The 106,935-nt window shown below is 40.6% G+C and overlaps 1 protein-coding gene and 1 pseudogene across 3 annotated transcripts; one reads left to right on the top strand and one right to left on the bottom strand.

Annotated features, from left to right (window-relative positions):
* Nucleotides 1–6,432: 6,432 nt before the first annotated feature.
* On the bottom strand, nt 6,433–6,653 carry LOC112323021 (guanine nucleotide-binding protein G(I)/G(S)/G(O) subunit gamma-11 pseudogene; annotated as a pseudogene).
* Nucleotides 6,654–23,636: 16,983 nt separating this feature from the next.
* Nucleotides 23,637–89,627, top strand: MBD2 (methyl-CpG binding domain protein 2). 3 transcript variants are annotated; one of them, XM_053912473.2, is made up of 7 exons: nt 23,637–24,400; nt 38,883–39,042; nt 55,512–55,649; nt 78,863–78,953; nt 80,443–80,620; nt 84,630–84,768; nt 86,036–89,627. In XM_053912473.2, the coding sequence occupies exons 1-6, from the start codon at nt 23,865–23,867 to the stop codon at nt 84,754–84,756; spliced, it is 1,230 nt and encodes a 409-aa protein (XP_053768448.1). In that variant the 5' UTR covers nt 23,637–23,864; the 3' UTR covers nt 84,757–84,768; nt 86,036–89,627. The 3 variants fall into 3 exon arrangements, with proteins under 3 accessions (XP_053768448.1, XP_045043653.2, XP_045043652.2); XM_045187718.3 differs by having other exon boundaries at nt 23,685–24,400; nt 84,630–84,763; XM_045187717.3 differs by having other exon boundaries at nt 23,686–24,400; nt 84,630–84,758.
* Nucleotides 89,628–106,935: the final 17,308 nt, after the last annotated feature.

The raw sequence follows: 106,935 nt of genomic DNA, 5'->3' as shown, positions 1-106,935 counted from the left end.
ATTTGTGATTATTGGGAAGAATTTTGAAAATAGAGGAAGGAGGTAAGAAGCAATGGAAATAATCATAAGAATCCATAATCTTGGTGCTCAGAAATAACCATCCTTTGTCTTTCCATAAAGCACAACTTAAGAAGAAAGTTTTTGTTTCACTTCACAAATAAATTTCTGTATCTATTTTTTTACCAAACCACAAGACCATTGTGAGATGCATAGCCTGGACAAATGACATAAACAAAACTTTACATACTTGTTTTTGATGTTAATTTGAAGGAAATGAATTAATATGGTCTCACTATCACCTTGGAAATGTTAATAATTTCAATTTAATCAATAATCTCCACTTTCCTGGTTTAGATTAATATGAACTCTCCATAAAGGACAATAATATTTATATTTATAGGATTTATTTCTTAAAGTTGATTTAAAGACTCCATTAAAGTACTTATTAATCCTAAAAGTACTGCCTGTGTCTCTGGTGAAACAAAAAAAATTTTTACCCATTGTTTAAGACATTGTAGTGAGAGGAAAAAGTACCAGGTGCAAAGTGAAAATCCATCCGAACCCCACTGCACCCTGAGATAACCGCTGTTAACAGTATGTATTAATGTGCCTCATCAGATGTTATCTTACAATGTTTAATACAGGATGGACTAGTGGTAATCATTTCTAATTCCCGATCACACTATGCAGACTCTTCTCAAAGACTCGTCTTCCCCAGGTTTTTCAGTTTACTTTATCTTGAGCATCATTTCTATTCCCTGCAGGAAAATTAATGGCATTCTTTTCAATGGATGCACTGTTTTACCAGTTCCATATGGATAGACACTTATTGCTGATCTTTTGCTGCAGTGAGCATCCTTGTGCATTTTGTATATCTCTGCACCCTTCTTCGGGAGTCCTTCCCTAGGACTAACCTAATCTCATAAAATTCTATAAGAATATTATCTGTATCGTTTTCAAATTAATAAAAACTCTATGAAAGCCCACGGTGATACATGAGTCCTTTTCAGTTCTTTTTCCAATCAAATTCCTCCAGTTCCCTCCATACCTGCTGATGCATGTCTCGTCTAGGCCACACCCACAGTCATCGCTGGCTTAGCCTAGAGCAGTGGCCTCCTACAACCGGCCGGCCCCTTACCATCTGTGGGTCCTAGAGAGAACATTTAATAATGTATGATACAATGTGACTTTTCTGCTAAGAATCTTTCAGAGGCTTCCAGCAAACAACCTTTAGAGTAAAATTCAAACCCCTTTCTCACCATCGTCCTCAAGGCCTCACTGGGGCGGGATCCACCTTTCATTCCTACTTCTCATAGCAGCTTACCATTTTTCCGTGAACTTGGCTACCCCAGACACTAGCCCCCTTTCTGTTCTGCTGACATATATTTAGTCTGCAGGCAGCAAGCTGGAGACCCAGGAGGGCTGATGATATAGTTCCAGTCTAAGCCTAACTCCTGGGAAGTGGGAGAGCTGATGATGTAAATTCTACTTCAAGTTCGAGTATGAAAGCAGAAGACCGATGCCTCAGCTCTAAGACAGGAAGAGAGAGATCTTCTCCCTCATTCCACCTTTTGATTCTATTTAGGCCATGAACAGGTTGGATGAGGCCCAACCACATTGGGGAGAACGATCTGCCTTAGTCTGTTTGAATGTTAATCTCATCCAGAAATGTCCTCATAGGCATACCCAGAATAATGTTTAACCAAATATCTGGACACCCTGTGGCTCAGTCAAGTTGACACCACTGGACAATTTCCAGACTTCAGACCACTGTGCCATTCACAAGGTTTTTCACAGAACTGTCTTGTTCTCAATTCAAATGTCAACACCTCTAACTGACCTTTCCAAACCACAGTCTCTCAGATGGCCACCGCCAGAATCACCACATTCTTTCACGACACACTGAATAACATTTATAACACATATTTCGATGTGTAATTTTATATGTGCCTTTTATTTATTTTTAATATCTCTCCCTTACTAGAATATAAATTGTATTAGGGCAGGGACCTAGTATCCCTTGTGCTTTTTTGGTACCTACCAAGAACATATGCTCAATAAATAAACAGCAATATTCCAACATCAATTGGATAACTTAAGTTTAGATTTTTTAAGTCCTATATAGACAAATACTCATTATGAAGAATTCCAAATAATATATAGGGGGTTGGGGGGTGTGCAAAAGTGCATTTACAACTGTGCATATGGAAAATAATACTGTAATTACTTAGTACAAGAATAAGCTCTGTGTTTCACATGCTCACACCTGTAAACCTACGTTTGCCCCACCCTGTATGTAGAAAAGAGCCCCTCTGGGAGGTGGAACTCAGTCTCCACGCTCTTGCAGGTGGACTAGTGACTTGCTTTCAAGAATAGAGGGTAAAAAGAGAGGAGCAGTGAGTTTACAGTGGAGAAACCCGACAGTGACTGTCTTGACCAAATTGTCATGTGGATGTCATGCAGACCAGAAAGGATGCATTCAGGAGGGTGCAGCATCACTTCTGTAGAATTCTTGCCAAAAATGCCTAACTCAATGCAATAGTAAGAAAAGCTCAGACAAACCCACCAAATTGAGAGGTGTTTCACAACACAGTTAACCAGTATTTATCAAAAGTGTTAAGGTCGTGTCACAGGTTGAAAAAGACGAAGGAGATGTGATCACTAAATACAATGGGGCACCCTGCATTGATTTTCAGAACAGAAAGGATATTAATGGAAAAGCTGGTGTAATCCAAATGGAATTGCAAGTTTATAAAAATGTATCAATGTCAGTTTCTTGTTTTGACCAAAGTAACAACAGCAGGAAACACCAGGAAGGATATGTGAGAACTTTTTATTATATTTGCAACTTTTTTGTAAGCATAAATGTACTCCAAAATGAAAAGTCTATTTTTTTAAATAATCAGTCTATAGCCATACCACCCTGAATGCACCTGATCTCATCTAAAAATAATCAGGAACCAGAAACTAAATAAGCAGCAATATTTTTTCTAATCTTCACAAATAAAGAAAAATGAAAATAGTCCTTTAGATTCAACCACATACACACAGGTAACTGTGTGAGGTGATGAATGTGTTAATTAACTTGATTGTGATAATCATTTCACAATGTCTACGTATATTATCACAGTGTATACCTAAATGTATATAATTTTTATTTGCAATTATATCTCAATAAATCTGGGAAAAACTTTATTTAGATTGAGATTTTTATTTTTTGTTGAGGCATACTATACATTGCTATGAATTTCCCTCTTAGGACTGCTTTCTCTGTGTCCCATAGAATTTGGGTTGTTGGGTTTTCACTTTCCTTTGTCTCAAGGTTTCTTTCGATTTCTTCCTTGACCTCATTGTTAACCTATTCACTGTTTAGTAACATGTTATTTAGCCCACAATATTATTATATTATTATATATATATATTGCATATTATATTGTGTTCACTACTCCACGTCGATTCTCCTTCCATCACCATAAATACCCGCCTTTACCTTTTCCTACCTCGTCCCACCCCACTCTCCCTCTGGTAATCACCATATTGTTGTCTGTCTATGAGGTTTTTTGTTTTGTTTTGTTTTTTGTGTGTTTGCTTAAACCCTTTTTCACCCAGCCCCCCAGCCCCTCCCCTCTGACAGCTGCATCATTGTGTCATTTAAGGCCCTTGTTTCCTTGTTGATTTCCTGTCTAGAAGATCTACCATTGATATCAATGGGGTATTAAAATCCCCTGCTATGACTGTGTTACTTTCAGTGTCTCTGTTTACATCCATCAGTATTTGCTTTGTATATTCAGGTTCATGAATATTTACGAGGGTCATGTTCTATTGTTGGATTGATCCCTTTAGCATTGTATAATGTCCTTCTTTGTCTCTTAGTATAGCCTTTGTTTTAAGTCTATTTTGTTTGATGTAAGTTTTGCTACTCCAGCTTTTTAAAATTTCCATTTGCATAAAATATCTTTTGCCATCTCTTTACTTTCAGTCTGTGTGTGCCTTTCGATCTGAAGTGGGTCCCTCGTTGACAGCATATATATGGTCTTATTTAAACCTGGGGAAAAACCTTAAATGTTGCTATTGATACTCAAAAGTGCAATAAAAATTCTGCCTTTTTATAATTAATGTAGGTAGATAGATAGATATTACTCTTTGAATTCCATTTACAAAATTTTTAAATCTCTTGGGTCTCAACTAATATTATTATTAGTTTATTGTTGACACTATTACTGATGCCCCTCATCACCACCTCCCCTCTTTGCCCACTTTCAACTATTATTTTCCATTTTATTATCATACTTTAAAATCCTTAGAAGATGCTATGCTTGCAGTTAATGCCAATTTAATGTTTATAATTGAAGGATATTTTTAACATACTGGTACTAAAGAGATAATTGCTCTTAAAATCATCACTCCTTAAAAAAGAATTTCTGTATGAAATGATTCTTATTGTCTATAAGATTCAGCTTACTTTCTTTTGAATAAAAGCCATACAAATTATTAAGAAATCAGTGGTAATGATACCTGAAGTCAGAATGCTGAATCTCCAGTCCACCTGAGGTGTTAGAGACGGAGGCGCTAGCAGCAGGCTCTCCCACGGGTGTCTGACCTGGCTCCTGCCGCAAGGCGGTAACTGTACAAGAGCAAGCACAGCCCGTTCGTCTGGGTGTCCTTGAGCAGTTACATTCATTCAAATAATGGCATCTGTTACCTTCACTTGTGGAATGACAAAATGACATATTAACCAGTAATCCACTGCAGAAAATATCCTGGTTTTGGCTTTACACAGAATTACCTAAGAAATCAATACCTACTCAGGATGTTTTTTAAAATGCTGACTTGATTATACTTTTCTCTCCCTTCATGGAGTCACAAATGAAGGTCATGAAAAACAGCAAGACAAGGAACTGTCACAGCTTGGAGGAGACTGAAAAAACATAACAAATCAATGAAAGATAGGATCCTGGATCCAACCCTGGACACTGGGGAGCAAGGACACCGGGGGGGGGGGGGGGAACTGGCAAAATTTGAATAAGTTTTGTGGTTTAGTGAATAATTTTCTACCAATGTTACTTCTTGCTTTGGGTAATTATGGTCATGTAAGTTAACAGTAGAGAAACTGGTAAAGGTAAACACCAATTTTCTGAACTATTTTTGCAACTTCTGCAAGTCTAAAATTCTTTCAAAAGATTTTTTAAAATTGCATTGGAAAATTCCTCAGGAAGTTGTTACTTCAGAGGGAGAGAGAACATTTCTCAATAATTCCCACACAGCCAGCGTTCCCACCAGCTTTGAAGCAAGGCATTGTTTTTCAGTTGAGCAGCAGATAAAGTGCAGTGGTTAACTTGTGCTTTAGGAATATTTTGCAGAGCAATACATATTTTAAGGCACTAGGATTAAACTTTGTACAGCAAAATGTTCATGCTATGAGAGGCCCGTTGGAAGCAAGGCCAACTGAGAAAAAGATTCACATTTCTCATTTCATATTTGTGCCAGAGAATTTGCTCATTGTGTGGAATATCGGGCTAAGTTGTCTAGATAATTTAAAATTGGGGATTTGTTTTCCTTTTTCCATTATTTTTCTGTCTTGCTGAGTGCATATAGGTAAATTTGAGTAAGAACAATGTATAGCGTGTGACTTTGCTGTACTCCAGTGGAAGAAGTAAACACACAAGAACTTCGCTGAATGGGGTGACAAGGGAATTCATTCTTTGAGATTGCCTCATACGTGATAATCATTAAAAGGAGGGCCTTTCGTCAGTGCAGCAATTACACCCTGTTTTATGATTACCACTCAGTAATCATCTACCACATGCTTGCTCGTTCATCTATCTCCTGTCTAATACATAACTCAGCAAGGAAATGTCCCTATTTTACAGATGAGGGAATGGAGGCTGGTAAAAATTTAGCAAATGGCTGGATCTAGGTAGGCTTCAAACACAGACTGGGCTGTCTCCAAATTTCTATTTATATTGGTTGACCTAACTATTTATATTGGTTGACCTGCCTTGCAACAAATTCTATGCTTAGGGAATTATGTCATAGTAAGTGACATATGTGTCACTTTCAGTATATGTCTTTTGACATATTTGAAATATCCTGTTAATTTTAAAAGGAAATGTGATATTTCATTGGAAAATGGTCATATATAATATATTTTCTTCAAAATATAGAAATATATTAGAAAATCCAAGGTCTCCTAGTTATTAAGCTATTAGGTTTTGTTAGTAACAGAATAAGTTTAGCTAATAAATTATATATTATATTTTGTACGTATATTAACTATGTCAAGATCCTAGAGTACCTTTTAATAATGTATAGTACTGCAGTACACTAAATGTGTTTTTTTTCCCTTCTTTAAAAAGCATGTTAGTTTTATTTCGGAAAACTAAAACAAGCTAGTTCTTCCACTGAGGATAATGTTTCTCCCCAGAACATTATTTATGAAATAATGCAGCTGCCTTTTTCATTAAAGGGGTTCTTGTCTCCTGGAATTCCTTTCACAGAGGATCCTCTCCAGAACGTTCTTCAATGTAGTTTTTTATTTCTTCAGAACATTTAGACGCCTGTTGTCTCTGCCACTTCACTTCTCTGCGAAGTTGCTCAACTTCCACCTTCAGCTTTTCCTTTGCTGGCAAATCTTCGATGTGCGTGGCCTGCATCTTCTCCCCAGAACTGGGCCCAGGAACAGCTCTGGAAGTGGAGTGGCTGCAAATGCCTGAATGTGTTTTTTAAAAGCCAGGACAAAATATCAGTAATTTAAAGGAGGACTCCATGTTTACTTTAAAAAGTCTACTTCTTTGGCCCTTTATTTACCATTCAGAACTATAGTGAAATATTTATGATAAACTCCTTGGCACAAAGTTACCCTCTCAAGGCAGAGATAAATAATCAACCCTATTCTGATCTCATGGAGAGGTTCCACTAAAAATTTTAATTATGGACTTTGGGTATGGAAAATATTCAGAAGAGCTTTAATTTTAGAATGCAGATGCTCTATAATTGGATCGGGAGACAAAGATCATTCACTCGATAAAGAGAAAAAAGAAAACTTAGTAGCTGTTGTTGCTTTCACCTTACAATTAAAAGTGACATAATTAGATACGGCTCTTTAGCACCCTGTTATAAGATGCAGGTCGAAACCTATCCCCCACGTCACGAAACCAACGAGTTTCATGCTGAGGGCCCCAGCAGCCCTTTGCAGCGAAGCAGAAAGGCATGAAACAGGCTCTGAGCTCCTCTTTGCCTGAGCAGACTGCGGGAGACTGAGCTCTCTCTCAAGCTCTCTAATAAACGCAGCGCGTCAACCACTCCTTGTTTAAGTTTTCAAAACTATAGCGTGACCTAGGAGGTCATGGTTTCCTACACTTTCCTGATTGCAAGAATCATCCAGGCACCAGATTAAAGTACCTTTTCCTAAGCGTGTCATCTATAGATTCTAATTTAATAGATTGGGGTGGAGACCGAGGACCTGAATTTTAGGCAAATATCACAGGTAAATAGGCATATTTGAGGTGCAAGTTTTTAAAAAGACAGTAAAGCATCTGTTACTCCTCTGGGGTGTTATTTATGAATACCAGAAAGAGTAGGAACTTTGCTATGCGACAAATTTCATTCAGCCTTCCTCATTTATGAATTTTTTAACCTCTCTTTCAATGTCTGTCTTTAAGGAAATAATAATATCTATCTCCCAAATTTATTTTAAGTATTAAATATGAAAGAGCTAGGCTCTTGCTACACAGAGTATAGTCTAGCAGTCGCTGAAAAATTGTTAAAAATGCAAAATCTCGGGCCGTGCCCCAGCCCTGCTTAATCTGAATACGCTTGTGAGGAAGACAAAAAAATATAGCTGTGTGTGCTCATGAATGTTATCTAGACTTATTGTGGTGATCATTTTGCAATATATACAAATATGGAATCGGTATATTGAACACCCGAAACTAATATAGTGTCAATTAACCCTCCATAAAGGGGGAGGGAAGAAAATTAAGTCCCCTCTCCAAAAAGAAGATGCCCTGGGTGATTCATACGCACCTTAAAGTTGGCAAAATGAGGACCTGTCAATGAGGAGGTATTCACAAACTGCTAGGCTGTTTCCTTTTGATTGTAGTCGCTGTACTAATAATTTCCATTCATCTGAGATTCAGTGGCTGCCACCACCATTTCTTTCTGTTGGTTTAAACCCACCAGGTACACTTTTAGCCCTTGCACAGTGGAAAGGCATTCACAAATAGACAAAGGCATGGGCTGGAAAAGCAAGCGACTGCAAAAGGTAACTGAGGATTTCATGTTCAGGCCTTTGCTTCTGCTCAACGCCACAGGCATGGAGATGACAACACATATTTTTCAATCTTTAATGATTATTTGCGAGCTGGTATGCACCTCACTCACTGATAGTTTCCTACACAGCTTTCACACCACTCAGCAATGATTGGTAGCAGGGGGGGCCTACAGCTAATAACTAAACTGGTCACTGCTTGAACAAAAATTTGAGGAAGGCTTCATGAAAGGGTGTTGAGCTGTTCTCACTTTCAGAGTTGACTACTGAACCCTGTAGAGTCAGAACAGGAGGATTAGGAAGAACCTGTCTTACTGCATCAAAGGCATTTTCAGTAATTACGTGCACCGAGATGGGCAGTACATGTTAGTACATGACAGATGAAAACCAAGGCTATGTTTTAAGCTTTGGTGGTGCACATACTCAGGGAACTATGGGAAAGGCTGACTGCTGCAATAATATTTTAGCTGGAATGCTTTTATTAAAACAGCAAATACATGTTGTGTAATGTTCAAAAATATATTCTTAGACATTTAAAGTTCTAATTTAAACTTTATAATTTTAATCTAATTCTCAGATTTTATGACACTTTATTTTGAATTCGCACACTGAGAGATATTCCAACCACAAGAAAAAACAGACTTGTTCAATATCTCGTGTTCCTTAAAAAGTGTGCTCCCCGGCAGAACAAAATGAAACCTGGTATTCGTACGTGTTCTATCTCTGAGTAGTTCCTCATACGAATATTCTTTTTGACTTTCTCTTTAAATTAGTGGACGCCCATTCTCGGAGGCTCCTGATTACACTGTGTTCTACGTGTAAGCAGGCCGGCAAGCATCCTGGCTTCAACCACAGCCACATCTTTCCCATTTTGTACGCTCTTAGAACAAGTGGCTAAGTGTGTTCTCACCTGTCGTTCCTAACTTCTTGGGGAAAGATCTGTGTCTTGAAAGATTGGAACACTGAGGTGGTTGTGCCTGGGATTCCATACGTTAGGTATTTCCATTTACTGACCATTCTTTGCAATATTGCAGAGGGAAAGCTTCTGCTGCTGCTGCTTCTCCATTTCAGTGAGATAGATTCAGGAAAGGAAATGGGACATGCCTTGCTTGAAATTGAGAAAGTAAAGAAGGAAGAAGCTTTTTTCACTGAAATCAATGGGTCATTGAAGGATTAGTCTTCAAGAAAAGGGCTTTGCCCCTAAACGCACAGTATAAACCATCCTTCATGGCATGAGTTGAATTGTGTGGCACCTGAATGCATATGTTGAAGTCCTAACCCCCAGGACATCAGAATGCAACCTTATTTGGAGACATGGTCTTTACAGAAGTAATCAGGTTAAAAAGAGATCACCAGCGTACATCCTAATCCAAGATGACTAGCATCTTTAAAATAAAGGGGAATTTCAACACAGACACTCACAGAGGGAAGATGACGTGAAAAGACACGGGGAGAAGACAACCATCTACAAGTTGAGGAGAGAGGCCTGGAACATGTCCTTCCCTCCCAGGAAGAACTAAGCCCCGCTGACATTGTTTGTGGGCTTCTCGCCTCAAAAATCGGGACACAATACATTTCTGTTTGAGCCACACAGTCTGTGAAACTCTGTTACGGCAGTTGTAGCAAGCAAATTCACTTCATGAGTCATTGGGAAGGAAAGTGGATGCCGTATCTGTCAGGATTAGGGCAGCTAAGGAGTCTACTCTGTGCTTATATATTAAAAAAAAAAAAAAAGCCAAGACTACCCATTTAATGACTTTCTCAATTTTAACCTTGCCTTGCTTTTAGCGTAACAATAATAACTGTGTATACATTGTAGTTATATTGCCACAGCTCAGGAACACTTTCACTTGTCATTACAAAGTACTTCCCTCTTTCATTAACTCCCTTGATCTCCGCAGAAACCTTGAGCCAGACAGGAGCTTAGTGTGTCAGCCTCAAGAACGGGGCCACGTTCCAGGACAGAAACATCACTATCACCCTCTGTCTATGATCTGTGCTGATCTTCCATATCTTTATGGAACCGCGTGGGTTTTTATTCCTCAGCCAGGAATAAATGTGTCAGATAGCCACAGAAAGCAGGAAGTATCTGTTCTGGTTTCTGAAGAAATTGACTATCTGGTGAATGGAGGAAGAGGTGGAACTAAGGGGAACCCTGTGTGGAAACAGTGAGATCTGAGGGACACACCAAGGATGTCATGTCCTTCCCAGTGCCCACCATCCTGCCCAAATGCCTGAAGCCCCCACCCCTGGGAAAGAGTTCTTTTAGAGCCCTTCTACAGGGCAAATGTCCCTAGCAGGGAATTAGGGAGTGCACAATAGAAGTTCCTTTCGACATTCTATGGGGAGAGGCCAAGATCTTGTGGGAAGAGGCACAGATGAACTACCTAATCACCACCAACTTCAAAAGTGAAACCTATGGTGCTAGAACGAGTAAACGCAGCTCACGATTGGACTCAAGCATGTGCGTACCCCAGTTGTGCTGAGCTTTCTTAAAAGGCCACCTCCTTTTGAACCGATCGTCTCTACAGAAGCCACTGGGTTTTTTGAAATGTATAATTTATACTGGCTTTTGTATAACACAGGAGTTGGCAAACTTTTTCTGTAAGGGTCAGGTAATAAATATCAAGGATTTTTGGACATGAGGTCTCTTGGTGTCTGGTACAACTATTTAGGTTTGCTGCTGTAAGTGACAGCCGTCACTGACAATCTAGAAACACATGGCTGTGGCTGTGTTCCTACCAAACTTTATTCGTAGAAACTGAAATTTAAATTTCATGTAATTGACACGGGTCAAAAAATATTCTTCCCCCGCCCACCAACTATTTAAAAATGTAAAAATCATTCTAGGCATGTAGGTGCTACAAAAACAGTCTGTAGGCTGCCTTTGGCCCATACATCCTGCTTTGCCAACCTCTGATACAACATAGTTTTCCAGCAACCAATTGAAGTCCATGCGTTTGTAATTGAAATCGTTCTTCCAGGTCATCTAGTTTGGGAGCTTTGGGGGAAAATTGTTCTGAAGCAGCAGGGACCTTTCTTCAAACAACTGCACAGTACTTCCAAAAAATGGGGAGCTGCTCTGGTTGAACGGGGACAGGGTGGAAAGCGGGCCGAGAGCAACTCTCGCTTTGCTCTTCTGGGCCTGAAGTAACTTTCGAGAATTCACGCAGCAGTTTAAAATCACTGATTTAGTCTAAAACCACAGGGTTTCAAAGAGAAGTCCAAGATTCACAGCCACTTCGAGGACAAGGGGAGACAATCATTCATGTCCATTGGTTTGTTCATGAAATATAATATGAAGTCTTTTTTAGCTTTGTTAAGAGTCCTGCTACCTTGTTTAATTGCTAAGTGACTATGTTCCTATTACCCCCCCTTTTTAATTAACCTTTAATGGTGAAATAATTTTAGACCGACAGAAAAGCTGTGAAAATAGTAGTAGTTTTCTCATGTATATCGTAGAAAGCACTCTCATATATACTTTACCTAGATTCATCCACGTTCAACATTTTGCCACGTACATACATACACACACATTTTTTCTAAACTATTTGGGAGTAGGTCCCACACACCATGCCCTTTACCCTTGAATATTTCAGTGTGTATTTCCTAAATCCTATCGCTCTTTTTGACATGTAATTTTGAGGTCACAACAATTTCTTATTGCAATCTAACCATCAAATTTATATTCTGTCTTAGTCTTCCTTCCCACATAGTACATATTTATGTTTTTTATCTGCTATTGATTTTCAAATATTTTTAGCCCATAAGTCTCTCAGTTTACCTAGCTTAGTAGTGAGTTTCCCAATCCCTTGTCTTCCTTGTGGCTTTTCCCCTTTACTGTCCCCTACACCCTGTCTCTGCTTTCTGGTAACGAGTGGTCGTAAGTGAGTCGTAACTTCCCTGGACACCATGGCTTCAAGCTTACCCACCCAGGGCTCAGCTGTTACCTTTCAGTCCCTCATAATTACCCCTATGTTCACATCACAGTGGAGCACTGGGCATTTTGGTAGTTTTATTTCTGTTGTTTACTTTGAGTTTGAGTGTAGAGTGGTTTGAGAAACTAAAGGAAATAGCAGCAGTAGAATTCATGCATGTGATCGGTGATTCCAAACAGTTTTGCTTTTTCTTGTGTCTTTTCGTAGTTTAAACAGGCATTTGCTGAGGTCAGAACACCTGAGTTTACGCTCCAGAGCTGCTATTTATCCACAGGTTATCTTTGCCAGTCACCTGATTTCCCACAAACACATCTAAATCATTCCTAACTTCTCTGTCCTGTGCAGACTTGCCTTGTATACTGTAAGGATTCTTTGAGGATAGCATGGTAAAGTGTATGTGAAAGGGCTTTAGAAGAAATGTCAGAGTATTTTAAAACAGCACGTATTCAGGTATTCTGAGTTGGAGGGGTCATAGAGGGTTTCCAGTCCAGCTGGGTCATTTTACAGATGAGGAAACTGAAAACCGGAAAGATTAAATTGCATGTTCACAGTCATTGAGCTGTTTGGCAGAACAAGGTTTTCTGGTTCCTAAACCAGCGCTTTTTAAATCTCAGCAAACTGTCTTCCTAGACAGCGGCTACCTCTTGGGCTGCTCCCATTCGCCCTCCCTACAGCACACTTGGATGTTGTGAAAACACAATCCCAAGAGTCAAATTTTTAAAAAAGTACCAATTGTGTAGAGTGCAATAAACAGACAAGTTTCCAAAGGGGAGACACCTTAAAGAAAGCATACAAGCACTACAGGTGATGTAGAATTTTGTTCGACCATCTTTGAAATATCTGTCAGAACATCATTCACGCTCACTGAGGTGCAGGTTTTGTAAAAGTGTCAACAACTAGCGTCTCTGTTCCATTTGAACAGATTATTGCTTAGTTCAAGGTCAGTAACTGGCCAATATAACTTATTAACAATTACTGTATTTCAAATGATTTCATTCTAAGACACAAACACAGAATAATAGGTCAATAGTGGAATAGTCCTGCCTAAAGCTCAACTCAATACTGACTGAAGAATTTAGACTTGAAATTATTAAAGCATGATTTTTAGGTGAAATAGGCAACACGTTTGTTTGTAGCATTGAGGTTTGGAAGAATATCCTTTTGGACATTAGGCTGAATGGACTCTGGACATTCAAACAGAATCTCACTGGTAGACTTTAAGGTAAAAGGATGGCAAAGCTTGAAGCTCACAAATCGGAGAAGATTTTTGAACTGTTCTGATAGAAAAGTCTTCACTGGGCAAACTTCACTATTGAATTCAAACTGTTTATTCAAGTGAATTAACAGAAAGTGTTCCTAGCTTTCAATTGGAGAAAAGGCCGTAATACAAAGTTCTGGGCATTCGTCATAGGGTATTGGAGCAGAGAAGGCCACCGGAATTTCTGTCAGGGCTGGGTTTTCTGCAATCTCATGCACCAGAGATATCCCACTGTCCTCAGTGAAGGATGGACTGGCCAGGTCCAGGAATTTGCACACATATTTACAGGTGATAAATTTATAATAAAACTGGAAATTATTGAGTTCTCGGATAGCCTCATCTGAGTGTGTGCCTCTCACTCACTGATCATGGAAGTTTAAACATGAGAAGGACAAAGTCAGTTTTAGGTTGTTATTGACTGATATCAGAGACAAATTTTTTAAAAAATAGAATTTAAATGCTCATTATTTTCAACCAGGTAATTGATTTTTCTCTCTTTATTTTAATAAAATATCCCCCCAAATATAAAAAATAGGGCAATCCCTTACCAATCATGGAGGTTAAATTCATAAAAGTTACTGTGGTTGGCAAAACCACGGTGGCTATAATCCTGATACACAAAGAATAAACAATGTGACAAGTGCATGTCACAAAAATACTGTTACTAACTCACTAAACAAAAGTAGAAAGCATCCGCTCTAGAAGCAAACCAGATTTGCGGCCATTAAATACCTGGTCCAGTAGGTCGCCCTATTCCTGAGTCTCCTTTATCCATTATTCAGGAAAAATGGCTGAGATTAAGTCATCATGTTATCAGATTGTAATGTAACTAAGTTAATGCTTTTGAATCGGCCTTTTCTGTCTTGAAATAATTGTTTCTTTTACTTAGGCTTTCCTTTGTTTTTTCTTTTCTTTTTCTTTCCTTTTTTTTTTTGCAAGTCTCAGCCAATGCTTGTGTAATAACAAGCCTTTTGCTATCTTGATAGTTACGAGAGGGGAGAGAGGAGGGAGTCTGGTCTTGAAGGCATACACAGAGAGGGTGGGGCACAAACCAGAGCTCGCCGTGACCCACATTTTGTGCACGTCTTCTGAGCTGAGCTGCCAGGAGGGGAATGGAATGGAACGGAGACACACATTTATATCTATCAGTCGAGCTTTTTAATTTTTTTGAATCTCAAAACCCTTAGGTCAGATTCCCTCCAGATTCTACTAATTCAGAAGTAGACCGAGGAGATAGAAGAGGGTTTGATCCTCAACTTGACTAGTGGTTAAACTAGGTTTGAAGGAGATATTTTATCCTGAGGTCTCTCCCCTACCTCCTGCTTTGCTCTAACCTCTGTCAATTGAAGATAAACAACCCCATCTAAACAGCCAACCTGATTTTTCCACTCAATGGCAGGACAGGAAGCTAGTTCTGAGAGATTGGATGCTGATGGGGGCCTGCAGGAGGCCTAATACACCTGCCTGTTTTACCGATTGAAAACCAGAAGCTGGTGAGCCCACAGTGCCTCAGGGGAGGTGGTCCAGAAAGGATTATAAGGGCTCTACCTCAGCACCATTAAACCCACCTGGCCTTGTGATCATCTAGCTCTTTTCACTAATTAAACAAAGATCTGTTCTTGCCTTAGGGAAAAAGCAAAGAGAGGATGAAGAAAGAAAGAGAAAGAGAAAGAAAGTAAATAAACTGCCTCTCGGAGAGTACAGCAGAAGTCCTCTTCATTATTAAAATGTAAGAGCAAATGTTACACCACCACTCCCCAATCTGCAATAGTTGGAAAAATAAATAACCGCCGTTGTTTCAGATCTGACTCCACATTTTTACATGTATTTTGTTTTATCAGGCAGCCTTTATTTCAAAGTCCAAATATACACACAACTAAGTTTGGAGACAGACAGCTAGCCAAGTTTAAAGAAATAGCACTTGCTCTTTGTTTAGAGTCCAAAATATCTATCCTAAGGAAGGTAGTGAGCAAAGAGAGCTTAATTGTTTCTTAATTAACTTCTGGTTGTAGCTAGATAATGCTAAGTCTAGGGGTAAATACAAGATTCCCCTTAGATTTCTACTGGCAACATGCTATTATTTATTAATACAGTTAGAGGAAAGGTTTCTGTTTAAGTGGGCATGCTCTCTCTAGAAGAATAACTATAAAACAAAACAAAAAACTTTGCTCCCATTCTACGCTGGTCGCAAGGAGGCTTACAGTAGCCCCTACATCAATTCTAGTACTCACGTCTCCAATAATAACATCTCCCACTGGATGAGTAAAATAAAGAGGGTGCCAAGTGTAGCTGAACACTTTAACCGGCAGGGCATGTCCTGGCTAGAAAGATGTAAATACAGAGGTAAAGGACATCCGACATCCAAGGTAATCAGATTGGCCCGGAAGAGTCTCGTCATACAGAGAGGAGAGCAGCAATCCCCTCGAATTTGGTGGGGAACAAGTGATTGACTTAACATTTCCTGATCCCAAACTTTCAGCAGGATGAGATGGGTTATTTGAATGCCGAGTCTTTCCCAGACACACCAAAAACACACTGGACAACCTGGGAAGAAAATGAGCAAGAGATTTGAACAGATACTTCACACACACAAAAAGATGCTTAACAACATTAGTCATTGGGGAAATGTGACTTAAAACCACCATGCACCCATTGGAAATACTAAACTCCTAAAAACTGACTATCCCAAGAGAAGATGAAGATGTACCGCAGCTGGAACTCTCATACACTGTTCATGGGAATGCCACATGGTGCAATGACTTTTGGAAAGCAGTGTGGCAGTTTCTTTCAAAGTCAAACATAACACCCATATGTCATTTCATTCCTGTCTACCCTAGAGAAATTAAAACGTATGACCGCACAAAGACTTGTATGTGAAACTCCTATCAGTTTTATTGGTAATAGTAAAAAACTGGGGACAACCTACATGTCCATTAATAATGACTGGATAAATAAATTGTGATACATCCACATTGTGGAATACCACTCAGCAATAAAAAGGAAGAGATGATTGATGTTCACCACAACATAGGTGAATCTTAAAATGAGTAGCTGAGTGAAAGAAGCCAGGCAATAAAGAGCACGTACTAGGTGATACCATTTATATAAAATTCCAAAGAATGTTAGTTACTCTGTAATGATAGAAAGTAGATCATTGGTTCTCTGGGGAAAGGGTGGAAGCAGGGAGGGATTACAAAGAGATGAAGAAACTGTTGAGGTTGATGGAAATGTTTATGCTCTTGGCTGTGGTATAGTAAGTGTTTAGATGGGTCAAATTATACCCGTAGGTGTATGTGGTTTGGTCCACTTCAAAGACACCTCACTAAGATTGGGGGAAAAACATCTTAAGAAACCTAATACTTTAAGGCATTTAGATTTGGAAAATTGGCCTCATTCCAGGAGAGAAAATCTTTCTCATTTAGAAGGCATATACCACGGAATCGACTGTGTTTGGGAAATTGTATATTTACAGTTATGTATATGTACTACATCCTTATTTAATAAGGTTATATTTTTAATTCTTATTGATAAGTGCAATGTAACCAGAGAATAGTAACCACAGACTTGCTATGTAGGTGTTGTGGACAATGGTCACTGATGTATCAACCTCAGCATCCATTTCTGTATCTTGTTTGGTTTGCAGTTTTCAGAAATTCCACATTCATACAGATAAGCAATTTCAACTGGTATATATGTGTATTTAACTTTGTTTTTGTTGTCAGCATTATTACAGATGTCCCCTTTTCACTCCCTGCTCCTTTGCCCACCTCCACCCAGCCCCTACGCCCCTTCCCCCCCATCACCACACTGTTGTCTGGTGCCCATTGTAAACTGAGTATTCTCTTCAATGAAACCAACCAAGAAGCTTGAGAGAATGTTAATAAATGTTTGCCTTTAAGAGGGATCACTAACAATATTGAATAACTGATTTCATTCCTTACCAAAAAAAAGCAGGCAAGAAGCCCCCAAAATGTTCTGTGTTAGAAAAATTTAATATGAGTGTATCGCAACCCAGTCTGCTGTGCACTTACTTGTTATTGCACAACTTTTGCCCCATCCATGGTAAGCTCACATAAAGCAGACATTCCTGAGTCCCTCCTGATATTTCGCAATGGTGCACACATGTTGTAACAGTGTTTTTACTTGTACCATTTTATGTGTTCAGACATGTGAAACTCTAAAACTGAAAGGAGAAAAAGCTGAGTCAGACCCACGTAACAAACTCAATAGCCAGCGAAGCAATACAAGAAGTTCAAGTATCTAATCCAGATGGCAAAGGTGAAGGGGTTTTGCAGATGTAATTAATGTCCCTGTTTGGTTGACTTTGAGTTAATCAAAAGGGAAATTATCCTTGGCGGGCCTGACTTAACCAGGTGAGCCCTTTAAAAGAAGATCTAGAGATCAGAAGCAGAATCCAGAGACCCTTTTGTGGGTCTTCAATAAATAAGCTGCCCTAAGTTCTACGGCCGCAAGGACTGAATACTGCTAACCACCACATGAGCTGGAGGAAGACCGGAGCTTCAGACTGAGCCCCTGGCCACAGTCAATGTCTTGAACTCACGAAGAGCAGAGGACCCAGCTAAGCTGTGCCCCATGGCAACTTGCGATAATAAATGTGTGTTGTTTTTAGATGCTAACTTGTGGTAATTGTTATTCTGCAATAGAAAATGAATGCAGGTGCTTTATTCCCAGGCAAATAAGTACTGTGAACATTTCAGGACTATCATTCAGTGTTAAAAACTCTGTAAGCCCAGAAGTATAGCTGAAAGTAGTAATCTCAGGTCGGAAAACTCAGGTCGGCTAAAGAAGAAGTAATATGAAGAGTCATTCAAAATTATATAGTAAGAATCTGAGGAAGGTAATAAATAACCACAAGCTCCACACAAATATGAGGTAAGCCACCAACTTAAATTGGCCTCCAATGAATTAAAAGTTGATTAATAACATATTCAACTGTGTTTTGTTATCATTAAAAAATTGTAGCCTATACATATATACATATACATATACATATATGAAAATTACAAAGGCAGAAATGTAACTTTACAGTGGAGGAGCTTGCCAGGCACCACCTTAATCAAATGACCCAAGTTAACACCACTAGTCATGGGATAAATTGAAATCCTGTGTCAGAAAATAGGATGTAATGAGAAAAGCACAGCATTGCTTCTGCTATGTTCCTGCCAAAGGTGCACGTTACCTAAATTGAATGATGGGGAAACATCAGGCAAATGAAAATTGAAGGGCATTCTACAAAATAACCGACTTGTGACCTCCGAAATCTTCAAGGTCATGAAAGCCAACAGAACACTGAAGAGCCGTTCCACAGCTGAAGGAGACCAAATGACGCGCTAGCCAAATGCTCTGTCTGATTCTGGACCAGCTCCTTTTGCCATCAAGGACATTGTTGGGAGAAGGGGCAGAACCTGAATGGGTGTCTGAGGGTTGTGATTATATATCAATGTTAATTTCTTGACTTTGATGGTTGTTTGTGGTTGTTATGGAGGAAAATGTCCTTGTTTGTAACAATTACACATTGAAGTATTTGGGGTTGTAGGACATAACAATAGCAACGTACTTCCAAAGAGTGAGGCGAACCTGGTGAAGCATTTGACATGTAATCAACTAAGGGCTGTATCTGGTTAAGATACAGTAAGAAGGTACCATAAGAACGTGAGAGTGGAGCTGTCTGGTCAAAACGATAGTGAGAAACAACATCTGGAAGTGAGGCGAGGACAGGCTGCGTGCTCAAGGATCTAGTGGTGATATTATCATGTTAGTTCAAGGGAGAGAAGTCAGTAGTCTGGGAGATGTGCTGCTTCTGTGGGGGTGAAAAGGACATCTGGCTTGGTCTGCCTCTGGCTAAGAAGACAAGATCAGCACTGAAGTACCAATGCGTCAAAGGAATGTTAAAATTTGACAGTATGATTATATTATCTATTCTGACAAAACAATTATTTCTGCAGGGACATGCAAAAGTTCCCTCTGCAAAGATACCCATCCCCAACTATGGAAATCTTGAATGACTAGATAGCATGTACTCCTAAAATGAGATTTCTCTGTCAAAGAAAATTCACATTCTCACGACAGTAACAAGAACTTCACATTTCAAAGATTATTCCCTTATCTCATCTGCTCCATGATAAAGCAACGTTAGGCAAAAATGAGACCTGAATAAAATTATATTTCTTTCCAATCAAATTACTGACTTTCCTTGTGTTCCCCCCCTCCCTCCCCACCACCGCAATATTCATCTGGTAAAATACCAAAACTTGCTGCACTTTATAGAAAAATTATATCAGTATCTTGTCTATCTTACTAGACCATTCAGATCTTATGATCTACTTATTATTCTAAGTTTAGAATGAACTCATTTGAATATTTTCCAAACTTCTCAGAAAAAAAATAAAAACATTAACATGATTTTGAAACATAACGTTTAAAGGAACAGTTTTCAACACTCACACGATACTACTGTTAGAAGGTAATGTGTCTTTTCTACTCTTATTTTTTAACAGAGAGGGTTTGTGTTTGTTTGTTTTCGCCACTTCCTCTCTTCTCTTCCTCTTTGGCACTTTGCTGCCTATGTAGTCTATTTATTCTTGATTGTTCTTGATATAATCTTGATTATTCTTGGCCATGTTATAAAGACTAAGAGTAAAAACCAGGCCCACTGTGGGAGGGGGATCAGGGGGTTGAGGGAGAGACTCTGTATATATTCTAGTCCTAATTGGGCCAGTTAGTGGATTAACGTTTGGGGTTCAGTAACAAGTCAGTAGGGGAAGAAAGATGCTTTAACAACTAGTTACAATAAAGTACAGTAAATGAATGGGGAAAATACCTAATGGTAGTATGGTGCAGAGCACACAGCCCAGGAGGGTGCAGCAGTAAAGGGGCTGGGAGAGGTCAGGTAAGACTCCTCCAGAAAAGAGATATCTAAGGGGTAAGTAGGAATTAGCTAAAGAAGGGTGATAGGGTGGGGGTGGAGGTGGGAAGCAGCAAGACCAAGGGTGAAGAAACCAGAGACAGACAATCGGGCAATTTGAAAGCAGTTAGGCAGACAAGCTCTAAACTGAATTAATTATATGTGAGGCTTTGGGAAGCCACTTACAGCTCGAGGTGTCCTGGCAAGATTATTTTCTGATTTACTCAGTGCCCGCTCATTCCCCGCTTGCGAACAGCAGCCATAGTCAGCCCTTATTTCTCATGGATCATGTGTCCTAGAATTCTGGTGTTTTGGAGACAGAAATACGGTTACAAACCATTGTTTAGTTTGTTAAGTGGTATCTTAGGGCTTTGAAACCTAAAGGTCATTTTCTTTCCACTAGTAGCAGTACTGTGTTTCCTATTTTAGGAAATTAAATCAAATAAGCATCTCCCATCCCTTAATCCTAAACACTTAATAATATAGTACTAGCCACTTATCTATGGCTAATGAAACAACTAGCAGAAAATTCTAGAAAATATCACACACTAGCTGCTGAAATAATTTCCTTTGGTTCAAAATTTACCTCCTCTTGTGTTCCCTTGCCTTTCAAGTAATTAACTCTTCTAAGTTTGAGCTAGGCAGTGTAAGAGCCTCTGCAGTCATGCCAAGGTAATAAATAAACAAATAATCTTTATATTGCATGTGCTTGAAAGTGTCATTCGGTCTCCTGACCTGCCACCCCAGACACATTCATTTAGTTTCAGCTGGGTAGTAGGTGAACAGTAGTTGGGCCAACTGAGTGAATCATAAACCTGCTCACTAGAGCAGGAAACATTTTTGGGGCTATACCCTCATTCCTATGTAATGTCTTGGTAAATTCTGACCATATGGTTTGAAAAAAGTTAAGTTTTTCTGATATTTAAATCCTTCTTTCGCTTAGTATCTTATCACACTCAAAAACTCAAATGTAGGGGTATGCATTCGTCAATAAAATATACGGGTCTCAAAACCAGCCAGGATCTTCCAACAGCTCATGAATGTGTTCTATTTTTCTCAATAAAAATCCAAACTAACACTTATTTTTCTTGAAAACTACTTTTTCTTTAATGGCTTACCCTCAGCTTTACTTGGTAAACAATAAAAAGAAAAATATTTTTAAACACAATTGTCTTTCAAGGGTGGTTAAACCTCTATTGTTTGTGTAATGGACCAGATTTCAAATGAAATTCTCTCTTGTTGCTTTCACATTTTCCATAAAGTGAGGCCAGCGAGAACTTTTCCATTGTAAGAGAGATAAAACTGAAAAATTTTGTCACAACTTTACTGCCTGAGAACAACAGTATCGCTATTCTTCTTCCAGGAGTGATATAAAATGCAGTTCTCCAGAATTACAAAAGTTTATTATTTGTCCAGTGTTTTAAGGGAAACAAAGGGATCTATCTCATGTATTGAGCATCTGTTCTCACTCAGCACCTTTAGGGTCTCAGTTTAGCCCCTACAATAATTTAATGTTATTTCCTTTTAAGTTGGAGAATAAATAAGTGGTTTTATTTTCCTTTTGGTACTTTGCTCTTTGGTATCACGGAAGAAAAATTCAAGTGTGACCCAAAATCTTTTGAAATGTCTAAATGAGATTTTTCTTAACAGAGGAAACACTGAACTAGCTTTACTGGGATTTAGCAAAAGGAACCTGGTAGTAGTTAGCTTAAATTGTTAGAGACTTATTCCTTTAAACATGTTGTTTTATATCCACTCTCTCATTTGATTTGATCTATAGCCTTGGTAGACATAGTATGGAAAGGTAAAACTTTCCTATCTATTGTCTCGACTATCATTTCTACTGGGATATTTGCTCACATTTACCCTTTACTTTAATTAAGTGTGTACATCAAAGCCCCTTTTCTTATGCAGTGTTTGCTATCCAAACTTTGATCTCATATTTCTCTGATTTTTACTCCTTCACTTGAGCCTTAAATGTAGGTGTTCCTCAAGATTCAGTTATTGGTTCCTCTTTCTTTTCTCTTCTTCTTCTCCTTCTCTTTTTTTCTCCTTCAATTGTAACTTTCACAAGCTGACTTCTAATGCACATCTCCACAACTGACCTTTCTCCTGACAACTTTCCAACTCTTTGCTGGACACATTTCTGGGTAGATTTCCTGAAGTGTATTTCCTGAAGTGTATTTCAAGTTTAGGGCATTAAAAGAAGTGTAAGGTCAGGCTCAGGACAGACAAGTAGGTGTGGATGAGCTGGTGTTTGCACATATTGCAAAGGCAAACCAAATAAATTTTGATTTTTCATTATTTTATATTCATAATTTTTTCCCTACACATTAAACTTGGCCCTCAACTTTTAGGTCCTATGTGTACAAAAACTGGAGATAATTAATCAGTGATCTGATAAAATGTACTTTACGAGTTTCAGTCTCCCAAACACTTCATGACATATTACCTTGGTTTTCAACAGCACATTTCTATAAATGCTAAAGAACAGATACAAAACGTGCTTTTCTAAAATTTAGATCAGTTTCCTTAATCAGCTTGGCATTGTTCTTTAAAATCACTTCGGAATGATGAGTGGGCAGATCCGAATGAATTCCACGCATTCCCGAAAGCTTGTGACAGTGGGCTACGTCGGTCTTTCAACATAAGGCAGTGTTTACCAAGTCAAAGGCCACTGATACCTGCCAAAGGCCATTAGTCAAGGAAGTTTAAATTGAGAAAAGATCCTGAAATTTGGTAAATTCTACATGGATTCTGGGATTCTGGTCTTTTAAAAAAGAATTTACTGGTAGACCGTGTAGAACTGGAGTGTATGTTCCAAATTATCATTTCCTTGCTTACAAGCTCTACAAAGTTCTAGGAGGACAATCAGTTCAGGGTGCTAAGGCCCTGCAGCCAGACTTTGGAGGACAGTGATACTAATCAAAAAAGTACACTTTGACTCCTTCAGTCAGCACTCCCCCCAAGTTTTGCTGTAGAGAGACTTGAAAAGGGGTAACTGTTACTCCGTTAAATGAATAATTCAGTTAGTGAATATAAAATATGATACTGTTTGTTGTTCACTAATTGGGAAGCAAACATGGGTAAAGTCATACAGTGGAAGGTTAGGCCTCTCTGAAACACAGTAACCGCAGCACCTCTGACCTTCCCCACCAAGTCACTCGGGGTGACCGCCTTCCGGGCTCCGTGTGGGGTGGGGACAAGGACCGGAAGGGCGCGGCTGGGGGCGGAGCGGGTGGGGCCGGGGGCGTGTCTTGAGGAGGCGGAGACAAGATGGCCGCTCAGAACGCTTGGAGGACCTAAGAGGTGGTGGCCGGGGCCACGCCCCGAGAGGGAGGGCCGCTCCGTGCGCGCCCGCTCTCTGATGCTTGCGCGCGTCCCCCGCGCGCCGCGCTGCGGGCGGGGCGGGTCTCCGGGATTCCAAGGGCTCGGTTACGGAAGAAGCGCAGCGCCGGCTGGGGAGGGGGCTGGATGCGCGCGCACCCGGGGGGAGGCCGCTGCTGCCCGGAGCAGGAGGAGGGGGAGAGCGCGGCGGGCGGCAGCGGCGCTGGCGGCGACTCCGCCATAGAGCAGGGGGGCCAGGGCAGCGCGCTCGCCCCGTCCCCGGTGAGCGGCGTGCGCAGGGAAGGCGCTCGGGGCGGCGGCCGTGGCCGGGGGCGGTGGAAGCAGGCGGGCCGGGGCGGCGGCGTCTGTGGCCGTGGCCGGGGCCGTGGCCGTGGCCGGGGACGGGGCCGTGGCCGGGGACGGGGCCGCGGCCGTCCCCCGACTGGCAGCAGCGGCCTTGGCGGCGACGGCGGCTGCGGCGGCGGCAGCGGTGGCGGCGGCGCCCCCCGGCGGGAGCCGGTCCCTTTCCCGTCGGGGAGCGCGGGACCGGGGCCCAGGGGACCCCGGGCCACGGAGAGCGGGAAGAGGATGGACTGCCCGGCCCTCCCCCCCGGATGGAAGAAGGAGGAAGTGATCCGAAAATCTGGGCTCAGTGCCGGCAAGAGCGATGTCTACTACTTCAGGTAACGCCCCTGGAGGTGGGGGGTGTTGAAAGAGTGCGGCGGGGTCAGGCCGGGGTCAAGGGTCAAGCGCTGACCTAGGCGACGTAGTTTAGAAGAGAGCGGGGTGTCCGACCTAAGTGGCAGAGACGAGCTGGCCTGGTAGTAGAAGGTGCCTGAGTCCTTGGATGAGAGTCGACCCCAGTGCAGTGACAGGCAATGTGAATGGCGAGAGCCCAGAGCCGAGCATCTTAGGTTGAAGGTGTTGGAGACAATAGTTTGCGAAGAAACGGTTTCTTTGGCAGGGATGCTTAGTCCACTGAAGGGTTAAAAGGTGTAACTCATCGAGACTGGAAACTGTAAAACCCAGTCACTGTTGGCTCCTTTCCCAGCCTGTTCCAGACTCATCATCACAAGAGTGTTTAATCATGCACATGTACAAGAATTAGCTACCTATGGGAGCAAGGTTTCACTTTGTGGGATCCAGGAAAGTTTTATATAAAGTAGCCATTTGGAATGCCTGAAGTTTATTAGAACTCTCTTGGTGTTGCAGAACTTACACCCTTTTGAAAACTAAACACTGTAATAAGCTGTTAGACTCCTAGACCAAAATTAGTCCCAGGAACATTTGGCAATGCCTTGGGACATTTTTGGTTGTCACAGCTTGGAAGGGGCAGCTCCTGGCATCTAGTGGGTACAGGCCAGGGATGCTGGTGAACACTCTGTAATACACGGGCCTGCTCCCACCACGAGAACTATCTGGCCCCAAATGTTACAAGTGCCAAGGTTGAGAAACCTTGGTCTGCATGATTCAAGGTTTTCAGCATGATGGGCTCTTGCAGTCCTATGGTCATGCTGTCTGTGTCATTAGCTTCGATGACCCAGTAACATCAGGAAAGTGCCTGTGGCTATTGATATCCGTGGAATTTTCTTATCAGCAAGTTTGCTAACATTTCTTATAAAGCATCCCATTTACAGGAGGCATAGAAGCATGTTATATTCAGTGGCTTGCAGGCTGTGTTTGTGGGTAGACTGAATCATTTTCAGAGAACATAGTTGGATGTTGCAACCAATTGTCAGACATTTGGCCATTAGAATATTGTTATGAAGGATTTCCATTCTTGTGACCTCGAGTTGGTTAATACATTACCCCTGGGAAAATATATTTGTGTGTATGAGTTTATGAGTTGCAAATACTCTTGAATAGATTTAAAAGGTTAAAAAGTACACAGGCATATACACAAAAATATCCTTACTGATATAACATGTAAGTATGAACATATTTCTGACAGTTGCTCAAATATATGGTTGAATAGTTGCAGTAAATTAATTTCACCTCTTCAGTCAGTGAAAATGGTGTCTTATTAGAACTATTTTGTCACTTTATCTGAGACCACTTATCTTGAAATCTTAAATGATAAAATGGAAAACGTACTGTAAACATAGAAAGATGGCTATCTTTTGTATTTCTCATCATTAAATATTAATTTTACTTGAATAATACTAAGAAAGTTATCGTGGAACAAATTGTTACTCCTTTCAAGTTCCCTTGTGTCAGGTAGTACTATTTGCAATTGTTGGTTTTCGCATATCCTTTCTTTTACTGCGCCTTCTGTTTTTCTAGGCAGGTGGTATACAGAACCTTTCTGTGACCTGTGTCTTCATGTCTTGTAGCCAGATATATTTGACAGGAATATCCTATATCTGGGGTTGAACTCCTTGAGGAATAGAAGACTAATCTGTTCTCAGTAGAGCATCTTAAACTTTGAATTTCACTCACTGTGAAATTTCTCCTGGGAAATGGTTTGTTTGGTTTTGGAATGACGTATTTGTCCAAACTAACTTTTGCTATTGCAAAGCGTTTTATTGCTGTTGTTTTCCTTGCAGTAGCTGAAAAAATTATTTCAAAAAGGCAGGTTTCTGTATTCTCATTTGTGGTCACTTAATATTGTGTTGAATGTTGTTGTAAATTTTTTGACATTTACTTTTTAAATACAAATTCAGTACATATTTTATAGTAGAAAAACTAATCAATTTAAAACAAACTTTTCAAACATTCAGTTAAGACGAATCACAAGCCAATAGAGTAATAACTCTCTGAAATTAAAGTCTTTTTATGAGACAGTGCAACGTAATAGGTTTTTACTTGCTCGTGCAAAATTAAGGACACAGTGAACAGATTGGTACCACATGTGCTTAGTTCAGGGTTAGGAGTGTTGTCTGCTTGCTGACTACTTACAAAGTGTTAGTTGCTATGTGGGATTGTAATACCCAGTCTTAATTTCCTCCTGCGAGGTTATATTCTGAGGCAAGAGGACACATGTAGCATGTGATACTTGTAATACTGACTTCTGCTTTCAGTGATGAATGATGGAGGTCACCTACTCATAGTAAAGGTGAACACATTATTTTTCCATCTGTAGTGTAACCGCTTTGCATATTAGCATCCCCAAAGACACCTGGCCCGTTAAAAACCAATAGCTCAAAACACCCACTGTATCTGTTAATAGTGGGTTAAGAGCTAACTCTCCTGTTGGTAACGTGAACACCTGCGCCAGGTTGTGCCCACTGATTCTAATAATGCTAACTCCTGAATTAGCCTGCCCCTGGGGAGATTAACTTAAAGACGTCTGTATCTGTTAACGGAGGTTGTGACTTAACACTTATTAATTGGACTTAAGCTCATCAAGAAAGCCTCATATTTTGGTAGAATGGTGTTTTAGTTGTTTGCTGAGACTGCCAAGTAATCTAATAGGAAGGCGTGCCTCTGGTTGTCAGTTAAGCAGTATAATTATGCATTCTGTCAAGAGTACTGATAGTATAGTGGCAGTTCATGTATTTATCATCCAAAGTTTGTAAAAAGGGTGTGGTTTCATGAAGTGTTGGATCCACCGGTATAGTTGCTGAAAAAGTTTGTGAAACTGTTATTTGCAGTATGAACCCCATTATTTGAACAATCATTTTCTGACTGGTCTACTTGATGCCTGCTATTTGTAGTTTTTGGTTTCCTGCACTTGCAGATTGATGTTTTTGAAATATTATTTTCCTCTACATAGGAACCTTTAGTAGCTATTTCATGCCTTTTTTTTTTTTTTTTAATCAAGTCTAAACTTGTTGGGTTCTAGACTTTTGCCTATAGCTGGATCAAAGACCTAGGCGTTACGGTAAACTGTTACAGCTGCAGCCGTAATATATTATCAAGTAGGATATTGAAACATTTTTTTGCTCCTATCAAAATTATGATGTGTTTGCACCTGATCACTTCTATCAAAAGAAGAGACAATGAATGGGACCAGAGGACAATTAAAATAATCATAGGGAGCCAGGTTCATGAAGAGAGAGTAAAAGGATTTCACTTTGATCTGGAAAGAGGAGGACTCGGATGCAATATAAGGAATGTCTATAAAATTAAGAGATACAGATAAAAGTAGAAGTCTGTCTAGAAGGCAGGAGAGCACAGGGGCTGGGAGATCTGGGAGATCGGTATTCTAACTCTGCCCGGTCCAGTGCAAACTCGAGCATGTCACTTACACTTCCCAGTGTGGTAGTTTATTTTTCTGTCTGTAAAGTGGGTGTGATGGTACCTTTATCTCAGGGTTGTAAGAAGTCTTTTTCAGAACACTAAAATCAGTACATGGAGCTCTTGAAGCTTTAGATACATTTCAGGACCAATTAAGGAAAACAATTCAGTAACTCACGTTTTGTGGGCTGAACATGAATAAATAGGCTTTTAAAAACGTATAGTGAAAATTGTAAAAAAAAAAAATTGCCATCTGTTTCTGAAGACTAGTATGGGCATGAATTCTGAATCATTGAGGAGGTCAAAATTTAAAACCCCTCCCTCCCTTTTTTTATCTTAAAAAATAGACTCTTGTAGTCTTTGTTGGAAAAAAATAGCTGAGTAAACCATGGGAGAGACACGTTGCTACAGTTCTTAAATGTTAAAATCTTAAAATCTGTGACTTTAAATAAACTGTCTTCCTATAATAATTTTCTTTGGGTCATCTCTGTGTAGTTAAACCTGGTGTCCTCTTTATTACTCTCATGTTCATTTCCATGGAATCTGAGGCTTTCTCACAGACCTGTCTTCTTCCCCCAAGTACAGTGCTGAACACACAAATGCTGAAGAAGTGTTTTCCAACTGGTATAACAGTTAAAATTTTGTAAAAGAAGTCTTAAATGGCTTCTTAGCCATTGCTTTATGTTACCTGTGGAGTTGTGCTAGGGTGGAATAGATTGAGATACTTTACTAAGTCAAACATTTTCAAGTTCCTAATTTTATCATTAATGTTGAGGGTATTATAAAAGGACAGAAAGCTTTTTTCTTTCTTACTGTTAGAGATAAAGCTTTTTTAAAATATTGAAGAGTTAGTCTCTAAAGCAAATAAGATGCTCATCAGAGAGATACAGTGAAAAAGGTAAATAAGATTTTCATAGGGCACAGACACAGTGAGAAATCATTAAAATTTTATTGACTGTATAGTATACGAAGTAGTATAGGGTTTTACGTACCTTAATTTTACATGTATTCAGTGTCACAGCTCTCATAATTCCGGCAGCTGTTAGTACTGTTTTGCTAAATACTTTCTGTCTGTTATCTTGTCAGATCCTTATAACTCTATGAAGCATGGGTTCAGTTATCTCCATTTTACCTGTGGGGAGTTAGGACAGGGAAGTTAAATAATATACTTAAGGTCGTACTGCTAGTTAGTGCAGAGTTAGAACCCTGATGCAGGTGGTTTAACTCCAGAACTCTTAACCATCCTGTTCTGCAGCCTCCAGTAGAGAACCCTACTTGTATTCTCAAATATTGCAACACCTCGGCCTAATCCGCTTCATAGAGCTTGATGTGCTACTAAAATAATATAATTATTTACTATTACACTTGCATCTTAAAGTTGACAAAGGGTAAATTTTAAATCCTATTTGGATTTAAAATCCAAAAGATAGTTTTTATGCCAAAAGATAGTCTTCTAGCTCTAATGTTGGAGGGAAAAAAAATGAAAAAAAATTGTTGTAAATTACCATTAATTAAAGCAGTTTTATTTTGGGTAATAGAAGTGAACATTTTGTTTAGGAATGTTTGCTTCCCTCTCCCCACCCCTTTTTCAAATATGTTTAACCTAGGTTGACTCCTGTTATTTTTTAGATATTTAGATAGGCATCACATTCCCTAAGGAGCTATAGGTCTTCATTTTAAAAGCGTTTACTGAAATTAGAAGAAATGAGTTGTAACCTGCGGGTTAAATCTAGCTTATTGAGATAGGTTTATATGGTTCCTGCAAAAAGCTAATACGCTTCTTTCACAGTTGAGATACAGTTGAAATGTACCTTGCTGACCAATTTAAAAAAAGCTCTTTAGTTGGAGAAAGGAAAGAAATGCAATATTTATTAAGCATTTATTGCATAATTGAAAGTTTGACTTGCTTTTTAGTCTTTTTTTCCATGATACTGCCTCACCGAAGCCTGGATCCAAAAAAAAGAGAAATAGGTATGGTGGAAATTGTGCTCTGAAAATTCTCTCTTGGCAGTACTATTACATCTTTTTTTGGTGTGCTGGAGGAGTTTTTTTAGGGTGCAACATTGCCATCTGTCCTACATCTCAGTTCTAGAATCTGACATGCAAAGTCTTACCTGCAGAGCACCCACTCACAATACCTGCAGTAGAGGAAATTCATAGCTCAAAGGAAACTGATACACATTCTAAATCTAATCTTCAATAGAAATTGATAGATGATATTTTCAAAGTGCTTTGAAAATGCCATTTGTGAGACAGTCATAATTTGGCTTTAATTAATGGAACAGAAACAGGTAATTTGCAAAGGAATGGATGTATATATATTTATTTATTTATTTAAGATTTTATAATGGGACTAAAAAATTCATAACCTTTTATTCCCGTGTTTGAGATCTTCTCAGACTGGCGTGATGAATTAGAAGTAAATCATCAACTCTTAATTTCGTGGATTTACTGTTTGTCTAGGAATATTAATACACTTTTCAGATCTTGTTTATTGATCTTTTATTGCTGTTTGTCATTTCTACTAAGAAATGGCTAAGCAAGTTGTAAAATGAAGTTTTTCTTAATTTCATCAGAACTTTAAAAAAAGCCCCAAAACCCAAGCAACAAAATACCTCCCGAAAACTTCCCAAGGAAGGAAAAGAAAAGTATGGAATAGAATGAAATTTGACTAATTTCTGTGGATCTTTTGATTTTGCCTAGTCTTATAATTTAAATTCAGACTGGTTCGTTTGGAAACTTGATTACATAAACTGTGTGTGAATGTAAATAGTAAATGTAATTTAAAATTAGATTTTAAAATCGAGCACTTAATATTTTTCAGGAACAATTGTGAATGATTTATAAATGTGAGGAATAAAACATCTTTTAAACATTTTTGAGTAATGTATCTTGATAGTTTTTTACTTGTTCTTTTTATACTGGAAGAATCCATAGGTTAAGGCAAGGGTGAATGTCCTTAAAATTCTTTTTTAACATGTATGTAATGATGTGTGCATTGTTCTCAAAGGCCTATCTTGGGGGCCCCTAGCCTCTTCTAAAAAATTATGTTATAGTCTCTTTTGGGGGTATATTTAGCTGTCTATTTTTTATTATGGAAGAGTTCAAACACATGCAAAAGTAGTTAGGAAAGTGTAATGAATACCCCATGTGCTAATCAACCAGTTTTAACAATTCACAGCTCCCAGCCAATTTGTTTGATCAATACCATCCTCCCTAATTTTATTTTGAAATAATTCCAAGACGTATTTAATTCCTGACTTTTCCACAGCAGTGTCCAGAGCCCTGTTTAACCAAAATAACAGTGTTTTTCCTTGTTCAGAAAGTGAGTGCCTTAAAGCACTTGTCAAGATAGGTGGAATTCTCTATTCATTTTTAAAATTTTCTAGTGGATCATCCTGGCTTTAAAAAAAACAGAAAACTTAAGATTTTATAATGGGACTAAAAAATTCATTACCTTTCACTCCCGTGTTTGAGATCTTCTCAGACTTGCATGATGAACTAGAAATGAATCATCAACTCTTAATTTCATGGGTTTACTGTTTGTCTAGGTACATTAATATACTTTCCAGATCTTGTTTATTGATCACAGCTGTGATACAGAGGTAGTAGAACTTGCTACCAACAATACACTATTTGTATGTAGCTTTTGTTACATAAGGGCTAGTTTATGGAATGAAAATGATTGGTACACTTTGAGTTATGTTAAGGTCTTTTATACTGTTTAAAATTGTGATTTCTTAAACATTTATTTTAAAGGAAAAAGGGGAATGCTGTTACATTTTATTCGTAGACAGATTGTAAATAATTTTTTTCCTATCAGTACTTTAAAAATAATTCTTTACTCTCTTACCTCACCCACTCCAACTGCTAAAGAAATTCTTTGATCCTCATATTTACTTGCCTGAACTCTTCATCTTTTTAAAAAGAACATTCCAATTTTGGGGGGAAATACTCAGCTTGTGTAATTCAATGTTTATATTTTAAACATTATAGGAAATTTCAAACATGCAATAAAAGAAGAGGGAATTATATAAAAAACTACTAAGTACCTAGTTCTACAGTTATCCGTCTTATTTCATCCATACCCCAATTCACTACCCCTGATTCAGTCTTCATTATTTTGCAGGGAATTTGACATCATAGTATTCCATGCATAAATACTGACTTCAGTATGCTCTTTATGAAGATATGGTTTAAACTTGTGGAAGTTTTATGATCATACAGAACTCAGTATTTCAAACTAGGATATAGAGATACCAACAGGCGATTCATGATGATTTGCCTGATACAGTGATTACTGTATGGCTTTCTTACAGCTTATGGAAGAGCTACAAGGTGGATTGGTATTTCCGGTGTCTTTGAGGTTAGGGGTGAAGTCATGTATTATGGACCAGGTAAAAGACATGGTTTACAAAGGGCTGAAGAGGGAAACCATTCAGCCTGTTGAAAATAGAGTGAATAAATGGGTTGGAGCAAACAGTCACTGGGCAGGAGGAGGGGAAAGTAGGGTTGAGAGGTAAGAGGAGGCCAGATTAAAAAGGATCTCAAATGCAGGGTAAGATAGTTGGCTCCCTTTTGCTAACAAGTTAAAATCCATTGTGGGCTTTAATCCGATCAATGATCATGGTGTTTTAGGAAGAGCAGTCTGTAGAGTTTATAATGTAAAGAGACTAACAAATAGAAAATCAGTTAGCCTATCGTGGTGATTTAGACCATGATAAAAAACAATGATACAGGCAACAGCAAAGGAAAGAAAGGATGGATTCACAGGTGATTATGAAGGTGCTGGATTTATTGACTGATTAGAGATGGACAATATAAGTAAGAGAAGAGTAGATAAAATTTCCAGGAAGAAGCTAAAGGAGGGTTCAGGATGGTTCATTTTAGGAGAGGTCTACATTTAAAGGTTGGCAGGAAAGGAGTTAAAGAATGGGGAGCAGAGAGCTGATTTTTGGAGGATTTCTCTGTGTGTGTGTCATGTAGTTTTGAAGCAGTGGTATACAGTCTTTGAATTAACTGGTTTGGCAGTTTATTTTTTTTTTTAAAAGATTTTATTTCTTCATGTACTTATAGAGAGGGGACGGGTGGGAAAAAGAAAGGGAAAGAAACATCAATGTGTGGTTGCCTCTCGTGTTCCCCCCAGTAGGGATTTGGCCAGTAACTCAGGCATGTGCCCTAGACTGGGAATCTAACCTGCGATCTTTCGGTTCACAGGTCAGCACTCAATCCACTGAGCCACACCAGCCAGGACCAGTTTTCTGATTATATGCTTTGTACCTTCAAAAGATTCCCAGACCTAATTCTTACGTGTATGTGGCAGCTTCCCCACACCAACAGACAAACCTCAGACACCAGCAGTGTGTCTGAGAATTCAACTCAATTCTGACACTGTATTTCTTGGATATGAGTTCCACAGGTTCAGGGCTCAGTCCCCCAAGACTGCCCTCCACTTAGGCTGCCAGTCAGATGCCAGCCTTAAGCCCAGGTTGTTACCTGAACCAGTGACCATCTATAAGTCAGAAGTTCCCACAGCCTCCTCCTTGGAGTCTGTTAATTTTTTAGCACTCTTCACAGTACTCAATCAGACCCATTTATTCACTAGATCACTGATGTATTATAAAGGATATTGCAGGATACAAGTCAACAACCAGATAAAGACACACAGGGCGAGGTCCTGAAGGAAAGCACTTCCATCCTGGAGCTTGGGGCATGTGGAAGCATTCTGGTTCCCTGCTGTGGACACTCTCCCAAAAAGGGCTGACAGGCTGTCCTTGTGGATTTTTGGGGAGGCTCATTACATACATAGTCATACTTGACTAAGTCTTTGGCCACTGGCAATTATTTCAACCTAGAGCCTTTCCCCCCTTCTGGAAATCAAGGGGGTGGGACTGCAAGTTCTGGTTCTCTAACCATGTGGTTGGCTCACATTGGCAACCAGGCACTACCCTTGAGTGAGATCCAAAAGTTACCTCCTTAACAAAGCAAGAGACACCATTGTTGCTTTTATCACTTAGGAAATTCAAGAGGTTCGGGAACTCTGAGCCAGGAAAGGATGAAGACCACATGTATATGAGATGACCAAATACGCATTTCTTATAAATTGCATTATCGCGGTGCCTAAGTCCAAAAAGATAACTTTAATTTCAGATTTTTAGTCCCAGCTAAAATCTGATTTCTGGAGACAATTATTATTAAATATTAGAGAAGTCTTTTTTCTTTTAGTACTTTGCTCTTGTGAATAATTGGTAAACTTTAACATTTAAGGAAGTAGGAAAAGATAGAAAGTTGATGTTTCCTTATTCTCAAACGTTTCCAGTGCTGTAGCTGACAGCATTTTCAGTGTGGAGGTTTTTATTATTCTCACAAAATACTCCCTGACATTGTTGGAGAGGGGGTCACCTCTGAACATGCTCTGTAGCCTTTGGGTTAACCGCCTGCCGTCCATAGTGCTGCCTGGCCACTCATGGGCCAAGTTCATGCGGCTCCACTCCGATCACTGCCACCCCCCACGATTCATTCTGTTGTAAACATTTTGAAGATATACTTGTGTTTGCTCAGACTTGCGGCCCCCTCTGATGGTTGGACTGAACGGCATGATTTTCCATACCAAAGTGACGTGCAAAGATCGGTTCTGTTCTGTAGGGCGCAGTTTCACATGCAAACGGCAGGTCTTCATAAGAGTAAATTTGTGTGTCGCAGAGTGGCACAGCATGTCACGGTTGTGTAGTTCAGGTAATTGTGATTACAGGTGAGTTCGTAGAGTGAGAAAATGTGAATTCCATTGAGTTAGGGTGACCATAATTTAAGTATCACTGGTACCTCAATTAGTTTTTTTTTAAAGCCATATGCCAAATAAAATTTTTCCTGATTACCTATAGTTAGAAACCTCTGAGATAGAGTTTGGTTTAAGTAGTGCTTTTAAAAGTTTAATCAAAATGAAAGCAAGCGAAGACGTAGTTCAAGTGAGGAAATGTTCTATGTGCACTGGAAAAATGTAACTCATGGTTTTGATTTCCACTTGATTGCTACTTTTCTTCAGGGTATTCAGTGGGTTGAAGCTGAAGGTGAGATCACAGGTTGGTTCAGGATTGGCACATAGAGGGTGCGGTTGGTAGGGAATGTTTTTTGTGGGTGAAAGTGAAATATTAGTATTTTATTACTGGGATTAGAAGCAGTTACTCTGGACAGAGGAAACTGAAAATGACTAATACTGTTCACTAGTCTATCAGAGTTTTTATTTTTTAAAGCAATTTGCCTTAATGTGCTTTTAGTCACATTAAGTCCTGGTGATTCTGAGACTGGGACCTACAGCAGCCATCTTAGAATGCAAACACGTGATAATTTTGTTATGCGGGGTAAGACCAGAGCTTAAATGACCTTTTAGATTGTTGTTGTTCATCTAGTATTTACTTTCTTGGCCACTTCCAAGGTCATTTTGCCTTTGTGCAGATGGTCTTTATGGGATGGGCAGAATGCCTGCCTAACTCCTCTTCCCTTGGGACCTAGTCTTTTCAATACAGTTGCCTTCATTTTCTGCAGAGAAGGTCCCTGGTCTTAACATACACTGGGGCAGCCTTGCTAACTTGTCTGGGAGCACCAAGCACAAGCTATAGCCGTTATGGAGAGGGAAGTGCCGTGTACCACTGTTCTGAAGCCCCCGTCTGTGTGACCAGTACCTGCAGCTGTGCAGTGACATGCTTCATAGAACTCCATCTTCATGACAGGAGGTGGGGATTCGGTATGAATTACACGTGACTGAATGCTAGTTGGTATTCCAACTTAGTATTTTTAAACCTTCATCTGAGAATATGTTCATTGATTTTAGAGAGGGAGACAGAGAGGGAGGGGAGAGGGAGAGAGTGAGAGAAGAGAGAAGACACATCAGTGTGAGAGAGAAACATCAATTGGTTGCCTCCTGTATGTGCCCCGACCAGGGGTTGAATCTGCAGCCTAGGCATGTGCCCTGACCAGGAATCGAACCTGCAACCTTATGGTGTAGGGGACCCATATGGGGATGACACTCCAACCAACTGAGCCACCTGGACAGGGCCCAGCTTTCTTTTATTTGTTAATAGTTAAAATTTGATTTCTCCCGTTTTCCTTCGTTGTTCATTTAGTTTATCAGTAGACTACGTCAGGCCTTTCTTATAATACCACTTCCTATTTGATTTTCAAAATCACTAAACATAGGAACTAGTTTAAGCCACACTAAATTGCTAATCTAGGTCATAAACTGTGCCATCACTTTTCATGAGTTTTTTTTTTTATGCCATTCATAGGATTTATAGTCACTGCCAGCAGTTAGCCGGGGTGGGGGAGACACAGCCGAGCCCTCCCCACAGGGAGAGGTGGCACTGGGCCACCCGGCACTACTCCCGTGCAGTTCACGGAGGGGCAGGCCCTCCTCTCACTGGCAGCAGCTGCACTTCTGAGGTTCAGCCTCTGCCCCCTCCTTTGCACACGCAATCCTGGGCGCATTTCTCGCACTCTTGGGGCAGCAGGAGCAGCAGCTTTTCTTGCAGGCAGTACCTTCGCATCCCTGGCACTTGCAGGAACCACCAGTCAGGGAGGGTAGGCCTCAGGTCCCTGCGGAGCAGGCATGCCGCTGGAGAGGGTGAGTTGGCTTCTTCCAGCCACTGGATGCTTAGTTGAGTTCTTATTTCAATTTCCTTAATTTGGGGGAAGAGTAACTAAAATTGATAGATCTCTGATGAGTTTTGTTCTATAGAAGAATGTTCTAGTGAGGCCTGAGTGTGTTTTTCTTTGCAGCGTAACTGGCATTTCACCTGTTACATAAGGAACTTCTTATTGCGGGGTTAATTTGTGAAATGAAGTCAGTTGATTCAGAAATGACATTCTGGTTGCCTCTAAGCTATAGCCTAAGAGTAATAGTGCTTATCTTTTTGGTAGAAGTTGCTACCCAGATATGTTCATCTTTTGGAACATTAGTCTGTGAAAACAAAGTCCAGTCTGGAACTCAGCTTTTTATTGCACTAAGGAGGTCTTATATGAAGGGTATCTGATTGAGAATTTTAATTTTATTTCGTGGAGAGATTTTTTTCCCCCACTTCTGAGATACACTAAACATTTTGTCAGGGTCTTTTTAACCAGTAATTGGAATATCTATAAGGCATATATAGCTATTTTAGCTAAATCAGAATTAATTGTAGTTATATAAGCGACATATTAGCAGAGAAATCTTTATCAATTTTTAAAATTAATTTGGATCTCAGTAATATTTTACTTCTTATGTAGTATAATAGAATCATGAAAATATTTTCTAGTTCAGTTTTTTAAATTCTATGCAGTGTAACTTTTAACTAAGCATAGAATTGGCCATTTCAGTGTGACTAGAAATGAAAACCATATTCTTTACTGTTCAACTGATAAAAGTTTTTGCTTTCCGAAGTTACTTTGTTTTGTGCTGGCCTATAAATTTCGTGTTTGAGGATTTTCAAAAGTGGCATTTTGATTTCTGGTTGTTTGACTCATCAAGAGAATGCATAGGAATTACTGTTGTAAAGAAGCGGAATTGCAGGGATAGGAGAATTATTTCTAACTAGGATTGGAGAATCACGGACAACTTCATAGTGGAGGCGACATTTTAGCTGGGTTTATGACAGATAGGATTGCTTATGTTCATCCCTCCATCTGGAAAGACATGGCTGGAAGTCAAAGGTACGTGGCATATTTTGGTGACTTTGAGTTTCCAAGGCTGGTGGGAAAAGAGTCTAGAAAAAAATATCTTACCAGATTGAAGAGTTTTGATGTGTTACTGAGGAGGTGAAGCTGTTTTGTCAGCATTGAGGAGTCTGGACCTTTAGAACTTGGACTGGCTGTGCGGCTGAGGGGTGGGGGGTGCTGCAACGTTGTGGTGTGCTTTCTAGCTTGAGGGGCAGGTGCTAATGGGCAGTGATGCTGCAGCAGCGGGCCATGCAAGAGGATCAGGCTCGAGGGTGGAAGTTTGTGATGGGCAGAGATGATTCAAGTTTGGACATTATTGAGGGGTACAGGCTATTTTATTTTATGCAACTGAGCATGTTTTGAAATCAGGGTTAGAATCGGAGTTGAGGTTTGCTTATACATAATCTTTTGTCCTTTCCTCTGCTATGTTTTGTTGTCTGCTTGCTCTAGTTTGTTAAGTCTGGTTGTTGCTGGTTATCTTCATCTCTAGGCTGAATTCTATACTTCGAATTGTGTTTCAGGAGTACTTACGTCATGTGATTATGGAAAAAGAATGCTGATTTGATCTTCCGTTGTCTTGAAGTTGGTGGTGGCATAATACCAGAGTTTGACAGAGGGGAGTGTTGGTTTGGATTTGACCCAGACAGAAGTTTTTCTGTTCCAGGGCAATATTTTATTGCTTAGTTGCAGCTCTTTCCCTTTTGTCTTCCTGTTGAATTATTTTTCTTTTATGGTAGTCAGTTGGTACAAGGTTAAGTTATAAATATAACATGTTGGTTTGTTTGAGAGGTATTCTAGAATTCTTACAATTCCCTCCTGGTTATGTATCCCTCTGATTTTAACAGTTAGTTTCTTCTACACATTTGGCTCAGAAAATTTAGATAAGACTTTGGGGCAATGCCACACTGGAAAAAAAAAATGTAAAACAGACCAGTGTAGCCTTCTATATAAATCTCTCACTTTTGTAATTTTCCAGCTTTGACAGTATTTCGTACAGGAAGTGAACTCGTGTTGGGATTCTGTAGGTGGTTACTGAGTGAGTGACCAGAGGGGTAATCTGTCGTAACGTGGGCTGTGTGCCCCAGCGGTGTGCCTAGTGGAGTTGCATTAGGTGACATACTATCTCTGTTTATACCGGTTACATTCCTTTGAAACGTCAACATTTCTTTGAAAATATAAACGTAAAACTATGATGTGGTAACATTTGGAACCAGGAAGGACAGCATGAAGAAAAAGTTTATGTAGAGTCTCGGGTAAATACTACTGTCCTTTGTACAATTTACATTATCTTTTTTCTAGTCCAAGTGGTAAGAAGTTCAGAAGCAAACCTCAGTTGGCAAGGTACCTGGGAAATACTGTTGACCTCAGCAGTTTTGACTTCAGAACTGGAAAGATGATGCCTAGTAAATTACAGAAGAACAAACAGAGACTGCGGAATGATCCTCTCAATCAGAACAAGGTTGGTTAATTTACTTACAGCATCGGTGTGCTATTTCAAACACTCTCCAAAAAGTACCTTATATTTTAAATATAACATTGGGTTTTGGTTGTCTGAATTCCAGTTTGTTTTTCGTTCCTCCCCCTGCTAAGCATTTTGACTTACAAATCTGATTAATTTTCTGGTAGTTGGCAGTACTTACGGAGGGGGAGCCTAAGTAAATTGTGCACCATTGAAAACACCATTTCAATACGTGTCTCAGTCAACAGACATCACACTTTTGGCCCATTGGGACTATTCACAAAAGATTTCTTTATTGATGTTAATTGTATCCCTTTTTTTTTCTTTCTTTAAAATAGTTCCTCTTGCCCAAAGAGATGCAACATTTTAATAGTTTTATAGTTGCCTGCTCATTTTCAGGATTAGGATTTGAGAGAGGGGAGTTTTTGTTTTGACTGGTGATCCTGTTGAGGATAATGACTTCCATGGATAATCTTCTCATCCTAATACTGGGATTGGAGACTTTTCCAGTAGCTCTTATTTTTATTGAGCTGCTTAGTTGATGGCTTGTTATATGGGAATTTAAACTAGTAGCATTTGAATTATAATGCTAACGTAATTGTATTAATGCACCCGGTATCTTTACAAGGCACCTTTAACATCCCTTCCCCGCCCCACCACCCCCACCCTCACCCCCACCCCCACGCCCAAGGGCAACTAATCTTATAACCATTTCTTCTCAGTTTTTCTTTAAATGTCATTGTGCGTGTGTGTTGCCAGCACTACTGACTGTGCAGTGGTGAAGGGAAGAGTAAGGGCTTTTCTTTCTAGGGACGGTGACTGCTGTAACCCTGCCTGCCACTTGGGAGTGTGTATTCCTTTTCAGAGCCCTGAGGCAGCAGAGGGGAAGGGTTTTGGATCCTGGCAGGCAGAGTGTGATGCTCTGGCTCTGCCACTTACGAGCTCATGCAGTCATGGGCAACTTCCTTAACCTCTGATGACCTCCGAGTTCTCATTAAGGTCATAAAGTCTTTCCCTTGGCACAAATAGGAATTTATATGAAAACTCTAGTCTAATAATTTGACCCACGTTCGTTCCTTTCCTTCCCCTGTTGCACCTCCTAAAGCACTAAGCTACCTCAGTGAGCAGTGTTGCCTGGTGGCCTGTGTGGGAAACTTTCTGCCCCAAGCTATTCTCTTCCTCGTCTTTTTACTTTTCCTGAAGGGTATGGGGTCTCTGCTTCATATCTCTCTCTATTCAGCCTCCTGGTTTGTTTATAATGGTTAAATTCCCAAAATTGTTATGGAGGTTAGAATGCACTGTTTGCTCAGTAGCATTGGCTCCTTTGCATAGGTTTCCATGGGACATTGGCAGGTACCTTGTTTAGAGAGGCAGGGTGGGAAGGGAAGGCTGAAATTGCCTCTGTAATGCTTAACAGTGTTACTCCAGGTTGATAGAAGTTAAGAAAGACATGAGATAGTCATTGGAATACAAGGAGCTCATGTTAGTGAAAGTTAGGACCTTGTGTGTGTATAGGCAAAGCTATGTGATTTCAGCTTAAGAAAACTTTATTCTAGGTTTATTTTGCTGCTTATGTATATAGAGGAAAATTAAGGGTTTTTTTTAAACTGTCTTTTAAAAATTACCACAGTGCTGGGTGTCTGTGGAAGGGACTCAAATATTTGTGAAATGATTGGAATGCTTTCAAACTACCTTATTGTTGCCAGACTCACAGTTAAGTTACACTAAGTGTAATGTGAAGATGAACTTCCTGATAGTTACGATTTCACTAAAAACCGAAACCTAATTCGTCTCTTTAGTTTGTGTGCACCTTTACGCTCTAGCTGCGCTGGACTGCATCATCCTGCACCGTGGCATGTGCTTTCAAGATTCCGCTTGCTCATGTGCTGTTTCCTCTGCTTGGAATGCGCTTCCCCCTCCCCTCATCTGGGACTCCTTCTCATCCAAGGCTCAGCTCCATTGTCTCCATCTCTGTGAAGCCTGCCCTGCGTTCTCCAGGCAGATCCAGTCCCTTCTTCATAATGCCTCCCTGGTGCTTTGCTGTCGTGTTTGTGGTCATTCGTCAGCTTCAGTAGACTGTGAGCTCCGTGAGGGCAGGGACTGCGTCTTTTCCATTGTCGTGTCTGTGTATATTGCCCAAAGCCCAGAACACGGTAGGTACTTAATGAATGTTTGCTTCCTGTTTGTTTGATTAAATATCCACCTCATTTCAGAAGTTTATAGTGGTCATGAATGTTTATTGAATACATTAATATACTGTACCTTTTTTTGGAAATGCTTTTCATTGTCATTGTTTTCTAAAGCTTTCTATCTGAATTTTGGGGGGCATAGTCTTATTTTGCGTCTGGCTTTATTTTTGTTAAGTGGTCAGAAAATGGAGTTTCACAGTTTTTAAAGTAAGTTCTTTTTTATTGTAACGCCAACATGAAATATCTCTGTAAGGCAGGAAATGTATTTGTGAGTAATTAATAATAACTATTATTATTATTATTTTAGTAATAATGCAGTATAGAGAAAGCTGGGAGGCTTGAACTGATAACAGGAATCTGAGGCAGTGTTTTGCTGTGTGGTTGTAAACCTGGTGAAAGCACTTTATTAGTTGTGTTTTGAGGGTTTTTTTTAACTCTTCATAGAATTAGAAATGTAGTTAATAAAATAAACTTTGATAGAGGCTAAATTGTAGTTCATACTGATGGATTATAAACTGATTTTAATATATCTTCCACACCAAAGGTGAACTTACTGGGTGAACAGTACATGCAGATAGGGTTGGAAAGGTGCTTTCTGAAGATCACCACAAAGTGGCTTTTAATTGTTTTAGGAGTGGGCACAGTGGTGTGGGGATTGTCTTCTGATTAATATTTAATAAGGCTTCGAAGTACCTGTTCCGCTTGTCTTACCCTCAGTCTTAACCTGACTCTGAAAATCTGTTCCATTCTTGTAAACATGGCACCTAAATGATTTTCTTGCTGCTGCCATAATTATTCCAGTCAGAACCTCTGCCTCTCCAGCTGATAAAGTAGAGTGGCGATGTTAAGTAGAGTCCTGAAGCTCTTCCATTAGGTAGTGGAAAAAGACTAGAGAAGGGTTTGGAAGTCATCAACATCAAGTTGATACTTGAAGTCTGAGTGGCTTTCTCAGAGCTCACTTGAAGGGGAAGTTATAGAGCAACACAGTACAATAGTCATTTCTTTGCTGATGGGAATGTGGTGCTCACCAGCTACCTGTGGCTGTTGAGTGCCTGCAATGTGGCTAGTGTGACTGAATTACTGGATTTTTAGTTTTATTTAACTAATTAAAGCTTAAATAGCCACATATTCCTAGCAGCTACCATATTGGACAGCACAGTTCTAGAGCTATGTCCCTCAGTATGTACATATGACAGCAATGCTTTTGCTTCCAAAGCTACATATTATTTAGGCCTTTTGTGGAAGTTCTTCAAAGAGGAGATGTTTCAAGGTTTCAGAGATACAATTCTCAACATTTTCAGGCAGAAGTTAGTTCCTTAAAATGTAAGTTTTTTTAATTGGAGAATACTGGGATTGGATAAAGAAGAGTATAGTGATTATCAGTGCAAGATATGTTTAAGGAACTTAAGAAGCTTCGTTTCTTTGCTACAAAATTCTTTTAATTTTTCAGATGTATAAACATTAAACCCAATTCCTTGTGCTTCTAGCTGTTAACTACATCACCAAAATAATTTATCAATTAAAGCTACAAAATAATTCAAGTTCCCTAACATTAATATAACTTATGGTGTATTTTACAAATTTCTTACAATATGAATATGGTACGGAACTAGTTATTTTTGTGGCTTGGCTTGTCAATATTGCTGATAACCTTGGAAAGACTCAATTCTTTCACCACATTTTTCTATTTACATAAATGCGATATACTTTGAAATAAAGAGCATCATGTTCTCTTGAATTAATTACACAAGCCTGTCGTAATTCATTTGTCATGAATTACCTTAGTTTATGGCAATATACTATTGTGATTCTACACACACCTTGAATTCTGTATGGCTGTGCCCTCAGTATTCAACCAAATGATTTAGCAGGTGCTTGATTCATTTACCTTCAACAGCGTACTAAAAATAAATTATTCAGAGAGTTACTGTATCATGGGGACAATGTCTGTGCAGTTTGGGAAACAAGTGGCTACTTCGATGGTGGGAACCAGCTTGGGTGTTGAATATAGAATGGGTGCACGTGGGGAATGGATGGGGAAAAGGTGAAACTGGAGGTAGAGCAGTTTGGGCTGATGTAGTCTAGAAAAATAATGACGGCTTGAATTAATGCTGTCACAGTATTAATGGGAAGGTGTGAGACGCAGTCAGGAGAATTCGTACACATAAGTACCCCGTGAGCGTGGAGAGGGACTTGAGGCCTGCTACAATTCGGACTTGAATAATTTGGGGCAAGGGAGAATAGGAAGTAGGGGCAGATGAGCAAGTCTGGGGATTGTGTGAGGAAGATTGAGTTAAAATGTTTTGTTTCTTGGACCTCTGAAAAGATCTTGTGGATCCCTGGGACTCCTAGGTCACACTTTGAAAACTCCTGTCATAGTGGTTTGCCACAGTGTATTGAGGTAACCCAACATAGGGGCAAACAGAAGAGAAGTATCTTGTCACACTGTTAAAAAAAAAAATGAATGAATGAATGGGTAAGTCAGTCTTATGGACAGTAAGAAGGAACTTCCAGAAAGGTGGTACGACAAACAAGAGAATGTGGGATCTAAAAGCCTAGGAAAGACGATTTTTGTTAAATGCTGGGGAGAGATCAAGAAGGATAAGGATTTTGTGATATCCATTGGATTTCCAACTTAGAAGGCATCTGGTGACTTTTACGTACCAGTTTTGAGGGTTGGAAGGACCAGAAGTCATTTATAAAGTCAGAAAGTTTCTGGGAAATGAGAAATCAGAGGCCAAATATAGCTTGCTCTTTTAAAAGTTTAAAAATTGATTTACTATTAGATTAGTTTGTGCACATGGTGAAAGGATATTCAGTGAAAAACACCTTCCTTTTCAGTCTCTCATGCTTAGTCCTCTTACCCAGAGGAAACTGTTATTAACCATTTTTTGTATGTCCTTCCAAAGTTTCTATGCATTTAGAAACATGCACACATATGTACATTTTTACCCCGTCCCATAAAAATGGTTAGGATACTCTTATGAAGCTTGAAGGAGATGTGGAGGAGAGAGGAAAATATTCAGAAGAGAATGTACAGTCAAGCAACATTATTATTTCCTTTAAAGGCTGAAAAAGGCCAACTTGGAAGAAACTAACGGAGACAGGGAAGTGTCTAACCTGAGAGTCCAGGAGGCCCTCTAGGAGTCTTTGAACTCCGTGCAATATTTTCTATTTTGCATTTTTCTAAGGAGAGAGTCTACCCATGAGATTCTCAAAGGAAATGTATCTGAAGAGTTAATAACTACTGTTTTAGAAGCAGGAGAGGAAGCAAGGCTTTGGCAAAAGATGTGAGGGACCAGCTTACTTTCTGTGGCTCAAATTTGGTCTTTTTTTAACTGGTAAGGAATGTCTCAGTTACTGGAGTAGTTAGTACCTTAGCGGGCTGACTTATTTATGTCCTAGGGACCCTCTGGTCAATTCGCCACCACTAAAGAGGCCTGTGGTCGAATCATTCTGATGACCTGCTCCTGGTAGAGCACAGTGTGGTAAGAACTGCCCCTTGTCTTCTGCTCTGCGGGACTCCGTCCAGACTGAAAACAGAGACTCTGTTCCTCCCACCGACATTCCTTGTGTATGAAGAAAGCAGCTAGAATCTTCCCTGGAAATGCTGGTGCTCTTTCCATCCGGGTCTTAAACCCTTCCTGAACAGTGTCTTCTGGGCTGTGTCTGTTGGAGATTGTGGAGAATCGAGTGAATAGATCATAGGTGATGAGTCATTTCTCAGCCTTGAAGTTCTCGCAAAGGATTACTGGCATCTCCCTGAGGGGAGGGCCGCTGTTGAGTGCAGGTTTCTGCGAATTTGAAGTGAAATTGACAGAAGTGGAAGTGAGGAGCCAAGTATCTGTTAGAGTAGCCCAGTGGGGGGTGGTGATGGCCTAGACACACCTGGAGAGGAGTGGGTAGGTTCTAGGTGTGTTTTGAATCTAGAATTGACAGGATTTGCTAATGAATTGGGTGTGGAAGATGATAGAAAAGACTCAAGGGTGAGCCCTTACTTTGTAGATGTTTCGGGCTGCCCTTTACTGAGATTCCTGTAGGAAAGAATTTATATGGGTGGATAAAATCAATTCAGCATTGAATATGTGTAGTTTGAGGTGCTTATTTCATATGTCAGTGGAGATGGTACATAGGTAGTATTCCAAATAATAGAAGTGGAGGAGATTATACAGATACAGGAAAGGATTCAGAACCAAGCACTGAGAAAATCCAGTACTGAGAATTTGGTGAGAATAGGAGTCCCCGAAGTGTATTGTGAAAGAATGGCTAGTAAGCTAGGCGAGAAGTGGGAGGGGAGAATTTCAGAGGGAAGTGGCCAGTTACATTGATTACTGCTGAAACATTAAACTGGGGAACACAGACACTGCCATTGAGTTTGGCAACATGAATTAATGACCTTCATAACAATAGTTTCAATGAGAACAGATGCCAGATTGGATTGGGTTAAAAGTGAACGAGTGGTAAAATTGGTCAGCGTGAACATTTCTTTCAATTTTCTTGGGTAGGGAGAATTACTAAAAGGTAGATGAAAGGGATGCTGGTTTGGTTGCTCTCCATTTTAAAGGCTTTGGAAAGGTTAAGAAGAGTGGGGTCTCTAGCACTAGTGGAAAAGTCAGAGGTCAAGAATAAGTGCGTTTGCAGGGTAATGAGGATCGTGATGGACCATGGATCTGTACTGGGTAGGGAGGAATGTGAAAGGAGTTAGGGAACAGTGAAAAAAATCAGACAGTCAATGGATAGGAGATACCGATGGGGCAAAAAATTTCAGAGGGCAGTGCTAAATGAGTTGCAGGGATAGGAAGTGGAAATTGTAGCATTGGATGCCTGATTGAAATAATTGGAGATGGGGTAGTTACTAGGTTGACCAGCCTGTAACTATAATGTTAGGTGAGTGAGGTTGGGTAGAAGAATAGGTCAAAGGACTCAAGATGTTGGGTGAGTTATCCACATGGCCATTGAGGCCTCTAAGAATGAGAACAAGAGTTGGGATGGAGAGGAAGACGAGAAACAAACCAAAATCTTCAGTGAATGAAAGAGAAAGAGAGCAGGGGCAGAGAGTAGGATAGCCAGATCCTAAGAGCTTCAAAGGAGTCAGAGTTTTTGAAGGAACAGAAATGGAGAAATGATTTGAGAAAAATAGGGAGAAAGGAAAAAACCTATCCTATTGTACTTCCTGGCCCTTAGATACGGAGTGCTGAGAGAAAGGAAAACCCTTCATTGGAGAGAAGCTTAGGGGAGATGTTATCTTGGAGGGACAGCCAAGTTCCAGTAAGTCCAGGGACTGGAGAGAATGTTTAGAGAAAACACTGAGGATATAGGAAAGCCTGCTGATCAGGCGTTTTCAAAAATGTACAGTGTTAAGGATTGAGGTTTTCAAACTTCAGATCATTAAACCAGTGTAATTGTTCATGACTAGAATTTTTTAAAAAGAAATAGAAGAGGATTAGAAAATTGTACATCACATTTAGTAAGGGGGAGAATTTTAGGCAACTTGTGTTATATACTTGCGTGTACTGAGTCATAATGTAAACTGTATTTCTACTTTTGGTTGAGGTCAGAAAAGTTTGATAGCCACTGTGGGTTGGAAGTTCGACAGAATACTCTGGAACGAGTGGTGGATGATAGCGTGTGGTCTGACAGACTGACTTGGCTACTTGGTTATTACCAAGACATGGATTTGAGGTGTGATAGGATTAATTCTGATAAGTGCTAGAGGAGCAGAGTAGATAGTTAAAATAACTATGGTCCTGACTTAAAAAAAATTTTTTTACGGTCCTGACTTTTAAACATGTTAAAATTTTTTATCCTTACCCAAGGACATGGTTATTAATTTTTAGAGAGAGGGGAAGAGGAGAGAAACATCGATTAGTTGTCTTCCCTACATGCTGCAACATGGGACCAAACCCACAACCTAGGTATGTGCCATGACTGGGAATCGAACCCATGACCTTCTGGCTTTCAGGATGGCACCCAACCAACTGAGCCATGCTGGCCAGGGCTGGTCCTGACCTTTTAGAAAGGAGGCATGTGTACCTCTGCTGGATTGCTATTACAAACTATAATTGACAGTGACTTTGCCCAAAACACCATCTGTAGACACAATTATTTTCCCATGGGAGCTTCTGTTGAGCTGGCTGTGTGACTCAGAGGAAAATACTGGCCATATATCTATAAGCATGACTTCATGTTAAATAGTAATAGGTAGAACAAGTCTAGGGATTATTTCTCTTACATTTATAATCTGGAGGCAGATAAGACAGATGACTCTATGCTTAATAATTTTGAAATGGATAGTGCAGACTACATGAATTACAGTATTTTCCACGTATGTGGCACCTGTAAGTTTAAGACAGAAAATGAAACTATCAAAGGGTAAGGGCTACATAACATAAGACCTAATGTGTAAGAGACATTCATTATGTATTTCACAGAATTTTTTTAGCACATTCTATGTGCTTAATTAAGCATTATCCCATATTCTGTGAATATACTAGAGCAAGTTTCTATATTTGTGGAACTTATATTCTAGTGGGGTGACAGACTAATACACAATTTAAATATTAAATGCTACACAGTGAATTAAGAATTATTGAGGTTGACAGGGTGGCTATTTTAGGCTGAGTAATTGGGAACCTCTTTGAGGGGTTGATTTTTAGGCCACAATCTGACAAGGAGTCAGCTATACAAAAACCAGAGGGAAAAGCATTCCATGCAGAGGGAATAGCCAGTGCAAAATCCCTAAAGCAGGGTACATTTAGCATATGAGGGCAGATAGGAGGCAGGGCACAGAGACGGGAGTTTAGTGAGTGGGAGAGGGGAAGTAGGTGAGTTCAAGGAAGCAGACAAACCTAATCACAGGGCTTGGCAAGGCAGCTTAAGGACTGGGAGGGAATGCTGTTTGTAGACTAGGGGGGAGCTATGTGAGTCTTCGGCTACTGTGTGGACACTGTGGTAGCGGTGCAGAAGTGGAAGCTGGGACCAGTTAAGGAGGCTTAACTAGGTTAAGTAACCTAGTTAACAAACCTGCTACTAGGTTTGTCTAGGCAGGGATGATAGTGACTCAGACAACGCTTGTTTTATGAATGGAGAAAGGAAGAAAGGCTAAGATGTGCAAAGGACACACTAGAGCTATTTAGTAGTCTTTTGTCCAAAAAACATCTCATTTTCTCATAAGCAGAAGTAGCTTTATTAAATATTAAATAAAGGATATTTATCTTTAATGAAGATAACAGGTTATTATCAGCTAACAGCACTGCTCCTTTTCTTTCTTTCTTTCTTTTTTTTGGTTCATTTAAGCCAAGTGTTTAGATACTGATTGGTTAAAGATTGCAAGGAAGCAAAAAGCACCAGAAGGAAGTTAGCTATGTGAGCAAATAGGCTCGCTGATGAGAATAGTCTCTTCAGTATTGTATTAGGTTTATCATATTGTAAGTTAATGCCTCAGATGTGTCCAAGTATGATAGACCTTTAGAGACGGTTGGGCTTGGTGTTCACGCTAACAGTGAAGGTAGATTTGGTGAGATAATTGCCCATGGCATGGCTTTGGCAAGATTTATTTTGGATGCCCATGTTTCTGTTGAAAATTAAGGTTTATTTCCCTAATTACAGGTCCTGAAGAGTTATCTGACTCTGTAGATTAGTTTAGCAAAATAATTAAACCTACAGAAAACAGTTTGTGTGATAATTTCCACAATTCTAAGGCTGTGTAGTCAGCTAGCGCCAGATGTGAAGGAGGTAATGAATTCCAAACAGTATATTCCTTAATTTGAACACAGCTGCTCTAGGTGTCTCTTGGAAACTCAGCGTCCTTTGCCGTCAGTCCTTCAATGACCTCATACTAACTGACGCTCCTAGAAGTTATTTTCCAAGTAGAACTCTTCAAAGCTGTTTTCAGTGTGTTTCAGTACTCCACCTCTTCAGTTAATTACAAGTGTAAGTCCTTTTTTAATGAGCTCAAATTGTAGTCCACCCTTTCTATTATGTTTAAAATAAGATCCATTGTTCTCCTTAAAAATATTTTTAGGATATTACGTAAGTGGATTTTCAATTCAAATTTATAGATTCCACATATATATTTCCTTTTTGCAAAAACCAATGAATGTTGTATAACCTTGTGACTATAAAAACCACTTAATTGTGCGCTTTCAAATGGTGACTTTTATGAAATGTGAATTCTGTCTCAATGAGAAAAACCTGAAGGATCATAAAGCTCCCTGTTATTTGTTGGCTTTTGATTTTGTGGGAAGGCATTAGCTGTTGGCTACACTACATATTCTGGAGCGAATCTGAAATTTCTCTTTCAGGATAACCCTGCTTTGACCCAGAGGTGCCATTCAGGTTCCTTTTGTGTGAACCAGGGGATGGTTTTCCTTCTGGGAGAGCATGGTAGATTAAGTTTCTAAATTTCAGTAGCATGTTCAATAACATGTTAATGCTCATAATAGAAATGGCTGCTGTTAACTCAGCATTCATGTACCAGCGTGACTACAAATTATAAACCTACTTCGTTTACTGTTGTCTTCCTCCCACCCTGAGAATGTGAGTGCTGAGGCCCGGGTTTTGGTGGGTTGGTAACGGCTGTCTTCCCAGCCTGCAGTGAGTGCCTGGCAGAGAGCAGCCGCTCAGTACTTGTTCCCCAACTGGCTGAACAAAGCTGCAGTAGCAGCGGCAGCATTACGCATAGGTTATCTCATTTGATCTTTACAAGACTTAGGAAGTTATTGTTGTCCTCGTTACAGATGAGGAAAGTGACCTCAGAAAAATAAAGTCTTTATTTCTCATACTGGGGCATGAATACCTCCTGGGGTTATGTGATATAAGCAAAGTCAGAGAATTAAAATGACACTTGAATGATACGTGGAAGTATCAGTTGTATTAGAACATTTTGGGTAGGATCAGCATTTTTACATTAAAAATTTACATTAAAAATTACATTAAAACGTGGCTAATTTAAAAAATAAAGTTGGCATCAATTGGCATCAATTTTAAAGATAAATTATGTACATAGAATACGTACAGTTGTGAACTGCCATACAGTAGCTTTATTTCAAAGCCAGGCTGAGAAATACGGCATTTAGAATATATAGTTTAAGTCCTTGCTGTGCAAATTATGCTTATATGAAGGCTTTACAGGGTATCCCCCACTTGGATGGGTTCACAGGAATTGTTTCTCTGTCCTTAACTTACATATTTTTATTTATCTATATATTTCAGTTGATCCGAGGATGCACCTAAGAGGGGTCCAAGCTCTTTTGTCCCAGTTCCTCTTTCATAGCCAGCCTTCAGTTTTACAGAATATCACACTTCTCACTTGTCGCAGTGTTACCATGGAACAAAGAGTTCGATCTTCAGTAGAGGGACAATTTGAAATATTGTGTTATATGGAAAAATGAATGACTTGGTAGCAGTGAAGTCCTTCTGCTAGTACGGTTCTTTGCAACAACGTTTACAGAGGACTTAGTGTAGATGTTGATTGTTAACATTTTTGATGGTGCACATGTGATGTTTTGTCCTGTGACTCAAAAGAAGTTCAAAAAAATTGAATGACAGAATAAAAGTCATTTTATTTACATTTATGTGAACAAGGTTTCTTGGTGTTACATCCAAAAAATGAATATGAAGAGAATTAATACTAAATCTTGACCCATTCTAGCAGTTAAAAATAGTGATTCAAGACCATGAAGTTATCTTTAAGTAGAAAATCCTTTTTATTAATATATTTATCTAATTTTCATCTCTTAGGTTTAATAATTTGTTAAAATGTGATTTACCATTTTTTGCCAGTTATATACTAATAATTAATAAACTAGAGAAATTTATTACTTTTTATCATTAAAAGCTCTATGGTCACAGAAAGGTTAAAAAATAATTTCATGAGATAAATGATCAATTAAAGGTTTACAAGTTTAAAATAGAAAATAGCTCAGGGAATGGAATTATTCAAGGAGAAAAAGAGAAATGAAATATATAACTTGAGGTTCTTGTATAAATGGTTGGTGGTAGGTATATTTAGATTGTTAGATATATTTTGAAGTGATGTAACAGTTTATTAAAATATCAGTATTTAAAATACTCAAGTAAGTGGATCTTTGAAACTATTTACATTTACATATGAAATATTCTTGATGTCAACTTTAAAATGTAGGTGGTTATATATATGTTTTCAAAAAAAATTTAGGGGTTCAGGAATGCAAAAAAACCCACAGTGGTTTATGAGACATTTTTCATCCACCTCTTCCATTATTTTTTAAAGCCTTAAGCGAGTTAGATCACACTGAAAGGCTACACAATAATTAGACCACACTGGTTTAGTCCTTTTCAGAATCACCTTCACCGGGTTGTCCTTTAAGTGTTATTTTCTTGGTTTTTATGGAAGGTTACTGAGAAAAGAAAAAGCACTTAAATTTTGCTTAATACTCACTGTGATGTTAAGTGTCTTTAATTTTTTTTTAGATTTAATATCAGGACAGCTTGTGTTTTCTTCATTAATTGGTATGCTTCCTCCTTTCTGACCATGGTGTCTATATAATTTAACCTCGTTTCACCCAGGCCCCTAGAGAGTACACATTCCTATTAGATGCCCAGCTCTAGTGTCAATCCCTATCACCCTTTTCAAAAGGAAATTTGTCCTTGATTATCTATTTTTAAAAATTAATTTTTGCAAATTCTTTCTGGCTGTAAAAGAGCCTCTCAGATACTTACTGGAAAGAGATGAAGTAAAAGTTAAAAATTTTTTTTTGTATTTTCAGCAAGTAGGGGTTTGAATAGACCCTCAAAATTGAGTTATTTGAATACTTCCAGCTTAATATACACATTATTATAAAATATGTTAAACTTTGATTTGAAAGCTAGATAGTATACTGAGTAAGTTTATTACGGGCTAGTAACTCAGTCTAATATTAAAATGTGTGTGTTTGTGAGTTTAATTTTGTAATATAAGGAACTTCTTCACTTTTTCTCATATTGAAAGGGAAGATTTCAAATATATGTATGGATAGCTTTAATCTTGCTCCATAAAAAAAAGTGTTAGTTTTATAGCTCCAAAGTTTATGGCAGATTGGTAGTTCTCAAAATTCGGGCACACAGCTGGGCATGAATGAACAGTGACCCTGGCTGGAGTCCTGCGGGGAGGGCGGCGGTGATGAAATGTACTGTTTTTGAGACAGTTTCTGGGAAAACTAGTTGGTCCAGCTTTTCAGATGACAGGATACTGTTTTGGAATACACAATTAATTAGTAAAACATTCTTTTTGTCTTCAGAGCTTTCAAGATCAATTAAAAGGAGAAAAATAATAAAAAAACAAAGTAAGATCAAGAGAAGAGTAACAGCACACTCTTGAATAAAATCTCTTATTTCATGCCACTGGATATGAATTGCCTGTCTCAGGTCACACAATGGAAAGTAATTGCATATTTTGAATATTTTTAGCCAGATTTCCTAATTTTTAAAGAATGTAAGTTAATTTTAAAAAAAGGTCAGTCTTACCGTTGTAGCACCAATATTTTTACGTTTCATGCTTCCTTCCAGTCTTGTGGATTTAGACTTCATAGTTTAGAATAGTCGCTGCTGCCTCCTGCCATCCTTTGTAACAACGAGGATCTTACACCCTGGACTGCGTTTGTCCATGCAAGTGATTGCGTATACTTTCGTGTCTGCTGATGCCGTCTTTGTTCCAATACCAGCAGAGTATGTTGTTTTTTATGAAAGACAAAAGCAAACCCAAAGGTACTGTTTAGTGATACATACTAATTATAACTAGTTAGTGACAAAAAAACATCTCCGTGAGTATTTATTTATGTGGTAAGTGCCTTTAGGATTGTATATCAACTATTTGGTTGGTGGGGTGGCTTCACTTAGGGCCTCAGAATGCTTTAGATGTCGTAAATCAGAGGTGTCCGAAGCTTATGGCGTCAAGGAATTCCAGCAGAGCTTTTAAAAACAGTCATTTCTGTGCCCTGCACTTTTTAGAAATGATATTCTAAAATGATACTAAGTGGTTATTTTGCAGCCTGTTGGCCAAGTTTGTATGCTTCTAAATCAAAGTTTTTTATTTTTCTTTAATCCATAAAGATAAGAAAGCTAAATACCTGAGAAATAATATTGTTAGAGTTACTTAAGGTGAATCTATCTCTTAAAGGTAAGAACATACACTGGGAAATGACAAGCCTGCCCAGTGCACACAGAGGAGTGTGTGGGGTGGGGGGATGGGGGAAGTGGAGACACATTTAATAGTGGGTCCAAGTAATACTACAGTTGTCAGGTTAATTTATTGTGATGCTTGTGTTTGTAAGCATTGCTAAAACTCTTTAAGCAGAGGTCATGACTCCATACCTTCGGGGCTCAGACAGACAACACAAAGGGGAGTTGTTGAGAAATTCTGCAAAGGCAGCCATCACTAGTTAAGCATGGCCTACTGTGGCTAAATCAGTTCCAGTTTTTAAGAGAAGCTAGAATCCTGCACTTTATGTGAAGTCTCCAGATTTGTAGCTGCTGGCTTTATTTGTTAAAGATCCTAAAAACTGAACAGAACACATTGTGGGTTAGACTTGGTTTGCCTGCCACCGATTTGAAGTCTTGTAGAGCAGCGGTTCTCCAAGTGTGGGCCCTGGGGCAGCAGCAGCAGCAGCCCCGGGGACCTTAATAGAAAGGCAGGTTCCCAGGCCTTCCTCAGATGTGCTGATTCAGAACCCCTGGGAGTGAGGCCCAGGGGTCTGAGTATTAATAAGCCCCCTGGGTGATTCTGTTGAATGCTCATGTTTGAGAACCACTATTTGGGAGTCTGCAAGTTGATAATTATAACTTTTATCTGGAGAGAATTATAAAGATAAAAGTTCACTGCCCTGTAGATTTGTCAAATATATTTCTGTATCAAAATATCAGATGTGTATTTTTAAAAATTTTTTACTTTTTTTAAAGATTATATTTATTTTTTAGAGAGGGGAAGGGAGAAAGTGGAGAGAATCTTCATGTGCGGTTGCCCCTTGCACACCACCTGGCCCGCAACCCAGGCATGTGCCCTAGTCCAGGAATCAAACTGGTGACCCTTTGATTTGCAGGCTGGCGCTCAACCACTGAACCACACCAGCCAGGGCAGATGTGTATTGTTCTTAGATAAATGTGACCTTTTATATTTTTGGCCATAATCATATTTTGTTCTTTTTCTTTCTCACCTCCCCTACCACCCGACCCTACTACCCTTTGCTGTTAAAGTATTGCAAATGCACTTAGCAGTTGTGTACTTCACTAGAACATGTTTTATTTTTTTTAATTTACTTTTTTTTTTTATTGTTGAAGTACAGTTTTCTGCCTTTCCCCCCGACCCCTCCCCACCACCCCAGCCCTCCCCACCTCCTTCCCCTGTTTCCATTTCCCCCTTGTTATTGTCCATGTGTCCTTTATAATTGTTCCTGTAAACCCTTCACCCTTTTCCCCCCCTTATCCTCTCCCCTCTCCCCTCTGGTCACTGTCAGCCTGTTCTCAATTTCAGTGTCTTTGGTTATATTTTGCTTGCTTGTGCATTTTGTTAGTTAGGTAGAACGCATGTTTTATTAGCAGTTGATTAAAAGTAGATAAGTATGTTGCTTGACTTTCTGAAGCTCAGTTTTAAGTCTCTTAAAAGTATTAAATATCATAAAATAATATTTTCTTATTTTTAAAAATTGAATTGCTTGCTAGCATTAGAACTTCCATTTCTAATTATCTCTACATAAAAGGAAGATGTTAATTTACGAGGCTTTATGTAAGCCTGACCTCCAAACAGCTGTTTGTATTTTAGTGGCAAGCGTGCCAGTGTTTCCCTCCATTCTCAGAATGTGGGACTGCTCACTGCCCATTTGTTGCTCTGACAGTTCTCCTTCCTTTTGTACAACCCACCTTCAAACATATTTTTGCATTTGCAAGTCTGTAGTGTCTTGCTAATCAAATTAATTGTGAATTTTATAGAGAGAACTTTCTTACATTTAAAAGTATATAAAAAACTTAATAAACTTTACGTACAGGGTGGGGGAAAGTAGGTTTACAGTTGCGAGTATGTGAAAGTTTATTCTTATATCATTTTATTTTATTATTTTCTGTACAAACAACTGTAAGTCTGCTTTGCCCTGCCCTGTAAGTATTACATAATATAGTACTTAAAATGTACTTTAGAGCATTTAAAATACTGACATCGAGAAGTCTGGAATAATCTGATTTAAAGTAAGGGACATTGGATTAATAAAAAAGAATTCATCTAATTATATTTATGTATAACATTTATTAATGAAAACATGCTTACATCCACAGGGTAAACCAGACTTAAATACAACGTTGCCAATTAGACAAACGGCATCAATTTTCAAACAACCGGTAACCAAAGTCACGAATCATCCTAATAATAAAGTGAAATCAGACCCACAACGAATGAATGAACAGCCACGTCAGGTAAGGATCTAACTGGTTCCTCAGTCTTTATTTTTCAGAAAATTCTGGTATTTTTACCAGGCAATAGTTCAAGTATTGAACTGGTTAAAATGGAATATATTTGGAAAGAAAATTGTTTTATGTCCTAGGCGATTACATGAATGCTGGAGAAGAACTAATAATTCAATATTTAGGTGAAATGTTTTAAGAAAACGAGAAGTTAATTAAATGAATGTAAATTATAGACTATATTTTTATGCTTTTGTGTGGTAATGCATGTCAGACTTGATTATGCTAATCTTAGTTTTTTAAAGATCATCTTTCTAGGGATAGTATTTCCTGAGGGGATGAAGGATGCAGTTTGTGTTGCTTAGTTTAAAAATATTTTCTCTTATTTGGAAACTACTTTTTGTTCTGATTTCTTAGTATATGAAAGCTACCTCTCCCCTTTTGAAAAACAGAATTAAATAAACTTTGTAAATATGGTATATTGTCCTGTGACGTGTATAAATTGGATATATTACTCTGTTTCTTTATTGACTCAAGCTGTATGCGACCATAATCTTTTCCTAGGAAAAATGTGTTACCTGAAAGGCCTCCCTGCTGCTTAATAATGCCATATAGCCAGGGGAGGGAGACTCGACAAAACGCTTAAGCTTTCCAAGTAATCTTGCTTATTCACTCCCTAATCGTGGTCAAAAAGTTTAGGTACTTGGTGAATTTTTAGTAGCAGTTGGGGTGAGGGAGTGGAGGGAGAAACTTCTGTGCATTTTTTTCCTCTCCTTTCTCTGCCTCCTCCCACTTACGATGAGAAACACTGATTTACCTACGACGATTATCTTGTGCTCTCATATTCCCCTTTTAGATGTGTCACTCCACCTTTTCGTTTGAATTTTGTTTTCCACTAGTCCCTCGAGTGTTTCATCTCTAGCCTTGATAAAGGATTGGGCCAAAACTTTCAGACAGTTGCTCTAGAAGAAACTCCATAAAGAAATTCAGTTCCCACATCCTCTGTAGTGTTTTTTCCTCTTCAGGTGAGCCAGGAAAACAGAAGATATTTGGAGCCACATTGGATCAGCATCTTGCTATAGATGTCTCAAGATTTGAAGTTCTAAACTTGCTTTACTGTTGGTCCCCAAGAGATTCAACAGGGGCCATGTAAGTGTATCACATCCAATATAAAAGATGCGTACCTGCATGTGCCTTTAGGCTCTTGTCACCACTTAGGTTTTTCTTTGAGCCAGTCAGCTTTTTGTACCAGGCTTTTCCCTTCTGTTCCACTGCCGTGCCCAGAGGTGGTCACCAGGCCGCGCCAGTAGGTTTAGTATATTCATTACAACAGGGAGAGGATCTGCCATTCTGAACTTTGCCCACTTGAAAGCCTTTTCCTGACTGTGTTCTTTCTTACGTGCTCTCTAAAGTCTTGAACGTCTTGTCCTTTGGCTTTTGGTGATTTTAAAATCATTTTCTTGTAAAGATTTTTGTTGAAAAATTTGAAAGTATGTAATTGGCTAAGACAGTTTGCTTCAAAAAGCCCCAAAGAAAGCAAGTGGATAAACTAAAACATTAGTTCCATGTTGGAAGTCTGCATTGTCTTATTGAGGACAGGTTGTATTTAGTAGATTTTATTCTCATCTCTTCTTTGCCAAATGATTCTCAATATAGTCTGTAAACCCAAATATTTTGGCTAAAAACCAGTTGAATAGCAAATTTCAGTCATTTTAACTTTAATTTAATTGTTTTCTGTACCTAAGTTCAGTCACAGATTTTAAACACTGTAGTGATTATATTTACTGAGTGTTTATCTGACTGTAGAGATACTTATTGGTAACCTAGATTTTTGAAGTCGAAGTAACCAAATTAGTTGCTCTTTATTCTTTGGTATGTTGAATGTTTTAAAGTTTATTTTCTTTCATTAGTGTTTATGAGATTATGCTCAAATAAAAAGAATGTAAAAAGAAAAAAAGCCAAATCTTACCTCCCAACCTACCCCCCCCCCAAAAAAAAAAACCCATGTCATTTTAACCCAGATTTTTTGAGGTTTGTATCTACCTTGTAGCTTGCTTAGACAGGTGGTGTTAAAATGACTTAGGAGGTTACTTTTCCAAGAGTTTGAACTGTTTTTCACTGTATCCTCGTGCTACCTGACACTTTCTGCTGGATGTTTTTGATTATACTAAGACAATAGTTGTCTTTCCCCTTCTTTATCTTCAGTGTAAGAATTGAGGTAGTATTCGACTACCCTGATCACTAATGAGATCTCAAAATACAGGATTGTGCAGTGGGCAAATACAGAAAAATACTGAAGAGACAACTTTGGTATCAATGTTTTTAAAATTGTGATCTGTCATTCTGACTATTCCAGTTTAGATTCAAGTACTTAGTAAAAGAATGATGTTGATTTTAATTATATTTTAACATACATACTGCAGATGACTGTTAATCAACTGTTGTTGAGGAGATAGCAAAAAATACATAGGGAACAATGATTCTTCCAATTTTGCTACCTTTTGCATAGCTTCATTGAACTATAGGAATGTAAATTGCCAAATATTCCATGTGGAGAAGTTATTTTGATCATGGAGTAAATATTTAGACAATGAGGTTTCTAATTTTGAGGTTTCCATAGATATCAGTGTTTTTATTCTGTAACCATATCTCATTCTCTTAAAAAGATAATCAAATTAGTGGTATTATAATTCCTTTTAAAGTGTTGAATTTTCAGACCTAGAACTAGGATTCGATTTTTGGATCCTAATTGAGGCTCTACCTTGGATAGATTTGAAGTGCTTAATTCAGATGTGAAGCAACCATAGAAATTCATAATTCTGTCTTATATAACAGACATCCTATGCCTAGGTCATATGGCAGTCTAATTTGCATTCCATAAAATACATAAATTATGAATTTCTTATGTATTGAATCCTTGAAAATGCCTTAGCTTTAAAAGTACAAGTTAGAGTATGTCAGCAAAAGTGCATCAAACAGAATTCAGCAGTGATTTCTGCCTGTGATTAAAAATGTAAGGTAGAGATGGAGTTTGTAAAACCTGGTTATGGTAGGGTAAGTAGCCAGACGTGTTTATGTATGCTGTCGTCATATTTAATGAGTGCTTGTCTTTTCCTTTTTTTAAAAAGAACTCTGGAGTGGGGTGGACGGAACTGTTTATCCGCTATAAGACTGTTATCCCAAACTGTAAGGTCATTGAGATGTTCTTTGGCCAGATATGTAAAATACGTCAAATTCTTTTAACTCTAATTGAACTGTGATTTTGTTGTTAAAGGTGTCTTTCCCAGTTTCCTTCTTCCATCATGTGAAGAACTCGCACTTCTGTTTCTTCCTTATTTCTTGATGCTGCCATCTTCAAAGCTCTCTGGTCTCTTGCTGTTTTTCTTTTATCCTCACATCAAAGAAATTATATCTTGGACCCATTACTTCTCTCTTTTAATTATTAGGCTCTAGGGTGCTGATAGGCTTTAGGTGTTTTTGATAGTCTTTGAATATTAATTATGTTTCTTACAGCATATTCCCTTTTTTACCAAAAAGTAAATATTTAAATCAGTGAAGTAGATTTAAATCTTCCATTTGATCCTAGTTTTTTTCTTTTATATTGTTTGCTAATTCTTCTTTCAAAGGATATGAAACTTTATGTGCTTCCAGAAGCCTGCCTTTATTTAGGATGAGTTTTTTCCAATTTTATTGAGGTACAATTGACATAGAACATTGTGTAAGTTTAAGGTGTATGATGTAATGATATGGTATACATATACGAGGCAGAATAGTTACCACAATAACATTAGTTAACTCATTCATCACCTCACGTAATTACCGCTTTTTTGTGGTGGTGGTGGTGGTGGTGAGAGCGTTGACGATCTCTCTCAGCAACTCTCACGTATACAGTACGGTCTCGATAGCTGCAGGTACCTATGCTGTATGTTGCGTAGCCAGAACGAATTGATTTATAACTGAAACTCCTCCCCACTTCCCCCACCCTTGCCCCTGACAATCACCAATATTCTCTCTGGTTCTATGAGTTTGGTTTTTTTGCTTTTTATTTATTTTATTTTATTTTTTTGTGGTGGTGCTCAGTTACAGTTGTCCCCATTCCCCCCCCCCCATTGCTCTCCCCTGCCCTACTTTAGATTGCACATAGAAGTGAGCCCATACAGTGTTTATCTTTTTCTGTTTGACTTATTTCACCTTGCATAATACCCTCAAAGTTTATCTGTGTTGTCGCAAATGGCAGGGTATCCTTTTTTTTATGGCTAATAATAATAATTCAGTGTGTGTGTGTGTGTGATCTCACATTTTCTGTACCTATTCATCTCTTGATGGACATGTAGGTTGTTTGCATTTCTTGGCTTTCGCAAATAATGTTGCAGTGAACGTGGTGTGCGGAGGACACAGAGGACACGTTGTCCTGAACTACTTAAAAGCATTATTCTGGGCAGTGTTGGGAAGATGCCATGTGCAAAAGGTCAAATAAATAGTACAGACAAGTGCAGTAGGCATTCAAGAAGAGTGAGGTTACTATGGCTAGGAAGTTTGGGGAAATCTCTAGAAAAGATACGCTGAAGAATACGCTGAACTGTGCAGAGTGAGTGGGATTTAGAAAGCAAGTGGGAGGGAGAGGACAGTCCACATGTGGAAAGGAATGCTTGGAAAGCTGTTCTGTGGGAATGGGCAAGGAATGAGGGGACAAGTTGGTTGGAGATAAGGGTTTTTATGGGACGTAGTAGCAGCTGAGAATGTTGTCATGGGTTTCCTTGAAGATCAACCTTTACAATCTAAAAGTATGAGAAAGTATTGTAGGATAGACAAAAGAAAAAATACTCGTAATTCCCTTTTTATAATATGATTACAGTAGCATTTCAACATTTTTATATTCTTTCAATATTTTAATGCATCTTTTGAAAACATAATATACCTGTATATGCATACTTTACAATTTTTTACCTTTTACATTATTTTTATATTTTATCCATTTTATATAATTTGCATGCCTTGTTCCCACAACTGTGTATTGTGCTAACATGATTTATTTAACCATTTCCATAATGTTACTCCCAGTTTTTCACTATTGTAGGTAGTATTCCAGTGAATATCCTTATGTGTACAGTTTCTTCCTATGTTTCACAATGTTTCCTTGGCTAGGTTCCTGGAAATATAATTATTTGACTGTAATTTTTGAAACATTGTAGAAAATTGATTTCCAAAGGGTTGTACCAAGTTAAAAGTATTGAAAAGTCATGTGTGTTCCAGTTTTAGCTTACCTTCTGTGGCATTGAGTATTATCAACACTTTTTCTATTTTTGGGTAATTCAATATATAAAAATGTTACTTCATCTTAAATTTGCATTTATTTGGATATTTGTGGAGTTAAACAGACTAAAAGCATTTGTGCTTAATTTTTTAAATCAAATGTTTAGAGGATTTTGAACAAGGGAGTAGCTTTTTTACTACCCCTCTGAACTTTACTTGAATGTATCTCCCAATTGCCTTTAGGCATTTTCTTTCTTTTCCCTTTACAGTCAAACTTCCTGGAGTTGTATTTATTTACTATCTTCTTTACCTCTTGATGTTTATATCTCTGAAATATAGCTTTTGTCCCCACTGTGCCACTTGAAGTGTTCTCATCAAGATTGCTGATGATCCTTATTAATTGGATGGATAAATTTCAATACATAAATTATTCAACCTGCTTAAGCATTAGGCATTTGTGACGACCTCTGCCTTCTAAAATACTCTTATTCTGTAACACTGTACTTGATTGGTTTACCTCCTTCCTTGCTTTTTCTCAATCCCTTTCTTAGGTGGTTCTTTCTCTATCTTTTAAAATGATGTGGTTTCCCAAGGAATACTATGCTTTCTTCTCTATGTAAACCCATAATGATTCCATTCATTCTCATGGCTTCAGTTATCTATATACTTATTATTGCTTCCAAATTTACACCTTTTTCAGTCCATCTGCTAACTACATTGTTCACTCTGAAGTCTTACCAGCACCTCTGATTTATCGTACTAAACTCCATCATCATTTCATCCTTTTTTCTACAATATGTGCCTTAAGTACTACCGTCCACCTTGCTGCCTAAGTCAGAAACCTGAGCATCACTCTTGACTCTTCCCAGCCAACAAGTCCTATTGACCCTACTTCCCTAAGTATTCACTTAGTCCATCTCTGTAGCAAGTAACGGTCCTTTCAGATCACCTCTCTGCTTCTTGCCTTACTCTCTCCAGTTCATTCTTCACCTTGCATCCAGAAGCTCCATCCGATAAGAAGATCTGATGGTGTTACTGAAAACGTCTTGATGCTTCTTGTTAGTTTTCAAGTCAAAAATCCTAAAAATGACTTTTTAGGTGTAAAGTCTGAACACCTAACATTACTTATAAAGTCTTCTGTGATTTGCTTTCTAGTCATTTCTCCAGCCTCACTTCCTTCTCTGGTTCTGTACTCGAACCACACTTTTCGCAAATTTTTTTAATGTGCTCTTCATCTCCCTCCTGCACCTTGCCCTTGCAGTTCCTGATCATGTTTCAAGCTATTTTCTCTCCCGCCTATAATTAGCCCTTTTCTACTCTTCCCTTTTGTCTGATCTTAGATATCACTTCATCTGTTCAAAAAACCTCTGATTCATCAAGTCTGGACTTAGTGTTTGTCCTTTTCTGGTCATAATTATATTAGTTCTTCATTGCTTTACCTATTATGTCAGTACTTAATATGTATTTGTTGAATCAATGAATTAATTGATGTTGTTAAGTTCTGAAATTATTAGCTGGGCCCTAAATTTGTGCCCCAGGCACTTTCTAAGTAGTGGGGATACTGCAGTGAACAAAACATAGTCCCCGTTCTCAAGGAACTTCTCTCCTAGTGTGATAGAGAGAGACAGGCAAATAAATACAAACGTATGGGCAGAAAATTTTAGACAGGTTTTAATCTGGCCATCGCATGTAATATGAGGACCGACTTACTGCTGAGAGGCCACTAGAAACACCGTAGGAAGTTAGGGCATAAATAAGATTTTTTCATGTTGGTTATAAAATAATTGACAAAATTTATTAACTGATAGCTGTGCCTGGGAGAAGAGTCTTAGGATTTAGGTAACTGAGAGAATGATGTCATTAACAGGAATATGGAAATATTAACGGGCAGCTCAGTATATTTTTTTAAATAGTGAAATGTGAATGTGAGTATTAGAAAGTTTATACTCTAAAGAAGACTGTGGGATAACCCGGTAGTAAAAGGCAGTGGGCCGGAGCCCTGGACAGAAAACCAGTTTGGAGACTTGTCAGTCTTGAAGGAGTTAAGAGTTGTATCTAAAAGATGATATATGAATTTTTTAAAAAAATTATTCATTCATGGTAACCTCTAGTCATCATGTATTATTCTTATCCATTTAAAAATATTTCAACTATCCTGTGGAGAGATCTATGGCATTTTTTTTGAAATTTAAAAATTCTCTTAACAGAAATATAGGGAAAAAAGACTAAGAATCTTATGTTTCGAAACAGTAGTTTCCTACTTTTATGTCTTCTAGTCTCATTTCCAGAAGTATTTATTCTCGATTCCTGTTATTTTCCTTTATAATTACGTCTAGATTTCTGAATATCCTTATTATGCTATTTGTTTAGTTGTTAATTTTAGACATTCTTTCTTGACTTCCTACAATGGTCATTGAGTAAATGGTTCTCTCCTTCCCTTGCTCTTTTGCTTCCAACATCGTTGATCTCAATCTTAAACAGGCAAAATAGTCAAGGTTTATATTATTATGACAAAACATTCACGAGTAGAGCAGTTAATGCCCTGTCATCATCACATGCCTTGTCACCCTCATTTGTGACAAATCCTCCAGTTGCTTTCTAATAAAATATAATGGGCGGTAGAATTTTTGCGAACCTGCACATTAGAAATAACTTTATTTCACCTGGACACAATCAAGTTTGTTTGGGCATGAAATCCTAGACTGAAAATCATTTTCCCTGGAGTTTTGAAGGTATTGCTTCATTGTTCTCTTGCTTCAGGGTTGCTGAAGAGAAGCCCAATGTCATGCAAAAATTAGTATGTCCCTTGTAGACCTTTTTTCATTCACTGGACCCTCAGTAGGTGAGAGAAGTGACTTCTGTCCTTTGCATGATAAATTTTCTTGTGTCATTTCTTTCCCTCTTCTTCTGAAATCCCCAACTTTCTGTTCTCTCTTTGTGTAAGTTGGGTCTTAGTCAGCTCAGAATTTTTCTGTGACTTGTATTTTCAATCTGAATGTTGTCGTTTTGCTTTCTGAGACGTTTTCTTGATTTTTAACTTTTAGTCCATTATTGAATTTTTATTATTGAATTTTTGAATTTCATTGAGTTTTTAATTTTAGTGATCATATTATTTTTAATCTCCAGTATATGTTTCTTGGCCTTTATTTATAAAATTTTGTTGTTTTTTATTTTACAGATACAACCTCTATGTTTATTTCTTAGAATATATTAATTATAATTCATTTTTTATTTGTTTGATGTTTGGTTTTTCTGTTCCTTGAATTAACTGTTTTCTTCATGTTGTGTATTTTAGGTTCTGTCTTGTTGGCGATTATGAATGTTGCGTCAGTTAATACTCTGTTGCATGTTTTTAGTTTTGGGTTTATTCCCAGGTGTAGAATTGCTGGGTCATAGAGTATGTACAGTTCAGCTCCATTAATAATACCAAATACTTTTCCAAAGTGATCACACAGAGTTCCACCTCTACCAGCCGTGCACAGTGCCTTCCAATCCTGGCAGCACTCAGTGTTGTCAGTCTTTAAAGTTTTAAACATTTTGATAATGTGTTTAGGAGTATTTCATTATAGTTTTAACTTGCATTTCCTTGGTAACTAGTGATACTGGGCACTGCGTACGTGTTTATGGAGAAATCCTTTATTTTGAAGTTGCTTATTCAAGTCTTTTATGCATTGTTGTATAAAGTTACTAAGTTGTTGGCCTTTTTATTTTTCATTGACTTCTGGGAGTTCTTTATATATTCTGAATGAGTCCTTTGTAGGATATATTCTCAAATATCTTCTCCCAGTTTGTGGCTGACCTTTTTTACACTTTTAATCTGTTTTGATAAATATAAGTTCATAATTTAAAGTATTGGGAGGTGGGGTAGAGACTGGCGGGTGTGGGGGGGTGCTTCTGGAGTGCTTGTAATATTTTCTTTCTCCATCTGGGTGGTTGCTACATGAGTGGGCTTTGTGAAACTTCAGTGAGCTATATGCTTGGTTTTTTTGTTTTTATATACTTTTTGTGTGTAATACTTAAACACGTCAACTTACAAAAAGTAAAGAAATATACTTTAATTTATCAGTCTCTTCCTGTGTATTTCTGTGACATGTTTAAGGAAATTTTTCCACCCATCTATGCCATGTGTATTTATTTCTTTTTGATCTCAGCTTAGGCATGTCTGGACACTTTCCTGCCCGGATAAGGAGATACATTCAGATGCAGCTCCAATTTTTGAACAACTATAGGGAAGTAGGAGATATGTTTGTTTGTTGATTTTAATTACTAACTTTGTAATCTTTTACTTGGCTTTCATTTGTGACCACTCACTTAACACCCTCTTTCTTTTATTCGATTATCTTAAAACATTGAGGATCTTTTCATACTTTCTTCATTGCTCCAGGGCCTTGTACAAATTAAACGCTTTGTAAATAAAGTATAAACAGCAGATAGCTGTTGTATGAGATCATAGTGTCTTTTGTTTCTGTTTGGAACTGCTGAGTGAACTTTGTGCCAATAAACTCTAGTTCATCATAATAAAAAAAAAAGAAATTTTTGCTTACTTTAAGTTTATCAATACGTTCCCCTGATTTCTAAAAACTTTGTTTTATTTCTGCATTTAGCTCTACAATCCATCAGGAATTGGCTTTTGTGTATGATGTCAGGTGGATTTTTTTCCCCCAGTTGCCAGCACCATGTACTGAAAAGGCTGTTGTTTTTTTATTGCTCTGCATTGTCACCTCTGTCATCAGTGAAATGTCATATGAGACATGTCAAATGTCAAATGAGAAAGTGTGACAGACCTGTGAAAGTCAGTTTTTTGGACTCTCGTTCTAGTCCTTTGGTCTGTTTGTACATGTGAATCTGTTTGTACGCTGTGTTCTATTTCATCGGTCATCTGTCTTCTTTCCCCATACCACAGTGTCTTAATTACTGTCATTTATAAAAAGTCTTGATATTTGGTAGTGTGAGTTTTCCAGCCTTGTTATTCTTTCTTCACGATCATCGTGGTTAGTCTTGGCTGTTTGCACTTCCATATCAATTTTAGATTTTATCAAATTTTAGATTTTTTAAAACCTAGGATTTATAGCTATAGATCCCTTTGGAACAGAATTAATAATATTAAGTGTTAAAATTCATGAGTCTTGTATATCTCTCCATTAATAGTTTATAGTTTTCCGTCTAGAGCTCTTAAACATCTTTAATGGATTTCTAGTTATTTGATGTTTTTCTATGCTACTCTGATTCCATTAAACTTTTAAAAATTTTCTACTTGTTTGTTACTAATATATACAAATAAGTTGGTTTTGTAGATTGTGTATTCAGTTATCTTTCTAAATTCACTGATTAAATAACCATTGATTCTTTTTTCTTTATACACGAACATACAAGTCATCTGCGAATGAATTTATTTCTTCCTCACTGATCCTTAAACCTTTTTTTTTCTTCACTTATTTCACTGGTTAGAACTTTCCACACAATCTTGAACAGAAGTGAAAACAGATGTACTTATCTCATTTGTGATACCAGGCAAAATTTTTAGTGTTTCTTTATTAAATTTGGTGGATGCTGTAGGTTTTTTAAAATAAATACACTCTGTCAAATTAAGGAAATTCACTTAGATTCCTAGTTTTTTACGAGGATAGTTTTCATGAATGGGAATTGAATTATATCAAATTCTTTTTCTCTTGTTAAATGATAAAACGATTTTTAAAATTTTATTGATATAGTGCATCACAGTGATTGGTTTATGTGGTGAATTGTACTGCTTAGGTTTTTTTGGTTAGTTTGTTTGTTTTAATGTGAAACTTTGAGTTCCTAGATTCAGCCCAATGTGGTCCCAGTATATTATCATTGTTACTGCTGTTTAGATGTGTGGTTGTTTTGGACTTTCTGCATTTATATTTATGAGAGAGACGGACTTGCATTTTTCTCTTCTCGTAATCTTCTCAAGCTTTAGTATCAAGGCTTTGCTGGCTTTGTAAAATAAGCTGGGAGCTTATCCCTCTTTTAATCTCTGGAAAAGTTTGTATCACATTGGTGTTTTTTTTAAAGATTGAAAGAATTTAATTATGAGGCCATCAGCCTAAGTATTTTATTTTTAATCGGAAAGCTTGAAGTGACAGATTCAATTTAATAGGTATATGGATGAATATTCATACTTTCTGTTTCTTATACAGATTTTGAGAACATTTTTCTAAGAACATATGTATTTCATAATTTTTAAGTTTAGTGATACAAAGTTCCTAATATTTTGTAGTAATATTTTTAATGTCTGTAGTATCTGTCTGTTGGGACAGCCCCTTTCTCTGGATTTGGTGGTACCCAGATGGAAGATGACATGAAGTGTTGTGGAGCTTTCTTGACAAGCTGCGGATTTAGTCTGTGCTTTCACGTTTCCCCACGGAAATTCAAGCTCCGATTTTATCATCAGATTTGTTAAGATGCCATTTATTATATAGAAATCCGTTAGTTATAATGAGTTATGCTTTGTCTTATTTGACACTGTCGTGAAGTAATCTTACAGTATTGGAACCTTTCTCAATGCCTGTATTTGCTTGTTATTTCTTTGCTCTTTCTTTTTTATTTTTAGATTTCTGAGTTCCTTTATTTTTAGATAATGTTTCTTGCATAAAATGTATAGTTGATTATTTTTCCCATCTGATCTGACGGTCTTTTTGTTTTATAAGTGAGTTTTCTGTTACGCTTATTGATAGTACAGACACGTTTGGTCTTGATTCTGTCATTGTGTTTATATACTGTTACTGATATTTTATTGTCATATTGTCATTTTCTAGTACTTCTGTTTATGTTCTATGGTATGAGTTTTCCATTAAATCCATACTCCTGATAATTTTGAGGATTTGTAACCCGATTTTAGTTTTCGTGGTTGCTTAATGTCATATTTTAAATAGTAAATATATACCTCTATTTCCTAATTTATCCATATTAGAAAAGAAGTAGTATCTATTGATATCACACTATTAAAGAATGAGGAATTAACTTACATTATTGAAATTAGTTTCAGGGAAGTTTTTCTGGGCAGGTTGTGTCTGGAACCTTTCTCCCCGCTCAAGCCTGTGTCTGGACATTTCTCTCCTAAACTCTTAAGGGCCCTGGGGGAGCAGTGGGAGGCGGCAGCTTGTCCTGGGCTGACCCCCTGACCCTGTCCCCAAGGCCCCCTTTTCCCTGGCTCTCCAGTGAGCAGACAGCAGCCCCGCCTTGGCTCACTTCTTTCCCATATCGTTTCCAGAGCGCCAAAGCAGCCCCGCCTAGGCTTTCTCCTATTGCTGCTTCTACTTTTAAGCCCTTCCTTGTTTCACTGTACCCAGCGTTAATAAATGTATTTTGAAAATCAAAAAAAAAAAAAAAGGCTTTTTCTGAAGGACATCTCTTCTGATAAACAATAATGATACTCAAAGCTCTTCATTACAGCTCGGAGTTCGTGCGGTTGAGTGGGTTTTGAAATCATTAATTTATTCAGCAGCATTTATTGCAGGTGCTGTGTAAGCACAACGTCAGACGTGCACCATATCCTCATAAAACTTTCAATATAATAAGGGGAAGAAAAGCACTGAACAAATAATTCCAAGTGTGTGGAACTGTGACAAATAAGTGGAATGAAGGAGCACACCTAAGTCCCTACATGAACTGATTATGTGTGAATAAGAAAAGTCCTATTACAACTTTTCCTGTGGGTGTAGCACGTGAGAAACTTCCAGGCGTCAGGAACGAGTGCTCTTATTCCATGGTCATCTTAGGATAGTGGTACCTTTCCAGGTGTTCGGCGATGCCCCAGGCCCACGTTGTGTGAGTCGGATGCAGCATGACAAAATTGGGACAGGCAGCCATAGCAGGTGGTGACCGCTCCCCCATCCTCTCCAACTCTTTTTTTTGCCTTTTGCTTCATTCTTCTATCCTCTTTAGCCCCGAATATTATCTTTTGCCCTAATAAGAGATCTTACTGCAGTTTGCATGGCCACATGAATCAAGTTTTTCCTTGATTTACATCATAATTTTCTTGTTATTGTCTAGCCCTTTCTTCCTGGGCCTCTCTCACAAAACAAGGGGGTAGCTCCTGTTTGACGTTCGATGTTTGCAGGCCCTGTTGTTTAAGCTAAGCTGGTTTTTGCTGACCGAAATTGGACAACCCAAACGTCACTTGGGGCTGATGGGAAGAAGAGCGGTTTACAAACTGGATGGCGAATCCCTTCTGGGCAGGAAACTCCGTCCCCCTGTGCAGCCCTCACCCAGTGTCTTGCGTGTTTAGCTTTGCATGAGTCAGTGAATATGAAGTGTACATTTTCTGGGTTTTGCTTTAATCTACAGATACATGATAAAATCCTTTGTTCTTTGATTAGATTTAGAAAAAGCCTTAGAGAAGCGAGTAAGATATTCATTGAATTTATGAAATCCTAACATTAAGAAGCATCCTGAGAATTCAGTAAAAAATTAATGTTTTCAAAGAATTTTCTCATTTTTGTCACTGTTTTGATAACCTTCTGAGATAGATAAGGCAGTCACTAGTGTTCCTGTTTTGTTGGTGAAAATACCAACAAAAAACGGATTAAGCGACTAGCCTAAGACAGCACATCTGTTTAATGGCTGAATCAGGAATCAAGCTCCCAAACTCATGTTTTTTCTGTTACCCTGTACTCCCTCTGCTTAGCCACCAATTCATCATACAAACACGTGAGTGACAGCTGTGTGTCTAGCATCATGCTCTTGACAGAGAGGAAGACTGTGCCCATTAAAACTCTTAAAATGGTGAGATGTTAACGGTATATAACTCATCTTAGACATTTTAAGTATTTGTTGTCATTAGAAAAAAATGCCAAGTCTTATTTCTTTGATGGTTGCTGTCAGAAATTTTAATTTTTAATGTTAAAAAATATGAAACATACAGAGAGCCATCATAAAAGGCAGACTTTCCTAGGTCTTCTGACAGCCTGCGATTGCAGCAGCGAAGTGGGGCAAAGTAGGCCTGAATGGGGAATTGGGTTTGGTGATTAGAAGGTCGCTGTGACCGTGGCAGGTCAGTGTTAATACAGTAGTAGGAGGAGAGTCCAGGTTAGAAGGAAAAAGATGAATGGATGACATTTCTGTCCTAGTGGAAGGTGGAAGATAGAGATGGTTTGCAGGAGGAGTAGTGTGAGTAAGCACAGTTTTTAGGTTATCAGTGATTATTTATCTGTCACTTCATGGGAGATGCCCCAGGAGAGGAAGAGGAAAGAGAAAATGGGAGAGAAAAAGCTGGGCAAATTGATGAGACAAGACCAGGAAGCGGCAGGAGGAGATGTGACCAGGAGCCGAGCGCAGAGATAGTCTTAGAAAGGTAGTGGAGCCCAGAGATGAGTAAGGAGGTTCCGGTGAAATGGTGCAGAGGAAGCCTGAGGTAAGGGGGTATTTGAAAAGGCTCGGGACTTTAGACTTGAGCACCTGGTTTTTATAGTTTGCTGTAGAGTTGATTATTACAGGCTTTTGGACTTAGGAGCTAATATCCAGTTTATGGTGTTTAAAATAAACAGTATGAGATAGAAGTTCAGATATAGAAGAGGTACAGATAAACTCCATACTTTCATTATTGAAATTTCAGTGTTTCTTTATAATCATTTGTTTTCTAATGGAGATCGTAATTTCAGAAGGCAAGGAAAGACATTTAAAGACGATAAATGAGGGCTAAAGTAAGTTTTAAGTTTTTATGTGGCCCAGTTCGGTGAGATCCCTTTTCTCTGGGCTTTTAGTTTAGAATTGGCCAGGTCCTACTGATAGCTGCATGCTACGAGCATTTACGGAACTCAGTGTGTCGTGTTGGTTCTCTCTTGTTAACGTACCTGTGCTCGAACACCCGAAGTTACTCTGGATGCAGCTGTGCCTTTCCTAGGTGTCAGTCTCAGGTTAGCACATGTGTATGTTCTCAGAAACCTCCTGCTAAGTTCTGTACATGCAGATGCTTTCTAGCATACGGGGTGCAGTATAAACCATCCGTTTCAGTTGTTTGGAACTATACATCTTCCAATACAGATGATATTATAACTGTTGCTAGCATCCTAGACCAGACCACAAAAGACCACTGAATCTAAAGGGTGTCTGAATTTTTAATAATAATTACTGTTGATAGCCATGTTCCTATCAGAAAGTCATTACATTTCAACCCCTAAAGTAAGAAGCTCCAAGCCACTTAGGGTGGTTCTTATGAGGCCAGGGAATGAGTTCCGGGCAAGTGGAGAGAGGAGCTGGCTGCCGTGATGGTGTGTACCGACGGAGGCGTCCGCCTTCCGTTCAGCTCTGAGAAGTGGGCTCCTGCCATTGTAAACCTGCCCTCCAGTCCTCTGCCTCTGGACCAGTGGGGCTCAACCAGACTTGGTTTGCCCCCAACTCTTCCTCTGTCCTCCCCATACCCATGAATCTTGGCCGTGACTGGAGACATTTTTGGTTGTCACACATGGGGTGGTGCTGCTGGCATCTAGCGGATGTAGGCCAGGGACGCTGCCACCCACACATCCACAACAAAGAATTATCAGCCCCAGATGTCAGTGCCGCTGAGGTTGAGACCCTCTGCTCTAGGCCATTGCTGCTGGTGCGAGTCTTTTTTTTTCTGCTTCACTGCAAAGCAGAAATGTAGTTTGTGTTCCCTGGTTCTGGTCTACCTTCTATTCTTGAAAAACGCTCAAAGCCCTTTTGCGGTTTTTCTAAAGGCTTTACTGTTATCACAGCATGGACATAAAGAGGGATAAAAATAACAAAATTACAGTTTCAGGAAATCTTAATTAAAAGCTAACCATGTGATCCACTGGATTTAAATAGAACAAAATTCTATCCATTCTCCCCCATTATGGTTTCCTCATTCCCTGGGCTTCCCTCCTTCCCTCCCCACGCTGCTCAGCTGGGGAGAGCCTGGGCCCCGCTTCGTTCGCCAGTCCTCCACATGGGGAATGATGAGAGGGATGAAAAATCCTTGAGTAATTTCCACAGGGGGTGAAGGGAAGGCTCCTTTGTATTGCATAGGTCCAGCCAGAACTATATCCAGTTGCCTTCCTTCTTTGAAGAAATTCACAGAATGAGATTACATCACAGCATTTCCCTAAGGGCTACTGCAGTAGCACGGAGGTCCCCTGCTTTCCATGGCCGCAGTGTCCTCGCCACCATGACAAGCTCCATGGGCAAGCAGCTCAGCTGCACAGGGCCTGTGTCAGACGGCCCCGGGCCTGGTTGAATGCTCTGCAGGCGCCATCAAGAAACTCCTGGTGCTTTTTGAACGAGGGGCCTCACATTTTCATTTTGGACTGGGCCCTGCAAATTATGTAACCAGGCCTGCTTACCGAAAAATTCTTCCAACCTTTGGTCCTGGGTGAGCGGCAGTCTGTCTGGCTTGGATGAGCAGAGGGAGAAGATGTTTTAAGCTTCTTGTAGTAGCAAGAAAACCCCAGCTGCAAATGTGGAGGGAGGGGCAGATTCCTGTGTACGTGCTCAGTCTGTGTGTGTGAGTACACTCACCTCTCAGAGTTGATGATGTTTTGCTTTGTTTATATTCAATAATTTTAATAAGACGCCCCACTGCTTGTTAACTGCTAGTGCAGGGTCAGCAGTGTGCTGGACACCAGGATGAAACTGAGTAGTAACACGATACTTGCTGTCTACTGGATATGTCCAAGTGCTTAATCTCCACAACCCTTTGAGAGTGTTTTTATTGTCTCATTCCATAGGGTAGGAAGCTGAGAGTTAGTTGTCCAACTTTATAAAGCTAATAAGTGACAAAGCAAGGATTTGAACATAGGTCTGTCTGACCGTGAAGCCTAATCCATTCATTTACGTTGCTACTCAGAAGTTAAATCCTCCCGCCTGCTGTGTTGAATCTCAAGTTGAGGACCTGAGTATACGTACAAAGAAGGTCAGCTTCATTTCATCAAGGAACTTTTCTAAACACGACACAGACACATCAGTGCTGTGCAGATTAAACGTATTGGTGGAGGAAAATCATCCTGGTGTATTTGATTAGATGGATGCTTTCTAATGTGCTCGTGAGAAATAGATATTAGCATAATTAACCTAAAACAGTATTCTTATAGAAGAATTTCTAAGGCCTGCAGTTACATGTGCTTAGTAACTCACTCCCTCTCTCCTATTTTATGAAATACCTGCTGTCACTCCATTGTTAGTGTGACTTCTCTGAAAGTGTTTTCTTGGATTGGGGTCTCAGTTTTTAATATTCATTCACCAAGAAAAAATTTGCTGTTCAGTGTGGTTGGTATTTGCCATTAATGCTAAGAAAGCAAATATGCAGAGAATATATTACACAAATTCTTTAGTTTTAGTCATGTGAGCTGTGCCAAACTATGGTTTGATATTTTCTTAAAACCCTGCCAGCTTTAGTCTGAGTAGATTACAAGCCCGGGTCTCACAGTTCTGCATGGGGAGGAGGCAACACAGATTGCCTGCCGTTGGTGACTCAAACGGTATTACCTAGTAGGAAACTGGATTAACTTGATAATTTCCTTAGCATTCATTGATGTCTCATCTGCCTTTAGTTTTACAGATAGAAAAGTCTTAAACCTGTTAATACATGATCTGACACAGAGCCAAAAGTGTAAATGCTTTTCCAAAGCTTTTATTGTTAAGATAGGGACGTTTAATCACACTGACCTGAGTTTTAAGTCCAGCTGCACCACTGACTTAACTGTGCAGCCTCTGGTAAGTTAATGTAAACGGGACACAGTATCTCCTTTACAGTGCGGCAGGGAATATGAACTGAATTCCTGTACATAAAGCACTTAACATACTGCCAGGCCTAGGGGAAGGACTTGATGGGTAGGTGGTAGGTGTTCCCCTCTCCCTCTTCTTATTCCACCAAGAGATTATGACTGGGCTGGCAGAAAGAGAACTTGGGGTAAGCCCCTTTTCTACTTACCCTAAACAGTTTGGTGTATTCCTAAATACACTTTAACCCAAGTCCTCCCGCAATGAAAAGTAGAAAGGCAAGCATCTTCCGCTAGTCCTCTGCAAGGAGATGATAAAGTAGTATTTTTTTTAATCTTCTGGTGTAATCAGGAATAAAACTCAGAAATCTTGGTGGTCAGCACACACCAGCTCTGCATGTGTACCGCTGTTCTCTTAGGCACCAACCCGCCTTCCTGAAACTGAGATCCCTGGGCCTGTCCTGGAGTCCCTGGGACACATACAAGAGTAAACAAACAATTCTAGCCTTCTAACCCCAGACACACTGAATGGAATCTCTGGGGCTGAGGACTTGGAATACACATTTTAAAGACGCCCCCTCTGCTTGTTTTTGTGCATAAAAACATTGAGAAATACTGGCTTGTCCTCTTCGTCTCACCTCCTTGCCTTTGCTCAAGCTAGTTCCTTGGCTTGGAGTAGTCTTTCCTCCTCTGTTGAATTCTTACGCACTTTTCAAGAGCTACCTCTTCCTAAAAGACTTCCCAGATTCTCCCAAATTGAAATTAATTTTGGATCTTTGTTATTGCACTTACTACAGTCTTGTAGAGTTTTGCTGCTTTTCCACCAAATAGTAAACTATAGAGCAGTGATTACCCATTATCTTCATAATCATCAGATGTTTTGTGTATAACGGGCACTGGAAGAACACACGTTGAATTTGGATCCATCCTTTAATTCAGGGGTGCCCAACCCCCCGGCTTCAGACCCTTACCAGTCTGTTGGCTGTTAGAAGGCCTGGCTTCGAGGGAAGCTGGCCTGAGCTCCGCCTCCTATCTCCGCCTCTCCCCCCGTAGGTGGAAAAAAAAACAGCTTGGTGCCAAAAAGGTTGGGGGCCGCTGCTCTAATTACTTTTTTCCACCAAGCCATCCTGTCTGACCTCCCCAAATGAGCGCAGATCCCTCCAGAGTACTATGATTAAGCTCAGGTGATGGGCGGAACTAAAAATAACTGACCAGCCTGAGTTGCCAGTGCATTAGGATGGGGTGTGTTTGTGCGTGGTTGTGAGGGTTGTGTGTGATCCCTCTTTCTTCCTCATCCTCTTCTTGGGTCTCCTTAGGCAAGTGGAGCAAATCCCACAAAGCCCCAGGTAAATCCACAGCAGTGAAGAAAAGGCCGCAGGTGTATTCGGGGTTGGTTTTACTTTCAAGAAACAGGTTTGGTCATTCCTGTCCCTAAAGCCTCACCTTTTTTTGTTTCACACCATCACATTTGTCCTCCGGGACTCAGAGACAGAGTCCAGCAGTGCCTCCACTAGTGTCATAGTGGTGCCTACTACCTCCGCTCAGGAGTGACGGCCTGGAGATGTGTTCCGATCCCTAGTAAATGGTTTCTCCCAAGTTGTCCTGCCTCGGTCACCTAAAACATTATGTTTTAGGCACTTTTGTAGTTTTGAATGACTTTTGATCTCATCCTATGCTTCTCCATCAACGGACTGCGTCATCACTGCCCAGACCGCTGGCAATACAGAGTGATGCATAGGTGGGTGCTATCATTCTTTGCACGTACTGGTGGGTGACAAGGAGAACAAGATACTAGAGGCACCTGGAGGGTCTGATTAGTGGGGGGATTAGGAAGGGGTGTCATAGCTGAGGGCGATAGCACATTTTGGAAGTCTCTCCAAATATTAAATCTTAAAAGTTTTACAGTGATTATTTGGCCTCACACCCACCAGGCAGCAGGGTGAAGCTGAGAAAATCATTGGATTTGACAGGTCAGCTTTTCAGGGGGTAGGTTGGGATTTATGAAGATGTAGTGGAAGAGACTAGATAGCCATCGTAGAGGGGGGCTCCTTACAAATTTAGGGAGACCCATCTTTTCAGTATTGCTGTCTTTAGATTTGCAGCGATTGTGCAAGTAATGCAATAGGAAGGACTCCATATGGCCACAATTAACCACCTAGTAAAAACATGGAGTTCACAAATGAACAGATCAAGAAATTTTAAATGGAGGAGAGGAAGACCTGTCTCTTCCTCTACCCCCCTCCAAAGCATTCAGGGCTATAAAGTGACCAGAGATAATGAGAAAAGGGCATTGAATTTGGTGAGAGTTGCTGACTGGCTGTCAGAGTGAATTTAGTGAAAATTCCTGGACAGGGGATGGGCCTGAAGGAATGGAGATAGTGCATGTTGATCATTCCTGGAGTGATTGGCTTGGGAAAAAAGAGAAAATGGTATTTGTATCATCTGGATAAAATCACAGAGAGTGCAGTCCCAGCACCCTAAAGAATTCCCTGTGCTGACCCCCTGTAGTCAGACCCTCCCTCCCCCCGCGCCCCTGCAGCCATCCCTGCCGTTTCTTCTTTTCCAGAGCGGCATGTAAATTGGAGCACGTGGTGCGGGAAAGACTGGCTGCTTTCACCTAGCAGAATGCCTGCTCTGCGTAATTTAAAAAATATTTTACATTGCAGAGAACACGCCTTCCTCAAAATAAACAAAACTGGTAGGAACCTGAGAAGATGAATATAGAAAAGGTGAGTTAGGAACATACACGGTGGGGCAAAAGTAGGTTTACGGTTGTTCTTATGGAAAATAATACAATAATTAATAGATAATAAATAATAATACTCTGTTTTGTGTACTTACAATTGTAAGGCTGCTCTTGCCCCACCCTGTATTGAAGTGTAAACAAGAAGGTGTAAACGGTATCTCATGAAGACTCTTTCAGTGCTCAGAGCCTGCCAGGTGTGAATAGTGGTGGGAAAGGGTGGAGAAGAGGGCAGTGGCGACCTTCAGCACTTAAGTGTTGTCTTCTTCAAACCAGCCTCCTTTTCTTCTCTGACCTTTCCCTCTTTTCCACCCCCTTTTGGGGGTTGTGGTTGGAGAGACGGTTATATACACGCGTGCACTTAAGTAAATACACACGCCTGCATTTTCATGATGGGGGCATTTCAGTTAATCTGAGTCACTCATGCACGTCAGATTGGACTTCAGATTCACTTGAAGGTCATCTGATGGTGGCAACACCAGGAGTCGTATTCTGCAGCTGTACATGCGCGTACAGCTGTACTCAGGCCGAGGTTTGCTTTGCAGAATTTTCCTGCCTTGAGTTTTTTCATTGTTTTTCTTCAAACGAATAGGAATTTAAAAATTAAGAATTAAAAATTATAGGATGTAAAAAATTTAACTTTTGACATTTTAGAATTGGGATGTTTAGATGTAAAATATTAATCATCTGTACATGATTTTCATACGTTTTTTGGTAGTGTTAATTTTTTGCAAAGGAAAATTTTATATATGTAATTTTATTATAAAAGTACTAATTTCATACTCACTGATTCCTCTGAATATCTTTTCATTAGAAATTAACTGACTTTTGTTTCCCTTGTCTCTTTCTATCATTGTGACATTCAAAACTTAGATGATGTTATTCCCCTAAAGAGGAACTAGAAAGCAGGCGGGGTTTCTTGGGACATGTATCACATTCATCAGCTATAATCCTCACTGAACTCTTTTTCACCCATGATGATTAATGTGGCTCTGTCCTCTCGTATGTTGACTGCATATTCAGCTCCTGACCTAATTTATAGGGAGGTGTAAGGAGACCCTCCCGTGTACCAGAGGCCTTCGGAGGGGAGGGAAACATCCCACTTCAGGTTACCTTTGGTGCTACCGCTGAGGTTATTGTAAATCCACATGCTACCATTCTGCCATAAATATAATGACTTTATTGTATCTTTGCTTTTGTCTGGGGGATGCACAATTACCTGATACCTTTTATATATCCGGAAGTCAGAGTTAGAAGCCCGGAGAGCCCTCGGAGTGGTCCGAATTTGAGGATAGGAAACGTCCTAGACCTTAGGTTCACTCTGTGACCGGCGCTCAACACGCACTGCCTTGTTAATGCCCGCAAGGCTCCTCGGTGATGGTCATTGCCGCCACAGTTTGCAGAGGAGGAAATTAAAGCTTCTGAAGTTATGGAACTTGTCCAAGGTCATACTTCTGGAGCTGGGGTTTCACCTTGGGTTGGTGTGCCCCTCAAGACTCTCATTCTGAGTCCAGTTACTGCCGTGTTTTGTCATTCACACGAACGGTTTTTCAGTATCCACTATGTGACAGGCCTCGGGTATCCGAGGTTAAAGACATATAGGGAGCCCAACGGAGTTCCTTTATCTGTTTTGTGGGCTGCAGTAGATACAAAACAGACTAGAAAAAGATGAAGGCTTGAGGACAAAAAACACTGTGTTTTCTACTGTTGCATCCACAGGGCAAGCACAGCCCATAGTAGGAGCTTACAAATACATGCTGAATGGATCAGTAACAGTGGCGAGAAGTAGTAGCTAACCAGGGAGAGAGTGAAGTAGGTGGAGAAGGGATGTAAGATCAAACAGCAGAGCCACCTTGGCCCATTTAGAGTTTGGACGAGCAATTGCATACTCAGTAGCCGCACAGCGAATGGAGGGCCTCCAGCGTGCTCACTGATGCCCAGAGGGATGACCTGCGTGACCCAGGCTCCGTGCAGCAGGAAGGTGGTCACTTATGAATGTGGCATCTGTTTTAACAAAAGCTAGGAAGTGTGTAAAACATTCTAGAAAAGTTCCCATAAAGAAATGGCCTTTGTTTTCCTTCTTGACGTATGCTAAAGGGCTAAACTTGATTGCCTGGGAAAAATCACAGGTGGAAGAGCTCTTTCCCTAGTGATTACTGGATAAAGAGGCTTTATATAATGTAATCTCTTTTCTTTCCCCTGATAAGATACAACCCTACATTTTTATGTCAAATAAAGCTTTAAAAATTCAACTTATATTCTTTGGCAGATACCTTATAAAGAAGTATATATAGCATATAACATAATCTTTAGTACTGTGATAAGTAAAGTTGCATAAAATAACAAAAAAAATTATTTGAGTAATATCATTTGAAAGAGTGATGATATATTAAAGTAATTTCTGTTTGGAGTATAATTTGGCTTTTTGTAAGAAAAATAAGCAGAAATTAGGAAACTACTGAAATGATTTCAGTTTCACTATTCAACAGCATCGATGCGCTACTTTCTTGTTCCGAGAATGTATCTATTAACAGTGATGTTTTGCCTTACAGCTTTTCTGGGAGAAGAGGCTACAAGGACTTAGTGCATCAGATGTAACAGAACAAATTATAAAAACCATGGAACTACCTAAAGGTCTTCAAGGTATTATCTCAGTTCAGCTGAGCAGTACGCACTGTGTGCCAGGCCCTGTGTTAGATGCTGTGGAGTCCAAAGTGATTGAGACGAGGCCTCTCCTTGGGGGCATGTATGCCTTGCCGGATGACGGGCCTCTTGTGTTTTAATGAACCCAGGGGAGAATGTATGCAAAATGCTTCTATGTTGCAGGGATGCTTCAGGGCAGTGTATTACCTAAGATGTTTTCTGTGTATTAAGATGTTGGCTGTAGGTTAGGTGTCTTACATAAATTAACTTATGTGCTGCTTTTTAACCAAATACAGCTGAGTGGCAGAATTTTCCAAGCTTCCTGCTTATGCAGCCTCTGGCCCCACCCCAGCACTTGCTCTTTCTTGTCTCTCATTGAAAGAAGAAGCTCTCCTGCCTCTCCCTCCACAAACTGCTGCTGCAAACAGCAGAGGGACCAGGCTCACCTCTGTCCAGTAACAGCAACCAGTGGGACACAGTAGAGGACACAGTTGCTATTGCGCCTGTCTTACCATGTTAACACCAAGTTTTAGAGAAGCATTATGTTTCAAGTATGAGAACTTCAGCTTCTACACTTTGATGTATAGTGGATTGCTTAAAAATCCTTATAATTCATGGTTAGAATGTTGTCTCATCCCTCTCTGTTCTTGGAAATTATTGCTTTAACTGGTTTAACATGTTTATGACTTTAAGCAGTGCATTTAAATGTGGCCACAGTGGCCAGTCTCCTAAAAGTAGGCAAGGTGTGCACTTACTAAATAAATCTATTAGCCCTGGCTGGTATGGCTCAGTGGATTGAGCACCAGCCTGCGAACCAAAGGGTCGCCAGTTCGATTCCCAGTCAGGGCACATGCCTGGATTGCAGGCTGGGTCCCCAGCAAGGGGCATATGAGAGGCAACCGCACATTGGTGTTTCTCTCTCTCTCTCTCTCCCTTCCCCTCTCTAAAGTAAATAAATAAAATCTTTAAAACAATAAACATTAAATAAATAAATCTATTAACCTGGGTGTTTTGCTCAGTGTGTGAGAAAACTGGGAAAGCTGCAGGTACAGCGTGCCTGCATTGACTTCTCCTTCGAAGTCTGGAAACAGAGAGATCAGTGTTGAGATGTTGCTAGAAATTAATGTTAAAAGCTCTAGGAGAAGCTACTCCAGGAGAGATTCAGGAATACATTAACCTTGGTTGAGGAAATGTAGCCAATTTTTAAAAAGTTTTTTAAAAAATTGGAAAATGTGTTTTAAAAGTTATGTTAAACTTCTACTGAAGTGCACAGCTATTTTTTTTTTTGTTTACTATTTCTTTAATGTTAATTCTTTGGTATACAATAATTATTCAGGAGATATTATGTGATGCTTTGCTCCTTTGGCTTATTTCAGTTTTAAATATACAACTATAAAATGAATATAAAAATATTGGTTGCTTTAGGTAACATAAAGTTGGCTAGCACATCTGGAAGTTTCCCGTAACAAGTATGAATTTCTGATTGCAGGAGTTGGTCCAGGTAGCAATGATGAGACCCTTTTATCTGCTGTTGCCAGTGCTTTGCACACAAGCTCTGCACCAATCACAGGGCAGGCCTCCCCTGCTGTGGAAAAGAACCCCGCTGTTTGGCTCAACACGTCTCAACCCCTCTGCAAAGCTTTCATTGTCACAGACGAAGACATTAGGTAAGGCAGCTTGACCTCACCTCAGAAACTTGTTTTTTACATCTGATAAATTGTGTACTGCCTATTGGTTTGAGTGGCATATCTAGTAAGTGAGGAATCCCTCGGAAAGTTACGTATGTATATTACAGAGCTTTGGTGAAACCAACGGAAGGTGATATGGGACGTTTAAAACAGATACATGTTGAAAAAGATATTAGTGGTGCTGATAAGGGTGTCATTGTGATCGTGTCCAAGGGACAGGTCAGCTGTACTGTCTACTCATCACTTTCGCAGTGTCGTTTGTGGTTCTCTCACCCAGTTAGGCCTGTTTGCCTCTGCTTCCTGCATTGGTGTGTCTGCAAAGCAGGCTCTCCTTAAAGTAGAGCATACTCATGCTTTAAGCTCAGTTGTGTTTTCAGTGTTTAATTTACTTACCTTGATTATGTTTACTTCACTTTAGCTCAATTTAGAGATTTATTTATCTCCACCTTCAAGGAAAGATTTAAGGTGGCTCCAAAGAGAGACAGACACACTTGTGCACGCACACACGCACACCCCTGAAGCAAATGGGAAAGATGAAGCAAAGGCTAAAGCAGTAAAACAGAGCTGGGAATAAGGAGCAGGCACAATCTGTTAACGTCTTTTACATTTTCCGACTCTGAGCCACCAATCAGGGTATTAGCAGCTAATATGAAAGGGAAGCATACACCTGAAATTGATAATGCCCAGAAAGCACAGAAGAACCGTTGTTCAGAAGCAGCGGCACTACTCTCGATATGCAGACCTCAAAGACACTCTCATAAGAGATTTGTGAACTTGAGTATCATTACTTTATAATGATAGTGTAGCATACTGTGTTTTCTTAAAAAATACAGCAGTGTGTATATCCATCATTGTTTCTGTCCTCTGAATGTAAATCAGAAAGCTCTCTTGGGTATTATTCCTAGACAAAACCAGCAGATGGCACTTTTGAATCATACAATTTACAAATATGTTTTATATTTGTATTTTTTTTTCTGAACCCTTGTAAGTTGGCATGAGAATGTTTTTAAATGCATGAGTCTAGCAAGGTTTATAATTTTGTTCAAACCTTTCTGGGCTTACACAGATGGAGAGTGGTCCAGTGTTGAATTCATTCGCATGCCTTGATTGCATAGCATTTGTGAGCAGCATTACTTTTTAAGAAAAGCAAGATGTAAAATCAAGGAGAGGAATCAACTTGCTGTTTGGCTTATTCTTACCCTTAAGGAAGGAAATTACTCAGGAGACAAGTTGTTTTCTGTCTTGGAATGACTAATCAGCAGGGTTTCACCAGGTCATCGTGGTGTTGACTGAGGTTGTGTGAGTGGTAGCTTGGGAATGTTGACGGCTTCAACACCAGATCTCTTGGTAGTAGAGGAAACTATCGCAGCCAGGTCTGGATGATTTCCTTTTAGGGTAAACTTGTTTAACAAATTGCCCATTTGATTTCATTGTCATAACAGAGATTATTAAGCAAACATTTCTTGTTGAATTAGTACAGGTTCAAAATAAATTACTGCAAATGGAATTGTTGCCCTTTTTCCAGTTGTGTTTCCAATATTCTGTTAATGTTAAACCTTCAGTTAAAGATCTCAACATTAAGTATATTTTTTTCAGCATCTTTGATAATATTTTCATCCATGAGTATATTTGTTTTCTAACACTGAGTAGTAGATTCTCATAAACTTAATAGCTTAAAACAGTGCCCATTTATAGCTCACAGTTCCATAGGTCCAGAGTCTGGGCCAGACATGGCTGGATTCTCTGCCTGGGTCTTGCAGACTGAAACCAAAGTGTCTGCTGGACCACGTTTCCTCCTGGATCCACGGGGGACCTTTCAGCTTCCAGTGGTTGTTGCAGAATTCTGTGTGGTTGTAGGACGGAGGCCCCTGTTCTCTTGTTGACTGTGGGGTGGGGATTTCTAGTGGTTAGAGGCCGATGGCAGGTCCTTGTCCCATGGGTCCTTCCGTATTCCCTCTGCAGCTTCTTTTAGGAAGGGCCAGCACCTTTCAAGGGATCTTCTTATTAGGTCAGACCCTCTGTGATAATCTCTTTTGATTGACCCAGGGTCAGATTGATTAGTAGCCTATGGTGGAGTTTCATTCCACCATATTCATGAGGTCCACCTACCCTCGAGGGGAGGGAATTATACAGGGAGTATATACAGGGGTGGGACAGGGGCCAGCTTGGGGACAGTGTTAGAATTCTGTGTACCCCAGTGCGCAGATGCTTTAATTTCAGCTTCCGTAAGTGTCGGAAGTAATTCTCGAGACCAGAGAATCATGGCAAATATTAGAGTCTTAGATGTACTTCTCCAGCCCAGAGCACCCTTCACTGCATTTTCTTTCTCTTCCTAATGGAATGACTCTAGGGCAGTCATGCACATTCTCATGCTCTATTATTAGGAGTGAGAGACTGCCAATGAGACCCAGATGTCATTTGTCATAAACCTTGAGTCACTGAGCCAGAGGCAAGACTAACTATGTAAGAAATAAACAATGTGTTCTTCTTGACCTTGCTGCACTACATGAAAATCTGTGGGGACTCCAGCTTCTTTTAATATGACAGGGGCTGTAAAGCTCTGACCAACTTACTGACAGCCTCCCTCTTTTAGCAAATTCACTTAAAAAGTGGAGGTCCGTGCCTTTTAAAATTTTGTGATTTCAGAGTTTAGTAAAGATGACATAGAAGGTTTTTGTGGCTACACGATATGTTAACCTCACTACCTTGCGGATCATGAGATAGAGAGACATGAGGGCTGGAGTCTGTAAATGTAACTTTCCAAGTGGCTGAGCACCCAAGGAATTACTGCTCAGGGAGTCTTAGGAGTCTTCTGGAACATCACTCCTCTACCCTTCTGCTTCCCAGGAGCGGGCGTTGCTGCAATTTGTCTTCCTCAGTTGCTGATAGAGGAAAACCACATTATTCCCCCCCCACCCCAGTGGAGCCCTCGGTGTTCGTTGTTGCACCTCTTGTCACGGGGTTTCTCCTCCCACCTGACGTCTGTCCTCCCACCTGCCTCTGGTCTCAGGAGGTGACGGTTCTGTCTTCTGGTCAAGGCTAACCTTCGCACCTGTGCCTCTGCCTCTCACGCCCTCCCTTGTTTTTTTCTATGACCTTATGTGCCAGTCTTCTCCCTTCTTCTGTGTTTCTTCACCTCTGGTACTGGGTGTGACCTTCGGTTTTCTGCCCCTGTTTGCTCGAACTGTTGTAGGAGTCCCTCGGTAGCCCTTTCTGGAGGCAACTCTCATTTTTTTCCTGCTTTTTTGAGATAAAGTGCATACTAATAGCCTTTTTTGTTCCTGTGCTTTGTTTCCCATCTCACAGTCCAGAACCTTTTTTTTTTTTTTTTTTTAGTGGTGTGGTGTTATGAACCCTCTTTTGGGGGTTGCAGGCACCAACACACAGACACCCTTGTGCTGTGCTCTTCACCTGCTCAGCTCATCTCAGTTGAAGACCTGCTTTTCAGTTTCCGTCCTCAGTGCAAAGGAGCATGTCACCTGTTTCCGTCACGGTGGCCTGTTGCCGGCAGGCTTGGGAACCCAGGAGAGGGCTCGCCTGGCTTTCCGGTACCAGCCACAGCTGCCACGCTACCTCCCAGTTTACCCTGCCCTCTGCCTCCATTTCTTGGTGCTTCATTGAACAAGTCTTTTCTGCTTTATTTTCCATGTTACTTCCTGTTCTATCCCTGCTTCCGAGACTTTCCCGATTGCCCTTTATGGGAATAATCTCAAATCTTCATGTATTTGAAGTGCTTGAGGCTGAAGAAAAGGTCACTGAGATAAATCTGCTCCTGCCAGAATTCTCTGTGAGGTGAGGAATGCTCGCCCATCTCTTGTGTGATTTGCTTTTGTGAGAATAGAAGCAACTTTTGCAAAGTATAAGGAGAAGGAAGTGTGTTTTTCTCAGGAATGTTCACGGTTTTGAAGTAAAGATGAATTTCAGCGGCAGCTTCTTATTTCCATTACTTGCCCAATGACCCGAGTCTTTTCGTTCTCTTGTTACACAGGAAACAGGAAGAGCGAGTACAACAAGTGCGGAAGAAGCTGGAAGAAGCCCTGATGGCAGACATCTTGTCACGAGCTGCTGACACGGAAGAGATGGATATTGAAGTGGACAGTGGAGATGAAGCTTAAGAGTACGGTCAGGTGAACTGACTGCAGAGAGAGCTTCCCTTTTCCTGCTTTTGCCTGTTGCCGCCTCCCTCAGCAGAGAGTGGGAAGGCTTCGCCTTCGCCTGGGTTGGGCCCGAGCTCCCGTTTGGTGCCTCTCTGGTTAAAGACCAGATCAGGTCTTGCAGCCATTTCCTCTCCTTATGTGAATACATTCACAGCCCCACAGCCACTTGAAAGGGTCGCGCCTTCTTTAGTAAGACGGGAAAACCTCCAAGGTGTCCTTAGAGAAAGGCAGGGGAAGAAGAGGAAGACTGCCAGGGAGGGAGGAGTGGCCCCAGGAGGTGAAAGTGTGATGGCGGCTGTCATCCCCACCACACCAGCTTTCTGGGGTGTATTTTACAATTTACAATTTACAGTTACGGCTGCAAAGTAAGCAAAAACCCCTCCCCTTTTCTAGATTCTGTCTCGCATAGATTTGATGCAGGGAGAATGAGGACATTTCAAATTATAATAACTAGCTTACCTTAAAAAATACAGATTTTGGTCCCGTCCTCTTCGCACATAATGAGTTTCATGGACTTTGTTCCATCGGGTGTAAGTGCTCTTTTAAGTGATCACACTCAAATCTCCAAGTGTTTAGGCAGCATCTAGCTTCCCAACTTCTGTCCTGCTTCGGTCCGACAGGTCTCATCTTACTTTCTGCCACTTGTAGTAGATTATTTATTTGTGTCCTTTGAAGCCAAAACTGAGAAGGGGGGAGAAAGAGGGATGGGGGAAAGGGAGGGAATGAGCACAGTGAGTTACTGAGTTGTAACTCTGACATTTTTTTTGAACACTTCCTCCCTTCCCTTTCAGTCTGGGGGCGAGTGACTCATCCTGAGAGTCATCCTAGCGTTGCGTGCTAGGGCCTGGGGCACAGTGATGGGTGCAGGGATGGGCCCAGTCGCCCAGTTCCCATGCTCCCAAAACCTTACCGTATGGTCTATCGAATAAGCGCTCACGTGCCCGTGTGATGACCAGCGGCGTTGCGTGCTGTCAAAGGGAGAGTAAAGGCGCTCTGAGAGTGGCTGGCCAGGGGCTAACGTGAGGTAAAGGGTCAGCAAAGTCTCCCTGAGGAGCTGCTGTGCCTCGGAGCCTGCAGGGATGTGTTGAGCACTTTTTACGTACAAGACGCTGTAACTAATCAAGGCTTTAGAAATGTGGTGCTAAGAGAAATTTAGCCTCTAATTCCTCTTTCAAGTTTTGCTGACCTCACCTGAGAAATCATTGAATTACTTAAGTTTGTTTGTTTTTCCTTACAGGTAACTTGGCTGATGTTCCCCAAGAGCAAATTCCTAGAATTGAACCAAAACGTTTCCACTGGGTTTTGCCTGTAAGAAAAAAAAATTGTACCCGAGCACATAGAGCTTTTTAATAGCACTAACCAATGCCTTTTTAGATGTATTTTTGATGTATATATCTATTATTCAAAAAATGATGTTTATTTTGAGTCCTAGGACTTAAAATTAGTCTTTTGTAATATCAAGCAGGACCCTTAAGATGAAGCTGAGCTTTGGATGCCAGGTGCAATCTACTGGAAATGTAGCACTTATAAGAAATGTTTGTTGCCACCCAGTTTTAATATGAATGGATCAGGAGACCCAATAAATTTCCCAATTAAAGATTATTGTGACTTCACTGTATATAAACAGATTTTTATACTTTATTGAAAGAGGACATCTGTACATTCTTCCATCATCGCTGTAAAGACAAATAAATGATTATATTCACAGACTGATTGGGATTCTTTCTGTTAAAGAACACACACAATAAACAGCCTGTCCTCAGCATTCCTGACTGCCGTTCAGCTGTGACCCCTGGGCCTTAGGTCTGCGGTGGAGGTGGTAGCTAGTAGTTCATGCACTTGCAGCAGGCTGCCGGGTGTCACGAGAACTGTGTTTTCACCAGGGCTCTGAAGTCGCCATCTAGCATCTGTAATTTTTGCCCTTTGCCTGTGACTAGTACTTTTGTTAGTTCTATAAGAAAAGTGATTTTTATCCTTGGGCAGGAGTTAGGTACACAAGTACCCTTCGATGTTACTAGAAGCCTGTGTTGTTTTTTCTAGATCATTGTGCATTTTCTACTTCCCATGAGCTTACTAAGTTAACAGGTCCGGGTCAGACTGTTTGCCACAGAGAGAGGCATCTCTGGGCACAGCGGCTTGACCCAGCTTTTAATACTTTACCTGGCCTCCAAAGCATTAAAGCATCAACATTTTTTTTTTTTTTTTTTTGCTGTTAAAACTCATAAGTGTAACTTCGTTACCACTTAAATTCCTTGATATCTAATTATTAAAAGTGCATAGTAGTATTGTGAGTTCTACAAATGAAAACATAAGTTAGTCTGATACCAAGGAAAGGAGGCAGTGGTTATAAACAAATTTTAAGCATATTTGGAAAATAGAGCAAAAATAATATCTTTCTACATGATGGTTTTATGTACTCCTTAACTCTGAATTCTTTAAAAATGGGACCCAGAAATGATGTGTTCAAGGCTGTGACCAGTCCCACGTGGTGTCCCTCGTGCATTTGACTAACACTACCTCCCACACCCTTCCATTCCCGAGGAAGGGAGAGAAGAGAAAACAGAGAAGTGTGTAACAGGCTAGGTTTGGGCTGCCGTCTCTCTGGACCTAATGCCAAATGACAAAAGTAAGCCTTTCTTGGAATTTCTGATTCACGCTCAACTTTGATCTCTGGGCCGCAGGCCACCAAGGCCCTGGGAGCAGTCCTGCTGGTGGTGAGCAGGGACTCTTACAGATTCTAAGAAGACTGTTGGCAGAGTGGGACTGCTCTGGGCCTAACAGATTGTCCCCACTGGGGTGGCCGTAGACAGTGGATTTTGAGTTGTTTTGGAGAACTGGTATGACTAGTTAGAATGATATCCAAAGGCTTTTCTTAGCCTCGCCTAAGTCCATGATTCTCCATTTGTAATCAGGCTTGGGATAACTTTATCTTGGTGATCATTGGTTCTTTTTACAAAGCAATCCGACCAAGATATCTTTTGTAAAAACAAAAACAATGTACACACATACAAAACTTTGATTTTGTTCTTATATACGTTGCTCAGGTAGAGAACAGGTATGAAAGCCATTACATGGTGTCCAACCAGGGACCAGCTCATAAGTGCAGGTGTTCCCCATAACCCACAGGATGACATGCCCAAAATCAAGTTCTTCATCTCATCCTCACACACCTATCGCCATCTTGCATTCCCCAACTCGTGTAAAAGCAAGTTGTCTGACCCAGTTGCCCAAGGCAGGAGCCCCGGAGGCCAGGAGGGATCCCAGAGGCCACTCCTTCCCTTGCCTCCCCAACATCCCATCTGTACCATTAGAACCAGCAACTGCACCCTCATGTCTGCATGTCGATCCCCACAGCCGCGGGCGCCATGCAACCTCCTTTCCTCTCCTCTGCGCTTTCAGAAAAAATTTACTTTTACCTGTCCGCTCCCTTTTCCCCTTCCTTCTCCAGCCCTCCTTTTCCTCTGCAGTCATCAGAGTGGTCCTCAAAGCAAATGTGACTGTGTCATTTCCCTGCTCAGATTCCTCACTTATCTGTATATATAGTTTAGAGTAATTTTTAAGAGTGAGCACTTTGAAATGAAGAGAACCTGTGTTTGAACCCTGGTTTGCCATTTGTGTGACTTGTCAGGTTCATTAATCTTGAGCTCGTTCCTCGTGGGTGACATAGGAGTAATAATACCTACCTCATAGAGCCGGTGTGAGGACTAAATGAGATGCTGTTTATAAGATGTTTAGCAGAGTGCCTGGTGCGTAGTGAGTGCTACTGTTGAAGCACGTTATTCCGGTCCCTGCAGGTGTCATTTTAGTCACTTCCAAGAGGCATTTTCTGATAACCCCAAATAATGTCAGCACCCCCGCCATAAGACTTATTTTCTGCCTCAATACTCTGTTTATTTCCTTCGGTGAAATTTTCTAAGTCTGTAATTTATTTGTTGACTTTTTGTCTATCTCTCTCCTAGAATGTAAGCTCCACGAGAGCAAGGGTGTGTCTGTCTTGGTCTCTGTTACAACCGCAGCGCTTTGCCTAGTGCCTGGCACACGGTATGCACTCAATAAACGTTTGTTGAATAAATGGAAGATTCATGACCTGATCCCTGCCTACTTGTCTAGCTCCTCCTGCATAACCTGCTCCTTCCAAGTGCCCCTTGGGCCTCTGTGTCTGTGCACCTGTCGTTCCCTTTGCCTGCCCGTCTACGTGGCAAAGGCCTCCTGCTCACTGGTCAAGTCTCAGCTCAGTGGCTACCTCCTCTGTGAAGCTGTCCCTGATTTCTCCAGGCAGATGACCTTTCCCCTTCTTCCAGGTTCCCGCTGCACTTTGTAAATACCTCCATGGAAGGAAGCACTTTACTGTACTTTATTGTAAATTTCGTTTGCATGTCTGTTTCTACTTTGAGACTGTAAGCACCTTGAAAGCAGAGATTGCATCTTTTCTTCCTAATGTCCCCAGAGCCTTCCACAGTGCCTGGCACGTAACAGTTTGTCAATAAATACTTGTTGATTGCATTTGTGGATGAACAAAGAGTCCTGCAGTTGGACACGTGTTGCAAGTCTGTATTATCAGGGAAAGAAATACGCCTTGTGGCTCCCAGGGTACCGTTCTGTTCTAGAGAGGAGAACTAAAACGCATTATATAATGTCTAAATATAAGATTATTTGTTTGATTTTTAAAAATGAGTAATATAGATCTTCATAAATGATTGCAAAAGATCAAAGACCTTTGTGATCTCTCAAATGCTACCAAGTCCAAAATAAATATTTGCACTATTAGTATTTCCATAGTAAATGCTATGCGAAAATGTACAGCAATAAATTTTGAAGCTTTAAACGTGTTTGTGTAAGTCATCTTCAATGACTCAATCCGGGAGGACGTCTCTGGCCTGTGTTTCCCAGATACAAGGGGATTCCAACCGGGGTTTCGGGCCCCAAAGCTTTCAGAGCTTACCCAGTGCACGGTGCTGATTTGCTACTGCGACCATCGTTCTGCCGGCGTCTCCAGTGAACAGAAGTCCTGAAAGGACTCCCCATGGAATCAGGTGTGGGCCACCCTAGACCTCGTGAGGCTGTAGCCTCCAGGTCTCTGCCAGGGCTGTCAGCTCCCCTGTCCTGCCTGCCTTCACTTCTGGGGTGTGGATGTGACCACTATACAACTTGAATGCTCTCTGCCAAGTCCACAGGTCGGGCACACATTGGCCACTTAACAGGATCAGCTGGGAACGGCAGAGGAATTGGGAATTGGAGCAATGGGTTGTCCATCTGGACCTCTCCAAGGGCCTGGGGTGGGCTTTATGATTTTAAGTTAACACCGTAGATTCTCTGGAAGGGCACCTGTAAATTGCTTTGTGAATTATTTGGCTTTGTTTCTATGGCAAGAGGACCAAGTTTTTATTTCCTCTCATACAGCATTTTGTAATTTACAGAACACTTTCACCCCCTCAATGTCATGTTTGAATTTTAATCTATTTATTTATAAGCCATGTAATGGGCACAGGTTATTGTCACCATTGAAGAGTTGAGGAATCTTAAGAACCAGGCAGGCTAAAAGCCTTTCTCAAGCTAAGGTGAAGAGAGGGAATTTGAATGGAGAGGTCTTCTGTTTCTAGAATGCCATGAAACCTCCCCGCCCACCCCACTCAGATCTCAAGCTACCTTTCTGTGACAGAACAACAGGTTTATGAAGTCCAGCGTGACTCTGGCTTACCCAGGGCAGAAGGACTCTTCACAGAAAACCTGGTTCTTCCGTGTGGGACTAGTCAACGCTGTTCCAGAGCCCTTCTGCTGGGAAATCTTCACCAGGATTATTTGTCTTTTGTAAGAGGTGGGAACGGGGGCAGTTTCTTAGTCACAGAGTATTGGGAGTTATTTTTGTCTCGGGGGTTAACATTTTTCTTTCTGCCCTGATACTTTTAGCTTTTCCATTTCTTTCCATTTTCCTCCTCCACTTCTTTCTTTAGCCATTCATAAACTTGATGTTGTGAGAAGTCTGGCAGCAAGCTACAAATGGCCCGTAGACCCTGGGGCTTCAGAGTAGTGGGCATACGTCTAGGCTGTGTGTAAAACCTTCGTTGGGGGAACATATCTGACTTCTTAATATTTGTTTTCATCTCCTCCTCTTCAGATTTTATTTTTTGAGTGTCTTATTAGGCAGGTTAGTAGAGGAGTCCATGTATGAAATTTGTAAGTAAACATCCGTAAGTTTGGGACACACATGCTTCTGTTGTAGTTAAAGTTTATTAGTTTTGACACCACTTCTGCAGGGCCAGACTCCTGAGGTTCCTGACTCTTGGAGTCAAGGAGCCCACGAACTTGCCATCCTAGGCAGTTCTGTGACAATGTGCCCTATTCTCATGTGTATCTGTGGCTTCCATAAAATTCTTCGTAGTGAAAATATATCCTGTATCTGGATATAGTGTCTGGTATATGGTAACGTATTTCGTAAACGGTAGCAACTCCTCTCCTCAAAAGACAAAAAACACCACCTGGTGATTTCTTTGGGGATTGGAATCTGCTCTGGGGGGAGTTCTGAATTCTGCTGACTGGACGGACCACTACCCGGACAGAGGGAGAACTAAAGCAGGACTTGGGTGGGTGTTGGGGAGGCTGATGGCCAGCTGTCAGGGGGCCTTGCTGACCGCAGCATGATTTATGGGGAGGGGCCGGCACCCAGCAGTGACTAGTCCTGTGAAACAGAAACATTTGGAAACTTAAGGGAGAAAATGCAAACAGCAACATGCTGAATGTGCTATTTATGGCGGGAATGAATGCCTTCTTTTAAAACCTCTCTCCTTCCCTCCTCCGTGTCCCCCCAAAGTGCAGAGACATTTAGTGTAATATACATGAGGAAACCCCAAACTTACGCGATGACTCATTCTTCTAAAACCTGTTGTGCCTCACTGGAGCAAACGAGATCTGGGTTTGTCAGAGGCTGCAGTGAGGAGGATGTCACCTAACGCTGAAAACGACACTGGGGGTAGATGCAGTATTACTCAGTGGGTCAAAAACATTCAACTTTCCTGGAACTTTAAATTCATTCAGGGGATAGTCACAGTCTTTGTTCTTCTGAGTGTTTAAAATGAAATCTTCTAGGCTCTATCGCCGTATCTTTAAGGACCAGTAGAGAGGCAAGAGGAAATATGGGTGAGAGGTAAAGAAATAATTCACACTGCTAAAGGGTATTTGGAGATAGGTATGGCAGAGATCATTCGGAAAACAAATAAGGGTGGCAATGAAGGAATATTCTCTTACAAATGTGTCCCCCTAGTACTCTCTTAATTCAAATGTCCAAAACTAAATTTAGCTCATATCCTCAACTAAAAAGGAAACCTTTTATCGTCTTTTCCATCTCATTATTTAAGCATCTGACGGGTAGCAGACAACCTTGATGACTGGTAGCCGGGGGTGGGGGTCATACTCAACTTCTAGAGACTGCCCACATTCCCTGGCTCATGGCTCTTTAACTTCGTCTTCCAAGAAAACAAAAGTGGGCCACATCCTTCCTATATTTTGTAACTCTCTGATCTCCACTTCTGCCACATGCCTCTGAAGCCAAATATTTCTGTGTGTGTGTGTTTTTTTTAAGATTATTTATTTATTTTTAGACAGATGGTAAGGGAGGGAGAGAGGGAGACAAACATCACTGTGTAGTTGCCTCTCATGCGCCCCCTACTGGGGACCTGGCTGCAACCCAGGCATGTGCCCTGACTGGGAGTCGAACTGGCGACCTTTTAGTTTGCAGGCAGGTGCTCAATCCACTGAGCCACACCGGCCAAGGCTGACTTCTGTTTTTAAGAGCTCCTTTGATTAGATTAAATAGTTTACTACAAATCATCCAAGATAAATTTTCTATTTTTGTGGTTCACAACCTTAATTGTATCTGCAAAGACAGTTTTGCTGTGTAACCTAACATATGTATAGTTCCTGGGAATTACAGCACTGGATGTTTTGGGGGGTGAATTCTGTTTGCCACATACTGTTCACTACAGATAACAGAAAAATCAGTCTCAAATGGTTTTAAAAAACAAGGAAGTTCATAGTAAATGTCTATGAAAGACAATGCTGGTGGAAGACAGGTCCCAGCGCAGAGCTTCAGGGCCCAGCTTTGCTGCTTTGTGGTCCTCAGGCTCTGGCCCCCTCTCCATGCATGAGCTTCTTCCTCTTCTCAGGAGCAAGATCGTTTGGATGACACGTTGGGACATGACAATGGCCAGAGGGAAAAGAGAGACTGTTTCTTCCTGTGCCTTCTTTTTAGAAGGCCCCGCACCTCATTGGCTAGTATTGGGTAACATGGCCATTTCTAAACCACTTGCTGACAAACAGGGCTTGGGATTACACCAAGTGGCTCATTAATTATAAGGAAGTGCTAGTTGTCAGGAGTCAGACACAATACCTGCTTCAAGCTGCTAAATATTCTTTTTTGTCACACTTCTCCCCTCCCCCCCACCAAACCTTTGGGCTTTCCTTTTTACTGGTTTCTTTGTAGAGTTAACTTCTTTTTCTCACAATCAGTTTAAGTCCTCGATTTTCTGTAAGCCCAAGAGCATCGCATTTCTTGTCTGAAGGCTGCCCAATGCATCCTTCCCTCCAAAGTCTCCCTTCTTGGTAGGATGACTCTACCTGACACATTGTATATAACTCCATATTGCCTCTTCCTCAAATTTTTCTCGTCTTAACTAGCTTGTAAGTTCCTCCAGGACATGAGCAATGACTTTTAAAAACAGTGAATTTAGGGATGAGATTATGAATTTAGTACCTGGCATTAGCTGTAGAGTCTGAAAGCACAGTCCTCTATGAGACCACTTCTGACTCTAACTGCAAGCTTAGGGGTCCCCCAAACCACCTTCAGTTTCGATAACTTGCTAGAAGCACCCAGAGGACTCACTAAAAGCTATCATATTCATGATTACAGTTTATTGTGGGGAAAGGATACAGACTAACATCAGCCAAAGGAAGAGAATGTAGAGCAGAGCCTGGGAGGGTTCCAATGCGCAGGCTCCATCGCCCCTCTCTGTTGCGCAAGGACACACGACCCTCCCAGCATCAACGTGTGATAATGTGCACAGGGCATTGCCAACCAGGAAATCTCACCTGAGCCTCAGTGTCCAGAGATTTTTGCTGGGGCCTCACTATGCAGGCATGACTGATGGATGGATTGATTGCTTGCCCATGTGGGTGAAGTGTCTCCAGGATGACTGGTACAGCTTGACCCAAAGCACTCACCCCAAGTCACATGGTTGGGCACAGCCCATGTGCCCCAGACTGTTGGGTGTGACAGACCCCACCCTAAAAGACACACTCCTCCTGAGTATGACATAGACTATCCCCCAGGAGGAGAGGACAATAGCCAGTCCTCTCTTTGGGCAAGGCCAAGATTTTTACTATATACTTCGTGCTAAGTATTTTAGTAGCAGAAACTAACTTGGTTATTACCAGGGTCTTCAGCCAAGTTCTGTTGATGATCAAATTAATATTCAGACATTCTAGAACAATACTACTTAAAGAGCAGCGAGCATTCAGTGACATTCCGGCAGAGCCTTACTTTGCAGCTCTCCACTTGCTACTCTTACTTGCAGTCATCATGTAAAATGAGCAAGAGAATCTCTCTGTTGCTCTTTCTCCAGCAATCATATAAGATAATGAAGACATAATTACTTTCTTTTTTTCCTTAATCTGGAGCAAATAAATGGTGTAAGAACAAACAACAAGGCCACAGACTGAGTAATCTTGCAAACACTTTACCTCCTGGAAAGAAAAGAGCAATGATCCCTATTAAACTTTGGCAATGATACTTAATTATTGCAGCAATTACACAGTCGTGGGTCTTCCTTACCTTGCATTTAATATTTTTCGACTTTTTAAACCCACTCTTTTATCCGTGTTCTGTTAGAACTTTCTTGGTTCTAATCCAAGGGTTCTAGTAAAAGGGATAATAGACCCACTCGGTGAAGCTGGAGGACAGAGAAAAAGCCTTGATGCGTATTATTTGTATCAAGATTCGCCACGCCCGGGCAGGGCTGTCTGGAGCTTGCCGCACACGAGGTGAAAATACATTTAGTCAAAACGCGGAGATGTCTGAACATTTGATTTTGCCTCTCGTACACGTCACTCTCCAGAGGGGAGTGGGGGTGCGGAGGAGAGTGTGCAGAGAAGGGTGAAGCGCTCCCGCATGCCTAAAGGATTAGAAACCAACCTGGTTTCTTTAGGAAAATATGTATTTTAAAAGTTATATTAAATTCAGTTTTTTGATACGCAGGCCCATGAGTATTGATCAATGATAGAAGCCTATGTCTACCACCGTAATTGAGACAGAAAAGTTCTGTCACTGCCGCCCTCCCCAGTTTCCTCGTGCTGTCCCTTTGTGATCAGCCACTCCCTTACCTGAAACCCTGTCAACCACCGATCTGCTCCCCGTCCCCGCATGCTTTTCCTTTGCCAGAATGTCATAGGAATGGAATCATGCAGGATGTAACCTTGAAAGTCGGCTTCCTTCACTTAGCATAATGCATTTGAGAATAAGGCATGTATCTAAAGTTCATTCTTTTATTGCTCTGGATGTTTGTCTACCCATTGTCATTCATTTACCTGTTGAAGGACGTTCTTGCACTCTGTTTTAATACAAACTTGATGATCTTAACACATTTTAAAAGACTTGTTCATTACTGAGAGAATCAGACAAAGGAGTAAACTTATATTCTATGCACAGTGAAGTTCCAAGTTCAATGTAAGTCAAACACACATATGAGGCGATTGCTCTATTTTTAATCATCCTGTTTTTTGCTTCAGAGAGTTGCATCCTTTCACCTTAATATATGCTCAAGGTTGTGCTGGATACAACAATGCAAATACAGAGCTCTCCAAACCCCATACATGAGAGAGACATCGTCTTTGTCCTCTGCCCTCGCCCAACGCCCTGTGGGTGTGCTGTTTGCCTGATAGCCACGATCTTTGTGGGGCTAAAAAGAAAAACATTTTAATGATATTCTTCCAAAGCCATAACTTGATCCTGACATTGATTTTAACATCTCCCCATCAAGTACGTTGAGTGCTCTTCTTCTTTCCGCAGGCACTTTCATCCCGAGTGAGCAGACCAGCTTTGCCTGTCGTAATGTTAAACAAGCGCGGGCAGGAGGGCTTTCGGGCTGTGTAGCACGTGCCGGCCACTCCGCTGATCGGCAGGAAAGGGGGGTGTGGCCCTGGAAGCTCTGCGAAGAGGCAGGCTTACAGACAGGTCTTGGTCAGTGGCTGTCCAGCCTGGAACTTATGTTACAGTAACATCTTCCTCACTGAAAATTTCAGTTTTTAATGTCTTTCCTTCCGCGGAGGCAGGCTAGTTTCTTTGCTGTGTTGGTGTTGGTGACAGGTTTTGGTTAGTCCTCAAGAAGGAAATGTGGACGTCTGTCCTCATCCTCCATGGTGATAGAAGTTGGCAGGCTGGACCGGTGACCGTGGGAAATAGCTGTCAGTTCCACCCAGTGACGCAGCCGCTCTTTCAGCTCTGGGTGGAGATGCAGATGGGAAGGCGGGGGGCAGGTGGGGCATAACCCCAGGGTCACCCTGTGACCACATTAAGGTGCCACCGTAGAGCAGGGAGATGACCTCTGCCATGACTGGGCCTCCCTGGAGCATCTGTCTGCTAGCGCAGAGGAAAGGGACATCAGTTAAACACTTCCAGGATAAACATGACTTTGTTCCATGTGACAGCCCCCTTTCATTTCCATGGAACATCACAATGGGGTGGAGAGCTTCCAGGGACAGCTCATCATGTAATAAATAATAATGCCACACATAGGCATTATCTCATTTTAGACTCCTGGTCACCCCACAAGAGAGGTAGTACTGTCCCCCTTTTGTAGATGAGGAAACCGAGTCCTTGGGGACCTTCACCAAGGGCGCTCAGCTGGTGGACATCAGAGCCGGGGCTTGAAAGTGGACGGCCCAGTGCCAGAGCACATGCAGGATCCCCTTCCTCGCTCCCTCCTGTCTGTGTAAATTAGGCCAGTTTATTCACAGAAAGGACAGCATGGTGGCCACGCCAAATCTAGAGAGGAATGGGTGGGGTTGAGGGAAGAGGAAAATGTTCCTGGCAACATCCCAGTAAAATCCAGAATTGAGAGGGAAACGATGACTTCTAGCAAGTGGAGAGCTGGGCGGGGGGAGGGGCCTGAGGAGAGTAGGAGACCTGGGAATAGAAAAGAATGAGAAGAGTGAGAAAATATGACTTGGGATCCACATACAGGGTGGGGCAAAAGCAGGTTTACAGTTGTTCCTATGGAAAGTAATACAATAATGAATAAATAATAATAAAAGAATAAACTCTGTTTTGTGTATTCACAATGGTAAACCTAGTTTTGCCCCACCTTGGATATAGTACACGTACACATATGGAGAATGATAAAGAAAAATGGAAAGGAAAAGCTGTGTCAAAGTTTATAAAAATAGGGGCACTAGTCCCATGTTGAAAGATACACATTAAGATATCTTAGCAAATATTGCTTCTTCAGCATTTTGCATCTTCGATGAAATGGCGTACTTTATTTCTTCAGTGTTTCACTTTTCCTAGCCTTTGGTTGCAGAGGCGGCCTCATTGCCTCCATTTTTACTGGCTGTCGAGATACAGCTCAGGTTCAGGCAGACCAAGCCGAGGTAATGACCCGGGCAAGGTAAATGGAAACTTTCTGTACTCTGGGGAAGAAGTCATCAATTTAATGTATTTCCTGAATGCTACATTCTCTCTAAAAATAATGTAGAAAAGTATGCAGGCTAGTTTCTGAATTGTTTTTATTCAAGAAAATTTAGGATAAGCATTGCTGGCTCGTTCATCAATGTCCATGAAACCCTTAAAATGAAACATGCTCTTTGAGAACCAGGTCTCGAAGAGCTGGTGCTGGTTTCTAAAATAACTCTCTGAAGTTTTAGTTACCATACTCTTCCAGAGCTTTGTCCCGATTCTTTCCCAGAGCTGGCAAGTCATTCTTGCTCAGTCTCCATCCAAGGAACCTGTTGCCTGATGGGGTTGTTCTTCCTTCTTCCCCTTTTCTCTCCCCTCCTCCCATCTTTTTTTTTCTCTCATCAGTACAACAGCAGAGTCAAAACTCTATGTATAACTTTCTACTCTACAGTTGGCCCTTTGCACCTGCAGATTCAACTAACCCTGGAAGAAAACAGTATGTATTTTCTACCGAGTTTGGGAATCTGCGGCTGGGAATGTGAAAATACTGTCTCTGATTTGTGGTTGATTGAATCTGCAGATTGGAAACCCTGGATAGGAAGGGCTGATGGCATTTATTGGAAAAGATCCGTGTACAAGGGGATCTGTGCAGTTCCAACCTGTGTTGTTCTGGGGGTCAACTGTATAGATCGTCTTCTTTTTTTTGTAATTTTGGGGGATTTATATGCTCCCGGTTTTTCAAGAATTGTAGAAGTGACTATGGAGCCTTACATTTGACAGCAGGTGCTTGCTCTGCTAGCTTTTTGTCATTGAAAAGACGTGTGGGAAAAGAGATGCTTTAGGATCGACTGCATCAGGATCTCTTATAAATGAAAGGGGGCTCTGCAGGCTGGAGGTTGCCAACAGTGCGGTGGGGATATTGGATACGGGCTTACATATTTATGCATTTCTTTTGCTGTAACTTCTTGGCCTATTTCATGAGTGACAACTGCAGTGGGGAGCTGGAAATTTTTGTGAGTAATTATGATGCTGTGTGAATCCATGAAGGAAATGCATGAGATGCTAATGCGCAGAAGATGGCGTGTTAAACTCCTCATCTGTGAAAACTGTCAGGCCAATTATTTTGGCTAGGTCACCCATCAAATCAGATCACTGCCCAGTCAATTACTAGATTATCAGTAGTAAAGACAGCCTGCATTGCCAAGTGATAGTGTCCGGGAAGTTCTGAAGGCACAACTGTAATTTTCATGAAATGGACAACAGGTTTAGTCACAGACATGAGTTGTTGAATTACATTTTGTTTTTATGTTTGGTGTCAAATCAAGTGTCTAGTTTAGAAATCCTGCCCCACCCCCTTGCAGGTATGCATCATTATTTTTAGTTTTTAAATCCTCACTCGAGGACATACTTGATTTTAGAGAGAGGGGAAGGGAGGGAGAGAGAGAGGAAGAGAAGCATTGATGTGAGAGAGGAACACTGATGGATTGCCTCTCATACGTGCCCTGACTCAGGGTCGAACTCCCAACCTGTGCATGTGCCCTGACTGGTCATCAAACCTGTGACCTTTCGGTTAATGGAGGACACTCCAAAGAACTGAGCCACAATGGCCAGGACGGTATTTATTTTTAAAAAGAAAAAATTCATCTAGGAATATATAGGCTTAGAAATCCTCCCACAGTTCATAGGGATAAAGAGATTTAGCTGAGATTATATTTCTCAGTTACTGAAAGGCCACTTTTCAGTAACTTCAGTGTCTTTGCAGGTGCATGCCTGGAGAAGCTCATGCTCCGCTGAGATGTTAACGATGTTCGTGATTATCACTGACGAGGAGAGGAGCTTTAGGGTAGCTGTGTTGTAGGTGAGACTGTTACAACCCCAAGGAAAGCTGATTAGGAGCTCCCTCCCAACTCTTGCCTGCTCAGACGGAAACAATCAGGGGGTGATGATTTGTATACCACGGAGCTCCTCCCATGGACCTCATGACCTCTCCAAGGCCATTGGTATCTCCTCTGGGGAATATCCTTCAGTTCCTGAGTTCTAATGTTTGGTCAGGTGCAAACAAAGCCACTTTAAAACCAGAGATGTCCAGGAAGGGTGGGGCCTCTTCAGGGAGGTCTGGGCTGCTTCAAGGATGTCAAGTACAGCATAGGGTATACAGTCAAGGTCATTGTAATGACGATGTATGGTGTCAGATGGGTACTAGACTTAGCAGGGGATCACTTTGTAAGTTATGTAAATGTCTTGTCACTATGTTGTACATCTGAAACTAATATAATATTGAATGCTAATAAAAAAGTAAAAAAAAACACACAAAACCCTCCACTTAAATGGCAAAAAATAAACAAAACAAAAAACCCCACAAAACACCCCACCATAATAAGTCAAAAGACAAATGGCAAACTGGGACAAAAAAGTCTTTTCATGACGTTTAGAGGGTGATGAAGTGATTGCTTCAGAGCGATTGCTTCCAGAGGCCCTTCTATTGTTTCCTTTCATCCCTGTTTGTGCCAGTGTGTGCATTTCTGACCGTAAACTGTGGGTCGTTGGACTTTTAGAGTGCGTCTCCCAGCCCCTTTTGGACGGATCCACTTGCACTCTGTACTCAGCGGGGGTAATTCCTTACTGCCACCTTGGGAGTCACCCTCGGAACTAGCGGTGCTCTAAAGTCAGGCTGGCCGACAGAGTCCGCAGCTCCCTCAGCGTTTCCTGTGCTTATTTTCCTTCCTTCCTCCTCTGGGGGGAGACAGATCCCTGGGTGGCCGGTGGCCACAGTTTTCCTCATGCTCCCTGTGGCCACAGTCAGCTCGCCTCCCCTGGGCGGTGTGGGTGTTTCAGCGTGCCTCCCCCTTCTGCCCTAGATGAGAAACAAGCAAGGCGAGGAGCGTGATTCCAGGGACGTGGCAATCCGGGTGGCCCAGGGACACCAGCAGGGACGCAACTTCCCACCACCATCCCTGCAGCACTGGGAGGGACGGGATTGGCTGGCAGCCGGCCTAGCGTCGCAGCTGCCACATGGGGCAGGCAAGCAAAGAGGTGCACTTAAAATGCAAGCCGCGGTTTCCAGTCTTCCTGACTAATACTGTAGCAAGTGTAGCCAGTGGAGCTTGGGCGTGATACATGCACTGACAGAGTTTGCTTCTATTAAGGCGGTTTTAATTGATAGCACTTGGCAGCAAACTCCCACGTCGTTCCTTTTCCCTGCTCTTCACATCCCTTTGGATTCTAAGAAAGCAATGCAACCTTATTCCTCAGTTCATGTCTTTCTTTCTCCATGGGCCCCATGCCTAGCGTGGTCTGAATGAACGGGAGAACCTCTAGGGGTCAGTGCGGGGCAAAAAATGGCCAGCGCCGGGCCTCGGAGCTGAATTGCGAGGCTTCAATCACAGCTTCCCCATTATTTCATTCTAACGAGCATCTGATCCCATTACTTCGTGCTGAGATGGGCTCCAGAAGCAATCCCCGTGGTGGCCATTTTCCCTTAATGTAAGTTTAAACATTTGCAATCAAAGGCGGCTCTAATTTGAAATTTAGGACTGGTAGTGCTGTTTTCAAACACTACGTGGCTTTTCGCCTTTTGTTTGAACTTGGAGTTTGCCCCCTCCCACTCTCCTTTCCCAGGGTGGGCAGAGGTCTGCTGCCCTCTCACCTCATTTTAACTCCCTTTTATTATTATTATTTTCTTTTAGTGGAAGAGCCTGTGTGTGTCTTTTTATATCCATATGTCCTTTGGCCTTTGTCTTTCCGATTTGGAAAATCCTCATTTCTTTCATTATGTGATCCAAGGAGAGCTAAGGTGTAGGGCAAGGTGGGGGCAGGGGGGGGTGTGTGTGGGAGAGAATGATTACAAAGCACAGCACAGGCCACAAGGGTAGGTCGGGGTGGAGAACCCGAGATTCCTGGGCAACGTCGTCGGGTGTGAAGAAGGGCGCTGGGAATTTCTTGAGGGTACAGTCTCTCCTCACTGAGGTCCTTTCACCTCCTCCCGTTTGCCCCTCAGTCCTCCTCGGTTCTGCCCCCAATGCATCACTGAGCGGAGCTCAGTTAAGTCACAGAGGTCCAAATACCAGCATCCCTCGCTGGGCTCGCAGCCCTCGCGACTCGCCCCAGCCGAACACTGCTTTCTGAAGTGCTTCCTGCCCTGCTTTTGCACTGTTGTGTCTCGGGTGGCGCCACCGGGTCTCCTCATCTCCATTAAACGGCCACTTCCATCCAGCCCTCTCTTGTAAACACACACTCTTAAGTATAAATGTCCTCACTCTGCAAACGCCATGGCCCACCCCACCTCTCCTCCCAGGAAAGCAGCCCTTGACCCTTCACAGGACTTTTAGAACTCTTCGCAAGGACGAGCGTTCTGAAGCATACATCTGGTCACATCATTCCCAACTTGATAAGTGCTTAACGTATTTCCCTTTGTCTGTAAGCCCCGAGCTCTTTCATGTGATCTGAGGCTCTGTCTGGCTCCAGTCTACATCTCCCGCCCTGTTTACTGCCTTTTCCCCTCCACATGCCTGGCATGTTTGTTACGTACTTCATTAGTGCTTGTTGCCAAGGCATTTTTCTTGCAATTATCTGTCAGGTGTACCTTTTCTTCCTAATTGTCCACTTGGTCACTCAGCTCCAACGTCACTTCTGTGAAAACTTCCCCAATTCATCCAAACTGACTAATCAGAATTAGACATTACCTGCTCGGTGCTCCCCGAGTACAGGACCTGTTTTTCGGTAGCATGTGTCACGCAGCCCTGATTGGGTGTCACTCTCTGCCACCCCATTCCAAGGTCCCAGAGCAGAAGACTGCTCATTGTTGAGGCCACAGCCCCCTGCATGGCATGTAACACATTGCAGGTGCTTATGAATTGTTTTGAGAATGGAGGGAGGCAGTGGATGTGCAAAAGGAGAAAATGGGTCTCATCAGTGAGAAATGGTTACGATTTTGCTCCAGCTAACCCCTAGGAAAAACGTTTAAAATCTAGAAGTGCTGTTCTGGGCCCTGTGAAGCACAAGGAGCTCCGCCCACTGCCCCACCCTGCTGGAAGGAGGAGCTCAGAGAAGACATCCCTGGAAGGGGCTTAGTCGTGCACTCTGGCCAGGTATTGTGTGTGTTTGCAGGGGAGGGTGGTGGGGCGGAGGGGAGGTAATTCCCCACAGAATCATCTCTTGGACAGACTGTTTCCAAGCACAATAAGTCTTCGCGGCTTGCCCATTGTCAAATAGGATCTGTTGATTTCCCGGCGTGGTTTGAGCTGGGGTACAGAGGAACGTGACGAAGTTCCCATAATTGAGTCAGTCACACTCCAGCTACGAAGATGAGTTTTTGCAAAGGCGGGTTTGATAAGTAGGGTGAGCATGCTGTATAACCCAGACTGGGGCATAGAAGGAGGTGCTATTAAATATTCCAGTAGGAACACAGGTGCAACCCGGGAGTGTCTCGTGCTCACCGGGACGCTGATGAAGACCGTCAGATGTTTCCTGTGGACTCTAAATGCTGCAGTGTCAGGAGAGTAATCACGGGGAGAGTGCGGCATCGTAGAGCCTTGGAGGAAGGATGCTTTGATACAGGAGAGAGGAGTGGGCAGAAAACGCTGCAGGTGGAAACGGTTGTGAGCGTGAGCACGTGTCGGATTAGATGGGTTGTAGATAGGACTCAGAGCAGACCCACTTGTCTGCAGCGGAGGGTTCACTGAGAGTGGTGATGGAGGGAAAAACCAAACAAAATCTGGAGACTGTGTACGGGAGTCGAGAAGTAGGGAGAGTGAGAATCTAGAAAAACAGGAGATTTGATGCGGGGTGACCGGGTCAGGTTGGGCCTAAGTTAGTAGAGAATAAAAAAGTAGCAATGGTTTGGGAAAGATAAAGTTGGGAGAATTTTAAATATTTTTGCTTCTGATGTTAGAAGTAACGCATGCTTGTTGTAGACAACTTGGATAACACCGGAATTATGGATGAGAGTTCCAGCATCTTGTGATTCCGATGTGTCTCATTCCCAATGTCCTACTAACTCTGAAAAATAGATGGAAAGCAGGAGCGAAGGTGACGCCTGATTGCAATGTGAGTTTTTAAAATGGTTTGCCTTCTATGTGTGGGAAAGTATTTCACCCACAAAATGTGTTTATTTAGAACTTACTAGCCCTTCATTCTATGCCAGGTGCTGTGGAAGAGATGGATGTTCTCTCTCTCTCTTTCTTTTTCTCTCTCAAAAGAAAAAAAAAAGAGAGAAGATAGTTCCCTAGTTGCAGGAAAATTTCTGGTCGCGGGAACCAGAACCGCAGAACAGCAAGGCCTGACGTACTAACCTGGTGTCTCCACCAGAGGGCAGACGTGTCGTATCTACTGAAACACACTCAGGTTTAGTTTTACGTTAAAGAAGACCATGATAATTCAACAAAAAAGTAACATAAAATTATATTCTTGCATCTTTCTCTGCATCTTTAATATTTATAGTCATCTGCAGGGTATCTCAGTGTATATAATATTAATCTCTAACCTCAGTGAATATGTAATTCTCAGAATGGTTTTTCTTCTACGTTTACCTATAATGTTTTTATGGACAGGGAAAGGGTACTTAGCAACAGAAATAGTTTCGTGTTCTCCCAGATTTTCTCTGAAGCATAAAACATACTTCACACAGGAAATTTTTAAGAGTGAAATAAATGTAGACTTACTTGGTATGCCATGACATTCTGTAAGAATTTTTGCTGTCAGATCCTACTTTTGCCTAATATATCTTTGAAACAACAATTCTGATGATTTATTTCTCCTTCAAGAATTTTTTTTTGTTTTGAGAAGAGCTGTCTGCAATTTCTAAAGGGTAACACCTTTTGTTTTAAGTATCCTTTTTGCTAATTTACATCTACTGCGCGGGAAGTTACACCCTGGTGAAGGTTTGGCTGATTTGCAGTGTGAGGGAGTTCTCTAAACCGTGTAGAAATGGAATCCCTATAATGTGAAGAATGTGAGGTGCATCTTATTGTGGACTGAATTCTCTTTGGCTGTTAAGAAAACCAAGATGTAGAAATTATCCTGTGGTCCAGTTAAAGGGAAATTGTTTATATGCCTTCATTTGGGCTATGGCTTTAAAAAAAATCGCTACAGTGGCATATCTACAATTATTCAGTAAATATGTTTCTAAAAATAGGCTCTCATAGTTAGTTTCAAAGTTGATACAGTGTTTAGAGCCCAAAGGTGTTCTGGGACTAATGTACTCCCTTTGCCTTAGTTCAAAGGGAAAACTTTACATATTTAGCACTGTTGCTCCTGAGACATCTCGAGAGGGAGAGTGCCAGAGTAAAAAGTGTTGTGTCAATTATGTTGAAAGACTGAGCATAGGGTGGCTCAGTGGAGTAATACTTCCTGAGACCGAAGTGAAAATCTTTGACCATTTCCAGTATGTTCTGCCTTTTCATTGTTGTTATGAAATATGAAGTCTTGCTGAAAATGTTGGGATTCCAAACAGAGCTACCCCCCCTCCCCACCCGGCCCAGGAGCCGCAACAGTGAGGGTGGGGCTGTGCTATGGAAGAAAATGCAAGGAACAGGAAATGCTGTCTGAAGTGATTTCCCTTTTTTCTCTTGGAGATCTCAAAGGCATTTTGCCTGGATGTCCAAGTTGCTGATAAACTGAATAGTCCAACATAGGCTTCTAATCATCTCTTTTAGAAACTTAGCTTAGATCCTTGCTACTTAAGAGTGTGGTCTGTGGAATAACAACGTTCGCATCATCCAGCAACTTGTTAGAAAAACAGGACCTCTGTGCCCCACCACTGACCTCCTGAATCAGCATCTGCATTTTCACAAAAGACTCCTGTGTGCGTTATAGTTTGGGAAGTGCTGGCTTAGATCTTCCTTCCTCCCTTCCATCCTCCCTCCCTCTCTTCCTCCTCCTTCTCCTTCTTCTCCTTCTCTCTCTCTCTGTCACTCTCTCCCTCCCTCTCTCTCTTTACCAGAAAGTTACATCCTAGGCTTTTTGGATACTGGTCTGCTGGTGCAAGTTATCCAAAACCAGAGCCGCTGCTGGCATAGACCTGGTGACCGGAATGCACGCGGCGGTAAACCCTCCAGCGCCACCACTTCCTCTGCGCCACAGGTATTAACAGAAAACATAAGGTGCCGTTTGCCTTGCATTCAGCCAACTTGACCAACCTCCAAGTTACAAGACATCAAATGAGGAAGTGATTATTAATATTACAAAAAAGAGCCTCTGCTTTATAAGGAAATTTACTAAATTATTTCTTTAAATTGCCCTGGGGTACAGTTGAAATAGAATTTGACTCAGATGTTGATTCACATTCCAAGTTTTTGAGATAACATATAATATATAAATTGAGACATTATTGCACAGATAGTAGTTTGGGGCACACTAGTAATAAATATCTGAAAGAGCTCTCGACCATCTTCCTCATTTCTTTTCCCCATTTCATTCTTAATTTTTCTAAGTCTACGATCCGAAATGACTTTTAAAAAAATTTGTCTACCAACCCACATAGGCCTATTGCTTCCCATCCCTCTGAAGCCAAAGAGGTAAGAGAGATTAAATTAGCAGAGGAGACAGCTAAAGATGAATACTAGAAAAATGACCCTTCAGCCCCACGAATAGTAATAGTGATATTATGCTTGATTTGAGACTGTAAAATCCTTTTTGGTAGTAAAATCCATTCAAGGGAAAGCCAAGGGAAAGCAGATACATTCCTGAGGAACACTGAGCAATGTCACAGAAGTATTTCTCAGGCCCCCGAATTTCAGGTACAGTGGTAAGCCACATTGGCAGAGCCCCGATCACCATCTCCTCTGTGTTCTCATGGCCCTTGTTCGTGTCCTGTGCTTACATCTCTGTCCTGTAACTTGTGTTTTTGACCCTTTCTCCTAGGAGTTTTTGAAGGACAGAAACTTTATTTTTTCTCGCTTTTATTTCCTCAGTGACTTGCATATAATATTACTTTACACAAGCTTGTTGGATGAAAGACTTAGGAGTCTAGGGCTCTATTACTAATCCCTTTAGGAAGGAGCAAGAATTTGCCATCTGAGCAAAGTACCTAGAAAAGGGGGTGAAACACTGATCTGTCCTCTCTCTTTTTTAAATTCTCACCCAAGGACATTTTTTAAAATTGCTTTTAGAGAAAGAAGGAAGAGAGAAACATCAATTGGTTGCCTCCTCTGTGTGCCCCAGCTGGGGATTGAACCTGCAACCCAGGTATGTGCTCTGACCAGGAATCAAACCCTGAACCTTTTGGTATATGGAGTGATGCTCCAACCAACTGAGCCACCTGGCCAGGTGTTCTCAGGGCTGTTCTCTTTGTCCATGGTTCAGGGTTTATTTAAAATATAAGGTGGTATTTGACTTAGAAATCGTGGCTATATTTGAATATTAAAATTTGTGAAGCATTGGAAGCCCTAAAAACAAGAAGAAGATTAGGAGGAGGGGAAGAGGAGGGGGAGAACTAGACTGTTTCAATGAAAAGCTTCATGCGGTTACACCTCAGACTG

Source organism: Desmodus rotundus, chromosome 10 (assembly GCF_022682495.2).
Source record: "Desmodus rotundus isolate HL8 chromosome 10, HLdesRot8A.1, whole genome shotgun sequence".
Classification (NCBI taxonomy): domain Eukaryota; kingdom Metazoa; phylum Chordata; class Mammalia; order Chiroptera; family Phyllostomidae; genus Desmodus; species Desmodus rotundus.
Note: the sequence above shows the minus strand (reverse complement) of the source record. Positions and strands in the feature narration are given on the sequence as shown.

What these genes read in the sequence shown, in the direction of transcription:
- MBD2 (XM_053912473.2), top strand. Translation starts at nt 23,865, where the DNA reads ATGCGCGCGCACCCGGGGGGAGGCCGCTGCTGCCCGGAGCAGGAGGAG. An exon ending in ACTACCTAAAGGTCTTCAAG is followed by an intron (nt 78,954 to 80,442) that starts GTATTATCTCAG and finishes TTCTGATTGCAG; the next exon opens with GAGTTGGTCCAGGTAGCAAT. An exon ending in GTCACAGACGAAGACATTAG is followed by an intron (nt 80,621 to 84,629) that starts GTAAGGCAGCTT and finishes CTTGTTACACAG; the next exon opens with GAAACAGGAAGAGCGAGTAC.